The sequence below is a fragment of the Musca autumnalis genome, unplaced genomic scaffold (genome assembly GCF_047663935.1).
Source record: "Musca autumnalis isolate F117 unplaced genomic scaffold, ASM4766393v1 scaffold_3, whole genome shotgun sequence".
Lineage (NCBI taxonomy): Eukaryota > Metazoa > Arthropoda > Insecta > Diptera > Muscidae > Musca > Musca autumnalis.
The window spans coordinates 203165127-203309305 of record NW_027411866.1 but is presented as its reverse complement, the minus strand read 5'-3'; the positions used below and the strand labels follow the sequence as shown (position 1 = coordinate 203309305).

The following is a 144179-nucleotide window of genomic DNA, read 5'->3' as shown; positions in this document are numbered from 1 at the left end:
ACTATTACAATATTATATTATAATTATTATTTTAGATGCTATAAAAATAATAAGAATAATAATAATAAAACAAACAAACCATAATTTCTTTATACACTACTATTCTCTAAAGTGAAACAAAACAGAATGTGAAAAAAAAACAGAAGAAAACAAAACTAAAAGAAGAATAACCTTGTATTTTTGTTATGAAAACGAAAAGGCACAGACAAAAATAAAAAAGAAAACAATTTTTTATAAACCAAAAAAAAAAATAATTTTGTAATTATTTTCGTAATTCAGGAATTTGGTAAGTAAACTGAGCTTAACATACAAAATCAATATCGTTTTGAATATTGTCACCCTCAACGGATTGCGTCTTTGGGTATATTTCAGGCGATGATATGTTGGTGTGTCAAAACAACAACTGTCGTTTCAATCCCATGATAAACATGGCTGACTTCATAAATACAATATTTGCATTGCAGGTAATGACAATCTAATGTGAAGACAAAGTCAACATTGTCAAAAAAGAGACACGTCATTTTACTGCATTTACTTTCTTCCTTTCTTTTAAAAACGTTAGAAAGGTTACTGGATCTTGAAATTAGAACACAATTAAACTTCAATAACATCAGCAAATCACAACATGCCTACACTAAAGGCAAATGCAATCCCACGGCAGCGGGTTCTTACGTACCGGATTGACCCGAAACCAAAAGTGTTTCGGCCAGCGGCTGCCAACCCAGCATTATATGCTGCTACAACAACAACAACAACAACAACAAAGGCAAATCTACCATAAAAAACCTGTCTAATCCAAGACGCACAGACAACATAAAAATAACGTTCGGAGATACTGTCCCAAAAACCCCAACTAAGACTGCATCGGTCTTCTGCAGACAATTTGTCGAACATCCGCCGACTCCGAACCGCGATAACAGAAGATTACGCCGAGCCTCCCGTGTCCTCAGAACAACAGTGGACCCAGCCACCATCACAACGGATAATGTGCTTACAAGCATAAAAGCCGCCAAGAGCTCCACAGCAATTGGTCCGGATGGTTTGGCTACGAAGATGCTGAAGCACATTGGACTAAACGGAGCAAATTACCTTGCCCACACATTTAACCAATGTCTCAGCACTTTCGAGGTCCCGGACATGTGGAAAATCGGAAAAATAATTCCCGTCCAAAAACCAAGCAAACCAGCCCATATGGGAAATTCATACCGCCCAATCACTCTTCTATCGCCAGTAGTAAAAATACTGGAATCCATTATCTTACCGCGCTTCACTGAACACCTCCACCTTGCCGAACATCAGCACGGCTTCAGAACTGGAAGGAGTACTATAACAGCTCTCAGTGAAGTCACGGCTATGATAACGGAAGGCCTAAACAGCAAGAGGCCACACCACAGAACCATATTAGTGGCCCTGGACCTGTCCAAAGCCTTTGACACAGTCAACCACGCCATTCTCCTGAGGGATATTATGGAAACAACACTCCCCAACTACCTCAAGAGATGGCTGGTTAACTACATGGCAGGCAGACAGTCATACGTCGAGTTCCGTGGACAAAAATCGAAACCCAGAAAGAATAAACAGGGAGTCCCGCAAGGGGGCGTACTATCCCCACTACTATTCAATTACTACATATCCAAACTGCCCAACCCCCCCAGTAACGTCCAGCTAATTTCATATGCCGATGACTGCACGGTTATGTCCACCGGCAGGGATATTCCAGAAATAGAAAACCGCATCAATAATTACCTCCCCATACTCAAGGACTTCTTTGAAGGCCGCAACCTCCAACTATCAGCCCCAAAGTCCTCAGCCACCATCCTAACATCGTGGACAAAAGAGGTCAACACTATACTTAATATTAACATACGCGGACAAAACATCCCAACTATAAAGAACCCCAAAATACTGGGCGTAACATTCGACAATCTGTTCCTCTTCTGTAAACATGCTGAGATGGTGGCTGGGAATGTAGGGAAAAGGAATAAAATCCTTAAAGCCCTCTCAGGAAGTACATGGGGGAAAGACAAGGAGACCATCCTGACCACATACAAGGCAATAGGACGTCCCCTCCTTGATTACGCAGCCCCAATATGGTCACCGGCCATCAGCGATACCCAATGGAAGAATCTCCAAACGGTACAGAACACGGCCTTGCATATCGCCACTGGGTGCCACTCCAAGGCCCCAGAAAACCACCTACACCACGAATCCAAACTCCTACCGGTAAAATCACACTGTACCCTCCTAACACAACAACATGTGATTAAATGTAAGAAACAAGACCACCCTAACCATGAGAGTTGCATTAGACCCTCCTCCGAAAGACACGTACCCATCAGATACGACTTTCGTAAAGAGCTGCCATATATCCCCCATAATCCATCAGATGATGACATAAAAAACGCTCTTTCCTCCCGATACAATCTTTTCCTGTAGGGGTTACAACAACAACAAAGGCAAATCGGTGGAGACTGCCCTGCATGAGGTGTAAAATTCAGGCTTCACGCTGGCGGCCTTCCTCGATATAGAGGGGGCTTTCAATAACGTGAAGCTTGAATCAATCCACAATGCTCTCAGCAACACAGGTATTTCCTCCATCCTTGTGGAATGGATTGATGAGATGGTGAAAAGTAGAATCGTCAACTCATGCATAGGAGAGATTTCCGTGAGGAAATCTGTTAACAGAGGCACTTCGCAGGGAGGAGTTCTTTCACCCCTGTTATGGCTACTGGTAATAAATGAAATACTTGTGTGCTTCGACCGGCTGAAGATCAAGGTGGTTGCCTATGCTGATGATGTGGTTGTGCTGATAAGTGGCAAATTCCTGCCAACCCTGTCTAAGCTCATGCAAAGAGCGTTAGTACAACTTGCAAACTGGGCCCAGAACAACGGCCTGGGAGTAAACCCGGAAAAATCAGAGCATGTACTATTCACTAAGAAACGCAAAATTTACAATTTCGAGCCTCCAGTCCTGGACGGGGTGGCCCTGGAACTTTCTACGGAAGCTAAATACCTCGGCACTATTCTGGACCATCGCTTGTCATGAAAAAGAAATGTAGAGGAGCGAACGAAGAAGGGACTCATGGCACTCTACTCCTGTAAGAACTCTATTGGGAAAAGCTGGGGATTGAACCACCGATCATACACTGGCTGTATGTAACCGTGGTCCTGCCCATTCTTACCTATGGTGGACTGGTCTGGTGGCAAGCTCTTGGGAACAAAGCGTTACTCTCCAAATTATGAAGTGTACAAAGAAACGCGTCACTGCTGATTACCGGATCGATTAAAAGCACTCCTCATGCTGCCTTAAGCGTCATCCTGGATCTCCCACCTTTGGATATCCTAATTCAGTTGCAGGCGGCGAGAACTGCTTTTAGACTCCGGGAGTCAGGGTGTTGGCGTGGTTCACACTTTGGATACTCGACTTGAGTTAGGTGACACTGGTTGCGTAAGTGATTATATGCCTCATTCAAGTTTGACTCCTTAACCGTTATCTTCCCAAGCAGAGTCGCATGGGCTGAGTGCATATCTCCTCTGGACGGTCTGGCAATTTACACAGACGGGTCCAAGATGGAAGAAGGTATTGGCGCTGGCGTCTACTGCGAGAATCCACTAATTAAGAACTCATTCAAACTCAACTAGATTTGTAGTGTTTTTCAGGCTGAGATTCTTGCTATCAGGAAAGCAGCTGAATTGGTGAAAGGGCTTGAAGGCAGCCTTACAGGACAGGTGACCATATATGTCGATAGTCAAGCGGCCCTCAAGGCTCTTAAGTCATGGACCATAAATTCAAGAGCTATTCTTGATTGTAGGAGAGCTCTGCAGGATATACACCATATCGTAAAGCTATGTTGGGTTCCGGGCCAATGCAACATTATGGGAAACGAGGTAGCAGATGAACTGGCTCGAGGTGGCTCCAGGTCTATCGACTTATCAGTTGATGAAACCGTTCTGCCACCGATGTGCCACCACATCGGCAAACTTCGGTAGATCTTCAATGAGAAAGCACATCAAAGATGGCTATTGGAACCTGGTTGTAGGGTATCCAAGGCAATCTGGCCTGTGGTTTCTCGTCGAAGAACGGCTTTCCTCCTCTCACTTGATAAGTTAGGGATGAAAATCGCGGTGGGCCTATAACAGGTCACTGCAGAGTGATATCTCTAACTTCAAAATGGGACGACAGTGGCATTGACTACTGCAGACTATGTGAAGATGCGGAGGAGATAGAGACTGTCGAACATCTGCTTTGTAGGTGCCCCATGTTGCAAACAAGGAGATACCGAACACGAGGTAGATATGAGATAGACACTCTAACCTTCCTGTCTAACAAAGATCCCATCGTCCTACTCAACTTTGCCAAACATCTATCATGGCTTGGCAAAGGTCCATAAAAACCAATAGTAATCAGACTCTTTTCACTCTTCTAGAACACTTTCATCTATACATTGGCATCAATCCATCCTAACTGTGCTGCACCATCAACTCAACATCTCCTACACTCACCATCATATCACCACCTCTACCCTATCATCCTCATCTCATAAACTACATCAACACTCTAAATCTTCAGCAATAGCACAGACAGGATGAACACAATGGACCAATGGTCTCCGAGTGGAGCAATCACCTATACCACTAGATGGCTGCGCATCCTTAAACCTAACCTACCACAAATCCTTCATTTCTAGCTTTTTTTTTGTTTTCTTCGCAAATGTTAGTTGACATAACAGTACTAAAGAAATGTCAATTGTAGTGCACCACAAGTGTGACACTGTAACTTCTTGTTTTTTTTTCGAAAATGTTCACTGCAGCTGAAAATATGCGATTGCTGAAAAATAGCCGCTTCGTCAATTGAGATTCGCAACTTCAGTTGAAAGTTGTCATACATAAAGTAATTTTGGCAACTGCCAACGCCACTCAACGATAATTGCTATCGATAATCGACCCCTTACATTGTTTTTTTTTTATACCCTCCACCATAGGATGGGGGTATATTAATGGGTCTATCTTGTATTGCCACTAAACTTGAGTTGCGTTGTCAGTTGTCTGCGCGACTGAGACGAAATGTTGTACCATTAATGTCAACTCAACTGGGTGGTCGATAAACATGTTATCGATCAGTGTTTTTCAAACTTGTGACCTCTATTCGCAAAAAAAAACATTTTAAAAATAATTGAGCTTTGGATAACTCTTTTGTGTATTCTGGACAATATTTTAATATTTTGGCTGAGTTTTCGAGCAAATTTGGAAAAAACCCAAGATTGGAATATAACCTGCCCATTGAATCTTCGGATCGTCAAGTTTTATATGCTGTCCTAAAAAATGATAAGTTCGGTGGAATTATTTTTTGATGATGAAGAAAATGTACAGGACATTGCATCTATTAGAAGAAATTTGAGGGACAAGTCGAATCCATTGGAATTGCCATCTGCCCTGTAAGCTGATGATCATGTGGAAAGATCTGTATAATCAGTAAATTATTTCAGGTTTAAGGCGTATTTTCGATTGCCAAAGGATGCCGTAGTTTACGTTGTGGAAACGTTAAAGGATGACTTCAAAGTAAGTTACAGATCAACAGCAATACCCCCACTTTTAAAAGTGTGTGCAGCGTTGCGATTCTTTGAGGACGGAAGTTTCCAAAAGTCCCATGGCAATGATTTCAACAATTGCATGGCTCAATCTACATTGTCGAGAGTATTGAAGGAAGTTGTCCCCTTGATAGAGGACAAATTGTGTGTTTCGAAGTTGACAGAGCAGGAAAAAAGGCAAAATAAAAACCATTTTTATTCAAAAACGAAATTCCCTGGTGTAGTTGGCTATATAGATGGAGCACATGTGCACATTGTGGGGGTCCAATGGAGGATGTTCGTCATTTGTACTTAAACTGAACCTACTGTATTTGTCAACAAATTCATTTGCAAAAGATTTGCTGCTGTCCGCTCCAAAAGCGATAAATTCACTTATTGTGATGGACCACCACCAGTGTCGTTGAAGTTTATTTTATTTTGAGGCATTTTCTTTTTCAACTTTGCTTTAAAGTGAATCCAGACTCACTTTTCAGGTGTTCGTGTTGGAGGTTCATGGCTGTTTAAACTGTCCGAAATGGACCTCCACGCTTCATCCGCTGTGGCTTTGGTTTCACCAAAACTCCCGAACTCCTCGGGCTAAGTTTGAATTTTCACTCAGTTTATCAATTAATATTTCGAACTGTTGCTTTGTCGTTATTTTCACCATATTGATACACAAAATTAATTAATGATGCAAAGAATCAATAATTGTTAACAAAATGTTTATTTTTCCTTCTATTTTACTTCTTGTTTCTTCGAAAATGTTCACTGCAACTGAAAATTGGTGGTTGCTGAAAAACAGCCGCTTCGTCAACTGAGATTCGCAACTTCAGTTGAGAGTTGCCATACGTGGATCAATTTTGACAACTGGCAACGCCACTCAACGATAATTGTTATCGATGATCGACCCCTAAGTTTGTCACTACGTTTGTAACTACTCGAAATAATAATTGTAGACCCCACAAAGTATATATATTCTTGATCAGCGTGCAATTCTACATCGATATAGCCATGTCCGTCCGTCTGTCCGTCTGTCCGTCTGTGGAAATCACTCTAGCGTCCGAACGGATTGACGTAGGTTGATGAAATTTTGGGAAAATATGTTATATTTACGTAGGACTTTTGGTATTGAAAGCGGGCTATGTAGGTCCATGCTTTCGTATAGCCCCCATACAAAATGACGCGTGACGCGATATTTGGCCCATTTTACCACCGAATTGGTTGTAATTTGGTACTTTGTGTCTCCAGAGGCCAAAAAATATTCCTACCAAAGTTGGGTTATATAGGTCCACGTTTTGGTATAGCCCCCATACAAGGCCCCATATAAAGTACGCGTCATTTTAATATATTTTGAATGTATTAGACCCATTTGACCACAGAATTGGTTGTAATTTGGTATTTTGTGTCTTCAGAGGCCAGAAAACATTCCTACCAAAGTTGGGTTATATAGGTCCACGTTTTGGTATAGCCCCCACATAAGGCCCCTTATAAAGTACGCGTCATTTGAATATATTTTGAATGTATTAGACCCATTTGACCAAAGAATCGGTTGTAACTTTGTATTTTGTGTTTCCAGAGGCTAAGAAACATTTCTACCATAAAATGTTTATATAGGTCCACGTGTTGATATAGCCCCCATAGTACAATATCTCCCGATTTTCGATATTTTGAGCGTTTTAGCCTCATTATCACACCGAGATGGCTGAAATTTGATATTTAGTCTTCTTTAGGCGTATAAAACTTTCCCGCAGAAATTTTTAGGTATAGGTCCACGCCAACATATAGCCCCCATAGAACGGTACCTTCCGAATTTCGGTATTTTTAAGGTTGTGGCCACATTAATCCACCGAAATGGCTAAAATTTGTGGTGGAGGGTATAAAAAGTTCGGCCCGACCGAACTTAACGCTTTTCTTACTTGTTTGTTAAGTAAAACACACACATACATTTCATTTGTGAAGATTCTTTATTTTTTTAATAAGTATTGTATAAATTTTTCATAATTACTCAAACATTTTTTTAATATTCTTTTTTCGTATAATTTTTAATATTTTATAATTGTAATTTTGTATATATCATATAAGCTTTGCAATATGCAAAACAATTTTCCAGTTCAGTTGTGTAAAAAAATGCTGAAATTACAACTTAAATTCAGAATTAAACAAAATAACATGAATATAATTGCATTCGTCATTTGTAACCAAACAAGTCAGAAAGTATCAGTCGGTTTTGCAGACAGAAATATACCCTATACAGTCAAAATAGACATGCTTATAGGGGGAAATAGCAAAAATTTCCACAAAGCTGAATTTTGGTGGAAAGCTAGGGTTTGCCATTAGAAGCATCGTCCTAAAAGTTCACATCGATCCCATGCACAGTGAATCCAACCATTGGCAAAAAAAAAAAAAAAAAATTAATGTCAACATTTTGGTACAACCAACATCTGGCAACTCTGATAGCTATGACATGGACCTTTTTAAAAATATATTAATTTTTGTTTCATTCGAACGCGATCTTCTTAAGAATAGCTTCAAAAGTCGGAACATTTGACTAATATTTTTTGTTGTGAGTACAACCTATATTTTAATTGCAAGTATGAAAAATATAGCCAAACGTATAGCCAAATATTATAGTGGCTTTCGAAGGAGGAGGTAATATCTTAGTTTTCATTCTAAAATAGTGTTTTAGCTGGTTGCGGAATTCTAGTTATCTGCATATTTTCTTAGTGTATTTTGTAATGCATCATATATTTAAATTTGACCTAATGTTTTAATCATGATGCCCACCAGTGCCCACCTCGGGAAAAATTTTCCAAAGTAGGTCATGGGTTTAAGATTATTCAGTATTCAAATCAGCTGCCATCTAGTGCCAGACCATAACTGGTGGGTCGCTGACTAAAGCTGCCCTAGAATAGGGTTTCTATGGATATATTAGCGTATAACTCTGTTATCTGAACACGTACATTAAAATAATTGGCATCAGTGGCAAGATGAAGAAATCTTCTTCCAAACTTGTCTTACGTTGGCGGTAGGTGCCTTTCAGGAAGAGCGCTATAAGATCTATATTAAAATTTTGACCAACTTTCAGACAAAAAATTTGATTTTTTAAATCCGCTAATTTGGTTGGATTTTATGTTGTTTTGGAGATTGTTTTGTTTCCCCAAGCCTATTTTTGCATCATATGATAATCGGGACCTTGGTTCATGTCATTTTGTATTAGCAGCATAAAACAATTCTTACCGTATACCCCCTCCAGAGGGGAAAGGGGGGAGAATGTTACGCTCCTGGTTTCTTAAAACACTCTTCGCAGCAGCACAAATCTGTAACCGGTGCATTTGGCTTGATTTTTACACTCTAAATATTTTTGGCCACTTTCTCCATACAAGTGGATCCACTGTGCCATGTGTGCAAACGAAGTTATTCAGAGTTATTTTGAGTTTTCTTCAAAACGGTAAGACATATTAGAAGCTAAAGTAAGCGTTGTAGGCTTAAGAATTGTCTACATGAATGATCTTTATGACTTTTCAATAAAAGTCACCATTCTTGAGATATCGTGATATATGTAAGTGCCTAATAACACATGTGAAGAAGTAAGCCACTTAAGAACATCATGAAGCGGACCGGTTAAAATAAAAACGCCATGTATTAGGTATTTCTATATGCTTTCAAACGATAATTTTTCGTTTTCTCACCGTTTTGACCTTTTAGAGGTCAAAAAAATTTCAAAGGTCAACATTTTGCATTTTGCACTCGTCGTACGATGCTGGTATTGGTGTCATATTAAAGAGGAGAGTATAGGCTTTATATAATAATTACAAATTATTGCATTCCAGGATAAAAAAGACATCAAAAATATCCTTGAAAAATTAAGTCAAAAGTGAGCATTTTGGCAGGCGCATATCTGCTAAACCGCGAAGAATTTTAATTTGCTCATGTGGGCAAAATTATAGCTCTTGTCGTAAAGAACATCAATTCTGGACAACTGACCTCATCTTCATCATCTTCTATAACTTTTTCCAACCGTGTGTAGTAGTTGGAGCTCACGATAACTCTCGAACGGATCTATCGATTCGGTCCAGAATTTGGCCTTCGTTATATTTTGTCCAAACTTAGTTTAGTTTGAAGATAAACCATAATGGTCCACTTCTTCACATACCTTTCTCACAAAAGTTCAAAAATGTTCGGAAAAATTGTGCACACGATTTTGTCTATATTTTACAAATTCTAAATCAGGTTCGACTATGGACTATATTTGTCCACACCTTCGTGTACCTCCCACACAAAATGTCGTGTAAGTTCAGATTTGATTTCTGTTGAAGCAACTTGCATTCTCTGCCTCAATTACGACAGTAAACGTTTTTTTCAGGGGCCAGTCCATACTTCTTGAAACAACAGCCCGAAAGGTGTTAAAAATCCCTATGGCACAATATGTAGTGGCTGGAGAACACGATAACTCTCGAACCGATACGATAACTGTTCCGATTTGGTTCAAAATTTGACCTTCGTCATATTTTGTCCAAACTTAGTTTTAGTTCGAAGTTGGACAATAACGGTCCACTCCTTCAGGTACCTCCCTCACAAAAGTTAAAAAATGTTTGGAAATATTGAGGGCGCGATAACTCTTGAAAGGAGTAACCGATTTGGTCCATATATCGCACATCGTAAAATTCACCCATAATTCACCGAGTTCACCCATAAGAACGTTAAAAACATGGGTTTGGGCGTCGGATTAGTAACAGAAAAAACAGCCTACTATGAAAAAACGAAAGAAAAGAAAAACAAATCCCTCTAAAGATGACGAACCCCGTAAACGTTTTAAGGACCATGATCTGCGAATCTGCACTTGGAATGTTCGCACTCTTTATAGAGAAGGTGCATTTTACGCATTGGCAGATGTACCTGAAAAGTACAAGGCCGACATTACTGCCATACAGGAAATACGATGGAACGGGAAAGGCGTCACAACAGCACCTAAATGTGACGCACTGTATAATAGATGCATGACACAAATCATGAGTTTGGTTGCGGATTTGTAGTTGGTCGGAGGTTAAAACATCTGGACTACAGCTTCACTCCAGTGAATGAAAGACTCGCTTCAATTCGATTAAAAGCAAAATTCTTCAACATCAGCTTTATTTGCGCTCAAGCTCCCACTGAAGACAAGGGCGAACAGACCAAAGATATATTACGAGCGCTTAGAAGAAACTTATGACCGTTACCCTGCCCATGACAATACAATTATTCTAGGCGATTTTAATGCCAAAATTGGAAAGGAGAATATCTTTGGCCCAACTGTCGGGAAATTCAGTCTCCACAGTGAAACATCTGACAATGGTATGCGGCTGATAGACTTTGCAGCTGCAAAAAACATGGTAGTTAGCAGTACCAGATTTAAGCATCTCGATATTCATAACGGCACCTGGCTGTCGCCAGATCAAAGAACAAGAAATCAAATTGATCGCGTAGCGATAGACGGAAGACATGCAACAAGCGTGTTGGATGTACGATCGTTCCAAGGAGCAAACGTAGACTCGGACCACTACCTTGTTGCAGCAAAGGTACGTACCCGTCTAAACGTTGCAAATAAAGCACGAACAGACACAACGCGGAAGTTGGACATCGATAGGCTGCAAACACAACAGATAGCCACAGCATATTCCACTCAACTAGCCCAATTGCTTAATGAGAGCATTCCTTGCCCCGATAACATAACACAGTGGCAAAATATTGCCCACTCCATGCAAACAGCAGCAAAATTTATACTTGGATTCCAGAGACCTCCACCAAGGAATCCATGGTATGACCAGGAGTGTCATGCTGCTACCGAAGAGAAAAATGTGGCATATAGGGCTACTCTACAATCAGTAGCAACGCGTAGCAAACGTGAGAGGTATCGGGAGAAAAGGAGAGAGGAGAAGCGTCTTTTCCGCAGAAAAAAGAGAGAGATGGAAAAGCGGGAGTGTGAACAAATCGAGACAGAATGAAGTCCGAAAATTCTACCAAAGAGTGAAACATCAGACTGATGTCTTTGAAACTGGCACATCCTCTTGCAGAGACCAGCATGGTAATCTGGTAACTGAAACAGATAGTGTGCTAAGGATATGGAAAGATCGTTTTTCTAAACAGTTGGTATCCAGTAGTAGTGAAGTCGACGAAGATACCACAGATCTAATCCCAGAAGATGGTATTGAATATATACCACCCGGCCAAGATAAGGTAAAGACAGCAATAAACCGGCTGAAGAATAATAAGGCAGCAGGAGCTGATATCCTACCAGCCGAGCTGTTTTAAACCGGAGGCGACACGCTGACAAGGTGTATGCATCAGCTAGTTAGCTCCATCTGGCAGGATGGACCCTACGATTGGAATCTGAGCATCCTGTGTCCCGTCCATAAGAAAGGAGATAAGACTTTATGCTCCAACTATAGGGGCGTAAGTCTTCTCCCTATCGCCTACAAGATAGTGTCAGGGATATTGTGCGAACGACTAAAGCCCATGGTCAACGAAATAATTGGACCATACCAATGCGGCTTTAGACCTGGCAAGTCCACCATTGACCAGATATTTACCCTGCGGCAAATCCTGGAGAAGACTCAAGAGATGCAGATCGACGCCTACTACCTTTTTGTCGATTTTAAAGCAGCCTTCGACAGCCCGCTGCGGTCAAAGGTATTCCATGCAATGTCTGAATTTGGTATCCTCGCAAAGCTCATCCAGCTTTGTAAGATGACTTTAACTGATACTAGGTCCTCAGTTAAAATTGGAAAGAACTTCTCCGAACAGTTCGGTACCAAAAGAGGTTTCAGACAAGGAGACAGCCTTTCGTGTGACCTATTCAACATTTTGCTGGAAAAGGTAATACGAGATGCAAATGTTAAAAGAAATGACACAATTTACACCAATAGCCACATGTTACTTGCTTATGCTGATGATATAGACATCATGGGACGATCAGTAAAAGAAGTAACCGATACCTTTATGAAGGTTGAAGGAGAATCTGCTAAAGTGGGTCTGGCGGTAAACGGTGAGAAGACCAAGTTGATGGTGTCGACGCACAATGCGTCCATTGAGATCGTACCAACTGTTGATGTTGGTTCCTATAATTTTGAGGTAGTAAAAGACTTCGTATACCTCGGCACCGCCGTAAACACAACAAACGACATCAGTTGTGAAATAAAAAGAAGAATTGTAATGGCCAACAGATGCTACTTTGGCTTAAGTAAGCACTTCAAAAACAAAGCCACAACTCGTCAAACAAAAATAACGCTTTACAAAACACTGACATTACCCGTGCTGATGTATGGCTCCGAAGGATGGGTACTTGCGCAAGCAGATAAGGCAGTGCTTGGCGTGTTTGAGAGAAAAATTCTTCGCAAGATCTATGGACCAATCTGCGTTGACGGTGAATATCGACGTCGTATGAACCACGAGCTGTATCTGCTATACAACGACATCAATATTGTTAAACGTATCGAGATGCAGCGATTGCGTTAGCTAGGCCATATAATAAGAATGAGCGATGAAGAACCCGCTAAAAAGGCGTATAAATTCGAGCCACATGGCGCGATATCTCTGAAAGCGTTATTAAAAAAACATTGAAAATATATATAAAGAAAAAATAAAGGAAATCAAAAAACACTTTGAAAAAGTGTCCGATTGCACTCAGAAATCCCCATGTACAAATATCCGGTTAACACCCATGGAGCGTATGATTGCTATAAACGTATTATTATTATATCTTGTATACGAAATATGGACCGCGTGATCGAATACTTAATTTTGTCTAGATCACAAAGAAAATTTTTTAGCGAAATATAAAAATAATATTTTTTAAGATATAAATAAATAAAAATCTGTTAACAAATATTTTTATTTTTATAAAATTCCATAGTTTTTTTTTTGGGATGAGTTGTTATAACAATTTTAACGTTCCTACAAAAATGGTGTCTTCTATTGTAAGCTCTGTTTTTTTATTTCAGTGTGCGTGATCTCTATGTATGTATATGGATATAGAATAGAGTGATGGTGTTGTATTAGGAATGAATGATTGCAAGTGGTTTCAATAGTTGATGTCCTAAAAAAGATGCATGAGGAACCTTTAATTGTTGTAATAATTTGTAATTTGATTTGGTTTTCGATTTCTAGTGGAATTTGAAGCTACATGAAGAAGTGGGAAATAGGAGGTTAGTTATGTATGATTATCTATGTATATTGGAGTTGTTTTTCTTGTTATGTATTTTATAAATATTTTTAATAAATATATACTATATAGCAAAGTCTTGTTTTAATATTTGTTTTAGAATATTTCATGTAATACTAGTCAATATAAAGTACGATATAATATATTGTTTTTATTTTTTTATAATATCAAATATGTACTAATAATATGTATGTATATAAAGTAGAGTTGTATAAAGTTCAAAGGATATAACATTTTAAATGCATTTTGGTTTTTTTTTCGTTTTTAATACACAGAGCTTTTTTACAAAGCCAGATTGTGCGTTATTCTAGGAGTTTTTGTAATTCAACATATTTTTTCGTTTTTTGTTTTAATATTCAAGTTCAAGTCTAAGTCAAATTCCATTAAATGGTTAGACGTATTCAATGAGAAGGAAAGATGGAGGGACATAGAAAACGTAAGAGAAATACAAAACAGATATTGAGAAAGATGGACTCTTGACATATCAACTGCCTACATTCAGATCCAAGTCGTTTCTCTATACTCCCTCTTTAACCTTCCCTCCCTTTACGACTATTCAAATTTCGTTTATTTTATTTGTTCACCTACAGCTACATAATTGAGAATTTTTCAATGACCTTTCTTTATAAATATCACTAACATGTTTTTTTTTCGAAAATTCCTTTTTATAATTTAAACTTTCTACTGATTTCTAACCTAAATAAAAATACCCAAACACTCCCAACTTATGGCCAGGCAAAATTAATACCAGTCATTTCATAAAATCTATTATTAAATGGCCTATAAAAATCACGCAGTCTTTCAATGGCCGCAGCCTCAATATGAGGATGATTGCGACCTTTTGTCTTACCCAGACAATGAGGGGTTGAGCGAGCCTCTGACTTGAAAAGGCATGGAAATCCTTTGGTAGCATTAAAATAAAAATGTTTTTCCGTGACGACACGTTTCAAGCCCAAAAAGTCCTGAACACGTCCAATTTCATAGGCTGGATCCATTATTAGACGTTCACCGCTAATAAACAGCAATTGCGATAATTGAAAATAATGTAACCATTTTTCCAGATATCGTGAATAAATTCCAATTTTGACAGGTCCCCAATTAGTGTCCACCACAGCATAGGAACCATTGACAAAAGCCAAATCTTCAAAACGTTTCATATCGGATTTTTTGCTAGCTGCCTGGGTATAATCGGAAATGGCTCGGGTAACAGGATCACGTACAACAACCAGGAGTCTGCAAGAAAAAGTTTCAAAACAGTGGCTTCAAAAGTCATAAAAAATCATTAAAAATCCACGCCTCTGGCCACGATAGTCATATTAAAAAAATATCAAAAATCCACGCCTCTGGCCACGATAGTCATATTAAAAAAATATAAAAAAAAACACGCCTCTGGCCATGATAGTCATATTAAAAAAATATCAAAAATCCACGCCTCTGGCCATGATAATCATACTAAAAAATTATTAAAAATCCACGCCTCTGGCCACGATGGTCACAGAAAAAATTAAACTTAAAAATCCACACCTCTGGCCATGATGGCCACAGAAAAAATTTAACTTAAAAATCCACGCCTCTGGCCATGATGTTCACAGAAAAAAATTTACTTAAAAATCCACGCCTCTGGCCATGATGGTCACAGAAAAAAAATTAACTTTAAAATCCACGCCTCTGGCCATGATGGTCATAGAAAAAAAATTAACTTAAAAATCCACGCCTCTGGCCATGATGGTCACAGAAAAAAATTAACTTAAAAATCCACGCCTCTGGCCATGATGGTCACAGAAAAAATTTAGTTAAAAATCCACGCCTCTGGCCATGATGGTCACAGAAAAAATTTAGTTAAAAATCCACGCCTCTGGCCATGATGGTCACAGAAAAAAATTAACTTAAAAATCCACGCCTCTGGCCATGATGGTCACAGAAAAAAATTAACTTAAAAATCCACGCCTCTGGCCATGATGGTCACAGAAAAAAATTAACTTAAAAATCCACGCCTCTGGCCACGATGGTCACAGAAAAAAATTAACTTAAAAATCCACGCCTCTGGCCACGATGGTCACAGAAAAAAAATTAACTTAAAAATCCACACCTCTGGCCATGATGGTCACAGAAAAAAATTAACTTAAAAATCCACGCCTCTGGCCACGATGGTCACAGAAAAAAATTAACTTAAAAATCCACACCTCTGGCCATGATGGTCATAGAAAAAAATAACTTAAAAATCCACGCCTCTGGCCACGATGGTCACAGAAAAAAATTAACTTAAAAATCCACACCTCTGGGCATGATGGTCACAGAAAAAAATTAACTTAAAAATCCACGCCTCTGGCCACGATGGTCACAGAAAAAAATTAACTTAAAAATCCACACCTCTGGCCATGATGGTCACAGAAAAAAATAACTTAAAAATCCACGCCTCTGGCCATGATGTTCTTAGCTTACTTACTTACTTAGCTGGCCTTTTACAGAACATTTGTTCCATAAGCCGAACTAAGAAAAAATCTCCAATCCTCTCTGTTTGCTGCTGTATTTTCCCAATCTGGGATATGTAGCTTTGTGATATCTCGTTTCACTTGTTCGCTCCAACGAAGCTTTGGCCTTCCAGATCTGCGAGAACCTCCATGCGGCCCGTATTTATACGCCTTTTTAGCGGGTTCATCATCACTCATTCTTATAACATGGCCTAGCCATCGCAATCGTTGTATCTCGATTCGTTCAACTATATTGATGTCATTGTATAGTTGATACAGCTCGATGTTCATACGACGCCGATATTCGCCCGTAGATCTTTCGAAGAATTTTTCTCTCAAACACACAAAGCACTGCCTTATCTGCTTGAGCAAGTACCCATGCTTCGGAACCATACATTAGCACGGGTAGTATCAGTGTTTTGTACAGTGTTATTTTTGTTTGACGAGAGGTGGCTTTATTCCTAAACTGCTTACTCAGCCCAAAGTAGCATCTGTTAGCCAACACTATTCTTCTTCGTATTTCACAACTGATGTTATTTGTTGTGTTTATGGCGGTGCCGAGGTAGACGAAGTCCTTTACTACCTCAAAATTATAGGTACCAACATTCACAGATGGTGCGGTGTTTATGGACATATTACGCGTCGATACCATCAACTTGGTTTTTACGCCGTTTACTGCCAGACCAACTTTAGCAGATTCTCTTTCGACTTTTGCAAAGGTGTCAGTTACTTCCTTTACCGATCGACCCATAATGTCAATGTCGTCGGCATAAGCCAGTAACATGTGGCTGTTCGTGTATATCGTTCCATTTCTTTTGACCTTCGCGTCTCGTATGACCTTTTCCAGCAGGATGTTGAATAGATCACACGACAGGCCGTCTCCTTGTCTGAAACCTCTTTTGGTAGTAAACTCTTCGGAGAGGTTCTTTCCAATTTTAACTGAGGATCTCGTCTCAGTTAATGTCATTCTACAAAGTCGAATGAGCTTTGCAGGAATACCAAAATCAGACATGGCTTGGAACACCTTTGAACGTATAGGGCTGTCGAATGCTGCTTTATAATCGACGAAAAGATGGAAGGTGTCGATCTGCATTTCTTGGGTCTTTTCCAGGATTTGTCTCAAGGTAAATATCTGGTCAATGGTGGATTTGCCAGGTCTAAAGCCGCACTGATAGGGTCCAATAATTTCATTGACCATAGGCTTTAGTCTCTCACACAATATGCCAGATACTATCTTATATGCAATAGGGAGCAGACTTATGCCCCTATAATTGGAGCACACAGTCTTATCACCCTTCTTGTGGACTGGACATAGGATGCTCACGTTCCAATCGTCGGGTACGCGTTCTTCCTGCCAGATGGTGCTAACTAGCTGATGCATACACCTTATCAGCGTGTCGCCTCCGGTTTTGAACAGCTCGGCTGGTAGGCCATCTGCTCCTGCCGCCTTATTATTCTTCAGCCGGTTTATTGCTGTCCTTACCTCATCTTGGCTGGGCGGTATACATTCAATACCATCATCTGGGATTGGATCTGTGGTATCTTCGCCGTCTTCACTGCTATCGGATACCAACAGTTTGGAAAAATGTTCTTTCCATACCCTGAGCACACTATATGTATCAGTTACCAAATTACCTTGTTGATCTCTACAGGACGATATTCCTGTACCAAAGCCATCAGTTTGATGCTTCACTCTTTGGTAGAATTTTCGCACTTCGTTCTGTCTCCTGTACATCTCCATTTGTTCACACTCCCTCTTTTCCATTTCTCTCTTTTTCCTGCGGAAAAGACGTTTCTCCTCTCTCCTTTTCTCCCGATACCTCTCTCGTGCGCTACGCGTTGCTACTGATTGTAAAGTAGCCCTATATGCCGCATTTTTTTCTTCGGTAGCAGCACGGCACTCCTGGTCATACCACGGATTCTTTGGTGGAGGTCTCTGGTATCCAAGTACTGATTTTGCGGCTGTTTGCATGGAGTGGGCAATATTTTGCCATTGTGCTGATATGTTATCGGGACGAGAAGCGCTATCATTAAGCAATTGGGTCAGTTGAGTGGAATATGCTGTGGCTATCTGTTGTGTTTGCAGCTTGGCGATGTCCAACTTTCGTGTTGTGTCTGTCCGTGCTTTATTTGCAACGTTTAGACGGGTACGTACCTTTGCTGCAACGAGGTAATGGTCCGAATCTATGTTTGCTCCTCGGAACGATCGTACATCCAACACGCTCGATGAATGTCTTCCATCTATCACAACGTGATCAATTTGATTTATTGTTCTTTGGTCTGGAGACAGCCAAGTGCCCTTATGAATATCGAGATGCTTAAATCTGGTACTGCTAACTACCATGTTTTTTGCCGCTGCGAAGTCTATCAGCCTCATTCCATTGTCTGATGTTTCACTATGTAGACTGAATTTCCCAACTGTTTGTCCAAAGATATTCTCCTTTCCAATTTTGGCATTAAAATCGCCTAGAACTATTTTAATGTCATGGGCAGGACAACGGTCATATGTTTCTTCTAAGCTCTCGTAGAATATATCTTTGGTCTGTTCGTCCTTGTCTTCGGTTGGGGCATGAGCGCAGATAAAGCTGATGTTGAAGAATTTTGCTTTAAGTCGAATTGTAGCAAGTCTTTCATTCACTGGGGTGAAGCTGGAGACCAGATGTTTTAACCTCCGACCAACTGCAAAACCGCAACCAAACTCATGCTTTGTGTCATGGCAGCTATAATACAGTGCGTCACCTTTAGGTGTTGTTGTGACATCTTTCCCAGTCCATCGTATTTCCTGTATGGCAGTAATATCGGCTTTGTACTTTCCAAGTACGTCTGCCAATGCGAAGACTGCACCTTCTCTATAAAGAGTGCGAACATTCCAGGTGCAGATTCGCAGATCATGGTCCTTAAAACGTTTGCGGGGTTCGTCAACTTTAGAGGGGTTTGTTTTTCTTTTCTTTCGTTTTTTCATAGTAGGCTGTTTTTTTCCTAGGGGAGGGTTACTAACCCGACGCCCAAACCCAAGTTTTTAGCGTTCTTATGGGTGAACGCGCGGCACATGTTAGCTCACTACCTTTAACGGGTGTTAAAGGCAGTTCCCCAGGTGACACCACGGGGAGGTCAGTGTCCACTTGAGATGAAAGAGGGACCAAGATAAATCCTGGGCTTTGCCATGTTAAAACCGGTCAGGACCGTTCCTTGGTATCTTCCATCCCCTACGTCACCCATGATGTTCACAGAAAAAAATTAACTTAAAAATCCACACCTCTGGCCATGATGGTCACAGAAAAAAATTAACTTAAAAATCCACGCCTCTGGCCACGATGGTCACAGAAAAAAATTAACTTAAAAATCCACACCTCTGGCCATGATGGTCACAGAAAAAAATTAACTTAAAAATCCACGCCTCTGGCCACGATGGTCACAGAAATAAATTAACTTAAAAATCCACGCCTCTGGCCACGATGGTCACAGAAAAAAATAACTTAAAAATCCACGCCTCTGGCCATGATGTTCACAGAAAAAAATTAACTTTAAAATCCACGCCTCTGGCCATGATGGTCACAGAAAAAAATTAACTTAAAAATCCACGCCTCTGGCCATGATGGTCACAGAAAAAAATTAACTTAAAAATCCACGCCTCTGGCCATGGGTCACAGAAAACAATTAACTTAAAAATCCACGCCTCTGGCCATGATGGTCACAGAAAAAAATTAACTTAAAAATCCACGCCTCTGGCCATGATGGTCACAGAAAAAAATTAACTTAAAAATCCACGCCTCTGGCCATGATGGTCACAGAAAAAAATTAACTTAAAAATCCACGCCTCTGGCCATGATGGTCACAGAAAAAAATTAACTTAAAAATCCACGCCTCTGGCCATGATGGTCACAGAAAAAAATTAACTTAAAAATCCACGCCTCTGGCCATGATGGTCACAGAAAAAAATTAACTTAAAAATCCACGCCTCTGGCCATGATGGTCACAGAAAAAAATTAACTTAAAAATCCACGCCTCTGGCCATGATGGTCACAGAAAAAAATCAACTTAAAAATCCACGCCTCTGGCCATGATGGTCACAGAAAAAAATCAACTTAAAAATCCACGCCTCTGGCCATGATGGTCACAGAAAAAAATCAACTTAAAAATCCACGCCTCTGGCCATGATGGTCACAGAAAAAAATCAACTTAAAAATCCACGCCTCTGGCCATGATGGTCACAGAAAAAAATCAACTTAAAAATCCACGCCTCTGGCCATGATGGTCACAGAAAAAAATCAACTTAAAAATCCACGCCTCTGGCCATGATGGTCACAGAAAAAAATCAACTTAAAAATCCACGCCTCTGGCCATGATGGTCACAGAAAAAAATCAACTTAAAAATCCACGCCTCTGGCCATGATGGTCACAGAAAAAAATCAACTTAAAAATCCATGCCTCTGGCCATGATGGTCACAGAAAAAAATCAACTTAAAAATCCACGCCTCTGGCCATGATGGTCACAGAAAAAAATCAACTTAAAAATCCACGCCTCTGGCCATGATGGTCACAGAAAAAAATCAACTTAAAAATCCACGCCTCTGGCCATGATGGTCACAGAAAAAAATCAACTTAAAAATCCACGCCTCTGGCCATGATGGTCACAGAAAAAAATCAACTTAAAAATCCACGCCTCTGGCCATGATGGTCACAGAAAAAAATCAACTTAAAAATCCACGCCTCTGGCCATGATGGTCACAGAAAAAAATCAACTTAAAAATCCACGCCTCTGGCCATGATGGTCACAGAAAAAAATCAACTTAAAAATCCACGCCTCTGGCCATGATGGTCACAGAAAAAAATCAACTTAAAAATCCACGCCTCTGGCCATGATGGTCACAGAAAAAAATCAACTTAAAAATCCACGCCTCTGGCCATGATGGTCACAGAAAAAAATCAACTTAAAAATCCACGCCTCTGGCCATGATGGTCACAGAAAAAAATCAACTTAAAAATCCACGCCTCTGGCCATGATGGTCACAGAAAAAAATCAACTTAAAAATCCACGCCTCTGGCCATGATGGTCACAGAAAAAAATCAACTTAAAAATCCACGCCTCTGGCCATGATGGTCACAGAAAAAAATCAACTTAAAAATCCACGCCTCTGGCCATGATGGTCACAGAAAAAAATCAACTTAAAAATCCACGCCTCTGGCCATGATGGTCACAGAAAAAAATCAACTTAAAAATCCACGCCTCTGGCCATGATGGTCACAGAAAAAAATCAACTTAAAAATCCACGCCTCTGGCCATGATGGTCACAGAAAAAAATCAACTTAAAAATCCACGCCTCTGGCCATGATGGTCACAGAAAAAAATCAACTTAAAAATCCACGCCTCTGGCCATGATGGTCACAGAAAAAAATCAACTTAAAAATCCACGCCTCTGGCCATGATGGTCACAGAAAAAAATTAACTTAAAAATCCACGCCTCTGGCCATGATGGTCACAGAAAAAAATTAACTTAAAAATCCACGCCTCTGGCCATGATGGTCACAGAAAAAAATTAACTTAAAAATCCACGCCTCTGGCCATGATGGTCACAGAAAAAAATTAACTTAAAAATCCACGCCTCTGGCCATGATGGTCACAGAAAAAAATTAACTTAAAAATCCACGCCTCTGGCCATGATGGTCACAGAAAAAAATTAACTTAAAAATCCACGCCTCTGGCCATGATGGTCACTGAAAAAAATTAACTTAAAAATCCACGCCTCTGGCCATGATGGTCACAGAAAAAAATTAACTTAAAAATCCACGCCTCTGGCCATGATGGTCACAGAAAAAAATTAACTTAAAAATCCAAGCCTCTGGCCATGATGTTCACAGAAAAAATTAACTTAAAAATCCACGCCTCTGGCCATGATGTTCACAGAAAAAAATTAACTTGAAAATCCACGCCTGTGGTCATGATGGTCACAGAAAAAAATGAACTTAAAAATCCACGCCTCTGGCCATGATGTTCACAGAAAAAAATGAACTTAAAAATCCACGCCTCTGGCCATGATGTTCACAGAAAAAAATGAACTTAAAAATCCACGCCTCTGGCCATGATGTTCACAGAAAAAAATGAACTTAAAAATTCACGCCTCTGGCCATGATGTTCACAGAAAAAAATTAACTTAAAAATCCACGCCTCTGGCCATGATGTTCACAGAAAAAAATTAACTTAAAAATCCACGCCTCTGGCCATGATGTTCACAGAAAAAAATGAACTTAAAAATCCACGCCTCTGGCCATGATGGTCACAGGAAAAAATTAACTTAAAAATCCACGCCTCTGGCCATGATGTTCACAGGAAAAAATTAACTTAAAAATCCACGCCTCTGGCCATGATGTTCACAGAAAAAAATGAACTTAAAAATTCACGCCTCTGGCCATGATGTTCACAGAAAAAAATTAACTTAAAAATCCACGCCTCTGGCCATGATGTTCACAGAAAAAAATTAACTTGAAAATCCACGCCTGTGGCCATGATGGTCACAGGAAAAAATGAACTTAAAAATCCACGCCTCTGGCCATGATGTTCACAGGAAAAAATTAACTTAAAAATCCACGCCTCTGGCCATGATGTTCACAGGAAAAAATTAACTTAAAAATCCACGCCTCTGGCCATGATGTTCACAGGAAAAAATTAACTTAAAAATCCACGCCTCTGGCCATGATGTTCACAGAAAAAAATGAACTTAAAAATCCACGCCTCTGGCCATGATGTTCACAGAAAAAAATTGACTTAAAAATCCACGCCTCTGGCCATGATGTTCACAGAAAAAAATTAACTTAAAAATCCACGCCTCTGGCCATGATGTTCACAGAAAAAAATTAACTTAAAAATCCACGCCTCTGGCCATGATGTTCACAGGAAAAAATTAACTTAAAAATCCACGCCTCTGGCCATGATGTTCACAGGAAAAAATTAACTTAAAAATCCACGCCTCTGGCCATGATGTTCACAGGAAAAAATTAACTTAAAAATCCACGCCTCTGGCCATGATGGTCACAGAAAAAAATCAACTTAAAAATCCACGCCTCTGGCCATGATGGTCACAGAAAAAAATCAACTTAAAAATCCACGCCTCTGGCCATGATTGTCACAGAAAAATATCAACTTAAAAATCCACGCCTCTGGCCATGATGGTCACAGAAAAAAATTAACTTAAAAATCCACGCCTCTGGCCATGATGGTCACAGAAAAAAATTAACTTAAAAATCCACGCCTCTGGCCATGATGGTCACAGAAAAAAATTAAATTAAAAATCCACGCCTCTGGCCATGATGGTCACAGAAAAAAAATAACTTAAAAATCCACGCCTCTGGCCATGATGGTCACAGAAAAAAATTAACTTAAAAATCCACGCCTCTGGCCATGATGGTCACAGAAAAAAATTAACTTAAAAATCCACGCCTCTGGCCATGATGGTCACAGAAAAAAATTAACTTTAAAAATCCACGCCTCTGGCCACGCCTCTGGCCATGATGTTCACAAAAAAAATTAACTTAAAAATCCACGCCTCTGGCCATGATGTTCACAAAAAAAATTAACTTAAAAATCCACGCCTCTGGCCATGATGTTCACAAAAAAAATTAACTTAAAAATCCACGCCTCTGGCCATGATGGTCACAGAAATAAATTAATTTAAAAATCCACGCCTCTGGCCATGATGGTCACAGAAAAAAAATTAACTTAAAAATCCACGCCTCTGGCCATGATGGTCACAGAAAAAAATTAACTTAAAAATCCACGCCTCTGGCCATGATGGTCACAGAAAAAAATTAACTTAAAAATCCACGCCTTTGGCCATGATGGTCACAGAAAAAAATTAACTTAAAAATCCACGCCTCTGGCCATGATGGTCACAGAGAAAAATTAACTTAAAAATCCACGCCTCTGGCCATGATGGTCACAGAAAAAAATTAACTTAAAAATCCACGCCTCTGGCCATGATGGTCACAGAGAAAAATTAACTTAAAAATCCACGCCTCTGGCCATGATGGTCACAGAAAAAAATTAACTTAAAAATCCACGCCTCTGGCCATGATGGTCACAGAAAAAAATTTAGTTAAAAATCCACGCCTCTGGCCATGATGGTCACAGAAAAAAATTTAACTTAAAAATCCACGCCTCTGGCCATGATGGTCACAGAAAAAAATTTAACTTAAAAATCCAAGCCTCTGGCCATGATGGTCACAGAAAAAAATTAACTTAAAAATCCACGCCTCTGGCCATGATGTTCACAAAAAAAAAAAATTAACTTAAAAATCCACGCCTCTGGCCATGATGGTCACAGAAAAAAATTAACTTAAAAATCCACGCCTCTGGCCATGATGGTCACAGAAAAAAATTAACTTAAAAATCCACGCCTCTGGCCATGATGGTCACAGAAAAAAATTAACTAAAAAATCCACGCCTCTGGCCATGATGTTCACAGAAAAAAATTAACCTAAAAATCCACGCCTCTGGCCAAGATGTTCACAGAAAAAATTAACTTAAAAATCCACGCCTCTGGCCAAGATGTTCACAGAAAAAATTAACTTAAAAATCCACGCCTCTGGCCATGATGGTCACAGAAAAAAATTAACTTAAAAATCCACGCCTTTGGCCATGATGGTCACAGAAAAAAATTAACTTAAAAATCCACGCCTCTGGCCACGCCTCTGGCCATGATGGTCACAGAAAAAAATTAACTTAAAAATCCACGCCTCTGGCCAAGATGTTCACAGAAAAAATTAACTTAAAAATCCACGCCTCTGGCCATGATGGTCACAGAAAAAAATTAACTTAAAAATCCACGCCTTTGGCCATGATGGTCACAGAAAAAAATTAACTTAAAAATCCACGCCTCTGGCCACGCCTCTGGCCATGATGGTCACAGAAAAAAATTAACTTAAAAATCCACGCCTCTGTCCATGATGGTCACAGAGAAAAATTAACTTAAAAATCCACGCCTCTGGCCATGATGGTCACAGAAAAAAATTAACTTAAAAATCCACGCCTCTGGCCATGATGGTCACAGAGAAAAATTAACTTAAAAATCCACGCCTCTGGCCATGATGGTCACAGAAAAAAATTAACTTAAAAATCCACGCCTCTGGCCATGATGGTCACAGAAAAAAATTTAGTTAAAAATCCACGCCTCTGGCCATGATGGTCACAGAAAAAAATTTAACTTAAAAATCCACGCCTCTGGCCATGATGGTCACAGAAAAAAATTTAACTTAAAAATCCAAGCCTCTGGCCATGATGGTCACAGAAAAAAATTAACTTAAAAATCCACGCCTCTGGCCATGATGTTCACAAAAAAAAAATTAACTTAAAAATCCACGCCTCTGGCCATGATGTTCACAGAAAAAAATTAACTTAAAAATCCACGCCTCTGGCCATGATGGTCACAGAAAAAAATTAACTTAAAAATCCACGCCTCTGGCCATGATGGTCACAGAAAAAAATTAACTTAAAAATCCACGCCTCTGGCCATGATGTTCACAGAAAAAAAATTAACCTAAAAATCCACGCCTCTGGCCAAGATGTTCACAGAAAAAATTAACTTAAAAATCCACGCCTCTGGCCAAGATGTTCACAGAAAAAATTAACTTAAAAATCCACGCCTCTGGCCAAGATGTGCACAGAAAAAATTAACTTAAAAATCCACGCCTCTGGCCATGATATTCACAGAAAAAATTAACTTAAAAATCCACGCCTCTGGCCAAGATGTTCACAGAAAAAATTAACTTAAAAATCCACGCCTCTGGCCAAGATGTTCACAGAAAAAATTAACTTAAAAATCCACGCCTCTGGCCAAGATGTTCACAGAAAAAATTAACTTAAATATGCACGCCTCTGGCCAAGATGTTCACAGAAAAAAATTAACTTAAAAATCCAGGCCTCTGGCCATGATGGTCACAGAAAAAAATTAACTTAAAAATCCACGCCTCTGGCCAAGATGTTCACAGAAAAAATTAACTTAAAAATCTACGCCTCTGGCCAAAATGTTCACAGAAAAAATTAACTTAAAAATCTACGCCTCTGGCCAAGATGTTCACAGAAAAAATTAACTTAAAAATCTACGCATCTGGCCAAGATGTTCACAGAAAAAATTAACTTAAAAATCCACGCCTCTGGCCAAGATGTTCACAGAAAAAATTAACTTAAAAATCTACGCCTCTGGCCAAGATGTTCACAGAAAAAATTAACTTAAAAATCCACGCCTCTGGCCATGATGTTCACAGAAAAAAATTAACTTAAAAATCCACGCCTCTGGCCATGATGTTCACAGAAAAAAATTAACTTAAAAATCCACGCCTCTGGCCATGATGTTCACAGAAAAAAATTAACTTAAAAATCCACGCCTCTGGCCATGATGTTCACAGAAAAAAAATAACTTAAAAATCCACGCCTCTGGCCATGATGTTCACAGAAAAAAATTAACTTAAAAATCCACGCCTCTGGCCATGATGTTCACAGAAAAAAATTAACTTAAAAATCCACGCCTCTGGCCATGATGTTCACAGAAAAAAATTAACTTAAAAATCCACGCCTCTGGCCATGATGTTCACAGAAAAAAATTAACTTAAAAATCCACGCCTCTGGCCATGATGTTCACAGAAAAAAATTAACTTAAAAATCCACGCCTCTGGCCATGATGTTCACAGAAAAAAATTAACTTAAAAATCCACGCCTCTGGCCATGATGTTCACAGAAAAAAATTAACTTAAAAATCCACGCCTCTGGCCATGATGTTCACAGAAAAAAATTAACTTAAAAATCCACGCCTCTGGCCATGATGTTCACAGAAAAAAATAAACTTAAAAATCCACGCCTCTGGCCATGATGTTCACAGAAAAAAATTAACTTAAAAATCCACGCCTCTGGCCATGATGTTCACAGAAAAAAATTAACTTAAAAACCCACGCCTCTGGCCATGATGTTCACAGAAAAAAATTAACTTAAAAATCCACGCCTCTGGCCATGATGTTCACAGAAAAAAATTAACTTAAAAATCCACGCCTCTGGCCATGATGTTCACAGAAAAAAATAAACTTAAAAATCCACGCCTCTGGCCATGATGTTCACAGAAAAAAATTAACTTAAAAATCCACGCCTCTGGCCATGATGTTCACAGAAAAAAATAAACTTAAAAACCCACGCCTCTGGCCATGATGTTCACAGAAAAAAATTAACTTAAAAACCCACGCCTCTGGCCATGATGTTCACAGAAAAAATTAACTTAAAAATCCACGCCTCTGGCCATGATGTTCACAGAAAAAAATTAACTTAAAAACCCACGCCTCTGGCCATGATGTTCACAGAAAAAAATTAACTTAAAAATCCACGCCTCTGGCCATGATGTTCACAGAAAAAAATTAACTTAAAAGTCCACGCCTCTGGCCATGATGTTCACAGAAAAAAATTAACTTAAAAACCCACGCCTCTGGCCATGATGTTCACAGAAAAAAATTAACTTAAAAATCCACGCCTCTGGCCATGATGTTCACAGAAAAAAATTAACTTAAAAATCCACGCCTCTGGCCATGATGTTCACAGAAAAAAATTAACTTAAAAATCCACGCCTCAGGCCATGATGTTCACAGAAAAAAATTAACTTAAAAATCCACGCCTCTGGCCATGATGTTCACAGAAAAAAATTAACTTAAAAATCCACGCCTCTGGCCATGATGTTCACAGAAAAAAATTTAGTTAAACATTCACGCCTCTGGCCATGATGGTCACAGACAAAAATTTAGTTAAAAATCCACGCCTCTGGCCATGATGTTCACAGAAAAAAATTAACTTAAAAATCCACGCCTCTGGCCATGATGTTCACAGAAAAAAATTAACTTAAAAATCCACGCCTCTGGCCATGATGTTCACAGAAAAAAATAAACTTAAAAATCCACGCCTCTGGCCATGATGTTCACAGAAAAAAATTAACTTAAAAATCCACGCCTCTGGCCATGATGTTCACAGAAAAAAATAAACTTAAAAACCCACGCCTCTGGCCATGATGTTCACAGAAAAAAATTAACTTAAAAACCCACGCCTCTGGCCATGATGTTCACAGAAAAAATTAACTTAAAAATCCACGCCTCTGGCCATGATGTTCACAGAAAAAAATTAACTTAAAAACCCACGCCTCTGGCCATGATGTTCACAGAAAAAAATTAACTTAAAAATCCACGCCTCTGGCCATGATGTTCACAGAAAAAAATTAACTTAAAAGTCCACGCCTCTGGCCATGATGTTCACAGAAAAAAATTAACTTAAAAACCCACGCCTCTGGCCATGATGTTCACAGAAAAAAATTAACTTAAAAATCCACGCCTCTGGCCATGATGTTCACAGAAAAAAATTAACTTAAAAATCCACGCCTCTGGCCATGATGTTCACAGAAAAAAATTAACTTAAAAATCCACGCCTCAGGCCATGATGTTCACAGAAAAAAATTAACTTAAAAATCCACGCCTCTGGCCATGATGTTCACAGAAAAAAATTAACTTAAAAATCCACGCCTCTGGCCATGATGTTCACAGAAAAAAATTTAGTTAAACATTCACGCCTCTGGCCATGATGGTCACAGAAAAAAATTAACTTAAAAATCCACGCCTCTGGCCATGATGTTCACAAAAAAAAAAAATTAACTTAAAAATCCACGCCTCTGGCCATGATGGTCACAGAAAAAAATTAACTTAAAAATCCACGCCTCTGGCCATGATGGTCACAGAAAAAAATTAACTTAAAAATCCACGCCTCTGGCCATGATGGTCACAGAAAAAAATTAACTAAAAAATCCACGCCTCTGGCCATGATGTTCACAGAAAAAAATTAACCTAAAAATCCACGCCTCTGGCCAAGATGTTCACAGAAAAAATTAACTTAAAAATCCACGCCTCTGGCCAAGATGTTCACAGAAAAAATTAACTTAAAAATCCACGCCTCTGGCCATGATGGTCACAGAAAAAAATTAACTTAAAAATCCACGCCTTTGGCCATGATGGTCACAGAAAAAAATTAACTTAAAAATCCACGCCTCTGGCCACGCCTCTGGCCATGATGGTCACAGAAAAAAATTAACTTAAAAATCCACGCCTCTGGCCAAGATGTTCACAGAAAAAATTAACTTAAAAATCCACGCCTCTGGCCATGATGGTCACAGAAAAAAATTAACTTAAAAATCCACGCCTTTGGCCATGATGGTCACAGAAAAAAATTAACTTAAAAATCCACGCCTCTGGCCACGCCTCTGGCCATGATGGTCACAGAAAAAAATTAACTTAAAAATCCACGCCTCTGTCCATGATGGTCACAGAGAAAAATTAACTTAAAAATCCACGCCTCTGGCCATGATGGTCACAGAAAAAAATTAACTTAAAAATCCACGCCTCTGGCCATGATGGTCACAGAGAAAAATTAACTTAAAAATCCACGCCTCTGGCCATGATGGTCACAGAAAAAAATTAACTTAAAAATCCACGCCTCTGGCCATGATGGTCACAGAAAAAAATTTAGTTAAAAATCCACGCCTCTGGCCATGATGGTCACAGAAAAAAATTTAACTTAAAAATCCACGCCTCTGGCCATGATGGTCACAGAAAAAAATTTAACTTAAAAATCCAAGCCTCTGGCCATGATGGTCACAGAAAAAAATTAACTTAAAAATCCACGCCTCTGGCCATGATGTTCACAAAAAAAAATTAACTTAAAAATCCACGCCTCTGGCCATGATGTTCACAGAAAAAAATTAACTTAAAAATCCACGCCTCTGGCCATGATGGTCACAGAAAAAAATTAACTTAAAAATCCACGCCTCTGGCCATGATGGTCACAGAAAAAAATTAACTTAAAAATCCACGCCTCTGGCCATGATGTTCACAGAAAAAAAATTAACCTAAAAATCCACGCCTCTGGCCAAGATGTTCACAGAAAAAATTAACTTAAAAATCCACGCCTCTGGCCAAGATGTTCACAGAAAAAATTAACTTAAAAATCCACGCCTCTGGCCAAGATGTGCACAGAAAAAATTAACTTAAAAATCCACGCCTCTGGCCATGATATTCACAGAAAAAATTAACTTAAAAATCCACGCCTCTGGCCAAGATGTTCACAGAAAAAATTAACTTAAAAATCCACGCCTCTGGCCAAGATGTTCACAGAAAAAATTAACTTAAAAATCCACGCCTCTGGCCAAGATGTTCACAGAAAAAATTAACTTAAATATGCACGCCTCTGGCCAAGATGTTCACAGAAAAAAATTAACTTAAAAATCCAGGCCTCTGGCCATGATGGTCACAGAAAAAAATTAACTTAAAAATCCACGCCTCTGGCCAAGATGTTCACAGAAAAAATTAACTTAAAAATCTACGCCTCTGGCCAAAATGTTCACAGAAAAAATTAACTTAAAAATCTACGCCTCTGGCCAAGATGTTCACAGAAAAAATTAACTTAAAAATCTACGCATCTGGCCAAGATGTTCACAGAAAAAATTAACTTAAAAATCCACGCCTCTGGCCAAGATGTTCACAGAAAAAATTAACTTAAAAATCTACGCCTCTGGCCAAGATGTTCACAGAAAAAATTAACTTAAAAATCCACGCCTCTGGCCATGATGTTCACAGAAAAAAATTAACTTAAAAATCCACGCCTCTGGCCATGATGTTCACAGAAAAAAATTAACTTAAAAATCCACGCCTCTGGCCATGATGTTCACAGAAAAAAATTAACTTAAAAATCCACGCCTCTGGCCATGATGTTCACAGAAAAAAAATAACTTAAAAATCCACGCCTCTGGCCATGATGTTCACAGAAAAAAATTAACTTAAAAATCCACGCCTCTGGCCATGATGTTCACAGAAAAAAATTAACTTAAAAATCCACGCCTCTGGCCATGATGTTCACAGAAAAAAATTAACTTAAAAATCCACGCCTCTGGCCATGATGTTCACAGAAAAAAATTAACTTAAAAATCCACGCCTCTGGCCATGATGTTCACAGAAAAAAATTAACTTAAAAATCCACGCCTCTGGCCATGATGTTCACAGAAAAAAATTAACTTAAAAATCCACGCCTCTGGCCATGATGTTCACAGAAAAAAATTAACTTAAAAATCCACGCCTCTGGCCATGATGTTCACAGAAAAAATTTAACTTAAAAATCCAAGCCTCTGGCCATGATGGTCACAGAAAAAAATTAACTTAAAAATCCACGCCTCTGGCCATGATGTTCACAAAAAAAAAAAATTAACTTAAAAATCCACGCCTCTGGCCATGATGGTCACAGAAAAAAATTAACTTAAAAATCCACGCCTCTGGCCATGATGTTCACAGAAAAAAATTAACTTAAAAATCCACGCCTCTGGCCATGATGTTCACAGAAAAAAATTAACTTAAAAATCCACGCCTCTGGCCAAGATGTTCACAGAAAAAATTAACTTAAAAATCCACGCCTCTGGCCAAGATGTTCACAGAAAAAATTAACTTAAAAATCCACGCCTCTGCCCAAGATGTTCACAGATAAAATTAACTTAAAAATCCACGCCTCTGGCCATGATGTTCACAGAAAAAAATTAACTTACAAATCCACGCCTCTGGCCATGATGTTCACAGAAAAAAATTAACTTAAAAATCCACGCCTCTGGCCATGATGTTCACAGAAAAAAATTAACTTACAAATCCACGCCTCTGGCCATGATGTTCACAGAAAAAAATTAACTTACAAATCCACGCCTCTGGCCATGATGGTCAGAGAAAAAAATTAACTTAAAAATCCACGCCTCTGGCCATGATGGTCACAAAAAAAAATTAACTTAAAAATCCACGCCTCTGGCCATGATGGTCACAGAAAAAAATTAACTTAAAAATCCACGCCTCTGGCGATGATGGTCACAGAAAAAAATAACTTAAAAATCCACGCCTCTGGCTGTGGTAGGTGTTGGAAAGATATTTTTAAATTCACTTACTTTGTATTGGCATTCATGTGATGCACCCTCTGCGGCACTTCTTTGGTAACAAAATAACTCGGTGTCTTCTCCATGGTTATTTGGCCCTCTATGGTGTATGGCATGTGATGGCGATACCAATGTAAGCCCTTTTGATAATGGCGATCAAAAAAATGCACTTCACAACCTGCAGCACGAACATCCGGATGTAAGCGGATAAATTCCAAAAGGGCACGAGTTCCTGATTTTTTAACACCAATAATTAAGGTGTCGGGTAAATGGCGAGAAGGTCTTGAACCTTGTTGCCGTAGTAGGCGATATTTTGGTGATCCATCCAAAATACGTGGGGCTGAAGCAGATGTTGTGGAGGAGTTACTCAAAGGCAGATATTTTCTTGTCGTATCCTTGTTGTGCAGATGGAGATGGTGGACAGAGTCTTTAGACGTAGTGCTGTTGCTGCTTGCCGTAAAATTGGTGGTATTGTTCAAAGTTAACTTTGAGGCATTTCCAACACTGGCATTCTGGGGCCACAGTGAGGTGGAAATAAAGAATTGCTTCAAGGAATTCTGCAAGCAAAATAACACTTACAATCTTTCTCTACTCAATTAGCACTAGCAGCTTACCTTGTTAAGGGTACGCCCCAAATTTGTTATAAGACACGAATTAAAGGTATACGATACATATATCAAGGATATGCAAATCAGGATTGTAATCACCAAACTGCGATTACTTAAATTATTGAACCAAATTATGGACATATTTACTAACGCCAGTCGCGCTGTTCACTACAACTAATTTCGGTGTTTTCGTTGGGGGAATTCGATGTTCCTTTCTTTTGTGCCAACAATCAGGATGTAATTTTAAACTTTATCACCACTTCTTCTTCTGTTGCTGCTGCTACTTTGATTTAACAATGCCATTTCGTGATTAAGTTTGAGTTTTTCCTGTTTTCCAAAGAAAAACCACACATTTTTTGTTTTTCGTTTTTGTTTCTATCTTTTGCTGCAGTTAATTAATTTAAAACTTTTTCTTTGCACACTTAACACTCCCTAATTTTTTCGTCCTTTCATTGTTCCAGCTCGGCATTAAGAAGAATAACAACACAATGCAGAAAAAAGCACATCAGCAGGTCGTGTTGTGTGTCGTTGGTTGCCTAGCGTTGTTGTGTCGTTTATCCTTTAGCATTCATTGTGTTTTCAACACACCATAACATCAAAACACAAACATATTCTGTGTTAAACCGGTTACATAGTTGGAACAACGGAAAACGGAGTCATGGATAAAAGACGGGAAATGGCAACAAATGCCGTTAGGCAAATATTTCCCGCTTTAATATGGCGGCATGTTTTAGTGTTAGGCGGTAGCAGGGGGAGTGTGGGTTTGAGATTACAAGTAATGGATGGTTGGAAATTCACGCTCGGGAAAAAAGTTTCGTCGTTTTAGCCAGAAGAAAAAAATTATATGAAAATGTTGATACCTTTGTACCTTAACGAAATAATGGTTTTGGACCTCAAGCATGTTTGACCGAAATCAGTTTGATACAGTTCACAGCCGATTTTGCCTTGTCTGTACGTCGGTCCGGCAATCTGATAGTTACTTAGCTGGACCATTACAGAACATTTGTTTCATAGACCTTACTAAGAAAAGATTTCCAATTCTCTCTGTTTTTCGCTTCGCTTTCCGGAATACCGCGCCTTGCCATCTCTTCATCCACTTGTTTGCGCCATCTATTCTTTGACCTGCCAATTCTGCGTGCGCCGCCATGTGGCATGTATTCATACGCCTTTTTAGCGGCTTCATCATCGCTCGTTCTTATGATATGGCCAACGCAATCGTTGCATCTCAATACGTTTAACTATATTCATGTCTTTGTATAGCGTATATAGCTCGCGGTTAGTACGACGTCGATATTCACCGTCAACGCAAATCGGCCCGTAGATCTTTCGAAGAATTTTCCTCTCAAACACACCAAGTACTGCCTTATCTGCTTGCGCAAGTACCCATGCTTCGGAGCCATACATTAACACGGTTAGTATCAGCGTTTTGTATAGTATTATTTTTGTTTGACGAGATGTGGCTTTGTTTTTAATTGCTTACTTAAAACAATTCTTCTTCTTCTTATTTCACAACTGATGTTGTTTGTTGTGTTTATGGCAGTGCCGAGGTAGACGAAGTCTTTAACTAGCTCAAAATTATAGGTACCAACTTCCACAGTTGGTCCCAGCTCTATGGACGCTTTGCGCGTCGACACTATCAATTTGGTCTTTTCGCCGTTTACCGCCAGACCCACTTTCGCAGATTCTGCTTCGACCTTCCTAAAGGTATCAGTTACTTCCTTTGCTGATCGTCCCATGATGTCTATGTCATCAGCATAAGCAAGTAACATGTGGCTATTGGTGTAAATTGTGCAATTTCTTTTGATATTTGCATCTCGTATTACCTTTTCCAGCAAAATGTTGAATAGGTCAAACGAAAGGCTGCCTCCTTGTCTGAAACTCTTTTGTTACTGAACTGTTCGGAGAGGTTCTTTCCAATTTTAACTGAGGACTTGTATCAGTTAAAGTCATCTTACAAAGCCGAATAAGCTTTGCGGGGATACCAAATTCAGACAGTGCATGGACTACCATTGATCGGAGGGGACTGTCGAATGCTGCTTTATAATCGACAAAAAGGTGATATGGGTCGATCTGCATCTCTTGGGTCTTCTTCAGGATTTGCCGCAGGGTAAATATCTGGTCAATGGTGGATTTTCCCGATCTAAACCCGCACTGATAGGGTCCAATTATATCATTGACAATAAAATTTAGTCGCTCACACAATATGCCAGATACTATCTTATATGCAATAGGGAGCAGACTTATGCCCCTGTAATTGGAGCACACAGTCTTATCTCCTTTCCTGTGGACGGGACACAGGATGCTCCGATTCCAATCGTCGGGTACGCGTTCTTTCTGCCAGATGGTGCTAACTAGCTGATGCATACACCTTAGCAGTGCGTCGCCTCCGATATTAAACAGCTCGGATGGTAAGCCATCGGCTCCTGCTGCTTTATTATTCTTCAGTCGGTTGATTGCTGTTTTACCTCATCTTGGCTGGGCGGTATACATTCTTCTGGGATTGGATCTGTGGTATCATCGTCTTCGCTACTATTGGATACCAGCAGATTGGAGAAATGTTTCTTCCATATCCTGAGCACGCTATCTGTATATGTTATCAGATTACCTTGTTGGTCTCTACAGGAGGATGTGCCTGTACCAAAGCCATCTGTTTGATGCTTCACTCTTTGGTGGAATTTTCGGACTTCATTCTGGCTCCTGTACATCTCGATTTTTTCACACTCCCGCTTTTCCATTTCTCTTTTTTTCTTGCGGAAAAGACGTTTCGCTTCTCTCCTTTTCTCCCGACATCTCTCTCGTGCGCTACGCGTTGCTTCTGATTGTAAAGTAGCTCTATATGCCGAATTTTTTCTTCGGTAGCAGCACGACACTCCTGGTCATACCATGAATTCATTCATTCATTTGTGGAGGTCTCTGGTATCCAAGTATGGATTTTGCGGCTGTTTGCATGGAGTGCCATTGTGTTGTTACGTTATCGGGACAAGCAGTGCAATTGGGCTAGTTGAGTGGAATATGCTGTGGCTATCTGTTGTGGCTGCAAACTTCCGCGTTGTGTCTGTTCGTGCTTTATTTGCAACGTTTAGACGGGTACGTACCTTTGCTGCAACAAGGTAGTGGTCCGAATCAATGTTTGCGCCTCGGAACAATCGTACATCGAACACGCTCGATGAATGTCTTCCATCTATCACAACATGATCAATTTGATTACCTGTTCTTTGATCTGGAGACAGCCAGGTGCCCTTATGAATATCGAGATGATTAAATCTGGTACTGCTAACTACCATGTTTCTTGCAGATGCCAAGTCTGTCAAGCTCATATCATTGTCAGATGTTTCACTGTGGAGACTGAAATTCGCGACTGTTGGGCTAAAGATATTCTCCTTTCCAATGTTGGCATTAAAATCGCCTAGAATAATTTTAATGTCATGAGCAGGGCAACGGTCATATGTTTCTTCTAAGCGCTCGTAAAATATATCTTTGGTCTGTTCGTTCTTTTCTTCAGTGGGTGCATGAGCGCAAATAAAGCTGATGTTGAAGAATTTAGCTTTTATTCGAATTGCAGCAAGTCTTTCATTCACTGGGGTGAAGCTTGATACCAGATGTTTTAGTCTCCGACTAACTACAAATCCGCAACCAAACTCATGCTTTATGTCATGGCAGCTATAATACAGTGCGTCACCTTTAGGTGTTGTTATGACGCCTTTCCCAATCCATCGTATTTCCTGTATGGCAGTAATATCGGCCTTGTACATCTGCCAATGCGAAGACTGCACCTTCTCTATAAAGCGTGCAAACATTCCAGGTGCAGATTCCCAGATCATGGTCCTTAAAACGGGGTTCGTCAACTTTAGAGGGGTATGTTTTTCTTTTCTTTCGTTTTTTCATAGTAGGCTGTTTTTTTCTAGGGGAGGGTTACGAACCCAACGCCCAAGTTTTTAACGTTCTTATGGGTGAACGCGCGGCACATGTCAGCTCACTACCTTTAACGGATGTTAAAGGCAGTTCCCCACGTGACACCACGGGGAGTTCAGTGTCCACTTGAGATGAAAGAGGGACCAAGATAAAACCTGGGCTTTGCCATGTTAAAACGGTCAGGACCGTTCCTTGGTATCTTCCATCCCCTACGTCACCCAACATAATACCCAACAGCTCCAAAATTCAGCCAACAAAAGCTTAAATTAATTCAATACCGGATTGACTAAAGACCACACAATGTTCGCAACACTGAAGATTCGGTGAAATGCAATAGATGTCGGGATGTGGGTTTATCTCAGGTGTCGTTCTGATCCATTTGCTGGACTGTGTTGCTGCATATTGCGTGAGCACAGACCCCACTGAGAATCAGAATTACTATCCCCCCAACAACAATCACAAGACATGGCTACTGAAATTGCATATTTTTTTGCAATTTAATTGGAAGGGCTCCCAGGTAAGATCGGGGAAGTAGTGGACCTTATGAGTCGAAAGAATAACATATTCCCGCCGGTGCAGAAAACCAAGCGGAGAAACAACTGCAGTTTACAGCGTTATGATGCATACAACATACGAAGGAAGAATCGCATCAGAAGTGGAGATCGGGGACTAGTTTTCCTGTCACACCAATATGTTCAATATGGACCTATCTCGCTTGAACATAGAATATATGGGGTTAGCTGTCAGGTATGGAACTGCCGAGGTAGAATTGCTGAACGTATACATCCCGCCCAAAATAGCTGTACTCCAGATTATAGGCCTAATGTTAGGTCGCAATTGTAAGGTCATAACTGTCAGGTCATCATGAGTTGTGTCATTGAGTCGCAGGTAATGACCTTAGGGGTATAGCGTTGGCTAAGCAGATTTGCTCTACATTTGGTATGGTCTCTCCCTATAATGATACATATCCATCATCAAACCGGCCGACTTCATAACCTCAGAACGCCGCACTTCCATAAATTATGGAAAACCTAATTAGTTTAGTGTTAGAGAGTTCACCGCTTCAGAGAACTGCCCAGCAAAGACGCCGGGACTAGCAAACGAGAGTCATGAGTTTCGTCGAACCATCCCCAGTGACAGGTTGGTCGGTGATCATAAGCGGAACAGGTGGTCTTCTGAAGAATTGCAACATTGGAGCCGGAAAATGTGAATTTTGGGCAACCCTAGAAAGAAACTTGTCCAGCACCCCGGAGGTGACAGGGCAAACTCCGGGAAGAACAAGGACTGTAGTCACTTTTGACGACTGACTGATCGGAAGAAGTGCGTAAGCTATTTCCATCGACAACATGACCAGCACCCCGGCAGTGACAGGGCAAACGCTGGAAAGAAGAAGGACCTCAAGCACGTTTGACGACGTTACGCTGACTGCTGCGAAGAGGTGTGTAAGTTTTTTTTTAACGACAATATATTTGTTCATCTCCCCGGGCGAAGAGAAAAAATCTATGTCACCTGAGATACATTCCTGTCGAGAAGGAAACACCACAATTTGCAATGGATGATGTTGCGAATTCCATCAGGGACGCCACACCAGATGGAATCTCTATGCTAATGCTGAAACAGCTGGATGCGACGTGAGTAAAATATCTTACTAAAGTTCTCAACCTGTCGCTAAAAAGGCGCGATGTGGCCGCAAGTCTGGAAAATAGACAGGGTGGTCCCGCTACAGAGACCAGCAGCAGCACCTTCAGCAGCAAAGGTAAATTGCACATACCGATTTCGCTTTTATGGCTCGTTGTTGTTGTTGTAGCAACGCATATATGTTCGTTCGTGTATTATTTCAGTTATCAAGTTCCTCTGTATCCAGACTCAAGAATTCTGCAACCTGGACTGGTTGCGTCCATAAAGAATGAGGAGACAAGTGAGTGGGGTTAGCTGGGCAGTTGAATAAATGCAGAGTATCGTGTGGTCCCAATCCACATGCCCGGCATATGTTGGGTATCGTGGCGTCAATTCTGGCCCAATATGAATTGAGGCAGCTGCATCGTCCGGATCTTAACTGAGCTAAAACCACTCGTGTTTGCCTTGGCAGCTGGCGTTCTTCTGCTGCGATGGATGGGGGATGGTTTCCAAGTACGGCATTCACACTGTATCTTCGTACTGCTTGCGCAACCATGTTGGTGTGAATGCGATTCAAGCCTGCCATCCAATCCCACTGCGGCCGGTTCTATGCACGGGATTGACTCGGAGGAATCTTTGACCAGGGCCCGTCACCTCAACAATTATGTGTTTGTGTTCTCACACTCCACTCTGTTTGAGGACACCGAACAGACTACGCTCAAGTCATATTTGAAACTTTGGAGATCATTCATATGTGCCAGTCGTACGTGAAATTCAGGAACATAAAGTCAAAGCCCCGTACAGTGAGTCAGGAAGTTCTCGAAGGTGGGGAAAGCTTCTATAGAAGAATAGAATATCTCCTTAGGAGGCTTCTATAGAAGAATAGGATAGTTATGTGGGAGTCTTATATAAAACAGAAGAACTAGGATAGTTATGTGGGAGTCTTATATAAAACAGAAGAACTCTACAGAAGGCTTCTATAGAAGAATAGAAGAACACCGTTGGGGCTTCTATGTAATAGAGAACTTCATACGAGCCTTCACTATAATAGTAGAACTACGTAGGAGACATTCTAAATGAACTGCGTAGGAGGCTTTTATTCTATTGAATAGAATACCTGCATAGGAACCTGCTTTAGATTAGAAGACCTCCGTTGAAGGCTGCATTAACGGTCCTCGTAGGATGTTTCCATAGGATAGGAGAAATGCCTAGGAGGTTCACCCCATCTAGTCGGCATTGAGATCGTACATGTACATGATCTTGGCGTCGGGTTCATTTCCGGGTTCGCATTCCACAAAGTGTTCACATACGATTAGTCCGCACGTGCCACAGCTATCTGCGACAAGCTCAAATGTAGCAAGAAGGTATTCAAGTCCCCAACCGGCAGCATTTGGGGTGTAGTCAAATAAACCTTGTTGACCACATATAACGCGATATATCGGCCTATGGTAAGTTATGCGAGGCTAATGTGATCCGCCAATTTAAGTGCAATGCTACGGAACAATATTCAAACATATCAGAACTCCGACCTGAGATTGCAACAGGATGCATCTTCGTGAAATGAGTGGACCATCTACATGAGGGGACAAAGGTTCATCCAGTACAGCCACGCAATGGCACGGCGTTGCAGTAGTTCCTCGGGTGTTAACGTGAGAGCCATCCTAATCACCATATGGTGAATGGGACTCCTACACCCAAGCATTTCAGGAAGGATTTTTATGATCTAGATGGAGAGAGAGGCCCAACAGTACAAAAGATAATCCCTTAACTACGATAGAGATGGTGCAGCCGTCTAAATTCCTATAGAGCAAGGATTGATGACACCGTGCAAAACATCTGTCCGATACTCGGTACAGACTCACACGGCATTCTGCACTTTTTCAACTTCTCTGCCAAACCTACTCAACTAACTTCAGGAGCTTTACGGTTACAGGACATCAGATCGGGCCGAGACTTTGCACATAGGAAAATTACTGAACACCACCTTCGGGTACCACCCTCAAAGAAGCTCAAAATGTTCGCCTGAATGTACTCAAGAACCGTTTTGAAATTTTGTTAGCCAAGGTTGTTACTATGGTCCTGATTGCAACGATATGTTTTTCGTAAGTGACTGAATCTGGTCAAAATTTTCCACATCGTAAAATTATCTTCCAAACCTACACCTATTTAGAATAACAATCATCAAAATAACAATCGTTACAAGGATGGTTAGTTAAGGATATGAGGCGTATATAGGCCCCACCTAAACCAATCACAGCTGGAATCTGGATTTTTTTTTTTTTTTTTTTTTGAATCTAGCTTTCTTTGAGTTTGTCAATGTTATTTTGAGGATAATAATCCAAAGTAATAGTATCAAACACTTGAATAGCGGATGTTTTTGATTACACACTGCATCCTCTTTATCACTCTCTTTCACTTGAAATTCGCGAGAGAAGTCATGCGCACATACACAACTCGGAAAGGACTCTTCAGAGGATTTGTTTTGATTTATTTCCTTATTTTCAACATATGATGTGTGTGGAGAACTGAGATCTATTGTGATGCGATAAAAAATGTGGGGAAGTAATAAAGATTAGTTAGCGGCTACAATAGATTCATTTCATTCATAAATCTTTTTGTTGTTATTATACGTACGTGCCTATAGGGGGGGTGTACAGTGGACATTTTCATATGGAGGAATTTGAATTTGAAGTTCACCAAGTATAAAACTTATATAAATATTCTATATAAAATATAATCTAAGGTTTGAAATATAATAGGGTTATTTTTGAAGTACAGAGAAATATTGTTCGGATTTGAGATCTACAAATGGTAATTTTCTGGCATAGATTAACATAATTGTTGGGTTATAATTAGAATTAGTGTATGCAAGTAAGATTATTTAATGCTTTTAAGAACAATAAATAAATAAATATTTCTTTATTTTTAAAAAATATTAAATTTATCTATTAATCTGTCACTGTAATACCTCCTCGCACAGTAATATTAAAATATGTTCATTATTTGTACTTGCGCAGTTCCACATATCTTTTTTTCGAAAAGAATATACCATAATATACGAATGGTGCGAATCAAAACAAATGGCTTAATAAAAAGAGATAAATGATAAAGAATTAAGAGGATTGCATTACTTCCCCCTTTTTTGTCGGAACATCAGACCCTAAGTAATAGTGTGGACCGGTAAATCAACGTAGGCACCTGGTATAGGTATTTTTAAGTCAGAAATTGCTATAAATCCTTCCTTCAGTTATAGAAAGCAGAGAGTTATTTTCTCTTTTAGGAATCCGTACTAAAGGGGGAACGAAGAGTACTTAAAAGGTACTATTGTACCATTGGTATTCGACGAACGGATAAAGCTAGAAATCTGAATCTAAGTACATATAAAATATAAGATATGAAATATAAAAAAATGAAATATAAAATGAAAATACACCATATAAAATATAATATATAAAATATATAATATCAAATATAAAGTATAAATTATAAAATATTTAAATTAAATATAATTATAAAACATAAAGTTCAAAATATAAAATACAAAATAAAAAAGATAAAATATAAAATATAAAACATAAATTTTATAATTTTGTTCGCTCCGTCGACCATTGCCTACAGAAAAAAAGTATATATTTAATTGAATTTTTAATCAAGCTAACATGACATAATGAGTTTTTTATTGCTACGTCGATTAAAAATTCAATTAATTAAAGACTTTCATAAATAATGGCCTTCATTCTAATAAGACAACAATAAATAAAAAGTATATATTTTATTATGGGTGAAGTAGGGGATGGAAGATACCAAGGAACGGTCCTGACCGGTTTTAACATGGCAAAGCCCAGGATTTATCTTGGTCCCTCTTTCATCTCAAGTGGACACTGACCTCCCGGTGGTGTCACCTGGGGAACTGCTTTTAACACCCGTTAATGGTAGTGAGCTAACATGTGCCGCGCGTTCACCGATAAGAGCGTTAAAAATAGGGATAGATAAAATCGATTTCGGTTAATCGACTAATCGATTATTAGCCGCAAAATTTATAAAAGTCGTAGTCGACTATTGACTGTGCGAAAACCGGATAATCGATTATTCTTAATCGACTTTCGAAGGACGGAGTCAACTATTATTCGTAGTCGACCATTAGTCGTAATCTATTATTATTCGTAGTTGACTTTTAATCGTGGTCGACCATTAGTCGTACTTGACTATTGGCTGTGCTAAAAACGCGTAATCGACGGTACTTTTTGTATACATCACGGATCGCATCAACGAAAATGGTCGATTAAATTCGATTATAATCGGTTTTCTACGATTAACGAATAGTCGAAAGTCGACTTTTAGTACACTATCGAATAATCGACTAACTGAAAATCGAGTTTTAAGTTTTTCACGAAAACAGTATAATCGAAAAACCGATTATTGCATTCCACTGCGTATCCCTAGTTAAAAACTTGGGTTTGAGCGTCGGGTTAGTAACTCTCCCCTGGAAAAAACAGCCTCCTATGAAAAAACGAAAGAAAATAAAAACAAACCTCTCTAAAGTTGACGAACCCCGCAAACGTTTTAAGGACCATGATCTGCGAATCTGCACCTGGAATGTTCGCACTCTTTATAGAGAAGGTGCAGTCTTCGCATTGGCAGACGTACTTGAGAAGTACAAGGCCGATATTACTGCCATACAGGAACACCTAAAGGTGACCCACTGTATTATAGCTACCATGACGTAATTCGTTGCGGATTCGTAGTTAGTCGGAGACTAAAACATCTGGTATCCAGCTTCACCCCAGTGAATAAAAGACTTGCTGCAATTCGAATAAAAGCTAAATTCTTCAACATCAGCTTTATTTGCGCTCATGCTCCCACTGAAGAAAAGGACGAACAGACCAAAGATATATTTTACGAGCGCATAGAAGAAACATATGACCGTTGCCCTGCCCATGACATTAAAATCGTTCTAGGCGTTTTTAATGCCAAAATTGGAAAGGAGAATATCTTTGGCCCAACAGTCGGAAAATTCAGTCTCCACAGTGAAACATCTGACAATGGTATGAGGCTGATAGACTTCGCAGCGGCAAAAACATGGTAGTTAGCAGCGCCAAATTTCAGCATCTCGACATCCATAAGGCCACCTGGCTGTCTCCCGATCAGAAAACAAGAAATCAAATTGGTCACGTTGTGATAGATGGAAGACATTCATCGAACGTTTTGGATGTGCGTTCGTTCCGAGGAGCAAACATAGCAGCAAAATCCATACTTGGATACCAGAGACCTCCAAAAAAGAATTCATGTTATGACCAGGAGTGTCCTGCTGCTACCGAAGAGAAAAAAACGGCATATAGAGCTACTTTACAATCAGTAGCAACGCGTAGCGCACGAGAGAGATATCGGGAGAAAAGGAGAGAAGAGAAACGTCTTTTCCGCAAGAAAAAGAGAGAAATGGAAGAGTGGGAGTGTGAAAAAATCGAGATGTACAGGAGCCAGAATGAAGTCCGAAAATTCTACCAAAGAGTGAAACATCAAACAGATGGCTTTGGTACAGGCACATCCTCCTGTAGAGACTAACAAGGTAATCTGGTAACAGATACAGATAGCGTGCTCAGGATATGGAAGGAACATTTTTCCAATTTGCTGGCATCCAATAGTACCGAAGACGATGATACCACAGATTCAATCCCAGAAGATGGTATAGAATGTATACCACCCGGCCAAGATGTGGTAAAAACAGCAATCTACCGGCTGAAAAATAATAAAGCAGCAGGAGCCGGTGGCTTACCAGCCGAGCTGTTTAAAACCGGAGGTAACGCGCTGATAAGGTGTATGCATCAGCTAGTTAGCACCATCTGGCAGGAAAAACGCGTACCCGACGATTGGAACCTGAGCATCTTGTGTCCCGTCCACAAGAAATGAGATAAGACCGTATGCTCCAACTATAAGTCTTCTCCGTATTGCCTATAAGATAGTGTCAGGGATATTGTGCGAACGACTAAAGCCAATGGTCAACGAAATAATTGGACCATACCAATGTGGCTTTAGACCTGGCAAGTCCACCATTGACCAGATATTTACCCTGCGGCAAATCCTTGAGAAGACCCAAGAGATGCAGATCGACACATATCACCTTTTTGTCGATTATAAAGCAGCTTTCGACAGTCCCATCCGATCAAAGGTATTCCATGCAATGTCTGAATTTGGTATCCCCGCAAAGCTTTGTAAGGTGACTTTAACTGACACTAGGTCATCAGTTAAAAGTGGAAAGAACCTCTCCGAACAGTTCAGTACCAAAAGAGGTTTCAGACAAGGAGACAGCCTTTCGTGTGACCTATTCAACATTTTGCTGGAAAAGGTAATACGAGATGCAAATATCAAAAGAAATTGCACGATCTACACCAATAGTCACATGTTACTTGCTTATGCTGATGACATAGACATCATAGTACGATCAGTAAAGGAAGTAACTGATACCTTTAGGAAGGTCGAACGAGAATCTGCGAAAGTGGGTCTGGCGGTAAACGGCGAAAAGACCAAATTGATGGTGTCGACGCGCAAAGCGTCCATAGAGCTCTGACCAACTGTGGAAGTTAGTACCTATAATTTTGAGGTAGTTAAAGACTTCGTATACCTCGGCACCGCAGTAAACACAACAAACGACATCAGTTGTGAAATAAAAAGAATAATTGTATTGGCCAACAGATGCTACTTTGGGTTAAGTAAGCACTTCAAAAACAAAGCCACAACTCGTCAAACAAAAATAACACTATACAAAACGCTGATACTGTCTGTGCTAATGTATGGCTCCGAAGCATGGGTACTTGCGCAAGCAGTCAAGGCAGTGCTTGGTGTGTTTGAGAGGAAAATTCTTCGAAAGATCTGCGGGCCGATTTGCGTTGACGGTGAATATAGACGTCGTATGAACCACGAGCTATATCAGCTATACAAAGACATGAATATAGTTACAACGTATCGAGATGCAACGATTGTGTTGGCTAGGTCATATCATAAGAATGAGCGATGATGAAGCCGCTAAAAAGCCGTATGAATACATGTCACATGGCGGTGCACGCAGAATCGGCAAGCCTAAGCTTCGATGGAGCATACAAGTGGACGAAGAAATGAAAAGGCGCGGTATTCCAGAAAGCGAAGCGGAAAACAGAGAGAATTGGAGATCTTTTCTTAGTTCGGTCTATGGAACAAATGTTCTGTAATGGGCCAGCTAAGTAAGTAAGTAATTTTTGCAACGTATTCACATGTCGTTTTTCATTTATTGTTTAAAATATATTTATATATAAATCTTTGAAAGCTGTATATAAATGGGAATAAAAATATGCCTAATAGAGCAAAATTTATCACACAAAACTTAAAAACTAAAATTTCGTTTTCTTCTCCTCGGTTGCTGGATACTGATGGAAGACACGATTCTTATCCAAGGCAACGCTCACCGCATTCGTTGGTATCTCCATTTGTAGATAAAAATTATTTTTCCATAAACGGTTATCGTAGGACTTCACCGGCTGTCGATGGATACCCAAGAGGCGATTTCGTATTTCAATTAAACCCACCGATTTAGGTAAATATAATTGGATCAAGGGTATACAAATCACTGTCAGACATATTGTCACCGTTGTCATAATCCATAATCTCGACCAATAATCATCATTTTTCGATTCAAATTTTAGTAACTCCATGATGCCAAGTTCCATGCAAAATGCAATACCCACCGCCAATTCGGTATAGAGTAAAGGTGTCGCCTCCAGTAACATTTGTAGGCCAATGCTGGAATAAACTCCCAAACTGATATAATAGAAACATAAAAATAGGAAACAATCCTCGGTGTGGCCATCCGAATAGACCCCAAGAATGGCAGCAGATATGGTAATTTTTATAAGACCAAACATAAGATAAATCAATTTCGGTTTATAGCGTAACATAAGCAAGGAACTCAAAACACATCCGCCAGTGTATAGAAGATAAGGTAAATAGAGATGTTCTTGGCCGCGGGTATAGCCTCTTGTGGCACTTTGCATCAACTCCAAATATGACCATGAGAAGAAAAAGCAGCGCTCCGCAATAATAAGTCCAGATAATCCCACGACAAACCATTGCATGTTACGTTTGAAACAGTAATCATCTCGACCCACAAACAGGGCAGTAATTGATTTTCTTTCAGCAAATACCAGCTTTTCCTCATTGAGTAGATTAAAAACCAAATCACAAGAAGTTTTGTAGTCCTGACAGCGGCATTGATGCAGGCATTCATTTGTAATTATACCAATAATGAAGAATAAACTTATGCCAAATATTGTCCAACCCGCCACTTTCGGCTGTAATTCATCGAACAACACAAAACCCACTGTTAAACCAGCAAAGTACATAGCATTTCCCAAGGCTATACGAGCCGGCCGGCAACCATCACTTCCAACACGCAAACTAATGTAGTTGTAACATGGCAAATAAATGATAACCATCGATATGAAGATGAAATAGAAGGAAATATCTGAAAGCAAAGAATGTGAAATATGAAAGAAACAGGTAAAAATAAAAACTATAAAAAATATGAAATATAAAACATAAAATATCTATATATATAAAAGAGCTTAGTGAGTGAGTGAGTGAGTGAGTGACTGAGTGAGTGACTGACATATCATCGCCCAGACGAAACCGCTGAAGCTAGAAAGCTGAAATTTTGACTGTGGGTTGCTGTCGGCGTGTAGGGGTGAGATAAGGCTGGGTTTTTGGAAATTCGACCTAGAAGGGTACGAAAAGTACTAAAAGGTACTAAATATGGTACCCTTTGTATTAGGCAAACGGGAAGAGCTAGAATTCTGAAATTTGGAATGAGGGTAACTGATGGAGATTTAGAAAGATGTACCAAAAGGTTTTTGGAAATTCGACCTATAAGTGTACGAAAAGTTACTAAATTTGGTACCAATTGTATATTTTGAGCGGATATAGCTACAATGTTCATATTTGGTATGGAAATCAAGGTTGGGAAGTGGTGTTGATATAAGGAAATGATTTTGGAAGTTCGTACTTATGTGTACGAGTAGTACTAAATGGTACTAAATTTGGTACAATTTGGATTTGGGTGAACGGATAGAGCTGAAGTTTGGAATTTAGATTACCGTTGAAGCGTACGATTGAGATATGGGTGTACTTTTGGAAATGCATACCTATGTGTACGAAAAGTACTAAATGGTACCAAATTTGGTACAATTTGGATTTAGATAGACATGGAAACCTGAAATTTGGAATTAAGATTACTGATGGAGTGAAGGATTGAGGTAGTTTTGGAAATTCTTACCTATGGGTACGAAAAGTAGTAAACGGTACTAAATTTGGTACAAATAGGATTTGGGTGAACGGATAGAGCTGGAATCCTGAAATTTGGAATTTAATTACTTTTGGAGTGTAGGATTGAGTTAGTTTTGGAAATTTATACTTATGGGTACGGAAAGTACTAAATGGTACTAAATTTGGTACAATTTAAATTTAGTTGAACGGATAGAGTTGGAATCCTGAAATTTCGAATTAAGTTTACTGATGGAGTGTAGGATTAAGGTAGTTTTGGAAATTCATACTTATGGGTACGAAAAGTACTAAATGTACTAAAGTTGGTACAATTTATATTTGGGTGAAAGGATAGAGTTGGAATCCTAAAATTTCAAATTAAGGTTACTGTTGGAGTGTAGGATTGAGGAAGTTTTGGGAATTCGTACTTATGGGAACGGAAAGTACTAAATGTACTAAATTTGGTACAATTTGTATTTGGGTGAACGGATAGAGTTGGAATCCTGAAATTTGGAATTAAGATTACTGATGGAGTGTAGGATTAAGGTAGTTTTGGAAATTCGTACTTATGGTTACGAAAAGTACTAAATTTGGTACAATTTGGATTTTGGGAACGAATAGAGCTGGAATCCTGAAATTTGGAATTAAGATTACTGTAGGATTGACTTAGTCTTGGAAATTCGTACTTATGGGTACGGAAAGTACTAAATGGTACTAAATTTGGTACAATTTAAATTTAGTTGAACGGATGGAGCTGGAATCATGAAATTTTGATTTAAGATTACTATTGGTGTGTAGGATTGAGCAAGTTTTGGAAATTCTAACTTAAGGTTACGAAAAGTACTAAATTTGGTACAATTTGGATTATGGGGAACGAATAGAGCTGGAGTCCTGAAATTTAGAATTAAGATTACTGATGGACTGTAGGATTGACTTAGTCTTGGAAATTCGTACTTATGGGTACGGAAAGTACTAATTGGTACAAATTAAATTTAGGTGGACGGATAGAGCTGGAATCCTGATATTTCGAGTTAAGGTTACTGTTGGAGTGTAGGATTGAGGAAGTTTTGGAAATTCGTACTTATGGTTACGAAAAGTACTAAATTTGGTACAATTTGGAGTTTGGGGAATGAATAGAGCTGGAATCCTGAAATTTGGAATTAAGATTACTGGTGGACTGTAGGATTGACTTAGTCTTGGAAATTCGTACTTATGGGTACGGAAAGTACTAAATGGTACTAAATTTGGTACAATTTATATTTGAGGTAGTTTTGGAAATTCATACTTATGGGTACGAAAAGTACTAAATGTATTAAAGTTGGTACAATTTATATTTGGGTGGACGGATACAGCTGGAATCCTGAAATTTCGAGTTAAGGTTACTGTTGGAGTGTAGGATTAAGGAAGCTTTGGAAATTCGTTCTTATGGGTACGATAACTACTAAAGTTGGTACAATTTGGATTTTGGGCAACGTTGGGCTGTAGGATTGACTTAGTCTTGGAAATTCGTACTTATGGGTACGGAAAGTACTAAATGGTACTAAATTTGGTACAATTTAAATATAGGTGGAGTTTTGGAGTTAAGATTACTTATGGAGTGTAGGATAGAGGTAGGTTCGGAAATTCGTACTTAAGTTTACGGAAAGTAATAAACATTTTTGGATTTGGGTGAACAGATAGAGCTGGAATCGTGAAATTTATAATTAAGATTACTTATGAAGTGTAGCATTGAGGTAGTTTTGGAAATTCGTACTTATGGGGACGGAAAGTACTAAATGGTACTAAATTTGGTACAATTTCTATTTGGGTGAACGATAAATTTAGTACGATTTAAATATGGGTGGACGGATAGAGGCGGAATCCTGAAATTCCCAATTACTGTTGGAGATAGTTATTGAAATTCGTACTTTCATACGAAAAGTATTAATGGTATTATGAATAGAGGTGGAATTCGGAAATTTAGTATTAAGCCGCTGTTGGTGTGTAGGGTTGAGATATGGATGTTGTTGTGGATATACGTACAATAAGTGTACAAAAGTTACTAAATGGCACAGAATTTGGTCCAAATTGTTAATGCGTATAGGGGTAGAGCTAAAATTGTGAATATCAGTATTAGTATAGCAGTTGACGTTTACAGTGGAGATAGAGAGGAAGTTTTGTGAAATTCATACTTATGTATACGAAAAATACTAAATCGCGGTTGGGATATAGTTTTGAATAAAAGGAAGTAATTTTTGAAACTTATACATACTATCAGTACTAAATTTGGTACCAGCTTGGTGTTGCATGAAGGGATATACATAGGTGGAATTTCGAATTGTTGTATGAGGGATTGTGTTGGTGTTTAGATATGGATTATTTGAAATGCATACAAATTCTAAAATTAGGCTGAGGGCAGGGTGATTTATTGAGAAATACGAAATGTACTAAATGCTATTAAATTTGACGTTGGGTGAAGCAATTAAGATGGAATTATATCATTAGTGCGTGAAAAGTACAAAATTGCAGTAAATTTGGTATTGGGCTAAGGAATAGAAGTGAAATTCTGATATATTATTGATTTGTCAGTTTTATTGTTAGAGATGGTCGTACAATAAGTGTACTAGAAGTATTAAAAAATACTAAATATTGAACCACTGGTATTGGGTGAATCGATAAATAAAATTTGTTATGAGGATAACTGTTAAGATTGGATCAGAATGTTTATTTAAATCCGCCTTTAATGTATGAAAGGTTTCTACATGTAATACCATTGACATTGGGTGAACAAGTAGAACTAAAACTGTAACATTTGAGCTAAGGTCCTAGATTTTAAAAATTACTATTGTTTCTAGGTTAACACGAATTCGGTTTCTAAATAATGTAGTGAAGTCAAAAAGTCAAACGTGCCTTTCAATAAATTTTTGTATCTTTGTTGTCTATTCTGAACGTTATAGTAAGTTCATTTGAAAAGGCAGATTTATGCGGCTAATGTTTTACAAGAAGGGTTTTTACATCCTGAAAAAAAGGGCTAAAATAAAATGTCTCAAAAATTGTTATATAGGGTAACATCTTCTGAATAATGGTTTTCCACATTTTGATATCACAAATTCCAAAAATCGGTTGGAAAATATGGATAACATTTTCAAAATACCCATACCGTTCTAATAAAACATGAACTGGAATTTAAAATGTAGGCCGCTGTTGAATTGTAGAGGTTTTTTTTTTTTTGAAATTCGAATAGAACGTTTACGAGCGGTACTTGAAAGAAATTTAATATCAATACAAATAGGTATTAGTACATCAAAATTTTCAGTGTTCTCCATATTAAATATTGTTGATTTGTATATTATTCCTTTTCCGCATACGAAGTAGCGGGCATTTTGCTAGTAGAATATAAAATGAACCATTGTGGCGTTTTTTTATTGGGATAGCGTTTGCAATTCGTCGGAGTTGTATGAGGTTGCCAAGGAAAAACTTCTCATTGAACTTTTTTCTTTGCTTACCTTTATACTTCGAGCTGACGATTGATGTTTGGGTATAAAAAGTTTCTTGTTGAAGAAGTTATTGAAAAATAACTTCGGTGGAGAATATCCACAAACAAGAAACAAGGGAACTGATGAGATCCAGTGGCGTGGATCGAAACTATAGTATTCCCTGCCTTACCCCTTGGCGAACAATGCCAAATCTTTTCCACTAATAAAATAGTTGTTTTAAAATATTAAAACAACAATAATGGGATTAAGCCAGACTATTTTGAAAAAACAAATAGAATATAAAATTTAAAATATAAAGTATAAAATACAAAATATAAAATACGAAATACAAAATAAAAAAAAAATTAAATATAACATTTAAAAAATAAACTATAAAATATAAAACATAAAATGTATAATATAAAATATAAATTATAGAATATAAAATATACATTTTAAAACATAAAATATAATATGTGAAATATAACATATAAAATATATAATATAAAATCTATGTATATAAATAACAAGTAAAAAAGTATCAGTCGGCTATGCCGACAGAGATATACCCTCAGCCTGTGTATATTGAAACATTTTTTTTCCAAAAACGTATGTATTTAGGGGGTTTTGAAAAATTTTGGGTGTATGAAGCGATTAAAGATCAAAAGTTTTGCGGAGGATATACTTAAAGGACTTTATAGACATAGACCATTATGGAAGTGGATCTCCAGCCACTACATATGGTGGGTGCCATAGAGGGTTTTTACACCCTTCGGCTGTTTTCTCAAGAAGTATGGACTTGCCCCTGAAAAAAACTTTTACCATCGTAATTGAGGCAGCGAATGCAAGTTGCTTCAACAAAAATCAAAGTGATTCAATAGCAGGTCTTCAAGGGAAGTTATCCGAAATTTTGTGTGGGAGGTACCCGAAGGAGTGGACCGATATGGCTTATCTTCGAACATAAACTATGTTTGGACAAAATATTACTAAGGCCAAATTTTGGACCTAATCGGCAGATCCGTTCGAGAGTAATCTTCAGGCTATTTTCTCAGGAAGTATGGACTTGCCCCCGATGAAACTTGTACCGTCGTATAGGGGGTAGTGAATACAAGTTTCTACAACAAAAATTAAAGCGATTGGGGAACATGTCCTAAACTGAACTTTTCCGAAATTATGTGTGGGAGGTACCCGAAGGAGTGGAGTGATTGAGTCCATATTGGAACCTCATCTAAATCTGGTTGACATTTTACGATGTGCGAAATATGGACCAAATCGGTTACTCCCTTCAAGAGTTATCGTGCGCACAAATTTCCCGAACATTTTCGAACTTTTGTGTGGGAGGTTCCTGAAGGAGTGGACCGATATGACCCATCTTCAACACTTTTCCTCCAAACATACTTGGGGTCTAAAACCATTATTTCGATGAGGCACATTTTGCCCGTATGAAAGTGTATATACCTTCGTTAGCATAAATGCTGAGGGTATAAAAATCAAATGTCGTTCCTTGGTAATGGCATCAGTTGAGAACGACTGGACCGATTTCTATAATTCTTTCTTTGAAATGTTCGTCATAGGTTAGGATGGTCGTAGAGAAAATCTGATTAGACAGAAACTCGTTTTATCAAAAAACAAAATGAACTAGGCCCAGAATTGTTTGCATATCGTGCATATTTTTAGATATTTGCATAAAATAAGCATATGCAAAAATATATACAAGGATTTGTAGTCTAGCTCGCAATTTTTAAGATAGAGAGTCAATATTTGGTACAGAAGTTTTTATTACTTGCGGTCCACGTTTTGATATAGCCCCCATAGAACGGTACCCCCGATTTTCGGTATTTTTAAGGTTTTAGCTTCATTATCCTACCAAAATGGTTGAAATTTGGTACGTAGTCTTCTTTAGGGGTACAAAACTTTCCCCCAGAATTTTGTCGGTATCGGTCCACGCCTTCACATAGCCCCCATAGAACGGTACCTCCTGATTTTCGGTATTTTGAACGTTGTGGCCTCAATATTCCACCGAAATGGCTGAAATTTGGTATTTAGACTTCGTTGGGGGTACTCAAACTTCCCCTTTAAATTTGTCGGTATAGGTCCACGCCTTCATATAGCCCCCATGGAAAGGTACCTCAGATATTCCGTATTTTGAAGGTTGTGGCTTCAATATTCCACCAAAATTGCTGAAATTTGGTATTTAATCTTCAATGTGATATAAAACTGTTCGCCAGAAATTTGTCTGTACTGGTCCACGCTTTCATGTTGCCCAATTTCCTACTAAAATTCGTCGGTATAGGTCCACGTTTCGATATAGCGCCCTTAGAACGGTACCTCCCGATTTTCGTAATACTGAAGATTGTGACGTTAATATCCCACCGAAATGGCTGAAATTCGTTATTTAGTCTTCCAAGAGTTATAAAATATTCCAGAAGAGTATTTTCAGTATACGTCCACGTCTTCCTATATCCCCATAGAAGCGTACTTCTTGATTTTCGGTATTTTTTTAAATTTGGTATTTAGTCTTCTTTGAGTCTAAACACTTTTCGTCAGAAATTTGTCGGTATAGATCGACGTTTTGAAATAGTCCCCATAGAACGGTGCCTCACATTGTTTTACCGAAATTGCTGAAATTTAGTATTAAGTCTTCTTCATACACGAAAGGAAACTAATTATTCCATTTTACTTCAATACAATTTGTGGTGGAGGGTATAACAAGTTCGGCCCGACCGAACTTAACACCGTTCTTACTTGTTAAAATATCTCCAATATCTCCAATACTACTGAACCAATTTCCCTGAAATTTGCAGCAGAAGCTCAAGGTTTGCCGTTGTTATGTACAACTTATGAATTTCGGAGGAGGTGGGGTACCTTTCACACTCCATTCTTTTAAACGCTATATCTATAGAATAGTAACAGATAATGTCTCCAAATTTTGGATGTGTGAAGGAATTTGGTCTAGAAATAAATTTTCCAAATTATATTGAAATCTTTTGAGATTTGGATATAGCTACCATATATTTTTTTTTGGCCGATTTCATTTATTTTTTGCACTAAACATGCTATGTATGTCCAATTTCAATGAAATTTGGAATGTGTGACGGAATTGGGCCTAGAAATAAACTTGCCAAATTTTATTGAAATCGGATCAGATTTGGATATAGCTCCCATATATGTATTTTCGTCAGATTTCATGTATTTGATGCACCAAACACGCTATATATACCCAATTTTAATGAAAGTCGGAATGTGTGACGAAAATTGGCCTAAAATAAATGTATCAAAACATGGTAGAACAAGAAAAGGTAGCAGCAATACCCAGCTGACTGAACCTGGCTGTAGTGCTAGTGTCAAATTCCGTATGACATTTTATACATTTATTTCTATTTCGATGTACATTTAAGGACATATATTTTTTGAGAAAAAAATATATCATTCGGAAAAAACCATTTCCCATAAAGACTCCTTCACATCATTGACATGTAACCTCCTCCAGGTCCGAACGACATGCCGCACACTAAAACACCGCTTATAGAGGCGGTACTATATTTGTTAATATGTGTGGTATTTTGTTAAACTTGAAAAGAATAAAGCCCTAATAAACATATGCTTTTTTGTTTTCAAAAGCAAACGATTGAAACAGCTTCTCTTTTTTCAATTAATTACCAGCAACCCCAAACATTTCTGCAAGAATTCTACTTTCTGCGAAAAATTATGCATTTAGTGGAATGATATGGAAACATTCATGTTGAAAATCTATCGAGTTTTCATTCATGCTTTTCAAAATATTCAATCAAATGTTAAAAATTATTAGTTTTTTAAATTCCAGTAATTTATAGACATTTCCTTATTTTGTTTACATGTACGATGACACTAACGTTTACAAACAAAAACAAATTTCTATGTGGTTGTTGTTGAGTTGTATTTGTTGTAGTATTTACTTTACCTGGTTTGTTCTACCATGGCATCAAAATATATTTTACCTTATTCGGGTTAGCGAAGCGCACCGGGTTCAGCTAGTATGTTATATATTTAAAACTAATGACCACGCCCACTATTTTCAATACATTATTTTTTTAAAACTACTGAACCTAAATTGATGCAATTTTCAGAAAATGTTCAGTAATGCCCCGTGGTCCAAAATGCCCTTTATTTATAGACGAATTTCCGGGGCTTTTTTAATCGCTATATTTGCTAAACTTATGAGTGCATCGTGGGTGCTACCGTGGTGCAATGGTATGCACACCCGCCTTGCACGCTAAAGGTCGAGGGTTCGATTCCTAGGCCAGGCAACATCAAATTTTCAACGGTGGCAAAATACCCCTCAGTGATGTTGGCTACATTTCCTGATTATGTCAGCCTTGTAAAACCTCTCTACGAGTGGTGTCTTAGGACACGCCGTTTGGACTCGACAATAAACAGTAGGTCCCATATCATTGAGCTAATATGAATCGGGGTGCACTCATTCATATGAGAGAAGTCTCCCTTGTCCCATCTGGGATATTTGTGGAACAATTATTATTATATGAGTGCATCGGCTTGTGAATTAATTTTCGCCTCCGACCAAGGAAAACGCTATATTAACAAATTTCCATAAATGGTGAGGTTCAACGGTCTATCAGTTATGAAAAACTAAAACATATAAGTCTAAATAAGCGGGAGAATTCGACTTTACCAATTTTTAACTTTTATAATAAGATCGATTAAGGATAAAGACATGGGGACATGGACGATAATAAATCCTAAACAGCATCGATGGGCGAAAAATCCGTAAGAGAAAGGAAAAGTTACAGACAAATCAGTTAATAAATTTAAAATACTCCTCGGTTTGATAATGGACCGAAGAAATAAGGTAGAAAATACCTATTTTTGAATTGTCAAGCATAAAATTCATAAAATGCTGCCATTAAAACTCATTTCGACGGGCCAGCAATGCGGACCGGGGTCTACTACTAGTATAAAATATAAAGTATAAAAGTATAAAAATAAAAACTTTACGTTTTACGTTTTAGCTGGCCCATTACAGAACATTTGTTCTATAGGCCGAACTAAGAAGAGATCTCCATTCCTCTCTATTTGTTGCTTTGCACACTGGAATACCGCGCCTTGTCATCTCATCATCCACTTGTTTGCGCCATCTATTCCTTGGCCTGCCAATTCTGCGTGCACCGCCATGTGGCATGTATTCATACGCCTTTTTAGCGGGTTCATCATCGCTCATTCTTATGATATGGCCTAGCCAACGCAATCGCTGCATCTCGATACGTTTAACAATATTGATGTCGTTGTATAGCAGATACAGCTCGTGGTTCATGCGACGTCGATATTCACCGTCAACGCAGATTGGTCCGTAGATCTTTCGAAGAATTTTTCTCTCAAACACACCAAGCACTGCCATGTCTGCTTGCGCAAGTACCCAGGCTTCGGAGCCATACATCAGCACGGGTAGTATCAGTGTTTTGTAGAGCGTTATTTTTGTTTGACGAGATGTGGCTTTGTTTTTAAACTGCTTACTTAATCCAAAGTAGCATCTGTTGGCCAATACAATTCTTCTTTTTATTTCACAACTGATGTCGTTTGTTGTGTTGACGGAGGTGCCGAGGTAGACGAAGTCTTTTACTACCTCAATATTATAGGAACCAACTTCCACAGTCGGTCCGAGCTCAATGGACGCATTGCGCGTCGACACCATCAACTTGGTCTTCTCACCGTTTACCGCCAGACCCACTTTAGCAGATTCTCCTTCGACCTTTATAAAGGTATCAGTTACTTCTTTTACTGATCGACCCATGATGTCTATATCATCAGCATAAGCAAGTAACATGTGACTGTTGGTGTAGATTGTGCCACTTCTTTTGACGTTTGCCTCTCGTATAACCTTTTCTAGCAGGATGTTGAAGAGGTCACACGAAAGGCTGTCTCCTTGTCTGAAACCTCTTTTGGTAACAAACTCTTCGGAGAGGTTCTTTCCTATTTTAACTGAGGACCTCGTGTCAGTTAAAGTCATTTTACAAAGCTGGATGAGCTTTGCGGGAATACCAAATTCAGACATGGCTTGGAATACCTTTGAGCGCAGCGGACTGTCGAAGGCTGCTTTATAATCGACAAAAAGGTGGTAGGTGTCGATCTGCATCTCTTGGGTCTTCTCCAGGATTTGCCGCAGGGTAAATATCTGGTCAATGGTGGACTTGCCAGGTCTAAATCCGCATTGGTATGGTCCAATAATCTCGTTGACCATTGGCTTTAGTCGTTCGCACAATATCCCTGACACGATCTTGTGGACGGGGCACAGGATACTCAGGTTCCAATCGTCGGGTACTCGTTCTTCCTGCCAGATGGTGCTAACTAGCTGATGAATACACCTTATCAGCGTGTCGCCTCCGGTTTTGAACAGCTCGGCTGGTAAGCCATCGGCCCCTGCTGCCTTATTATTCTTCAGCCGATTTATTGCTGTCTTTACCTCATCTTGGCTGGGCGGTATACATTCAATACCATCTTCTGGGATTGGGACTGTGGTATCTTCGTCGTCTTCGCTGCTATTGGATACCAACAGATTTGAAAAATGTTCTTTCCATATCCTGAGTACACTATCTGTATCAGTTACCAAATTACCTTGCTGGTCTCTACAGGAGGATGTGCCTGTACCAAAGCCATCAGTTTGATGCTTGACTCTTTGGTAGAATTTTCGGACTTCATTCTGGCTCCTGTACATCTCGATTTTTTCACACTCCCGCTTTTCCATCTCTCTCTTTTTCCTGCGGAAAAGACGTTTCTCCTCTCTCCTTTTCTCCCTGTATCTCTCTCGTGCGCTACGCGTTGCTACGGATTGTAAAGTAGCCTTATATGCCGCATTTTTCTCTTCGGTGGCAGCACGACACTCCTCATCATACCATGGATTCCTTGGTGGAGGTGTCTGGTATCCAAGTATGGATTTTGCGGCTGTTTGCATGGAGTGGGCAATGCTTTGCCATTGCGCTGATATGTTATCGGGATGAGGAGGGCTTTGATTAAGCAATTGGGCTAGTTGAGTGGAATATGCTGTGGCTATCTGTTGTGATTGCAGCTTACCGATGTCTAACTTTCGTGTTGTGTCTGTTCGTACTTTGTTTGCTACGTTTAAGCGGGTGCGTACCTTTGCTGCAACAAGGTAGTGGTCCGAATCAATGTTTGCGCCTCGGAACGATCGTACATCCAACACGCTCGATGAATGTCTTCCATCTATCACAACATGATCAATTTGGTTTCTTGTTTTCTGATCTGGAGACAGCCAGGTGCCCTTATGAATATCGAGATGATTAAATCTGGTACTGCTAACTACCATGTTTTTTGCAGCTGCAAAGTCTATCAGTCTCATACCATTGTCAGATGTTTCACTGTGGAGACTGAATTTCCCGACTGTTGGGCCAAAGATATTCTCCTTTCCAATTTTGGCATTAAAATCGCCTAGAATGATTTTAATGTCATGGGCAGGGCAACGGTCATATGTTTCTTCTAAGCGCTCGTAAAATATATCTTTGGTCTGTTCATCCTTTTCTTCAGTGGGAGCATGAGCGCAGATAAAGCTGATGTTGAAGAATTTAGCTTTTATTCGAATTGCAGCAAGTCTTTCATTCACTGGAGTGAAGCTGGATACAAGATGTTTTAGTCTCCGACTAACTACGAATCCACAACCAAACTCATGCTTTACGTCATGGCAGCTATAATACAGTGCGTCACCTTTAGGTGTTGTTGTGACGCCTTTCCCAATCCATCGTATTTCCTGTATGGCAGTAATATCGGTCTTGTACTTTTCAAGTACGTCTGCCAATGCGAAGACTGCACCTTCTCTATAAAGAGTGCGAACATTCCAGGTGCAGATTCGCAGATCATGGTCCTTAAAACGTTTGCGGGGTTCGTCAACTTTAGAGGGGTTTGTTTTTTTTTTCTTTCGTTTTTTCATAGTAGGCTGTTTTTTCTAGGGGAGGGTTACTAACCCGACGCCCAAACCCAAGTTTTTAACGTTCTTATGGGTGAACGCGCGGCACATGTTAGCTCACTACCTTTAACGGGTGTTAAAGGCAGTTCCCCAGGTGACACCACGGGGAGGTCAGTGTCCACTTGGGATGAAAGAGGGACCAAGATAAATCCTGGGCTTTGCCATGTTAAAACCGGTCAGGACCGTTCCTTGGTATCTTCCATCCCCTACGTCACCCAAAAAAAATAAAAACTTTAGTCCGAGAAATATAAGGAGAAGTGGCCCTAAATATTGGGACAACTACCCGCTATAATTGCGCTATCGAATGTTGCTGCATGAAATAGGTGTCCGAAACAATGTTTTGCGACTTAATATCTTGTCCTATATGGGAATAAATATAACTTCATATTCTTGTTTTAGAGTTTACTCATTCGTTTGGTATTTTTATCAGCTATTTTCCAAGAGATTAGTAGTGTATCGCTTTCTTATGTTGCGGCAATGATGTCATAGGCATTATTTAGGGTACTGAGTATTGTTTTGCAACTCCATATGCCGCAAAATGTGACTAAATAAAAAATTCCTTTGATAAGAAAGAAGTTTTACCAGCAGAATATGCAACCGAATTTAGGAGATCACCCACACCCAAACGATTAAAAACATTATTTGCTTCACACATTTAAAATATGAACAAGTGCAAAGCAAGTTTATCCTTTAAAAATGCAAACGCTAAAACCTCATTGCGACTCAAAATCTAAAGCAAAGATCAATGAACGCTCCAAAAGAAAATGTCTATAATAAATTACCAATCAATCTCAATGAAATATACTCACCAACATTTTCTGTTAATAGAAATACTGCACTAATGATGCTGCATATCAATCCATAGAATATGACATAGAAATTTTCAAAAAGATATTTTCGCTTTTTATATTTTCTCAGACACCAACCAATCGATAGAATCAGACACAACGCAATGCCCGCAAGTGAGAACCAATGATTCCACAGATTATCATAGATATAGGTATATTTACAATAGTAACCATAATGGAAGCCACTGGCAAAGAGACAACCAAAAACTGCAAACAAAAAAAGGCAATTAGAGATTTCCAAAAAAGCAGAATTTCCAAATATAAATAAAAACTTACTTAAGAAATCACAGAAAAAATACATATCTGCTTTTTGAACGTTTCGCCACACACAATTCGATCCGAGAATTTTTTCCTTTCTCATTTGTGGTTAAAATCGTACTGAAACACCATTACTGAGTATAATTTTAATGGTGTTTTCTATTTTCATTAAAAATGGTATTGGCTTCCGAGACCATAGAAATAATTGAATCATCTTCAAGCGAGATAAAAAGACACACATACCGAGAACAATCAATGATTTACTACTGCAAAAAAGAGAATCAATTGCAGAGATTCTTCTTTTCTTAGGTTTTGAAGTAGGGTCTGAAAATATTTCGCTCAGAATTCTGTTCATTCATATCGATAAGATATAATATTTTGCCTTCCATACTACCGAACAAAAAAAAACAAAGAACATGCAAGTCAATAATTAAAATCTGATTCGATATCTAATTACAATCACACAGCACAGACGGAAGCAAGACGATACAGTAAGAACTCGTGAATTGATGCTAAAACAATGATTCACTTTAAGGGTTCTTTACATGACGTGATACGCCGCAAAAAAAAAAATAATAGTAATAATAAAAGTAGCCTAGTCTTTTGTAACGACATAAAGGGCTGAGATTTAGATGACTCACTTATGGACCCGACACAGAACATCTGTTCGATAAGATGAACTAATAATACATTTCCAACCGTGCCGCTATTTAAAGCTGTCTGAATACCATGTTCATGTTCAAAGATGTAAACTTCCTCAATTTTTTCCACATACATGGCATGTGTGCTATAAATTCTGGTCCAAGACGAACTGGGGGCTTTCAATAACCTGCAGCTTGAATCAATTCACAATGCTCTCAGCAACACAGGTATTTCCTCCATCCTTGTGGAATGGATTGATGAGATGCTGAAAAGTAGAATCATCAACTCATGCAAAGGAGAGAGTTCCGTGAGGAAATCTGTTAACAGAGGCACTCCGCAGGGAGGATTTCTCTCACTCCTGCTATGGCTTTTGGTAATAAATGAAACACTTGTGTGCTTCGACCGGCTGAAGATCACGGTGGTTGCCTATGCTGATGATGGGGTTGTACTGATAAGTGGCAAATTCCTGCCAGAGCTTGTACTATTCACTAAGAAACGCAAAACTCCCAATTTCGAGCCTCCAGTCCTGGACGGTGTGGCCCTGGAACTTTCTACGGCAGCTAAATACCTCGGCACTATTCTGGACCATCGCTTGTCATGGAAAAGAAATGTAGAGGAGCAAACGAAGAAGGGACTCATGGCACTCTACTCCTGTAAGAACCCCATGGGGAAAGCTGTATGTAACCGTGGTCCTGACCATACTTACCTATGGTGGACTGGTCTGGTGACAAGCTCTTGGGAACAAAGCGTTACTCTCCAAATTATCAAGTGTACAAAGAATCGCGTCACTGCTGATTACCGGATCCTAAATCTGCTTTAAACGTCATCCTGGATCTCCAACCTTTGGATATCCTAAACCAGTTTCAGGCAGCGAGAACTGCTTTTAGACTCCGGGAGTCAGGGTGTTGGCATGGTTCACACTTTGGACACTCGAATGTCCTAAAACTAATTGATAGTCGACTTGAGTTAGGTGACAATGGTTGCGTAAGCGATTATATGCCTACCTCATTCAAGTTTGACTCCTTAACCGGTATCTTCCCAAGCAGAGACGCATGGGATGAGTGCATATCTCCTCTGGACGGTCTGGCAATTTTGCACAGACGGGTCCAAGATGGAAGAAGGTACTGGCGCTGGCGTCTACTGCGAGAATCCCCTAATTAAAAACTCATATAAGCTCGACGATAACTGTAGTGTTTTTCAGGCGGATATTCTTGCTAGCAGGAAAGCAGGTGAATTGGTGAAAGGGCTTGAAGGCAGCCTTACAGGACCGGTGACTATATATGTCGATAGTTAAGCGGCCCTCAAGGCTCTCAAGTCATGGACCATAAATTCAAGAGCTATTCTTGATTGTAGGAGAGCTCTGCATGATATACACCATATCGTAAAGCTATGTTGGGTTTCGGGTCACAGCAACATTATGGGAAACGAGGTAGCAGATGAACTCGCTCTAGGTGGCTCTAGGTCTATCGTCTTATCAGTTGATGAAACCGTTCGGCCACCGATGTGCCACTACAACGGCAAACTTCAATGAGAGAGCACATAGAAGATGGCTATTGAAACCTGGTTGTAGGGCATCCAAGGCAATCTGGCCTGTGGTTTCTCGTCGAAGAACGGCTTCCCTCCTCCCACTTGATAAGTTAGGGATGAAAATCGCGGTGGGACTTATAACAGGTCAAAATGGGACCACAGTGGCATTGACTGCTGCAGACTATGTGAAGATGCGGAGGAGATAGAGACTGTCGAACATCTGCTTTGTAGGTGCCCCTTGTTGCAAACAAGGAGATACCGAACACTAAGTAGATATGACATAGACACTATGACCATCCTGTCTAACATAGATCCCATCGTCCTACTCAACTTTGCCAAACATATATCATGCCTTGGCAAAGGTCCTTAAAAACCAATAATAATCAGACTCTTTTCACTCTTCCAGAACATTCTCATCTATACCTTGGCATCAATCTCTACATCTCCATCCTGTCTGTGCTGCACCATCAACTCAACATCTCCTACACTCACCATCATCTCATCACCTCTACCCTATCATCCTCATCTCATAAAACTACATCAAGACTCTCTCATCTCTATCATCTTTAAATTATCAACAACACATCTCGTACATCATATTTAATTCTTCAGCAATAGCCTACACAGGATGAATACAATGGACCAACGGTCTCCGAGTGGAGCAGTCACCTATTCTACTAGATAGCTGCGCATCCTTAAACCTAACCTAACCTATCGTCTGTATCTTAATTTGGCTAAAACCACTCTTGTTTGCCTTGGCAACTGACGTTCTTCTGCTGTATTGGATGGGGGTGGTCCCCGAGTATGACATTCACACTGTGCCTTAGTACTGGCTGCGTAACTGTATCAGTGTAAATACTTTTCAGGCCTGTCTGATAGGCACGTTGATTTAAAGGTTCTGGCTTGTGCTTTTGGACCTCCCTCTAGATTATGTTAATTTATACTGAAGTGCCTGGGGCCACAAGATTGTGAAAGAGATGCTCACTGTGGTAATACCCAAGCAGGTACCGACACCGACAACACCTTGTTGCGCTGATGTACCGGTAAAAAGTTCGTCTCCTCCTTAATATGGTACACTGGTGCCTTGTTGCAGTCCTCAGCATTCTAGTCGGTTTGAACATTCTTCCACCGCACCACACTGGTGCCGCATAGCTTACCACACACCGCCCAAGTGCTTTATAAAATGTAGGCAAGGTTTATTCATCAGAATCCCAAGTGCTGCCGGCCAGCGACTTGAGCACCTTGTTCCTACTTCTGATACCTTGGCTTGCGACTTAAACATGCTATCGAACGTTACACACAATATCTTGGAATAGTTATTGGTCGGTATTAGGACATTATCGACCAATATGTTCAAGGCGAACCACATGTCAGCCTTCTGGTGGTGAACAGTGTGGCAGTGGATTTGACAGCGAATATTTTTTTATATTTCTCAGACATAATTTTACATATCACAATATCATCAACAATATGGCCTGACGCCATGATCATCCAATCATCCGCACACATTACAATGTTTATGCCGTCTGGTTATGTAATATCAGACGTCAACTGCTATGTTTTTGGTTTCCGGGTCATAGTAACATAATGGCAAACGAGGTAGCAGATGAACTAGCTCGAGGTGACTCTAAGTCTATCGACCTTTCGGTTGATGAAACTACACGGCCATCAATGTGCTATTACATTGCAATCTGGTTGCAAGGTATCTAAAGCAATCTGGCCTGTGGTTTCTCGTCGTAGAACGACCTCCCCCTCTCACTTGTTAAATTAAGGATAAAAATCGCGGTGGGACTTATAACAGGTCACTGCAGAGTGAGATCCCTAATTTCGAAATGGGATGACAGTGGCATTGACTACTGCAGACTTTGTGAAGATGCGGAGGAGATAGAGACTGTCGAACATTAACTCTGCAGATGTCCCATGTTGCAAACAAGGAGACACCGTAAACTGGATAGATATGGACTCTGACCTTCCGATCTAACATAGATTCCATTGTCCTACTCAACTTTGCCAAGCACCTATCTTGGCTTGGCAAGGTTCCTAACTAACATAATTCTATCCCAATTCTCTTCTTTCCACTTCCAGTTCATCAATTGGCCATCGATGCACATCTTCATCGCCACTCCCTAATCTTACCACACCATCAACCCCTACATATTCACCTGATACGCATCATAAACTCATCATTATCTCACCATATCATTATCTTCACATCCTTACACTACCTTCATCATCTGCAACCTACCTAGGATGAACAGAATGGACCAACGGATCCCGAGTAAAGCAGTCATCTATACTATTAGATGGCAGCGCATACTCAAACCTATCATATACCTAATATCAGAAAAGTACAGATTAAAAAGTTCCGGAGATATAACCCCGCCGTGGGGAAGTCCCAGTTTTACTCTACGGGTCGTCGACACACGTCCTTGATTATTCAACGTTTCAAACACGGATGGAGTGAGTTCTTCTATATGTTCTCGAAAAGGTTGTTTTTGCTGTTGCACCTGTATTTGATATGCTTGTTTTCCTCCTTTATCTGGATCTGGGTCTATCTACAGTTCTAGGAATGTGGCTGTTTTGATGGCATGTAGCCACAGATATACTGGAGTTAGTTGAGTTGGCTTAGCAGGGCAGTTGAAAAGTTGCAGTGTGTCGTGCGGGCCTGTGCCGCATACTTGGTAGATGTTTTCCGCGGTGCCACCTATGCTTACGCTATAGGAATTCGGACGTTGCGATATACGATAACACCCGACGATATACGGTACTGCGTCGAAAGCATGCCATTGTGTTGCTGAACTGGAAGATTCTTTGTCTTCTCATGTAGATGGGCCACTGAAGACATAAGAAGGCAAGATATTGCAGCTCAGGGCGGCGTTTTGACATGTTTGAATATTTTTCCACCGCTTTACACTTATATTCGCGCAGCAAACTGCCGCCGCATAGCTTACCACAGACCGACCTATCGCGTTTTATGTTGTCACAAGATTTCTTTATCTGCACCCCAAGTGCTGCCGGCTAGGTACTTGAGGACCGGCAAGTTCCTTCATCTCAGCTTGTCGCAGATAACTGTGGCATGTGCGTACGATATGAAAATGCTGTCGAATGTGACCCCAAGAATTATTGGGTTGTTTGTAGTCGGAATTATGCTACGTACCATCGACCATGACATTCAACTCAGTACTCACCTCTGCAGTCCATGTGGTGAAGATTTAGTGGCGGATATTTGAATATTCCTAGCGCTGAAAAAGGTGGTAAGATCAGTCAAATAGAAGTTCAGCCTTTCACAAATGACATCAGTAGTGGAATTCTGTAACTCATTTTTTGAGTTACCGACAAAAATCGGTAAAATTAAAACGCAACATTATGAATAAAAAGTATCAATAAATGTTGACAACACTGTTTCTATCGGTATGAGTTAGCGACAGCTTTATTTTAGTTGTTAACGTACCTATAAATTTCGTTAGTCCCACTTTACATTGGGCGAGTTTACTTGCGGCAATTGTTATTTTGTAGGAGAGAGAGGTGAGGCATATGGTAACCCTTTGCCTCTCAGCACCCTCTCTCACCTACAAACTGACAATTGCCGCAAGTAAACTCGCCTAATGTAAATTGGGACTTAATTTCCCAAATTAAAAGCTTTTTAATTTTACCGACATTTGTCGATAACTCGAAAAATTAGTTACAGAATTCCACTACAGGGAAGGTACCTGACTTCAATATCGTACAATCATCCGCATACGTTACGACCTCAATGTCGTCTGGAAGGGGCGAAATACAGGAGAGATGGAGGTTAAAGAGTTCTGGAGATATCGCCTTACCTTAGGGAACTCCCTGTTTTACGCTACGAGACTTGGACTTCTTGTTTCTGATTTCCACGTACGACTGGCGTCCACACATATAATTGATTATCCAACGTTTCAAACTTATCCGGAGGATTGTCGGCTCGATTTCCTTAAACAGCGTGGAATGCTTGAAAGTAGCAAAGGCTTTCGATAAATAAAGCGCCACCATCACTGTTCTATAACGCGGTTTACTCTTTGCTGCGGCGACAAAAGGAAATCGGTCAGTACGATTCACATTTGCCGGACTTCAGTAGCGGGACCACCCTGCCCATTTTCCAGACTTCGGGAACGATGTGTATGGCTAGCGAGAGGTTAAGAACAAGTGAGATAATCGACTCCCGGCACATCCAGCTGTTTAAGCATTAGATTCCATCAGGACCCAAAGCTTTGGATGATTTCGCCTTCCCAATGGCATTTGCAACATCACCCATTTGAAATTGTGCTGGTGCCTCCTCGGCAGATCAGTCAGCGTAACGTCGTGAATGAGGTCCTATCTCCCTTCTTACCAGGGTTCGAGAGTGACTTTACGGGCTTCGATGCAACAATTTCTAAGATGCTTTGGCCTGTTCCGCTTATTTTCACCGACCAACTGTTAAGTTCCAGTGTCAGCTCCCTGGCTCTGCTATTCCCGCCACAACAGCTGGGAAATTTCGTATAACTTCTGTTATTCGATCAGTAGGTATATGGCGTATGGCTGCAGCTGTGATTATGTCCCTCGACGTCATATCCGCTACCCGAACATCAGAAGGCTTGGACAGGTCTCTAAAGCGGCGATTGCTGAACTCTTTAAAACTAAGTCAATTAGCTTTCCCATAACGTGGATTTTTAAAGAATAACATTCACGTTTTTGAGGTCTTTGGTTGCTCCAAATTTTTTTTTAAAAAATCCACGTTTACTGAGGTGTTAGTTGCTCGAAAAAATATTTTTAACAATTCAGGTGAGGTCTTTGGTTGTTCCAAATATCTTTAAAAATCCACGTTTATTGAGGTCTTTGGTTGCTCCAAAAAATCTTTAAAAAATCCACGTTTATTGAGGTCTGTGCAAGCTCCAAAAAACCTTTAAAAATCCACGTTTATTGAGGTCTTTGGATGCTCCAAAAAACCTTTAAAAAATCCACGTTTATTGAGGTCTTTGGTTGCTCCAAAAAATCTGTAAAAAATCCACGTTTGTTGAGGTCTTTGGTTGCTCCAAAATTTTTTTAAAAAATCCACGTTTATTGAGGTCCAAAAAATCTTTAAAAAATCCTCGTTTATTGAGGTCCAACAAATCTTAAAAAAATCCACGTTCTTTGAGGTCCTTGGTTGCTCCAAAAAATCTTTTAAAAATCCACGTTTTTTGAGGTCCAAAAAATCTTTAAAAAAAAATCCACGTTTTTTGAGGTCCAAAAAATCTTTAAAAAATCCACGTTTTTTGAGGTCCAAAAAATCTTTAAAAAAATCCACGTTTTTTGAGGTCCAAAAAATCTTTAAAAATCCACGTTTTTTGAGGTCCAAAAAATCTTTAAAAAATCCACGTTTATTGAGGTGCAAAAAATCTTCAAAAAATCCACGTTTATTGAGGTGCAAAAAATCTTTAAAAAATCCACGTTTATTGAGGTGCAAAAAACCTTTAAAAAAATCCACGTTTATTGAGGTGCAAACAATCTTTAAAAAAACCACGTTTATTGAGGTGCAAAAAATCTTAAAAAAATCAACGTTTATTGAGGTGCAAAAAATCTTAAAAAAATCCACGTTTATTGAGGTGCAAAAAATCTTAAAAAAATCCACGTTTATTGAGGTCCAAAAAACCTTTAAAAAAAATCCACGTTTATTAAGGTGCAAAAAATCTTTAAAAAATCCACGTTTATTGAGGTGCAAAAAATCTTTAAAAAATCCATGTTTATTGAGGTGCAAAAAATCTTTAAAAAATCCACGTTTATTGAGGTGCAAAAAATCTTTAAAAATCCACGTTTATTGAGGTGCAAAAAATCTTTAAAAATCCACGTTTATTGAGGTGCAAAAAATCTTTAAAAAATCCAAGTTTATTGAGGTGCAAAAAATCTTTAAAAAAACCACGTTTATTGAGGTGCAAAAAATCTTTAAAAAATCCACGTTTATTGAGGTGCAAAAAATTTTTAAAAATCCACGTTTATTGAGGTGCAAAAAATCTTTAAAAATCCACGTTTATTGAGGTGCAAAAAATCTTTAAAAAAATCCAAGTTTATTGAGGTGCAAAAAATCTTTAAAAAATCCACGTTTATTGAGGTGCAAAAAATCTTTAAAAAATCCACGTTTATTGAGGTGCAAAAAATCTTTAAAAAATCCACGTTTATTGAGGTGCAAAAAATCTTTAAAAAATCCACGTTTATTGAGTTCCAAAAAATCTTTCAAAAATCTACGTTTATTGAGTTCCAAAAAATCTTTAAAAAATCTACGTTTATTGAGTTCCAAAAAATCATTAAAAAATCTACGTTTATTGAGTTCCAAAAAATCATTAAAAAATCCACGTTTATTGAGGTCCAAAAAATCATTAAAAAATCCACGTTTATTGAGGTCCAAAAAATCTTTAAAAAATCCACGTTTATTGAGGTCCAAAAATCTTTAAAAAATCCACGTTTATTGAGGTCCAAAAAATCTTTAAAAAATCCACGTTTATTGAGGTCCAAGAAATCTTTAAAAAATCCACGTTTATTGAGGTCCAAGAAATCTTTAAAAAATCCACGTTTATTGAGGTCCAAAAAATCTTTAAAAAATCCACATTTATTGAGGTCTAAAAAATCTTTAAAAAATCCACGTTTATTGAGGTCCAAAAAATCTTTAAAAAATCCACTTTTATTGAGGTCCAAAAAATCTTTAAAAAATCTACGTTTATGGAGGTCCAAAAAATCTTTAAAAAATCCACGTTTATTGAGGTCCAAAAAATCATTAAAAAATCCACGTTTATTGAGGTCCAAAAAATCTTTAAAAAATCCACGTTTATTGAGGTCCAAAAAATCTTTAAAAAATCCACATTTATTGAGGTCTAAAAAATCTTTAAAAAATCCACTTTTATTGAGGTCCAAAAAATCTTTAAAAAATCCACATTTATTGAGGTCTAAAAAATCGTTAAAAAATCCACGTTTATTGAGGTCCAAAAAATCTTTAAAAAATCCACTTTTATTGAGGTCCAAAAAATCTTTAAAAAATCTACGTTTATTGAGTTCCAAAAAATCTTTAAAAAATCTACGTTTATTGAGTTCCAAAAAATCATTAAAAAATCCACGTTTATTGAGGTCCAAAAAATCATTAAAAAATCCACGTTTATTGAGGTCCAAAAAATCTTTAAAAAATCCACGTTTATTGAGGTCCAAAAAATCATTAAAAAATCCACGTTTATTGAGGTCCAAAAAATCTTTAAAAAATCCACGTTTATTGAGGTCCAAAAAATCATTGAAAAATCCACGTTTATTGAGGTCCAAAAAATCTTTAAAAAATCCACGTTTATTGAGGTCCAAAAAATCTTTAAAAAATCCACGTTTATTGAGGTCCAAAAAATCTTTAAAAAATCCACGTTTATTGAGGTCCAAAAAATCTTTAAAAAATCCACATTTATTGAGGTCTAAAAAATCTTTAAAAAATCCACTTTTATTGAGGTCCAAAAAATCTTTAAAAAATCCACATTTATTGAGGTCTAAAAAATCGTTAAAAAATCCACGTTTATTGAGGTCCAAAAAATCTTTAAAAAATCCACTTTTATTGAGGTCCAAAAAATCTTTAAAAAATCTACGTTTATTGAGTTCCAAAAAATCTTTAAAAAATCTACGTTTATTGAGTTCCAAAAAATCATTAAAAAATCCACGTTTATTGAGGTCCAAAAAATCATTAAAAAATCCACGTTTATTGAGGTCCAAAAAATCTTTAAAAAATCCACATTTATTGAGGTCTAAAAAATCTTTAAAAAATCCACGTTTATTGAGGTCCAAAAAATCTTTAAAAAATCCACGTTTATTGAGGTCCAAAAAATCATTAAAAAATCCACGTTTATTGAGGTCCAAAAAATCTTTAAAAAATCCACGTTTATTGAGGTCCAAAAAATCTTTAAAAAATCCACATTTATTGAGGTCTAAAAAATCTTTAAAAAATCCACGTTTATTGAGGTCCAAAAAATCTTTAAAAAATCCACATTTATTGAGGTCTAAAAAATCTTTAAAAAATCCACGTTTATTGAGGTCCAAAAAATCTTTAAAAAATCCACTTTTATTGAGGTCCAAAAAATCTTTAAAAAATCCACGTTTATTGAGGTCGAAAAAATCTTTAAAAAAACCATGTTTATTGAGGTCTTTGGTTGCTCAAAAAATGTTTAAAAAATCCACGTTTATTGAGGTCGAAAAAATCTTTAAAAAAAACCATGTTTATTGAGGTCTTTGGTTGCTCAAAAAATGTTTAAAAAATCCACGTTTATTGAGGTCGAAAAAATCTTTAAAAAAACCATGTTTATTGAGGTCTTTGGTTGCTCAAAAAATGTTTAAAAAATCCACGTTTATTGAGGTCTTTGGTTGCTCCAAAAAATCTTTAAAAAATCCACATTTATTAAGGTCTTTTGTTGCTCAAAAAATCTTTAAGAAATCCACGTTTATTGGGGTCTTTGGTTGCTCCAAAAAATCTCTAAAAAATCCACGTTTATTGAGGTCTTTGGTTGCTCAAAAAATGTTTAAAAAATCCACGTTTATTGCGGTCTTTGTTTGCTCCAAAAAAATCTTTAAAAAAATCCACGTTTATTGAGGTCTTTGGTTCTTCCAAAAAATCTTTAAAAAATCCACGTTTATTGAAGTCATTGGTTGCTCCAAATAAATTACTCTCTCTCTCTCTCTCGATTCAAGGTTGATCCACTGTCCGATTCAAGGTTGATCTATTATGAGTATTTCTTTGCATATATTTTTTATAGAATTTGTCTTTTTCAAGGCGCGATATTTCTGAAACCTTTAGTCAAAAAAATCTGAAAATATACTGAAATGTTTTGCTGAGAATCAATTTCATTCATTTTTTGCTATGCTGATTTAAAAAAAAAATAAAGGAAAATACCACTTTTCATCCATCAAAAATCATCAACGGCACCCTGGAATACCCCGAACTTTTTATCCATAGAAAACGCAAACGTCAAAAACAAAAACATTATGAACATGACCCACATACCCTGTGTTTGGAATACCCCATCAAGATATCGATGAACCTAATGAGTAATTGCGGTATGGAAATAAAACGTTCTATAATAACTCAAATCAAAGCATACAACGCTTCTGAATACTCACTGCGTATCTTGCAGGCAGTTGGCTATAAGTTGGTAAAAAAAACAAAAGCACTCAAACGTTTGATAAGTGAGGGTGGTTGAAGGGTAGTTAAACGGATCGGTGGTGGTGGTATATAGCTGGCGTAATAAAGTCAATAATAATTTTTATCTTATCGGTACTTTTTTTCAAAACCCAATGAAAAATACGTTGCTTTATCTGCGGAGCACTGAAACAGCCATCCTAGCCAAAGAGCACGACAGTTACAGTTGACGTTTCTTGACATCGTCGTCTCTGTGTCAACAGAAAGTTGGGAAGGTTGGCCGGGCGAAATTCTTTTTTTTACCAAATTCCATTAACAATAACAATTGTTTAAACAAAAAAAGAAAAAAAACTCAGTAATAATAATAGTCGAGTAGAGTTAATAACGAAATACGAAGCGGAAAAATTTATACAAAATAATTACGCAAAATATTTAAAATTGCTTAAAAATTGGTTATTTTTCGTTCAAAGAAAAAAGTGATGTTTTAATGGATTTCAAATAAATTTGAAAACAAACCCTTTGGAAAAAAATGGCAAATTTAACAAATCTGTGGGAAAAATTCGTTTATAAATTCTTTCAATTTGCTCCCAGTATTGTAGGTGCGTTATTCGGTTTGTTGTTGTTGGTGTGGAATTTCCTCGTTATCTATGACTACGCAATGCTCGTACATTGTGTTTTAATTAGTATCATAAAAAAAATAATGAAAGAATATTTCTCTTCTTATACAAATTTAAGTGTGCATAAGTTTCCTACCATGTGGTCTGGTATTTGGTTATACGATATCTTCCTTTGTGGCCGAACGTAATGTTGATTCGGGTGTAATTGTCTACGGGCCCTTGATTTTGGGTGCCTGCTGGGGCTTTGTGGCTGCCTTGACAATGTTCGCTGTGAAATTTATGCGTTCCCGTTTTGTCTTCTGGCACATGTACATCCTGCTGGTGGCTGGAGTATTCCATTTGATATCGAGCTGTTTCTATTTTGCAGATGATTTGGGTAAGTATTGGAGTGGTAAAAATAAACATGATAAAAGTATTTTTAATTTGGTGGGTCAACAATGTGATGGTTGACCTACACCACTAGAATTACATCTGGGACATTCAGGGCCTATATAAATTTGTTTTGAAATAAGTAAATGTGGTGTGTAAATTAAATTAGCCAGAATCAAGTTTTCATGCCGTTTTCACTTCGGTCAAGCCAATACTATAAATTTTTCCCACGAAAATTACCGCTATTTTACATTATTTTACCGAACGTTCTTGTTTTGGGCATGCCGATATTCTAATTTTTCACCAATGAATAGCACTCTTTGTATCACTTGGACATGCCGCTAAGAGGCCCGCATTCTTATGCGTTCCTCGATGTCAGTCTGTACAGCTCGTAACGACACTAAAATCAACCGTTAGCACGTACATATATCAAAGAATTTTCCCTCAAAAACACTATCCTTCCGAACTATACATAATAGGGTGGGGCGATTTGTGTGGAAGCAAAAAAACCTTAATGAGCCCTTCGCGTTTCTGATTCCTGGGATTGAACTGAGCAAAAAAGTCCACTGGACCATATATCTACCGCGAAAATCGAGCCTCCCGATTTTGACTTTAAGTTTTTTATTGACGTTTTTTGGATATTTTGGCATATAACAGCCAAACCATTGGGATTTTCGATCCAACACAAAGACAAACATTGTAGCCAAGACAGTAATTGAAAACTCTCTAATACATCGCAAAAGCATTGGAACGCTCCTTCAGGCAGTTTTGGCCCTAAGAATGTGCAAACTTTTCGGAAAATGTCGATAAATGAAATTGTGCTACAAAATTTCACCCGAAAAATATTCAAGTGTTCTGATGCAAAATTATATCGTGTTGGGATCCATGGACAACGACAATGCCTTTATTTCGCTTGGGTCACTTCGTTTTATTTTTATATAACGGTAAAAGTAGTGTTAATCTGGGTTTCTTACATTTTCAAATTTAAACGGGCATATCTTATTTTTTCCACAACGGATTTCTTTTGATCCTTCTTCCTTTTAAAGGGGTGAATAATGTCTTTTGAATAAGCTATTATTGTTTTAAATCGGTTAACAAATGGCTAAGTTATAGTGGTTTATGTCTGAAAACCCCCACAAAAAACCTATAAAGGAATTTCTCATAATTTTCAAAAATATAATGTTTTTTGTTTTGTTCTATAATTATTTTGAAAATTATGAGAAATTCCTTTATAGGTTTTTCTGGGGGTTTTCAGACATAAACCACTATAACTTAGCCATTTGTTAACCGATTTAAAACAATAATAGCTTATTCAAAAGACATTATTCACCCCTTTAAAAGGAAGAAGGATCAAAAGAAATCCGTTGTGGAAAAAATAAGATATGCCCGTTTAAATTTGAAAATGTAAGAAAACCAGATTTACACTACTTTCACCGTTATATAAAAATAAAACGAAGTGATCCAAGCGAAATAAGGGCATTGTCGTTGTCCATGGATCCCAACACGATATAATTTTGCATCAGAACACTTGAATATTTTTCGGGTCAAATTTTGTAGCACAATTTCATTTATCGACATTTTCCGAAAAGTTTGCACATTCTTAGGGCCAAAACTGCCTGAAGGAGCGTTCCAATGCTTTTGCGATGTATTAGAGAGTTTTCAATTACTGTCTTGGCTACAATGTTTGTCTTTGTGTTGGATCGAAAATCCTAATGGTTTGGCTGTTATATGCCAAAATATCCAAAAAACGTCAATAAAAAACTTAAAGTCAAAATCGGGAGGCTCGATTTTCATCGTAGACATATGGTCCAGTAGACTTTTTTGCTCAGTTCAACCCCAGAAATCAGAAACGCGAAGGGCCCATTAAGGTTTTCAAATCGCCCCGGCCTAATACATAAGCAACAAAGAAATAGTTTTACACCCCATATATGTTAAGACCAAATCCGTTTCAGACAATTTGGAGTCGATGTAGTTATATCCGTCCTTTTGTCAGTCTTGCTTGCGACCCGTTAAGGCAACTTCTATTCTATAGACGTTCACTTAAGGCAAAATCTATTCCAGAGGCGAACCTCTAGGTTACTTTGATTAAAGCTACTTCTGTTTTATAGACGACTCATTCTATTCTATAGGTAAGTTACCTAAGGTAACCCGATAAGGCGTCTTCCATTTTAGTGGTGACCCGATAAGGCGGCTTATATACTATAGGCGATCCGTTAAGATCATTTATTTCTATAGGCGACCATTTAACCGACTTATATTCTATAGACGATGCTTTAAAGCAACTTCTATTCTTATTTTGACCTATTCCGACCCCTTAAGGCAAAATCGATTCTAAAGACCACCCTCTAAGGTTCGATGAGAAGAGTACTACGTAGCATCAGATCTCTTCCTACCGAGGATGAACCACCACAATTTACAATGGATGTTGCGAATGAAATCAGGAAAGATAAATCATCCAAAGCGTTCGGCCCTGATTGAATCTCCATGGTAATGCCGAAAGAGGTGGATATTCTGGGAGTTGAGTACCTTAATAAAGTTCTCAACCTGTAGCTTGCCACCCTCAAGTCTGGAAAATGGTCAGGGTGGTGCCGCGAATGAAGCCAAGCACGAATACCAGCAAAAATACATATGCATTAGCAGACCACCCGATTTCATTACCTCTGAACGCCGCACATTCGTCAATCATAAGAAAGCTGATTGGCAGGGTTTCAGATAGTTCACCAATCACCGCTTCAGAGAACTGTCCAATCCTTCTGATGTTCGGGTAGCGGAAAAGACGTTCCGAGACATCATCACAGCTGCAGCCGCTCGTCATATCCCTGCTGGTCGAATACCCGAAGTAAGACCAAAGTTCCCAGTAGAGGCGACGGGATTAGCAGATGAGCGTGATGAGCTTCGCCGAACCAACCCCAATGACCCCAGAGTCAGGGAGCTGACACTGGAAGATAACAGGCTGGTCGGCGAGCATAAGCGGAACAAGTGGTTAAATCATCTGAAGAGTTGCAACATTGGAGCCGGTACAGGTGAATTGTGGGCAACGGTTAAGTCACTCTCGAACCCTGGAAGAAGGGAAGATAGGACCTCAGTCACGTTTGGCGACGTTACGTTGACTGACGTTGAAGAGGTGCGCAGGTTATTTCAATCGACAGTTTGTCGAGCACCCCGAGAGTGACAGGGCGAAGAGAAGTGTATTACGTCGCAGATCTCTTCCTGCCGAGGATGAACCACTACAATTTACAATGGATGATGTCGCGAATGTCATCAGGAACGCTAAATCATCCAAAGCGTTGGGCCCTGAAGCAGCTGGATGAGCCGGGAGTGGAGTATCTCACTAAAGTTCTCAACTTGTCGCTATCCACCCTCATTGTTCCCGAAGTCTGGAAAATGGGCAGGGTGGTCCCACTACGGGAGCCCGGCAAGGATGACTGCAAAAGTGAATCGTACAGGCCGATTTCGCTTTTGTCCCCCGTAGCAAAGACCCTTGAGACCTTAGTCCCCCTCAACGTCAGAAATATCTATCTAGTTGCCGACAACAGTGTCGCACGCCATCTCCACACATATTTGCCGAGGACTCAACCCCAGTGTGATAAAATAGGTGGCGCTTGAGGTATCAAAAGTCTTTGATACAATCAGGCACTCCACGCTGTTTAAGAACATTGAGCAGACCACCCTCCGGCCATGCTTTAAACGTTGGATAGTTAATTGTCAATTGTGTGGACGCCAGTCGTATGTGGATTTCAGGAAAAGAAGTTCAAACCCAGTACAGAGAAACAGGGAGTTCCCCAAGTTGGGGTGATATCTCTGGAACTGTTTAACCTCTACCTCTCCTGTGTTCCAAGCCGTTTAGACGGCATCGAGATCGTAACGTATGCAGATGATTGCACGATCCTGGCGATCCTGGGAAGGTACTTGCCCTGATGACATCTGTGGGAGACTGAACTCCTATTTAACCGATCTTACCACCTTTTTCCACTATCGAGGAACATTCAAATATTCGCCACTAAATCTACGGTCACTCTGTTCACCACAGTGATGACACAGGTGGAAAGAGAAGATGAATGTCACGCTCGATGGTAGCAGAATTTCGACCACAAACTACCTTAAAATTCTAGGGGTCAAATTCGACAGTATGTTCTCGTCGCACGCGCTTTTTGCAGATATGTGCGACAAACTGAAATATGGGAACAAGGTCCTCAAGTCCCTAGCCAGCAGCAATTGGAGTGCAGATAAAGAAACCTTATTGATCAAATATACCCCAATAGGTCCGTTTGTGGTAAGCTATGCGGCGCCAGATCGGTCCGCAAATCTAAGTGCAACGCAATGGAAAAATATTCAAACTTGCAAAAATGCTGCCCTATGAACAGGAACTGGGTGCCTCCTCATGGCTCCAGTGGACCATGTACCATTATTGTAACCCTTTAAGGTTATTTGTCGCTCGGGCCTGCGTCGCTCGTATGCTGGGCGGATGGTTTACACGGTGTCACCAATCCTTGACCTATAGGAATTTAGGCGATTGCATCACCGAGTGTAGTTGTGCCAAAACTACTCTGATTTGTCGATGCAGCTAACACTCCTCACATCTACTTGGTAGGACGACCTATCGTGTTAGACATATTTATGTGACCAACAAGGTTTCTTTATCTACACCCCAATTGCTGCCTGATAGGGACTTGATGACATTACATTTCAGGTTGTCGCAGATAGTTACGGCATGAGCGAACGAAGATAATATGCTGTCGAATAGGACCCCTAGAATTTAGGGAATTATGCTACCATTGACCATAACATTCAACTCTCTTCTCATCTGCACCGTCCATGTGGCGAACAGAGTGGCCGCAGATTTAGTGGAGGATATTTGCCTATTCCTCGCGTGGAAACAAATGGTGAGATCAGCCAAATAGGAGTTCAAGAAGGGTTTCTGATGCCAAAATTGTACTATCATTCGCATGCTATCTGGAGGGGGTTGAATACAGGAGATGTAGATGTTAAACAGTTCCGGAGATATCACTCCACCTTGGGGAACTCCCTGTTTCACTCTACCGTGCTTGGACTTTTTGTTTCCGAATTCCACGTATGACAGGCGACCACACATAAAAATGATTATCCAACATTTCAAACATGTCCGGAGGATAGTCTTCTCAATGCCCTTAAACAAAGGCCTTTGAGAAATCAAAGGCCTTTGAGAAGTCAAGCGGCACCATCACTGTTCTGGTGGCTTTCTACTGGTTGAGAACTTTAGTGAGGTACTCCACTACCGGCACATCCAGCTGTTTCAGCATTCCATCAGAGCCCAACTCTTTGTGACATAGCGTTCTTGATGGCAATCGAACAGGTCTAATGCAATCTAGCTGTCGGTTAAAATAATTTGTGCACCTCCAAATTTTGGTGGTTCGTCCTCTGCAGGAAGATATCTAATGCGAGGTAATACTCTTCGCCGTGTCACTCCTCGACAAATTGTAGATTGAAATAACTTGCGTACCTCTTCGAATCAGTCTGCGTAACGTTCGCTTATTCTAGCTCCAATTTTGCAACTTTTCAGATGATTTATCCACTTGTTCCATTATGCTCACCGACCAACCTAAATAACTTCAGTGTCAGCTCATTGAGACTGGGGTCACTGGGGTGAGTGTGCAGCAGTGATGATGTCTTGGAATGTCCTTTGGTTGAGTCCTCGACTGATATGTGAAGTGATGGCATCCAGCGCTGTTGTCGTGCTGTGCTGATTACGGAAGACATGCTGATGATCGGCAACTAGATAGCCATTTCTGGCGCGTAAAGTCTGTACGATCTGGTCTGTACGATCTTTGCTGGGATCTTTTTCTGGCTTTAGTACTGGGGCCACCCTGCTCCACGAAGCTCACCATGCTTGATTGCTAACCCCATTCGCTTCTTTTTGGAAATTTTGTCTTACTGCGTGTATTCGACCAGCATGTATACATATATATATATAATGAGCGGCTGCAGTGTTATGATGTCAAGTGGCCACCATTCTGCTGCCCGAACATCACAGGAGTTGGGCAGATTTCTGAAGTGGTGATTAGTGACCTCTCTGAAAATATGTAAATTAGCATTCCCATGATTGATAAAATTGCGGCGTTCAAAAGTGATAAAATCTTACCAAACGACGGGTTGACAGGTGACGTTGTTTGTCTGACTAGGTGACACTATGCTTATATATGCCGAACGTTGAGCTATGAATCTGCTCAGCCAACACTCTACCACTCTATTCATTGCCTGGGACCGTATGCCGCAATCATGAGTTTGGAAATTAAAATCCCAAAAGACGGTCTATTGGGGTGACTGTAGAGGAGTCTCATCTTGTATTCTGAAGATGACTTACTGGGAGCTGTGTTCACGCAGCATGCAGCAACATAATCTCTGTCGTAGACCCTCACATATACAAGTCCAGAGAAACCCCTGAGATGCACCCACCTTCGGAAACTATTGTATCTTATCGAAGTTTAAGTGTGATGTGTGGCTCCAGGTCAATCCCGGTCATGGAATTGCATAACATTATGTGCAGTTTTAGCTATCGAACCAATGTTTTAACACTGAGTTCAATTCAGTTCCTTATTTCTAAAAATAGTATTTTAATGGCCTCGAAAACAAAACTACAAAAAAAACTAATCAATATGAATCATTGTCGTCTACAATACGGGAAACACTATTTAATATCTTATCAAAATAATAATTCAAATACTTGAAAACAACAAATAATATATTAAAACTACAGTAGGTCGGGTCTATTCACTATCAGACGAATAAATCGAAAATGCAAATTGAAGAAGAATTCTGTTAAAATTGCTAACCATTGTATATTATTTATGAAAAGTTGATCCCAGGTCAATCCGATAGATCTCATTTCGGCTTCTGTGGAACGTCTCCAGGTTTGTTTGGTCCTCCAACCCTTCTGTTCATTCTTGGATGAACGGATTCCATCGTAGAGCTTGTTTTGCGCGGCGTAGAACATGACTAATCCATTGCCATTGACGTTTTCGGATTTCTGATTCCAGATTAATCTAATTTTCTTGTAGTAGGAGCTCTACGTTCGCTATTACACGCGGCCAAAATATGCGTAGTAGAATCCGGCGAAGACATCGGTTAATAAAAACTTGTAGGCGTTTTTGTAACACCGTTGGTGACCTTTCACGCAGTACATCCATACAGTAAAACAGAATTTACATTGGATTCGAATATCCAAACTTTGTTCGTAGGTTTAACACTTATGTTGCTGCAGCTTTACAAATTTTTGCTTCTACATCTACTTCTGTGCCACCATCCGGGTCCACTAAGCATCCCAAATAACAGAATTGATCTATTGAGGCTTTGACCTCCTGTTCGTTGTTTGTCTTTATACTAATGTATTTGGTTTTCGTTAAATTTATCTGTAGGCGTGTGCCTCTCAAGTTATCTTGGAGGTTTAAGACGGATTGTGTTAAGTCCATGGATCTGTTTGACAGTAGACAAATATAATCTGCATAAGCCAAATAATTTAAAAATGTGCCATCAATTCGCCATTGTACATCTTTCCCCTCACTCACAACTTGAAAAGGTCGAGTCAATTTTCCTTTTTTCTTTTATGAGGTTTATAAGCATAGGCGGGAAACCTCTTTTCTGCAGTGAATTCTAAATGTAAGTATGGTTAATGATGTCGAAAGTCTTTTCAAAATCGATAAAATGTAAATGCAGTTTGAATTAAAATTAATTCAGCGGGTATACCATCAATACCGCCTGTTTTTCCATTTGTCCCAAACATATATTTGTTTGCAATCAGTCACAAACATATATGTTTGGGTGCAAACAAATTACATGTTTGGCTGCAAACAAATTATATGTTTGGGTGCAAACAAATATTTGTTTGGGTGCAAACAAATACAAACCCAAAAGCCACAAAAAAACAAACACATGCACCAGTGAGCGCTTTCTGAGAGCAAAGGAGCGTAACAATGTGAAACACATTGAAATGTATGTTCACTTGCTCTCAATAAGCGCTCACTGTCTATCTCAAACATATACACACATTTATAAATGGCGGTGGTTTTTTGAAAGGCATAGAAAAAAAGCAAAAACAACAACAGACACGTAGGTGTGAATATTGTGATTGGTAGCACTGATCTCTAAAAGACAACTACACATAAATCTATCACCTTATTATAGTACGTTTATATATAACCGAATTTAATAAAGCCACTTTTAAAGCTTTTAAATGTCAATTCCATTGTGTATACGTCAAATAAATCCTCATAAAGAAGGTTAACCCGAAAAAACTATAAACCTTTTAATAAACATCTTAAAACTATAAAATGATCTTCGTCAAATAAATCCTCATAAAGAAAAAAACTTATAAACCCATTAATTAACCTCTTAAAACTATAAAATGATCTTCGCCCTAATAAGCAAAAATTTCAAAAAAATAAAATCAGCTGAACCAGGCTGAGGTTTGAACCCTAGTCCCTCACGGCGTGTTAGCGTTCAAAGCCAAACTCACTACTTTCAAAGGCAGCGCTAGGCGTTTGTCATGAAAGCACAACTAAATGGGTTGTAAAAAAAAAACAAAAAAAAATGCATTTGAAAGAAGAAAAGTTCGATGACAGAAAAGCCGCTCCACGGCCGATATGTCTGAAGAGCCTCTACCAATGGCGAAACATGCGTGTCACAAAGTTCTGGTTGGAGAGCTCCGATTTGGTCGTTTTTATTCGCGAGTGAAAAGTACTCGCGAGTACTAGAGTACTGCGAGCAAAATGTCCGATTTGCTCGTTTTTACTCGTGAGTGAAAAGTACCTGTGAGTGGGAGTACTCGAAGAGTACGAGTTTTAAAAGAAGTTTACTCTACACTCCTTTGATTTATTTGGGAGCACTCGCGAGTACTCGGTGTTTAAAAAAAGAGTGGGAGTGAAAATACTCGAAATACAGTACGAGTTTACTCGAAGAGTATAATCGAGTAGGAAAATTTTATTTCTTTTTTGACCGCTTTTTGTGTGTGGTGGCGAACAGGTTTTGATGTTGCTGTGGACTGAATGTGGAAAGGGCGAGTTCTTCGGAACCTCCACCATCCTCCTCCGAACTTCCGAACCTCCGAACAACTCGCCCTTTCCACCTTCAGTCCACAGCAACATCAAAACCTGTTCGCTACCTCGATTTTGCTCTTTGAGTAAAATGGTACCCTATTTCGAGCATTTTCACTCCCACTCGTTTATTCTTGAAAACTCGTACTCGCAAACACTTTTCACTCGCGAGGAAAATCGAGCAAGTCTGAAATATGCATCGCGAGTGACAAGTAAAAATAGAGTATACTCGATTTATTTTTCCTACTAGCGCGAGTACTTCCGCTCGAACTCGCTCGAATTTCACTCGCGAGTAGAATTTGAGCGAGTATTTCGAAGCTCTGGGTGGTTGTGTGGGTTCGAATCTTCGGCTTTCCTTTTTCACTTGCAAAAATAAAGGTCATTAAGCTCGATTCCAACGAGAAATTAATTAAAAATTAATATTAAAAATGATCTTCGCCTTAATTTTTTCCAAGCAAATTACCAGACTTTTTTAACATATATTTTTTCATGATGAAAGGCACATTTTGATCTTCCTTGGGCAATTTTTTGTTGAAAAATGTTGCATAGTTTAGTGGCGTCTTGCGGTGTCCGCTCTATCTCGAAAACGACTTGACAGATCATCACATATTTTCCATTGGCTAACAATCTTGTCTTTAGACGAGGAAATTTAAAAGTTATTAATTTAAAAAAATGGTGTACTTTTAAAATTCAAACTTTGTTGAAAAATGGGTAGTCTTTTTTTGGCCAAAAAACGTTCAAAATTTAAAAAAGCTCTGCTTTAAAGAAAAGATTTTTATGTGCTTAATAATATAGTATAATTATTCCACAAACATCCCAGAAGCGGCAAGTGAGGGTTGGGGTTGCGTCCTTCTCGACCTATAGTGAACACCGTTTTTTAACAGTATTTCGTAGGGGCTCATTTGTCACAAAACTGCTTTGTTTTATGAATTGGTAATTGTTTTCTTTTCTTTACTTAACATTTTATTTTTATCTTATATAGTAATAATTTGAACTGAAATACAAGTGATTGTATTTTTGCCGATTTGACGATTTTGACTCCCGACAATTTACGATTTTCGACAAAACTTATCTGGTATCACGGTCTGCGTTTCCTATTACACCATACACTCACCTTACCGTTTTTACCCAACGATAGTATTTCGAAAACTGGAGAGAAAAAAGAACAACATAATGCATACCATTTTTTCTTTTCCTCTTCGCTTGCTACGTTGGTTAACAACAACAAAACACGAAAGATACATGTTTTAACGCATACACACCACCAAAAACCAAACTTTTTTACCCTCCTCTCTTCGCTTCTGCGTCTTCTACCACACCATACACACAGCTCTTTGTTATAAAACAGCATTCCGCAGCCGAGAGAGCCCTGTTGTTACTCTCTTTGACAAAAATCCTCTCTCCACATATAAACAAGTAAAAAAGCATTAAGTTCGGCCGTGCCGAACTTTTCATACCCTCCACCATAAAATATTCTGAACTAAAATGAAATAATTAGTTTTCATTCCTGTTCCCAACTTTAAGTGGGTACGTTAAAATGTCAGATAATGTGCATAAAATGCTTCATTCGGGAGACCCTTTTTTATGGTGCCTATATCTAACTATGTATGTTGACAATTTTTGGTGGGCTAGAAATTGGGAGGTACCGTTATATAGGTGTTACAATAAAACATGGGCCTATGTTGACAGTTTTTGAGCCTTTAATGTCAAAAAACTCCTAATTCGGTTAAAAATTTTAGCTAGAATCCTCAAAATACCGAAAATCGGTAATATTATAACTAATTCGGTCTAGAAATGTGACTTAAAACGTCAAAATACCTGAAATCGGGCGGTAACGTTATATGGGGGCTATTCCAAAACATGGACCTATGTCCACTAGTTATATAAGTTTATTGACACTTAAGAACCCTAAATGTCAATTTATAGCTAAATCGGTCTGAAAATGTAGATAAAAACGTCGAAATACCGTAAATCGGGGGTACCGTTCTATGGGGGCTATACCAAAACGTGGACCTATCTCCACAACTTTTGTTATATAAGTTTATTGATACTTTAGAACCCTAAATGTCAAATTATAGCTAAATCGGTCTGAAAATGTAACTAAAAACGTCAAAATACCATTAATCAGCGGGCACCGTTATATGGGGGCTATACCAAAACGTGGACCTATGTCCACAACTTTTGTTATATAAGTTTATTGATACTTAAGAACCCTAAATGTCAAATTATAGCTACATCGGTCTGAAAATGTAGCTAAAAACGTCAAAATACCGTAAATCGGGGGGTACCGTTATATGGGGGCTATACCAAAACGTGGACCTATGTCCACAAGTTTTGTCATATAAGTTTATTGACATTTAAGAGCTTTAAATGTCAAATTATAGCTACATCGGTCTGAAAATGTAGCTAAAAAAGTCCAAATACCGTAAATCGGGGGTTTTATGGGGGCTATACCAAAACGTGGACCTATGTCCACAACTTTTGTTATATAAGTTTATTGATACTTAAGAACCCTAAATGTCAAATTATAGCTAAATCGGTCTGAAAATGTAGCTAAAACCTTCAAAATACCGTAAATCGGGGGGTAGCGTTATATGGGGGCTATACCAAAACGTGGACCTATGTCCACAAGTTTTGTCATATAAGTTTATTAACATCTAAGAACCCTAACTATCAAATTATAGCTACATCGGTCTGAAAATGTAGCTAAAAACGTCAAAATACCGCAAATCGGGGGGTACCGTTATATGGGGGCTATACCAAAACTTGGACCGATATAGCCCATCTTCGAACTTGATCTTCCGACGGCTAAAAAAATGGTATTCCCCAATTTTCAGCGAAATCGGTCAACAAATGCGACCTGTATGTTGCGAACGGACGGACGGGCGGACGGACGGACGGACATGCATAAATCGACTCAGAAAGTGATTCTATGTATATCCCTAGAAGGAACTATGGGTCTATCTCGCTTCCTTTTGTATGTTACATACAAATGCACTAACACATAATACCCCTTACCACATAGTGGTGTAGGGTATAAAAATATGTTCTAACATAAAAAATATGCTGGTACCCAAACAAATAAAATTGAGATATGTTACAAAATGTTGCAAACATATATTTGTTTGGATCCAAACATATTTCTAACATATATTTTTCTGCGTGTAGTTGCTTGATGGCAGCAAAGACTTCACTTAAGCTTGGTGTTGTATCCTTGAATTAACATCGCAGATGGTGGGATCAAAATCAATATGATGTTGTTCAGAATTATTTTCCCCATTCCAAATAAATCATCATATCGGAGATTAACCCTTAGCTTATAGAACATTGTACGCCAAAAACCCGCATTTTTTAAATGTTTTATCTTTTGCAAATACTTCAACACATGTGTAATTTGCTAATCCGTGAATATTTGTGCTTATTACTTTACTGTTTCATCATTCAACAAATGTAAGACCATTTTGCAAGGAGAGAAAATTATTTACAATTGCAATTTTTTCATTACTTAACATAAAAGTGACCATTAGTCACGAAACGACAACCATTTGGTTTTTTAATAATATATTTAATCCACAAAGTTAAGTTTATAAAGTTTATATTTGTTCTATTTTATGTTTATATTTACATTCCAATAATCAAATTTTTGAGTGGGAAGGTACTTTTGTTACAATATCTGTATATAACTTCTATTACACTTCGTTTAATTTTTCTTAAAATATTGTTATCGTTCTAAGCAAAAAACGAAAGAAATAGAATACAATTATAAATAAATGAAAGAAGCTTCCCAAAAATATTGGCAAATAACTGTTTTTACGCGCATTTTTGTACCCTTTTAAAATACCACAAAATAGCACCACAATAGCAATTAACTACCGTTTGTTTAAATGTCAAATATTTATGGCAACATTTTTAATAATTGTCGTGAAGCAATTCGAATTTTTGTACTCCGTACAAAATGACGACAACCACAGACGTAATTAAGATAACAAATGTTTTAAAATGACTAAAATACGCACTAAGACCAATGAAATTGTTAAGACTTTGTTGGCTAAAATAAAAGTTGTCAAATAGCGAGACGGTGTTATAAATTGCACAGTATCATGTATGGGTATAGTGGGGGGACTGTGATGGATTAGGAATGTGTCGGCACAGAACACAGTAGAGAACGATATGAAAGATAATGTGAGTAATATTAATTAAATAAATAATTTCATAAGAGTACCATTTATTTTACACCATAGTATTTGGAATATATGCAAAATTTTATTAAAGGAAAAATAATCCTTACCAAGAAAAAGATAACCAATTTATAATTTGAAACCTCCTGGAATTATACCCGCTAACAGTTAGGACCAGAATTTGAAAAACCTGGAAAGAAATGATATTCGAACTGTGGGAACAACTGCTTATGAGCATAGTTTCAAGATGTTCCAAATTTGTCAATATAGAAAATGGATTTTGAATATCGTCTACTCCGTCGGAAAAGGTCGTAAGTCCCTCTCAATAAATTTTTCAGGAGGAAGAAAAAACATTCCAGCGCTTAATGTATTAAAGATTTTATTATGGTGGTAAAGGCAGTATTTTTCGTTTATTTATTCCGCTTCAATACCTGTACATTGTTTGATAAAAATCCATCGCGTTTGGGAGATAATTGGATGTCTTTGGACTTACGACCTTTTCCTTGTACAGTTTTGTATTTTTGTACGGACTTACGACCTTTTCCTACAATTTACAATATTTATACTTTACAAAACAATGTGCAAAGGGTATTATAAGTTTGTTTTGTCCAATATTCGTGTAACATCGCGAAGTATTCGTCGTAGACCCCCTCTCCTTGCCATTTTTTTCATATCTTGACTAGATAAAGCGATCTAGCTATGTGTGTCCGTCCATCCATTAACAATTGTAATAAAACTCCAGGCCTCAAATTTGGAACGATCGTCACGAAATTTTTGTGGAGAGGTCGGGTTCCGACCAGAAGTGACCCCATTAAATGTTGGTTATGATCGAGAGGTGTGAAATGGACGAAACTTACAATTTTTACCCGACTGTCCCGTAGATCGCAGTAATATTCCAATCGGAGCGAAATTTTAAGAATGATTTGAGTTTAAGACAAAGAATAAGCTTAAAATTTAACATGGTGATGAGATAATTATTAGCGGGTTTAATGGACCCAAACTTTTGTATGAAATCTTATATATAAAAGACAATGTGTGTATGTTCCGCATTGACTCAAAAACGGCTGAACCGATTTTTTTTGAAAATTTCAGAGAATATACAAGGATCATCCGAGGTAAAAATAGGCTTTATATTTTTGAATTTCGGAGTGGATGGGGGCAGGCCCTATTTGTTAAAAAACGCATTTTGCAAAAGTTATGAAAGTATCGGTCAAAAAATTAATTTGCGAGGCAACGGTTGTTGAATCTCCGACCCTAAGTACTTATTCCATGTAGTTGTCAGATTATGCACAGGGATGTCCCTTGGTGGAAGTAGGCTATATATTTTGTTGAATTTCCGAGGACGGGTTACAACTCTGCCCTATTTTTGTAAATGCTTTATATAAAACTTACAAACGATTCCGTTTTCCCAATCCTGGGTACATATTTTAGCAATAAGACCCGACCAGAGTAAAATTCTTAGTCGGTATAACCATGACCGTCTGTCCGTCTTTTGAAATTAAGATACAGTTCGCAATTTTTAAGATAGATCTTCGTGATTTGGTATAGAAGTTTCTATTACTTCTAGGATGTTTGGTATTGACGCCTTCATATAGCCCCCATAGAACGGTACCTCCCGATTTCCGGTATTTTGTAGGTGTGGACTCAATATTCCTCTAAACTGGCTGAAATTTGGTATTTATTTTTCGTTTCGGGTATAAAACTTTCTCCCATAAATTTGTCTATATAGGTCCACGCCTTCATATAGCCCCATTTAACAAGTTCGGCCTGGCCGAATTTAACGACGTTCTTACTTGTTATTGATATTCACTTGCATATCCCAACTAATTTGCGATGCAATAAAAATTAATTGACATAAGAAAAGGTAACATAAACTGTTTCAAGGGCCAGCAACGTGGACCGGTTCGGCAAATATTTAATATAAAACATGACACGTTGTACTTACGACCTTGTATTTCTGCCTTACGACCCTTTCCTTCAATTAAATTTCATGATTAATTCCGTTAATGTACGTGGTTTCTTAGCTACATTGTAATCCCAAATAGTGTCCTTTTTTGTCTTCCCAAGTATTTCTGCCCCAACTCACTGCATCTTTTGTTTTTGTCTGCAAACCATGTAGAATCTTCAGCATGTAATGTTTTCCTGCGTTTAGGAAGTTTAGCATCAGAGCTTTCAGAATCACCGTGAAAACCATAGATAACTAGACCCATGACACCATCGTCTAATTCCATTCCAAATTCATACTGCTCTTTGTTAGCAAAAACCATGATGTCTTCTTAGTTTAATAACATTTCAGTCAATTATTGTTTTAGAACCATTTACCCGTCCTTTAGAAGCTATTACTTTATTGAATTTAGAATACAAACTAATCTCGTTATGTGAATAAATGTCCCTAGAGAAACCACAAATTACCAGTTGATAAAGTTAAGTAAGACAGTAAAAACAGTAAAAATTTTGATTTTTTTAAAAAATTTTCAATGTATTTGAACACATACAGCATCCCAACTTGTATCAATGAAAAGGCCAGAAGTCCATATTTCATAGGGGAAAATAGATTTCAAATGTAAATTTTCGTTGCAATATAGAAATTATCACATTTTTGTTCAAAAGTTTGGTCCACAGGCTCCACCAAATATCATCCGATTATCATCCAAAGGTGTAGGCTAGTTCTTTACATTGTACCCCAACCATGGATGACGTTAAACATTATATCTGAACTACATTAGCTGTAGTATTCTTTTAATGTTACATTTTCCTGTGGACTTACGACCTTTTTGAACTCAAATTTGTACGTTTTGTGGACTTACGACCTTTTCCGACAAGGGCAAAACATATAGAAAAACGCGACATACTACCATTTTCTTTGTATCATACGACGTGTTTTGACTTGTACTATCATCCTGTAACAAAAACGCGATTTCCAAAAAAGTGGACTTACGACCTTTTCCGACGGAGCAGACGATATGATCTTTATATATTTCTTGAGCTGCTTGAGATATCTTTCATGTTCATCTTGTTCTCAAGTTTTACACATACTGTACACCATATGGCGATTAGCATGGCTCTCACGGTAACACACGAGCAAGTAGTGTAACGAAAGGATGCCATTGAAAATAGTCCACAGAAGACATGAGGATATATCCTATTGCAGCACTCAGGGCGGCATTCTGACAGGTTTGAATATTTGTCCATCGCGTTCCACTTATATTTACGGACCACACTGGCGCCGCATAGCTTACTACAGATCGACCTATCGCGTTATATGTGGTCAACAAGGTTTCTTTGTCGCAGATAGCTATTCCATGCGCGGGCGTCATGAACATGCTGTCGAATGTGACCCCTAGAATATTGTGGTCAGAATTCTACTATCATCGACCATGACATTGACCTCTGCCGTCCCTGTCGTGAACAGAGTGGCCGTAGATTTCGTGGCGGATATTTGTATATTCTTCGCGGGGAAAATGTTTTAAAATCTGTCAAATAGGAGATCAGCCTTTCACAAATGACATCTGGGGAGGTAGCTGATGCCAGGATAGTGCAATCATCCGTATATGTTACGATCTCTATGCCGTCTGGAGGGGCGGAATACAGAAGAGGTAGGGGTTAAACATTTCCAGAGATATCACAACACTTTGGGAACTCCCAGGGGGGAACTCTCTCTAGGGGTCTTGGACTTCTCGTTCCTGAATCCCACGTACGACTGGCGTCCACTCATATAATTTCTATCTTGGGCGGAGGATAGTGTTTCCGACGTCCTTATACATACGTGGAGAACTTGGCAGTACCAGTTGTTGTTGTAGCAACGCAAATGTGTTCGTTCGTGTATTAAATTCAGTTATCAGGTTCCTCTGTATCCATAAAATCGTGACAGGGATGCTCACTGCGATAACACCCAAGCAGATACTGCTTCGACAACATCTTATTGTGTTGACGCACCGGTAAAATATTCGTCTCCTCATGAAGATGGTCCACTGGTGTCATGAGGAGGCAACCTGTTGCACCTTGTTCCTACTTCTGATCTTATCGCATGCGCGGACGACTTAAACATGCTATCGAACGTTACACCCTCTATTTTGGGGTAGTTAGTGGTCAGAATCAGTACACCATCGACCAATATGTTCAGTGGGGGCCTCATTTCAGACGTCCATGTGGTAAACAGTGTGGCAGTGGATTTAGGCGGATATTTTCATATTCCTCAGATGGAAGAACTGCACTAGGTCAGCTATGTAGACATTTAACCTATAACATATGTCATCGACGATGGGACCCGACGCCAAGATTGTACAATCATCCGCATACATCACGATCTCTATGCCGTCTGGCGGCGGTAGAATTTCCGAAAGGTAGAGGTTAAACAGTTCCGGAGATATCGCCCCTCCTTGGGGAACTCCCTGTTTCACACTACTGGGTTTGGACTTCTTGTTTCTGAATTTTACAAACAACTGGCGTCCGCACATATAGTTGATTACCCAACGTTGCAAACAGGGCTGGAGAATAGTCTTCTCTTTATCCTCGAACAGCTTGGCCACCATGACTGGTCGGTCACACGACCTTTTCTGGTTCAGTCCTCTACTGATATGTGTGGATGTGGCATCTAATGCTGTTGTGGTACTATGCATTTTCCGAAATCCATGTTGATTTTGGGGAGGATTTGGGGAGGAGCCTATAGGATCTTTGCTACTGGCGACAAGGGCGAAATCGGCCTTTTCGATTCACCTCTGCTGGCATCCTTGACAGGCTTCAGTAACGGGACCACCCATCGATATTCGGTGTGGGCCCAACGCTTTAGATGATTTTGCGTTTCGGATGGCATCTGCAACATCGTAAATTGTGGTGGTACCTCCTCGGCTGAAAGGGCTCTTCATATACGGCGTAGCACACTTCTCTTCACCCTACCACTCTATGTACTGCCGGTTAAAATAACACGCGCACGTCTTTGGGTCAGTTACTGTCACGCCGTTGAAAGTAACTGCTGTTCTGTAATCCTTCTTTCCCGTATTCAATAGTGATTTAACCGTTGCCCACAATTTTCTTAATCCTGCACCAATGTTGCATTGCTTCAGGTGGTCTAGCCACTTCTCCCGCTTATGTTCGCCTACTAACCTCTTGACTTCAAGAGTAAGCTCTCTAGCTCTTGGGTCTTCAGGGTTCGTACGACAAAGCTCATCACGCTCTTTTGCTAGTCCCGTCGCCTCTGCTGGGAAATTTGGTCTTATTTCGGGTATTTGACCAGCAGGTATGTAGCGAGCGGCTGCTGCAGTGATGATGTCCCGGAAAGTTTTCTCAGCTATCCGAGTATCTGAGGGAGTGGGCAATTTTCTGAAGCGGTGATTGGTAAATTCTCTGAAACCTTGCCAATCAGCTTTCCCATGACTCAAAATGACGGATTGCCAGGATACGTCATTTATCAGACCTGGTGCCACAATGGTAATATCTGGCGAGCCGTGGCAGTCTCCTCTAATCCTCGTAGGAGCGTCTTCATTCACCGTGCAAAACGTGGAGCTATCAATTTGCTCTGCCAGCGCTGTATCCCACTGGTCATTACCTAGGACGGAATGCCAAAGCTCGTGATGAGCATAGAAGTCCCCTAGCATCAAATGGTTATTGCCCCCTAAAAGCGAACTAATATAGGGCATAGTACCACACTTTACTGCTACCTTCATACATTCCATGTATGGGTCACTAGAGACAAGCTTAAGCGAGGTAGGTCTGTACTGGACAGAAGGCTAGTCCTCCTCCTCCACTTTTTGTGCGATCCTTCCGCAAAACGTTGTAACCATGTAACTATCACAACGCAAGCTACAGGTGGCGGTGAGCTTTGTTTCTTGGATCGCGGCGACAATTATGTTTTTCCGATCTTATTGCGGAGACCGTTGCAATTGAATTGGTGGATGCTGATCTGGCAAACGGGACAGATCCATACTGGCCCGAGGTTCATCTCTATCCCGGCACGGACCAGAAGAACTCGGAGCAGGCATTCTGGGATAAATTGCCGTTGCCATAGTGAAAAAATACACTAACACAAACACATAATTGTTGAGGTGACGGCCACTGGTCGAACCTTCCTCCGAGTCAATCCAGTGCATAGAACCGGCCGCCGTGGGATTGGACAGTATCAGTATTTCTGATAAGCCGAACGCCACCCACATTGTCCTAGCGCCACCTATGTCCTTGCTCTGGTTGAGTCCTCCTGTGGACATGGTGTGCAACGCTGTTGTCGTTCATGTGCTTCATGCTGAACCCATGCTGATGATCTGCAGCTGGAATGCTTTTTCTGACGCTGGAGAGGAGTACAGCCTCATGAGTCTTTGCTACTGACGACAAAAGCACAATCGGTTTGTATGGTCTGCACATTTGCTGGCATCCTTGCCTGGCTTTAGTTTCTGGATCATCCTGCCATTTTATAGCGACAGCAGCAGTATGAAACCTACGTTGAAGGATAGGTTTAATGCTGGGTTGGCAGCCGCTGTAGTATACTATGGTCCCGCGTCAATCCGGTTCGAATAAACCCGCTGCCGTGGGATTGGCATCGACTGGTTGGGAACTTTGGTGAGATACTCGACTCTCAGTTCACTCAACTTCTTCTCCTCGTCCTATCACTTCCAGCGTGCTCGACAAACTGTCGCACAGAGGGGAAATTTGTGTTAAAATTTGATCAAAAGCCCTAGAATATAATATTTTGCACAAAGCATATCTTCTGTACAAGGTTTAATCCTATAGAAAATAATGAAAATCGGTCCAGATTTGGATGCAGCTTCCATATATATTCGCATCTGATATGAGATAAAAATGCACCAAAATCACTGAAATTTGACACATGCAACCTGAACCAGCCTAAAAAACATTGAGCCAATTTTCAAACAAATCGGTACAGATGTATGTATAGTCCAATATACATATATTTCATTACAAATTTTATTTTTTGAAACTTACTTAAATTAAATTTTTCTCAATTCACATGAGAAAAGCTGTGAATATTTCTGAATAATGCAAACATATTTCATAGGTGTTGGTTTAGTATGATAAATAAGAGTCCCGGTTGTAAGGCAGAACAAAATTTAGTGTGAGTAAACCTTGCAATTCCATATAAAAATATTTCATATTTTAGTTGAGAAAAATTAGATTTTTTTCGGAATGGCGCAAATATGCGCAATTTTTTATGATTGAATCTGATATTTGAGACTCAAACGCATAAAACATTAGAAGAAACTATGGTCGGGAAACGACGGGGAAATAGACTTTTTCACTATTGAAATTGTAGTAATCTTAAAAAAAAAAATAATTAAAATGTTCATAAAGAGGATATGTATCACCATTATTAAAGAGCAAAGATGTAAAATCAATCTGAAAATTTTAAATGCTAATCTTGTTCAGAGACTGCACAAAAACAATAAATCTTGAAAAATATAATTTTTCGCGAAAATAATGTCATTTTAATGTTCACCTAATTTCTTGGTTTTCGAAAATTTACTTTTTGTTTTCAGTATGGCTGTGTTCAATCGACTGCTGCATCGGATTGGTTAACCCTTTCGGTGCTTCTTTTTTGTTTTTGATCTGAAAAATATATTTTTCCAATTTTATATATACTTAAGCCCACTAAATGAATAATCAAAACTAATTTTTTAACATTTTGTTTGGAAAAATGGTTTTTGGACACTATGCCATATGGCATAGAATGTATTTAAAGGAAAAAAAAACAAAACTAAAATATTCAAGTTTTTAATTAAATTTCATCTTATAGAAGACCAGGAGGCCTTATAGAAGAGGAAGAGGTCTTCTTATAGAAGAGCAGGACGTCTTCTAATAAAAGAGCAGAAGGTCCTCTCATAGAAGGGCAGGATGTCTTCTCCTGGAAGAGCAAAAGGTCGTCTCATAGAAGGACAGGATGTTTTCACATAGACGAGCAGGACGTTTGCATATAGAAGGGCAGGAGGCCTTCTTATAGAAGAGCAGGAGGTCTTCTTATAGTAGAGCAAGAGGTCTTCTTATAGAAGAGCAGGAGGTACTCTCCTTGAAGAACAGTAGGTCCTCTTCTTGCAGAGCAGGACGTCTTTTCATAGAAGAGCAGGACGTTTGCATATAGAAGGGCAGGACGTCTTCTGATAGAAGAGCAGGACGTATTTTCATATAAGAGCAGGACGTTTGCATATAGAAGGGCAGGAGGTCTTCTTATAGAAGAGAAGGAGGACTTCTTATACAAGAGCAGGAGGTCTGCTCATAGAAGAGCAGGGCGTCTTCTCGTAGAAGAGAAGGACGTTGCATATAGAAGGGCAGGAGGTATTCTTATAGAAGAGAAGGAGGTCTTCTTATATAAAAGCAGGAGGTCTGCTCATAGAAGAGCAGGAGGTCTTTTCATAGAAGAGCAGGACGTTTGCATATATAAGGCCGGAGGTATTCTTATAGAAGAGAAGGAGGTCTTCTTATACAAGAGCAGGAGGTCTGCTCATAGAAGAGCAGGACGTCTTCTCATAGAAGAGCAGGAGACCTTCTTATAAAAAACCAGATGGTCTTCTCATAGAAGAGCAGGGGCCCTTCTTATAGAAAAGCATAAGATATTCTCATTGAAGACCAGGAGGTCTACTTATACAAGACATGAAGGTTTTTCATAGAATATCTGGAGGTCTACTATTAGAAGATTTTGGGGTCTTCACATAGAAGGTCTTATTATAGAATATCTTTTAGAACATTTAAAGCCTCTTATAGAAGACCTAGGGTCTTCTTATAGAAAACCTAAGGTCTTCTTATAGAAAAGCTAGGGTCTTCTTATAGAAGATTTGAGGCCTTCTTATAGAAAAACTGGAGGACTTCTTATAGAAGACCTGCATGTCTTCATATACAAAATCTGAAGGACTTCTTATAGAACACTTGAATGTCATCCTATAGAAGGGCTGGAGGTCAGCTTGTAGAAGACGTGGGGCCATCTTATATAATATCTGAAGGAGTTATTTTAGAAATCTGCAAGAATTGTTATACATCATCTGGAGGTTTTCCTATGGTGGATGTGGAGGTTTCCTTATAGAAGACCTGGAAGTCTTCGTATAGAAGACCTGGAGGTCTACTTATACAAGATCTGGAGGTCTTATTATAGAAGACCTGGAGGTCTATTTATACAAGATCAGGAGGTCTTCTTATAGAAGATCTAGGGGTTTTACAATAGGAGATCTGGGAGTCAAACAAAGTGAAACATTTCCGTTGGGAAAAATCTATGCCATATGGCATAGTATGAAATATAAAAAATCTGGCAGCTCCATTGAACTATATTTCCGATCTTTTTTTCGTTTTAATTATTAAGGCAATGATTATCTACTAAATTAAATACAAAAAGTTAACAAAAACAATATTTTTGTTAATAAAATATATAAAATTATAATATGGTATTTTCATGCAAATTTTAAATCGAACGAGGAGCGCTTGCTCTTTGAGACATAACAATGTATAGGGTTCACCAATCAAAAATTTTTGTCGAATTATTTTTAGATAACACTTCAGGGAAAAATACAAAAGTATTAAAAGAAGGGTATCCATAAATATTTTGCCTTAAATCGGGCTTCAAAAACTGGCTATGCCATATGGCATAGAATCACCGAAAGGGTTAATCTAACAAAGTCGAGTATGGTTATAGCAAATGTAGAAAAGAGTCTGGTTGCCGTTTATCAACATTTTTTCATAAAAAAACGATTTTTATATTTTGAGTTTTGAGCAACTTTAGGCCTATGTTTCCTCTCTGTGTGTCGCACCTCTTCGGATCAGTCGCAAAACGTGACTGAGGTCCTATCTTCCTTCTTTCCAGGGATAGAGAGTAACTTACCCATTACCCACAATTCAATTATTTCGGCTCCAATGTTGCAACTCTTCACATGTTTTAACCACATGTTCCGTTTATGTCACCGAACAACCTGTTAACTTCCAGTGTCACTTTGTCTGTCACTCTGACTCTAGGCTCGCTGAGGTTGGCACGACGAAGCTCATCACGCTGATTTCTAATTACCCATACATGGAATGTATGGGGATAGCAGTCAGGTATGGATCTGCTGAGGTAGAGTTGCCGATAAATAGCTGTATCTCAGGTTACTAGTCTGACATTAGCCCGCTCTTGGAAGGTCATAACCGTCTGGTTTTGGGGGACTTTAATGCGCATCATGTGATGTGGCATTCGGTCCTCAGAAATGACCAGAGGTGTACAGCACTGGCTGAGCAGATTGATAGCTCCACGTTTTGCTCGGTCAATGAGGACGTCGCTACAAGAATTAGAGGAGAGTGTTACAGTTCGCCAGATATAACCATCGTGTCACATTCTCTGACAAATGACGTAATTTCTCTTAGATCAGACCATCTTCCTATAATTGTCTCCACCGACCGATTTCATCAACTGTAGACGCCACACATTCGCCAATCGTGTGAAGCTGATTTGCCGAGTTTCAGAGAGTTCAACAATCACCGCTTCCGAGAACTGTCCAATCCTTCTGATATTCGGGTAGCGGAAAGGACGTTTCGAGACATCATCACTGCCGCAGCCACTAGCCATATACCTGCTGGTCGAATACCCGACGTAAGACCAAACTTCCAGGCAGAGGCGACGGGATTAGAAATTGAGCGTGTTGCGCTTCGCGGAGACAACCCCAATGACCCCAGAGTCAGGGAGCTGGCACTAGGAGTTAACAGGATGGTCGGCGAGCATAAGCAGAACAAGTAGTTAAATCATCACCTGATCGGGCGATGAGAAGAGTATTAAGTCGCATCAGATCTCTTCCTGCCGAGCATGGACCATCACAGTTTACAATGGATGATGTTGCGAATACCATCAAGAACGCTAAATCACCCAAAGCGTTGGGTCCTGAACGAATTTCCTGGTTATGCTGAAACAGCTGGATGAGCCGGAAGTGGAGTATCTCGCTAGCCACCCTCATTGTTCCCAAAGTCTGAAAAATGGGCAGGGTGGCCTCGCTTTTGAAGCCAGGCAAGGATGTCAGGGAGTTCCCCAAGATGGGGCGATATTTCCGGAACTTTTTAACCTCTCCTGTATTCCGCCCTCTCCAGATCGTAATGTATGCCAATGATTGTACGATCTTGGCGTCAGTTACCTACCTAGATGACATCTGCGAGAGACTGAACTTCTATTTAACCGATCTTACCAGCTTTTTCCACGCGAGAAATATGCAGATATCCACCATTAAATCTGTTCACCACATGGATGGCGTAGTTTGGAAGAGCGTTGAATGTCGTCGTCGATGGTAGCAGAATTCCAACCACAAACTGCCCCAAAATTCTAGGGGTCACATACGTCCAAGTCTTGTGCGCATGACACAGCTATCTGTGACAAACTGAAAAACAGAAATAAGGTCCTCAAGCAGATAAAGAAACCTTGTAGATCACATATAACGCGATAGGTCGGTCTGTGATGAGCTATACGGCTCCAGTTTGGTCCCCGAGATTATGTGGTACGAATTGGAAAAAGATACAAACCTATCTGAATGCCACCTTGAGAACAGCAAAAGGATGCCCCCTCATGTCATAAGTTGACAATTGAAACGAATCGCCTGATCCTGTCGAGAGTTATCACGCGCTCCATCCAGCAAGACAGACGGACGCATATGGCTAAATCGACTACAATTTGTCTGAAACGGATTTCGTCCAATCATAATTGGGGTCTAAAACAATTATTACCTCTTTTGTCTAAAGGTTAGGGGTATAAAAGAAAATTTCTTGTGGGTTTGATATTTTCCCCGTTTCAACTTAAAAGAAGAAACTGAGAAAAGTCAAGGGGAATTTACGATCCGAATAACCCCCTATTATTGGTTCGTTTACTTTGTTTTCTTCTTAGCTCCAATAGTCCTACAAAAATAGTTCTAAAAATCAAGGACTTTATATCAGCTTAATTGCTAAATAAAAATATAAATTTATAAAACCATTAAGCCATTAAAAAAGATTTTCGAAAGATTTCCCATTACTAAGTATTAACTCCAACACATTTACATATATGTACTCGTATTTATAATTATAGCCAATATATTTTTAGCTTAGTCATCCAATTAATTACTCAAACATTTATATATATTTTTTTTTTTCTTTCAGATAATATTGGTGCCTTCATCTCATATCTGGGACACAGTTTAACATTTTTGGCCGGTCTCAGCTTCCTGCACACAATTCTAAGCAAAGGTTGCCGTGCTTTGTTTATGGCACTGGCCTTTAGTTTTTATATACTCGGCATGGCTTCGGCGGTCAGTTTAATTGGAACATCCTACACTAAAAATACAATGGAAATTAGTAATGGAACTCCCGAAGAGTTGACTCATGGAATTTATGTCGATTTTGCCGGGGTATATTTATCAATGTCGGTTGTGGTACTGGCTCTGCTAATAGGCATTGTGGTGTTGAACTATTTCGGTACCACCGATTGTGAGAATAGTATGGACAATGAATTACGCATTGCCAATTCGAATGGTTCCATCTTTGACAAACGCGATGAGATTATAAAACGTATTGAATTCTTTTATGTTACCAAAAATCAGCAGTGGAATGTAACGCTGTTGCTCATCTTTACCGAGGCCATACAGTATTCTCTTTTTATTTACTTCGCATTTTGGTTTTCGCTAAACTCAGCCATGCGTGTCACTGATATTATGAATATTGATTTAATGTTTTGGGTAGTTTATGCAGGTAGTGCCCTGGTCTTGATACCATTGATTTTTGTTTCGGTTAAAATCACCTTTGTTGCCAATCAGCTGTGTTTAATTGTCCTAACCATTTTGAGCATGATTATTTGCAATTCCGTCAAGACCACTGTGCCCTTCTGGTTGGTATTGTTTTTCTTTGGCATGTCATATTCAAACTTACAAATACTCCTTGTAGAGGTGGCCCATTTCCGTTATTTGGAATTGTTAATATATTTCTCATATCTGTTGAAATTACTTTCCACCTCAGTGGTGTATTATTATTTTGTAGCCAATGCCAAAAATTCGTATTTCTATTCCACGGATATTAGCACCTTAATGTCTCAGGGTTTTGTTTTCATTATAATCGGAAGTTTATTGGCCTTGGTGGTGGGCATGAAAGTACCACGTACACATCGTACATCATTGTTTGAAATCCAATATGGTCTACTGGGCATTATTTTCCAAAAACATCAAATTGAACAATTGAATGTTAGATGTTTGAATGACGGGACAATACCAACAATTAGCCGGGAGGAATATTAGAAGAGAATTTGTTTATGCTCTGGAAAGAGTGTTAGGGACGACGATGTTATTATTTTTCTATTCTTAAGTATTTATTTGAATATATTTTGTGCCAATTTTTAATAAATATAAAAAAAAAACAGAAATTTGAAGAAGTTGTTGTTTTAATGGACTTTTAAAGAGGTAAGGTAATTATGTAATATGCTTACAACACAGAGAGTGGTAGCGGGGTTGAGACTCATATCCTCTCAAAATCAAATGTCAACCTATGGCCGTTCTTGATCTAGAAGAATAAGAAATTCCACCAATTTCCCAATTTCGGTAACCCCAAATTCGTCAATCCCATCGCGGTTGGTTCTTCGATACCTGATTGACCCGGGACCACACAAAACCCGTTTTCCTGTCAGCGGCTGCGATTTCAGTGTACACATCTTTATATTTGTATAATTTTTGTTCTGTGTTGGGAGCAGCATATCTCGACATGCCTGCTCCGAGTTAATTTTGTCCTTGTCGGGACAGAGGAAAATCCAGGATCAATATCGATGTGCTCTGTTTGTCACGGCCCCATCCTCCATACTGAAACTGCGGTAAGATTATGCAATTGATGCCGGGAAAGGGTGCATCTCAGAGGTCTATGTTGTGCATGCTGCGTGATCACAGCCCCCAGTGAGTCGTCGTTTTCATCAGAATATGAGACTCATTTACCTTGTATCAGATCATCTCCCCATAATTGTCTCCAGCAGGGAAAACTAATTCGTCAAGTTTCAGAGAGTTCACTAATCACAGCTTCAGAAGAGATCTGTCCAACCCTTCCGATGTTTGGGTAGCAGAAGAACGCCCCGAGACATCATCACTGCTGCAGCCGCTTGCCATATAACCGCTGGTCGAATACCCGAAGAAGGACAACATTTTTCATTAGAGGCGCCGGGATTAGCAAATGAACGCGATGGGCTTCGTCGTTCCAACCCCAGTGACCTCAGAGTCAGGGAGCTGACAATGAAAATTAACAGGGTGGTTGGTGAGCATAAACGGAACATGTGGCTAAATCATCTGAAGAGTTACAACAGTGGAGCCGGAATAAGTGAATTGTAGGCAACGGTAAAGTACCACTCGAACCCTGAAAAGAAGGAAGATAGGAAATCTCTGACACTTGGCGCCGTTACGCTGACTGATCCGAAGATATCTCAATAGACAGTTTGTCGAGCTGAAGTGATAGGCGAAGAGAAGTGTAATATGTCGCATTAGATATCTTCCTGCCGAGGAGGAACCGCCACAATTTATAATGGATGATGTTGAGAATGTCATCAACCGGATGAGCTGGGAGTCGAATATCTCACCAAAGTTCTCAACCTGTCGCTAGCCACCCACATCGTTCCTGAAGTTTGGAAAATGGGCATACTGGCCCTGCAGATGCAGATCTCGCTTTTGTCCCGAGTAGCAAAGAACTATAAGACTGTTGTCCTCCCTAGCGTCAGAAAAATCAATCCAGCACAACAACAGCTCTCCACGTCATCTCCACACATATGAATGTAGTCCATGCCCCGTAGAGTGAAACATGGAGTTCCCCGAGGTAGGATGATATCTCCGGAACTGTTTAACATCTACTTCTCCTGTATTCCACCCCTCCAGACGGTATTGTAATCGTAACTTATGCGAATGACTGTACGATATTGGCGACAGGTGCATTCCCGGATGTCATTTATGAAGGGAGGAACTCCTATTTGACTGATCTTAACACCTTTATCCACGCAAGGAATATGCAAATACTCTCCACTAAATCTACGTCCACTCTGTTCACCACATGGACGACAGAGATGAGAACTGAGTTGAATGTCATGGTCGATGGAAGCAGAATTCCGACCACTAACTACTCCAAGTCATATTCGACAGCATGTTGACGTCGTTTGAGCATCAAGAAGTTGACCTATGTTTGGCTTCAAGTACCAACAAATTTTGGTAATCACTTGGTAATTAGATGCAGGTAATAAAACGTCATAAATTGGATAAATTGTTTAAAAGGTTAAGAATCATAATTAAAATAAGCCAGAGGTTTGTATTAAAATTTCAATATTCGTTAAATACATATATGTATGTTGTAATTTAATTCCACTAAAAATTCATAACCGTTCTTATGTGGCTTTACTTAAAAATAACAAAATTTTCATAAATACCTGGATTATAGGGGATTTTCTTCCTGCAAAAATAAAGGCATTAGTAGACATTTGATGTTTGTATCTGAAATAAACTTACCTTTCAACATTTGGATTTCATGCTGTTAATTTGTCCAGCTGAATTGCAATGCTCGAACAATAAATTATCCAAGAGGAAAATATTTGTTTTCTGTTGAGAATATCACTATGCTTTTAATATGGTAGTAAATATCAAATCAACATTAACATTCAAATTTTAGCACCCTATCAAAAATATCTTCGGCAGACCGTTTAAGACTATCACTTATGGACAGAATCCAACACGCGATAAAATCTCATATACTGTCTTTTTTGTCTTTAAAAAGTATGGACTTCCGCAACAAAAAATATATCTCTGTAATTGAGGCACCAATCTATCAATCGATGGAGACTTGTTAAAGGAATCCGTTAGTGGAGGAAGAGATTACAAATTACAACAGACGTGATTATGCACACAAATTTTTCATTTTTGTCCGTTTTTAAAACTAAACACATACAATTTACAGGATTTAGGAATTAAATCAGAAATTTCAGTTTTTTTTTGAAATCTAAACGATTCCCTAACTATTAGGGAAGTACATGGCGATCCTCAGGATACAAAAAGGCCAGGTTAACTAACCAAAATTTCAAACAGTTAAATTATTTAATTTGAACAATTGAATTTCGCGACACGAAGAAGAAAGGCGTTTTATGCGGTAAATCAGAATAGAATTGAGAACACTAAAGCTTCTCGTAAAAGAAAGAAAGAGAGAAAAATTGTCACAAAAAATTTTTTTCAAAAAGTTCGGGAACGGAAAAATGGAAAATACGTCAAAAAAACTGGAAGAAATGTCAAAGTCGGCGTATCAGCCAATCAGACGCCGGCAACCATGTTACTATAGCTGTGTTCCAGAACTAAAAAGTTTTTACAATTTTTACGACTTTTACACATTTTACTCGAAAAAGCGTTCCCGTACACAAAAAAGTTGTAAAATGTTCACTTCTCTTTAAACAAAAATGGCGCTGAATGACGCTCTCTTTAAAAACTTTTTACACGACAAATTTGGGCGAGTAAAAAAATAGTAACATGGTTGCCGGCGTCTGATTGGCTGATACGCCGACTTTGACATTTGTTCCAGTGTTTTTGACGTATTTTCCATTTTTCCGTTCCCGTTCCGTGTGAAAACAAATTTTTTGCAGTTCTCTCTTTTACGAGTTTTAGTATTTAAAAGTACGGGAACGAAGCTTATTTTTTTACTCGCCCAAATTTATCGTGTAAAAAGTTTTTAAAGAGAGCTTCATTCAGCGCCATTTTTGTTTGAAGAGAAGTGAACATTTTACAACTTTTTTGTGTACGAGAACGCTTTTTCGAGTAAAATGTGTAAAAGTCGTAAAAATTGTAAAAACTTTTTAGTTCTGGAACACAGCTTAAATTTTTTAACAGGGCGTTTTGGTTTTTTTTTTCTTTCGCAACAGGGATGCCAAGTTGGTGGTTTTCCCGATACATGTGGTGATTTTTAACGTACAAAAACCACTGCTTTATGGGTATTTTACAAGGTATGTTTTTTACATATGAGTTGTCACTTTGCATATACATTTTGTATGGGAGAAGTGACAACTCATATAACTCATAACTCGTGTAAAGTACCCATAAGCAGGAATGTCAACTGTTTCAAGGTAAAAATCGCTACAAACCTCAGAACAGTTGGCATCCCTGTTTTGCAACCAGTTCTTGGTACAGGGTGATACTAGATCATCGTCGTTAAAATAAAGCAAACCAACGGCGAATATTTGAAATTTTTAAAATATTGCATATAAAAGCTTTGTTCCTTTACGTGCAAGAGTCTTCAAATTTTACCACTTTTTACTCGAAAAGCGTTCCTTTACTTCAGACACCATACAATTCATATGGCAGCACTTTACAACTTTCGCTACTTTTGCCGGTTTTGTCATTTTTAAAAGTAAAGGAATAGACCAAAGGATTCCATCAATATCTATTTAGGCCCGTTATTATATGTGACCGATAGTTAAAGAAATTATGTTATCGGACAGATAAACCAGTTTTGGTTATTACGAGTTCCATTTACCTATGAACTGTCCGATAAGCAAAAGGTTAGACCATCTACCTTATAACTTTTAAAGTTGAGTTTACTCAATTCATGTTGCCATATTTTATATAAATAATATGGCAATAACAGCAAAATATATTCAAATAAAAAATGGAAAATACAAATCGTTTGTTTTATATTGAAGAACTGGATGATATTTACGAAAATATTCAGCCAAAAAGAAGGGCAGCAAAAACATTCCGTCAACAAGTGGACTATCTTAAATTTTATGATGAAAAGGAGTTTGTAAAAAGGTTCAGAATTTCAAAAAGTACGTTTCAATTTCTATTACAAAAAATCGGCTGTTCCATACAGGCAAAAGTGTTAAAGTATGTACAAAATAATTTATAAATCGCTGAATCACTAATCGATTTTATTTCAGACCATATGCCGTGTCACCTCAAACGAAGCTACTGATTACATTAAGGTTTTATGCCAGTGGAAGCTTCCTAATTACAGTTGGTGACTTTTGTGGCGTTAGTGTCACTACAGCAAGTCGTGTAGTTAAAGAAACGTCGAGTGCTTTGGCCTCAATGTCAAAGGATTATATTAAATTTCCCTCTGATGTGAACGGAATGCAAAAGATATCGTCAGATTTCTTTTCTATTGCAAAATTTCCAAAAGTTATTGGAGCCATTGATTGTACCCACGTCCGTATTCAATCCCCAGGAGGAAATGACGGAGAAATATTTCGTAATCGAAAAGGATACTTTTCATTCAATGTTCAAGCCGTGTGTAATGCTAATCTTATGTTTCAAGACTTGGTAGCTAGATGGCCAGGATCTTCACATGACAGCAATATTTTCCAAAATAGTCGTTTAAAATTTCGATTCGAAGAGGGTCATTTTCAAAATTATGTTCTTCTCGGAGATTCTGGATATAAACAATGTAAATATATGATGACTCCATTGCTAAATCCAAGCACTAGAGCAGAAGCACTTTATAATGAATCTCAAATTCGTACACGCAATACGATTGAGAGATGCTTTGGTGTTTGGAAGAGGCGTTTTCCTGTATTATCAACAGGTCTGCGTTTGGCTACTGCAACGAAAATGGCAGTTATCGTGGCATGTGCAGTTCTTCACAATATAGCCATAATAGAGAAGGACCCACTTCCGCCAACTGAGACTGAACTAATACCTGATGAAGATTTTCCAGATTATATGGAGGACACTCAAGTTATAAATCAAGCCAATTCATTTGCAAGAACGATTTTGATTGAAAATTATTTTACAAGGTATATTCAAAAGTTTAGGTTGCCAACTAATTTTTTTATGATAAAACTGTGTGCTATAGTTTTCCTGGCACTGGCTTGGTATTTTTCTTATTGCGACGTTCTTCTATCCGTTTCTCGATTACTGTTTAGATTTTGGTACGAACTTCCTAAAAGATCTTCCAAATTTAAACGTAGCATGGAGATAGAATATTTTCGTTCGCAGCATATCCGACGAATATTTCGAAGTGTTACAAACAGAATGGCAAAGATATTTATACCCTCCTCTTATAGTGGAAGATGTAAAAACTATTAGTTTGCTGTACTGTAACAATTACAGTACGAGACTGATTTAATATATTCGCGGTGCACACTAGGAGTAATTTCACAGAAATTTTGACATGAAATTAAAAACAAATGTAAAATAAAACGGACTGTTTGTTTCATACGAACAGTAACACAAAGCAAATTTGACGAACGCATGAAAGCATGTTTTTCCAAAAAAAGCAAAATTTCATGTAAAAATTTCATTGAAATTACTCTATTGTGAGCCGGAACATTCATATCTGCGGCTTTGAAAATATCACAGTACGACCACACACACACACAGTATAGCCATACAAAGAAAACTATTGCTGTTTTTGCTTTACACTACGTTTACATTTACGAAATCCAGGGGATCTCAAATCCATTACTTATGCGAAAATTAAATTCACTGGATTTCAGATATGTTTTTATGTGACTTATGCCAATGGAATTGACAGTTGAAATCCACCTGATTTCGTAATGAAAACCTATTAGCTATTACTCTGTTAATATACTTTAGTTTTAAACAAGTTATGGCCAACACTATTTCTGTTCCAGTACTGCGAGAATCTACTAATTTTTTACTATTTCTCCGATACCATAAATAACAAATGTTATCGTAGTTAAAATTAGTAGCTTTTTGTACGTTCTGGAATAGAAATTGTATTTGTACTTCAGTTAATACTTCAGTATTTGAAATCTACTTTCAGCCTTTTAACGAATGCCGATTAACTAAAACTCCGCTTTAAAACTTTTTTCGACCAACTGTATTTGTACTTCAGTTTTTATTTCAATGTTTATATTCAGTCTTTTAAAGAAGGTACAATGTTAATTATTTATAATTCTAAACTATGTAACAAAAAATACAATGAATTTAAAAAAGGAGATAAATAAAGCAAAAAAATGAATTACACTAAAAATTTTAATTTCTTTTCCTCCAACTCTAGCTGCAGAATTTCATTTTTTAGCTTCAAAGAGGACATCTCTTGTTCATGTTTCTCTTGAGCACGCATGTTTTCCTGTTCATGCTTCTCCTGAGCACGAAGGTTTTCATTCTTGTAAAAGCTCTGCTGTAAAGGAACAAGTTCAATCTTTTCTTCTTCTAAATTACGTTTCCTTTTGCCACCGGTAACAAGCACCTTTGATTTAGGCTTTTTTAAAGACTGCGGGCCAAAGTCGGTCGACCAGTCGTTTCTTTCTATGGTAATATTCATGTTGTTGTTCTAAAAATATATAAAAATGTAAAGTTAAATAAAACAAGTCACCCTAAAGTTAAAATGTTGGTTTGGGACCCACTGTGGAACTTACATTTTCCTTATTGCTTTCCGCAATAAATTCATTGGAGGTATCTAGCTCACAGTAATCAGTGACATCAGGTTCAACAACTACAACGAAAATATACAAATTTCACACATTTGTTAAACGCTTCATTTGCTCTTATGGACTTACTAAAATCGCTGTCATAAGTATTTTCAAAGCCTGTTGCCGAATCTCCAGCATGGACGCAATTTTCTCCGAAACAGTAGACACTTTACAGGTCGCCGATCCACCACCCGTACGATAAGTCTGTAACTTTTGTTCTGCAATTTCACTCTTTGACCGACGTTTCATAACGTCATATTTATCACGTAGTGTCCTCCAAGGTCGACGTGTTCCAATATTGGCTGCAAAGTCGTCCTCAATTTTCTTCCAGGCTTCTTCTTTTTGCTTCCAAACAACGGAATCTGATTTTTTGTTTTCGATAACATTTCTTTGTTCCTCTACTAAATCTACAAGAAGGAGCTCTTCCTCCTTTGTAAAACTTTTTGCCCGTTTTCTTTGACAGGTTTCCATTGTGGCTTAAGATAGTTTTTGCAAGAATAAATAATTTTTTCTTTCACAAAATAATTTACAAATTTGTTTTGTTTTCTTTTAACTAAAATGAAGATGCCACTATGATAAAAAAACATTTAATACCAATTACATCTGCAAAAAGTAACCATTTTGTTGCCACATGTCTGAAAAAGTGACATTTACTTTAAAGGGAAGTTGTAATAATGAAAACCGGTTAAAGTCTACTTTTTACCAAACTTTATTTAAAGTACGGTATAACTAAAGTTTCCTTAAAAGACAAGATGTAATAACGGGCCTTAATTTTAATTTAATTGTGCCTAGATCTATTTACCAGGTCACGTAATGGGTACTTCACACGATATGTTATTTTACATATGTGCTGTCACTTTGCATACACATTTTGTATATGAAAAGTGACCACCCATATGTAAAAAACATATAGTGTAAAGTACCCATAAGTAGCACAACACAACTCAATTTTGCCAGAAAATTCTTCAAGATGTCAAAATATTTCTTTGCTTTTATACTATGTTTACATTTACGAAATCCACTCGATTTCAACTGTAAATTCCATTGCTCAAACGTCAAATGAAATCGAACCGATTTCAGATGAGTTTTCATTTGACGCAAGATCTATTTAACAGGTCACGTAAGTAGCACAACACCAACTCTATTTTGGCCGAAAATTCTTCAATATGTCAAAATGTTTGTTTATGTTTTCATACAATTTATTCACAATAACAAAATATTTGACAGATTGAAACCAATCAGCTGGCCGTTTTACGCCACTTTATAATTTCATCATGATTTGACGTATACGCAAAGGAATTGACAGTTGAAATCGAGTGGATTTCGTAAATGTAAACATAGTATTACATACAATTTATTCATACAATACAATTTACAAAATCCACTCGTTTTCATCTGTCAATTCCATTGCTTATAGTACGATTACATTAGAGTTTTTTGCTGTGTCATATTCTATCATAAGCTCCGTTCCAGTACTTTTTTATTGGTAAAATGTGCAAAAGAGAGAACCGTCAAAAAACGAGGTCAACGCACATATTTTTCCAAAATCTACGGGAACGGAAAAATTGCAGAAACACCAAAAAACTGGAACAAATGTCAAAGTCTGCGTGTCAGCTAATCGGAAGCCGGCAAACATGTTGCACATTTTTGCTCGCTCAAATTTGTCGTGTAAAAAGTTTCTATAGAGAGAGCCATTCAGCGCCATTTTTGTTCAAAGAGAAGTGAACATTTTGCAACTTTTTTTGTACGGGAACGCATTTCGGGGAAAAATGTTCAAAATGTGTTAAATGTGTAAAAACTTCATAGTTCTGGAACGAAGCTATATTGTTCACAATATGATAGAATATGACACAGACAACCTCGACGCATGCAATCGAGTGCTTCGGATGCATTTAAAAAAATGAAAAATTTCAAATTTCAGATAAGAACCTTGATGTTTTGGTCAATAAAATGACATTTCCGCTAAGTCCCGGGCCACACTACAGTAATTTCACTGAAATTTTGATATCAAATTATGCGTCTCTAGATCGACGTCCATAGTAGAATAAAATCATAAAATTGCTGTAGTGGGGAGTTCGATTTAAGAACACCTAATTTCATGAAATTGTTTAATGAAATTCACGCTAGTGTGGACCGGGACTAACAAGTCTGCGTTTCAAGGTTTGGAAATATCACATTCATAGGAAAGAAAATAATCTGATATGAAAACAACCGCAATTTTAATACACTGAAGGAAATCGTAGCACATCTTAACAGCAATATAGAAATCTAAAAACTCAATGTCTATGACTGTGTTTTTCCGCGAAAACAGGACTTACATATGTGAGTTCATTAAAAAAAACTACTATATTCGTAAAGTCCGGTATGAAGAGCTTGAGTTGGTCCAATTATATTAGAAAGTTGCACAGTTAAGAACAGTCGCGGGGACCGAAATAAGAAAACAAATAAAATTCAAAGCCCAGAGGGTGTGTTCAATTTAGGAAATGTGCTAAGATTTCCCACAGTGTCCATAGTGTATGAAAATAGCGGATGTTTCCATATCAGATCACCTTGCTCTGAATGTGGAGCACATTTCCAAACCGTTAAAAGGAAGATTTGTACGCGTTAAAGTTCTTTTTTGAACAAAACATCAAGGTTTTTATAAGAAATATTGACGTTTTATATAATTTCTTGAAAGCAAGCGATGATTGCTTCTGTTATGGCCTTAAAACATTTTGAATTACCAGCGACCCCAAACATTTTTGCAAGAATTCTACTTCCTGCGAGAAATTTTGCATTTAGAGGAATGATAAGGAAACATACAAATTGAAAATCTAACGAGTTTTCATTCATGTTTTTCAAAATATTCAATCAATTGTAAAAAATATTAGATTTATAAATTCCAATAATTTATAGACATTTCCTTGTTTTGGTTACATGTACCGTTGACACTAACATTACAAAAAATTATATGTGGTTGTTGTTGAATTGTATTTGTTATAGTATTTAATTTGCCTTGCTCGTTCTACCATGGTCTAAAGCCCTAAACACATCCAATGTTGAGTATAGTTTTGTGTCATTTCTGGTGTTATTTCATCTACTAGAAATGACACAAAACTTTACTCAAACGCTGAATGTATTTACAGCTTAAGTCAAGTTTTGCGTCGTTTAGACGTTGCTGTAGTCGCATGGCGCCGAAAATTTCAAATTCATTTGAAATATATTCCGGCAAACAGATAAGCCGAAAACACATACAACGTTTGTTTTGAAGTTTCGTGTCGTTCGTCGTCGTCGACTTGGGTTGGGCGTTGGTAACACACATAAAACGTTTGATAACGCCGTCGAAAGCCATATGTTTTATGTAAACAAACAATAACATATGTTTGGCGCTCAACATTTTAGAAATATAAGCTGTGTTCCAGAACTAAAAAGTTTTTACAATTTTTACGACTTTTACACATTTTACTCGAAAAAGCGTTCCCGTACACAAAAAAGTTGTAAAATGTTCACTTCTCTTTAAACAAAAATGGCGCTGAATGACGCTCTCTTTAAAAACTTTTTACACGACAAATTTGGGCGAGTAAAAAAATAGTAACATGGTTGCCGGCGTCTGATTGGCTGATACGCCGACTTTGACATTTGTTCCAGTTTTTTTGACGTATTTTCCATTTTTCCGTTCCCGAACTATTTCAAAAAACTTGTGTGTGAGAACAAAATTTTTGCAGTTCTCTCTTTTACGAGTTTTACCATTAAAAAGTACGGGAACGAAGCTATAATTTAAAAGTGTCGTGTTCTAAACATAGATAAAATGAAATATTTGGATATATTAGTCTCGGTCCACACTAGCGTGAATTTCATTAAAAAATCTCATGAAATTAGGCGTTCTTAACTCGAATTCCCCATTATAGCTATTTTATGATTTTACTCCACTAATAGACCGTTTCCACGGTACGTCGTTCGTTCTCTATTCGTTGTTCGACCCATAACTACGAATAAATAACTTATTTCCCCACACAAAATTCTATGAACGAACGACGATTTTTCTACGTTGTTCGATTAGAAATACCCTCTGAACGACGAATAAGTATGTCCCATCCCTAACAAATGAGAGAATTTATCGAAAAAATAGTTATGACATGTCTAAATTCAAAATTGAAAAATTTGTTGAAAACACAAAAATTTTTAGAAAAAAGGAAAACTATGAATGAAAATTAATGAACTAAACATTTTAAACATATTGTTACGAATGTAAGTCCCAATTTACATTAGGCGAGTTTACTTGCGGCAATTGTCAGTTTGTAGGTGAGAGAGGGTGCTGAGAGGCAAAGGGTTACCATATGCCTCACCTCTCTCTCCTACAAAATGACAATTGCCGCAAGTAAACTCGCCCAATGTAAATTGGGACTAACTGATAGGTTTAAGTTAGTTTAGTTTAATTTCCGTTAATTTAAAAATTTGAATTGTAACGTAAAGTTTTTATTACGCAGTTACTTTATTTAAGCAACAACAACTACCATGTAGAACTCTCTTCATCATTCTAGTCGTTACATTACCTTTTGTTAATGTTCTTTTGTTTGTTTTGCCATAATAATGTAATTATCGTTTAGTTCCTACTTCTTGTATTTCGTGTAGTTGTTTGTTGTTGTAATTACGTCATTACTGTGCTTGTCTACTTGTATGTATGTGAGTATGGTTGTTCGCTTAGTGCGAATGTGCGTCTGTGTGTTCGCTGCACAGATTCGAGAGGTTGCCATATGTTCTAGATATTTCTAGACCAAGGAGATTTTGGGTATAAATAGAGTTACGAATGGCAACATTGAGTTGAGTCGTGTTTTAAGCGTTGAACTGAACAGATCGGTTAAATAAGAGCTGCGTGCTAACTAGAGACTTGCTGTGTGCTTTGTAATTAAAGTCGGTTCTGAATAAGTGTAATAAAGTAAATAAAGCATTGTAGAAACGTAATCTAAAACGAACCCTGTTTTATTCGGTACAAATCGTATCGGGGAATAAAACAACGTCTACACGGAGATTAGTTAAATCTAATTCCGTAACAATAGTAAAAAAATAGTAGATTCTTCTGTAGTGCGATTCTGTAACTTTTTTTAATAACGAACCGACATCGGTAGTTAACGAAAATATTCGGTTGAGTTAACGAATGTCCTATTCTGTAACTTTATGTTACCGATTGTAGAAATCGTTAACTCATACCGACGAATATCGATTGGAAGGAAATGTCAAATATTATATTTTAATATTAATTAAATTAATTAATATTGAAGCTGAAAACATTATTTCGTCGCGAATACAAAACATGAAGCGTTTAAGAAGGAAACAATTCAGACTTTTGAAGGAATGTGGCTCAAATGTGTGTCTTTTGGATGGCTACGGATGCCAGTAATGAAGCATTTCTTAAGATGTTTTTATTGTGTGTGTGATTTAAAAGTAATAAAAGTGATAAAACCACCATTAATCTTTTTAAAAGCGCAGTTGTATTTTTTATTTAAAAGTTGGGATCATATTTTGGGTTGTGGCGCTCTGTATCAAAATTCAGCTGTGATATTTGACATGACTTAAGCCCCTTCAGTGATCGTGGATCCACGTTACCGTCATTTGAGTTTATATATTCACATATTCAATTCACGCCCCATTAAAAGAAATTTCTCATAGCGAAGAGTATGAAAAGTTCGAAAATCCAAGCTTATACGCCATGTTTAGCATTCTGATTGTTAGTGATGCTGGGTTTAAATCTATGAGATTATCACAGAACAAAGTAGGTTATAGTAATACTCTTCACGTGTCACGTACTATTTTATTCACGTCACGCGCCTCCTAGAAAGATAGTGTTAAGGACATTGGTATAGGTCTTACATAGCAGTACCACACTTGAGTTCTTTTGAAGCATTAGCTAACGTTTTTCCTCTTTAATAAGTAAAACAAAGGTTAGCGCAGTCTTCATACGTAGGGTAGTAGCATGGGGCAGCTTCGCCAATGTTGCGCCTTCGTCAGCGCCGATTTAATTGATGCTACATGTAGATCTTCCAAGGGAAAGTTATGAGTTAATCGAAGATCTACAACTTTCTCTTTGGTGATCTTTATGCAGCTTCAATAAAATCGGCGCCGGCGAAAGCACAACAGCGGCGAAGCTTCCCCCTGTTATCCTACATAGTTAACCCTTATGTAAACGCCTTAAAAAGATTTTTCTCAATAAGGCGGAATTTACCTTGTGTACCGTCATTATTGACGTAGCATATGTTCATATAAAACGCCGTTGTTAAAAGAATTCAGCAAAATATTGCAATAATTTACTGTCGTTAAGACTTAACAACTACTTTTTTTTGGTTGTTAACTTAACAATAATTTTCGGTAATTAACGACAAAATTTACCGACAAAAATTGTTAAAATTGGTTACAGAATAGCACTTACCGAAAATTATCGTTAACTACCGACATTCGTCGTTAATTCTGTCGTTAAGGAGTTACAGAATCGCACTACTGGTGTTCTTTTACAAAATTTAACGCACTATCCGTTTCATCATAAACGGCGTTTGCATTAGCGTTTTTTGCCGGGTAAACTTTTTTATGAGGATTTATTTGACGTTTGCACTGCGGAATTGAGATTTGAAACCCGGTGGATTTATTAAATCCGGTTAAAGGGCTGTTTACACCATCTATCAATGTCATATGAGCTGCCATTTCTTTCACCCATTCGACATTCTCTATGTTTGTCAAAATTGACGTCATCCATACAACTTTCAATTTGTGCGTTCATACCTGCAAGTGTTATTTTCGTATGACATAACCTAAAAATATAAAAACAGCTGTTTTTGTCATTATTTACATTTATTGTTGAGTTGCAATTTTGCGCAAATTTTAATTTTGGTTGAAGGAAACTGAATTGGTAGAATTGGTGTTTGGAGTTATAGAGGCATTCATGTTTTTGCCACCAAACAATCATTTCAAAGACTGCTTCTTTCGACCAATCGGTCTGAAAATAACATTATAAACGCCATTTATTTACTTTACTGAATATTTAAATATACATACCTTTCCATTTTCTTTTTTAAAAGATTTTGTTTTTCATTTTTTGTTTGAGAATGTCAGAAAACAGCTGATAAATTTATGTTTACATACGAGAATGCCGTATCAAATAGAGCGCTCCCTAAATTAAAAATTTACATATGAGTTGCCAAATCATTTTGATAGATGAAAATTTTCATAGTGGTCACACTATGTGTACAACATTCGCAGGTAGAAAATTTGGCATCTCATACGACATTGATAGATGGTGTAAACAACCCTTAAGTGCAAAAGCGGAGATACAGTGCAAAATAAAAAGCTATGAAAAAAAAATAAATGCCGCGATACGATGCAGTTTTGATATCGCAATACTCTAGACAGACGATCGTGTTTTTGCTGGCATCTGATTGGCTGGCCCGTTGATTTTAACATTTCGGCCAGATTGTTGGCAAGTTTTGCAATTTTCAATCCCGTACATTTTGAATAAATTTCTATGGTAAAGAAAATTTTAACAGTTTTCTGGCTTATAGTACATTTATATGTCAATTCCATTGCTTATATTTCAAATAAATCTTCACAAAGAAGGTTAATACCCCGGTTACACTTAAGCGCATTAACCCAGTGGGTTTGGATTTCAAATGTCAATTTCATAGCGCAAACGTCAAATAAATCCTCTCGAAGTGGGTTAACCCGGCAAAAAACTCTAGTGTAACCGTACTATAACCCTGCAAATGGCTATAATATAAACATGGTCTAACTATTACAAAAAGTGCGGGAACAATGCATATATTCGAATTATATAAATAACGGCGTTTCTTCTTGTTCGTATTGGCTTCGATTAAAAAAATTATTCAACGGTTCGGTGGAGATTACTTGTAAAGTCGCTAAAATTTATTGTTTTCTAACAGATATTGTGAAAAATATAAAATTTAGCCATTCTGTTTCTATTCAGCAAGTTGTTTTTAACAAGGAATCTATACAAATTAAATACGATTTTTGTATTTTTTGTGAAGCGAATCATAGAAAAAACTTCAAAGTGCCGGAAAATATATGACATTTAAATAAATTGAAGAAGAAAACTTTTATAACGTCGTGAGATATTAACCGGAAGCATATCTTAGTATAAAAACTGCGGGAGAATGTTAGGCACTTCACTTGACTAAAAGAAGAAAACCTGTGGCTTAAGATGAGTTTAAGCATTAAGCTCGGATCGGGACCAATTTTTTTTTTCACAGGATAACGAGACCTACCCTGATCACAAATATGTATAACATTTTTTGCTCCAAACCTATTTATGCGATGCTGGAAAATCATTACGTCGGAAATTGTGATAATCAAAGTGTGGTGTTGCAGAAATGACGGAAATTGATTCCAATAAGAAAATTATTTGCTTTTGAACTTTACACTTATTAGAGTTATAATTAAGGATGTGAATCGCAACTCCATGTTGATGCAGATTGAACGTCGAAGACCATTCAAATGTTGGGTAGAAGACAGCATGTAACGACTTTTAAAAACTTGCCTTTTTCAGATCGGAAGGGTGTTAATAAATCATAAATTCGAGAGTTGCTCAGTTTACTAAATGTAAAAAAGTATGGTATTAAGGATAATGTGAAAGCGCGGGATATAGGGGAAATTGAGGAAATGTGAAGTGGAACTCAAACTGAGCTGTGAACATAATTCGTTCACATGTGGGTTATACAATTACTTCTTGAGGAAGTACACATATAAAATTGTTATGGTTAAAATAAACGTATATTGCGTGAGTTTCATCTTGTTGCCGATTTTATGGATAGATCGCGTACGCATTCCCTCGTTAAAGGGAGGTCGCCCGGTCGTCCGTATGGGGTGTGTGGCGCGGGGACCGTTCGAAATGATGAAGCCTTAACTAATTCCAATTAAAACTATCGTACTATTGGATTCGGGAATCGAAAATGTGTGGACAATAATTGAGGTATAATTATTATCATACAACAACTTCATTTTATTTAAATATTTTTTTTATTTATTTATTTTCTTAGGTGGAATTACCGGAAAATCTCATTCAGGTATGTTAAGATAATTTTTAGATACTATATAGTGTTCCACTTCGCCTCTTTTGTACAGTTCCCGTTTCGCTTACACCAACCACATCACATTTTATATGAGAGTTATTCACCACATTTAATACTTTTGCAAATTTTCCTATTTAACCCACTGGTCGTTTAAACGCCAGTAAAAAATGTGCACAAAAATGCAGGTAAAAACAGTAATGGGTACTTTACACGATATGTTTTTTACATATGAGTTGTCACTTTGCATATCGTCACCTGAAATGCGCAAAGGGCATATTTGTAAAAAACGCCAATTACCCATACAAATTTACGGTAGTGGATTTTGCCACTGTCCGTTTTAACGGCACCCGATTCCGAAACATTTTAATTTTTCCAAAAAAAAAAAAAAAATCTGGGGCTAAGTGGGTTAATTATGTATAGGGAAAAGCCATACATGGTGTACGTTCTTATTTACATAGGTGTTGTTATTATCAATACATTCCTGTACACAAAACACAACTCCTAGTTTAAATGTTTACAGTTTGCGCAGAAGGGATCACATTTCTGCTCATGCGCACAATTTCTTAGGAGTACCTTTTAAAGTTTTTATCCAACAACGTGTTGTGTCTATTCTTTATAAATCGATATGTGCTTGGATCTGCCAGTATTACTTCGGGAGCTACTTTCGTTTTCAAGATCTAATTTTTTATATATTACTAGCGGACCCGGCGAACTCCGTCTCGCTAATAATGAATAAAATTTCATACAAAAACTCAGTTTTCGATTTTTCCAATTTCCGACTTTTCCAGAGAGATTTTCCAAAAATTTCTTCCGTAAAGACCTTCTCCTCGAAAATACGAATAACTGACAAAAAATTTTACAGAAATCGGCCTAGCCGTTCTCCTTTTATGAATTACTATACATTTTTTACACCATTTTTATATATATAGATTGACAAAATATGAATATAAACATGGTATAAGTAAAGAGGTAGATTTAAATGAAAAAAATCTATAGAACCCTTGTTTTTCTTGAATTCCTAAAACTTCAAAATAAAAGCAACAAGTCATTCGTGTGTCAACCTCCGAAAGGGAAAGAACGTAGAAAAGCGAACAACCGATAGCGTCTAAAAATTTTCTAGAAGCGTCACATAAAGTAATTTGATTTTCAGATTACTTTGGCAGGGGAAATTGCCTTAAACGCCGTTTTTTTGGATTTTTGGAGTTGGTCCATCATTTTTCATCTAAACTTCAACACTTTTGTCATCTATAATTGCTGAATTTCATCTTTCATCAAAACATCAAAAATTTTCCATCATCAATAACCTCAAATTCATCTTTCATCAAACTTCAATTGGTTTTCATCTATAATTACTAAACAACACCATCTCAAAAACAAGAAAAAGCTTTCTGGCTAATTTGGAGATTCCTAATTTGGATTGAAGTCTACAGTGGATTTTTTGTGAAAAATGCCGGGGGATCCAGGAGATCCTCCACCTACAAGGGACAAAGGTGGGGGAAAGAACATTAGTGCGGTGAAAGTGTCAGTTAAGAGAGGTTCGGGTCGTGAGAGAACGTCGGGCAAGTCAAAAGAATTAAAATTGGATGCTGAGTCTGGATTAGTCAAGGACATGGTAGGTGAGAATAGTGCAAATAATAGCATATTTAATGCAATGCTGCAAGCTAATAATAATCGTGAAAGTAATATTGAAATGAATAACAATAATAATGAATCGATAGCTAGTAATGCATTTCCCGATGGAAATGCAACTACTGATGCTACCCCGGTATCTGAAGTTAAAAAAGATAAATTATACTATGACGACTCGCATGGCGGTCCATATATGGTGTATGTAGATACTTTGCTTAAAAATAACGTTAGACAACCGTTAAATCTTGTCGATTTATCGCGTCATGTCACTTTCCTAGAGATTAAAGATGTAATATGCGTTACTAAGATTGGTTTTGGAAGAGGAAAAATTGTCTTCAAAAATGCTACGGCGGCTAATGTGTTTGTTGACGATGCTAGAATAGCCTCGGCCGGCTATGAACCAAAGATCTTGCCACACTTTTTATCAAAGTGGGGACTAGTATATCCTGTAGATGCAAATATCTCTACAGAAGAATTTGAACAATTTATATTTAGTCCAGTGGACATTTTAAAAATTGAAAGGGTTATGAGAAAAGAAGGTGATGATCTCATTAAAACTAAACGTATAAAAATCCTATTTAAAGGACTGAATATACCTACTGAAATCTCTGTATATAATTTTGCCAAATTAAATGTGCATCCTTTCATACCTTTCTCCCAATGCTACAGATGTTATAGATATAACCACTTTGCGAAACACTGTAAGCAAAAAACGCCTACATGTTCAACGTGTTTCACCAAACATGAGGCAGAGGTACAGTGCAGTGAGGACAAAATTATTTGTTCAAACTGCCATAGTGACCATGTGCCAACATCTAGAAACTGCCCAGCTAGGACTAAAGCATTTAATATCAAAAGAATTATGACATTGGAAAATCTTTCCATTAGTGAAACCAAAAATAAATATCCAGCTATTTTTAGTAACAGATTCTATCTATTAGACCAAGATATCGACCAGGGTTTCCCAGTACTTAAGACAAATAAAGTCACTGAGAAAACCAATAAATCAGCACCTATAAATGCTAACGAATCTGCTAGATTCATCCATAACATACAATCATATGCGAAAATGACTAAAAATAATAAAAACAGAATAAGAGAAGAGGAAAATTCAAAGAAATTGCAACAGCTTCATCGTGAAGCGCTGGCAGAAGGGGATTATTATGAATCACCTAACGGCACAGCATTGCAAAATCTTGAGAAAAATAAGATCTCAGAGTTTGAAAAAGTTATGAATAACATAACACAAACTATAAACAGTTTTATGGCCACTGCCACCAAAGTAGATAGAGAAGAAGTTAATTTTATTAACAAATTAAGAGATGAAATAAATATCGGTAGAAATCAGTTAGATTTAGAAAATATAAAGAAAGGAATAACAGATAATAATAATACTTATATTAATAATAACAAATCATAATAAATAATAATGAAGTTGCTACAATATAATATCCAAAGCGTTTGTAATCAAAATAATAAGAATCTTTTAGAGTTGTATTTACAACATAATTCAATTGATGTAGCTTTAATAACCGAAACATGGCTTCGGGATAATTCGACGTCAAACGTCTGTAACTATAATTTTGCTTTTAAAAATCGCCCGGATGGATATGGAGGAGTGGGCATCTATGTTAGAAGAGGAATTCAATTTACTTTATTAAAAATTGATATCGATATGGAAGTTGTGGGAATAAAAACACTTAACTTAAGGAATAATTACATTTTTGTTGTGGTATATATTCCACCTAATACTCCAAGAGACCGTTTTAACACTATAGTGAATAACCTTTTTAGTTTTTTTGAAAATGTAACAATGCCAATATTAATAGTCGGTGACTTTAATGCTAGGTCGACATCATGGGGGGATTCGGTGACTGATTCACATGGCACAGCCCTTGGTGAAGCAGCTACTGAAAGCAATTTTTTTGTGTTAATAATGGCCAACCAACTTTTCAGATACAGGATAGACATTCATCAGTACTCGATCTTACTTTTGCGAAGAATTTGGAGGCAATGCCTTTGTGGAAGGTTAGTTCCACAAAACTTACAAATAGTAATCATTTACCTATAATCATTGATCTACAAACAGACCCACAACCACCAAAGGGATCTAAAATAATTCGAAGAAAAGCTGTATTCGAGGAAATAAGAAATATGGATGTGGGCACATCCATTCAAGATTTCAATAGTAAAATCCATAGCATTGTTAATAACAACACAATAACAATTGACTCCAGAAATAGATATGTACCTAAAAGATGGTGGAATGAAGAAGTCCAGAAACTGTTCAGATTAAGACAAGCAACAAAAGCAAAGTATTTTAAAACTAGAACCCTTGAAGACCTTCGGGAATACCAAAAAGCTGTAGATACTCTGAGCGCCAAAATTAAAGAACTTAAAGAGTCAAACTTTTCCAATACACTAGAGGAACTATCCTCTAGTCCTTCTCCCAAAACTTTCTGGAAATCAATGAGAAATATAAGAAAGTATAAACAACCCAAGAGCGTGAACCACTCCTGGGATGAAGAACAAAAAAGGGAGTACCTGGAATTCGTTGCTTCTTCATCGAATTCTAATGAACAGGATCACGGGACGACTTTCTCGGAAGAAAATAGCTCCACAATGACACCATCTGAAGTTTCCTTGGATGAGTCAGATGATCAAATATTGCAAGAGGTAGAAGATCAGATACAAAACATATCAATTTTTGACGTGGAAGAGGTTCAAGAGTCTACAGACTCACCTCTTACTCAGATAACAGTGTTACCGCAATCACCGTCTTCTGTACAACATAACGGAGGGAATACTTTAATAACTAAGCCTGTTTTTTCATTTGAATATTTCAAAAGATTTCTTCAATCAAGGAGCTCAGCTTCAGCCCCCGGACTGGATATGATTTCCTATGATTATATCAAAAATTTAATATTCTTTAATATTATACATGAAATATGGAAAAAGGGAGAAATCCCGGATGATTGGAGAGACGTTAAAGTGTCTCCAATACCAAAACCTGGTAAAGATCTGACAAGAGTCGAGAACTATAGACCTATCTCGCTTTTGTCTGTACCTTTAAAGTGTTTAGAGGCTATGCTAAAAGATATAATTCAAAAGCATATGGAGTGTAAAAACCTGTTTCCGGAAAGATCTTATGCCTTCCGCCCAGGCCGCTCAACCTCTATGTGTATAAATGATCTAATCAATAACATACATGCGTTAAAATCTAGAGGAAATCATGTTTTAGGTCTATGTGTTGATGTGGAAAAGGCGTACGATTGTGTACAAGTTGCCTTTTTGAGGAATCAAATGGAAAAACTTGAAGTAGACAGATCGGTGGTTTCATGGGTAACGGATTTCCTCCACAGGAGGAATCTCGTCCTGGGAACCCACAAAGTATCCATAAGTGGCGGATTGGCTCAGGGGAGCGCCCTGAGTCCCATTCTTTTTAATACATATACGATTCCCTTACATGACATAGTTTCAGCAAACTGTTTATTATATCAATTTGCTGATGATTTTTTCCTGGTAATATATCATCCTGATTTTATAACAGCAAAAGCTATATTGCAAGATAAAGTCTCTGAGTTCTCAAATCGATGCAGAAATTTGAATTTAAAATTTAACCTAAATAAGACCACAGTGGTTCATTTTAATAGAAGGCCAAGACAAATAAATCTGACGTATGACAATATAGAAATCCAACAAGTAAGTAATATTAAATATTTAGGGTTTTATGTCGCATCTAACAATTCGGCTAAAGACCATGTACAGAACACCTTAAAAGAAGTGGAAAAAAGAAACAAATTTATAAATATTTTGGGAGGTTGTAGTTACGGGTTAAACCCAGAAAAATCACTGTTACTGTTCAGGACTTGCATCAGGTCTAAAATCGAGTATGCATCGGCTGCTTTGGCTAATGCAGACAAAGGGTCTATCAACAAGATCAAAACGTATGTAAACTCTTGCCTAAGAAAATCTTTGGGAACGATAAGATCTACACCAGTTGAATGTTTATATCACTTAGCTTCTGAGCTCCCACCTAAGCACAGGTTATACTTATCAGCTGCGAAGGAGATTGTCAAGGCTTGTGCCTACAAACTTCCCATAATGAATACGTTTAGAAATCTGACTCGGCCCATTAACACTGGCATGTATAAGACTTATATTAGATTCAAAAATGTGATCGATGCTGTTGGTCATACATCTCCAATAAGTCCAAATAATCATAACATTTTAATCTGTGAAAATTTTTTTAAGGGTATAACCTCAAAAAAGGCGAATGTGCCAGTATCAATTATAAAACAACTCTTCGAAGAAAAAATAACCACACTTAGAAACAAACAATTTGAAATTATTTTTACAGACGGTTCCGTGTCCCCAGGTTTTACGGGGTCGGCTTTCATACACGAAAGTCAAGGGACAGTTTTTTCCTATTATTGTTATAAAGATATGAGTTCAATGTCGGCCGAGTTAATAGCTTTGGTAAAGGCTTTGGAATATGCGATTAATAATGATTTACGCAAAGTAGCAATTTTGACAGATAGTTTGAGCGGGCTTTTGGCTATTAAAAATAACAAGAAAGGTAATTATTTGGTAGATAAGATCGTACGGTTGTCTAACGAATTTACGGGAGAGATTGAATTTCATTTCATCCCAGGACATGCGGGAATAAGGCTTAATGAAACAGTTGATCAGGCGGCTAAGAGAGCCAGTGAATTCGGTACTCAACTCGAAATGCCCTTGACTATATCTGACGCAGTTATTCAAATTACACAAGAATTATGGTCCGCTTGGTCAGCAGAATATACAGACCGTGGCGAGTCCAGTTCGTCTCACTACTTTGCTATCTTTCCTGATACCTTGAAACGCCCATGGTTCCACAATACCTCAGCCAGTCCGACAGAGATTAAACAAATCAACAGAATCCTGACAAACCATGCTTTTTGTAAAGCTACACTTGAAAGAATGAAAGCAGCCCCTTCAGCATTATGCGAAGAATGTAATTTGGAAGAAAATGTTGATCATATACTATTTCAATGTCAGAAGTTTTCACAAGAAAGGAGCTTACATCCGATCATTCAAAATTCAAGATCCACAGTGGAGTTCATTAGCAGATATGGAATTGAAAAAACCCCTGTTTTAACAAAGTTCCTGAATAAGATTGAATTTAAACTTTAAATAGTTTTTTTGCTTGTTGTGGCGATATAGCGGCCAAAAAACACCAAAGGAGTATTCACTCCTTCGCAGGGTGACAACTTTAAACTCAAAAAAAAAAAAAAAAAAAAAAAGCAACAAGTGGGTTTGTTTACAATGCATTTTTTGAGCATTTTATAAAAAACGCGAAAAATGAATGAAGAGTTAAGTTTTCTCCACATAATCGAGTTGTGAATATGATAAACTGATTGTTTCAATGCAAATCTCGCCAATTTCTTCCATACAAATGGTCTAAAAACAATTTTAAAAATCATTGAATTCGATTGTTTTTAAAATTGTTTGGCATATTATTCAAACACCACACACACATACACAGTTTGTTTATATTGTTTTGAAGTTTTAGGCATACTCGAATGAAAAAATTTAAATTGCCATAAAGCTTTGGCTAACCTTTCTTATTAAACCATGAATATAAATAAATATCTGTTTCTTGCGACACTTGTTAAATTTTCTGCATTTCGAAATTCCGTCCATTGTTGAATATTTTGAAGCCAGGACATCTCTTGTCTTCCTCTGCTGCGTTTACCTTTTATTTTGGCTTGTAGAATTCTTTGCAGGATACGGTATTTTGGGTTTCGCATTATGTGTGATATGAAATTTTTCTCCTTTTTATGTGATCGAAGAGTTCTCTTGTTTTGTTTAATCTTCGTAGAACTTCGTCATTTGATATGTGAGCTATCCACGGTATTTTAAGAATTCTTCGATATATCCACATTTCGAAGGCTTCTAAGCGCTTGACATCTATTGCTTTTAAAGTGCCTACTTCCATAATAATAATAAATAAATGAATAAATAAATAAATACATAAATAAAATACAATTGGAACAATATACAATAGACGTTTACTTATAACCAATTCTTACATATAAAGCAATTATGTATTAGGACACTCAGCCCACAGATGACATACAGAATTAATTTTTCGTAGATGAGTTCCATATATCATTAAGGATTCCTCATTTAAAAATCAGCGCTCTACAGTTGCGCTAAAGCGAGTAAATCGATCTACAAAATTTGACAATTCGTGTGAGAAGAATAAAAATTTTTACAAAAACTGGGGGTAAATTGAATTCTAACTCATGTCTTTCTAAGATCAGGGGTTTAATTCTGTTTCTATGAAAATGTGAAATGAAAACTTTTATAAAGGAGAAAACTGTCAAATGAAAAAAATTATAAAGGAAGTATTTTCATTAATTTTCTCGTTTAGAGTTAAGCTTGATGATCGGAAACTATTTGCAAGTGAAAAAGGAAAGCCAAGTTCTCGAACTTACAAATTCACTGATGGTAAAGCAGATCTTCAGACGTATCGACTATGTAATGTCTTCTCTGTCCTAGAACTTTTCGTTTTTCAAATGCAAATGTGTTTTATACATTTACGCGGATATTTGGCCGCTGAAATGTATTTTCTTCACGACAAACGCTTTTTTATTTCAAATTTTCATAAAACAAGAATACAACCCCTGGTCAATGAGACTTACCCCCTGTTTTTGTAGCAAATTTTTTTTCGTTCGTGTGTAGTCCCTGTCCACACTAGCGTGAATTTCATTAAAAAATGTCGTAAAATTAGGCGTTCTTAATTCGAATTCCCCACTACAGCAATTTTATGATTTTACTCTACTATGGGAGTCGATCTAGAGACTCATAATTTCAAGCAATTTTTTCAATGAAATCACTCTAGTATGGATCGGGACATATTCGTAATAATTTAGGTATCTATAGCTCAGCGTCACATTTATTTTTGAGCTCGAGTCGTCATAAAATGGGGAAGAGTTCTTTGTTTCAATACAAAGAACTAAGGCAACTGATTAGTCCAAGTGGCGATGGACGAAAGTAGTCTTCTCTGCTCTTCCATAACTAAAGTAAATTTTAACTACACCAACTCATGGCACCAACTTTAATAACTTGTTGTTTTTAAAATTTGAAAACAACAAATCTGTGAAGAAAGTCCCAATTTACATTGGGCGAGTTTACTTGCGGCAATTGTCAATTTGTAGGAGAAAGAGGTGAGGCATATGGTAACCCTTTGCCTCTCAGCACCCTCTCTCACCTACAAACTGACAATTGCCGCAAGTAAACTCGCCTAATGTAAATTGGGACAAATTGAAGAAATTTTCTTCCAGTTGGAACATCGGCCTACTCCTTCTCGTACCTTCGCTTTGAAAATACAAAAAAAAACTACTCTTTAAGTATAGTTCTCGCTTCGCTTTAAAAATTTCCCACAGGCATTTTATTATTACAATGATTTTTTTGTTTAATTTCGGCTGTCTAAAGGACGCAAATGTTCCCAAAAGCACTACAGCTACTAAAGGTTTTTATCTGCTCACTAAATGCTTGTATTCGATTTCCAGCCTAGACATAAGGTATGTCTGGTTACTTTCCCAGCAAGGATTGTCAGCAAGAACTTTCTCAGAGAGTAAGGAATTTTTATTCTCTTTTGCTAGAAATCTGTAAATTTTTTTTTTTACTTAAGTAAACAGACACCTTCCCAGCAAGCAATCAGCTGACTTGCCAAAACAGAACAATTTGTCCGCCAATGAGGAAATCAAAGGAAGCAAAAATTTTGTATTTTATTAAAAGTTAAAAAAAGAAAATGACCCAAAAAAGGATTTGTCCCACTTTGTAATTTTGTTCTCCAAAAAAGTAATACAATTAGGCTTGCTATTTCCACAATAAAATTGTTTTTAATTTTCACAAACATAAATCAACGAAAAAATAAAAACAGATGTTTGATTGTTTTTAAGAAGAAGAGTTGCTAGAAGAAATTTGTCCAGCAAGAATTTGCAAAGAACTAAGAACTGTCATGTCTCTCTCGAATCGCTCTCTTTTGCTGACTTTTTGTGTTAATAGACGACTTCCAGCAACAATTGGTACAAATTGTTACAAATTTTAGGATAACCAGACAGACTTATTATCTGATTGAGGTCTTGTCGTGTCAGATCGTATTTTATTAGATGCTGCTTTGTTCCTCGGATCTATAGGTAACTTCTAAAACGTTCGTTTCTTGCCTACGTCGTCGTTGGAGTCGAGCTTAATGACCGATGATATTTTGCAAGTGAAAAAGGGAATCCGAATATTTTAATCCACACAAACACCATTATGTGACCGGTTTCGCCGTTGGTAGCGGCTCTTCAGACATATCGGTTGTGGAGTGCCTTCTTTTGCAAATGCGATTCGTTTTTACAGTTGTGGATATTTTTCCACTCAACCTGTATGGCTTCCAACACTTAGCACAGCCTTTGGAATTTATAGTTACTGTAATTTATTTCGAAGAACCTCATTACAGTTGTCTACAATTTAACCTTGTTTGTATCGGATCTGATTTTGATATAAATACCCAAAATCTTCCAAATATGCATAATGGAGTTATATCAAAATCCGATAAGATTTTCACAAATTATTCTGGGATTCGTTTTTAACCACAAAAACCAAGTGGCCTTTAGAGGGCATAAATTGAATACTCTCCCAGTAATCTGAAACTTTTACCACTGTCTAAATAAAGAACTAATTCCTAATTTCTTAATTTTTTAGTGTTTATTAATAGCTTAATTTGAGATAATTTTTAACATAAAACAGAAAAGCTCTATATTTTTTTGCATCATTTACAAAATTTTTTGTTGAGCAATCACCTGGACATCTACCTTGAATATTGTATTATGTTCTTCGGTTTATGAATATATACGCCGCCGATGTAGTTTTTTTAACGAAGTAAACAAACGCACTATGCATCGCATCGGTTTATCAACTATTGTGAATAATTCATATGATGCAAGGTTGCTTGCTTTGTGTTGTGTATACTCATGGAAATACTGCTTTGTTTGGTAGCGTTGCAGTAATTTTTTCCTATTTTCACTAATTAATCGCAATGCTGTTAGAAATGGTAAAATTACCGTGAGTTCTATTAAATATTTGTAAATTTACAATTATTTTATTATTTATATCTTTCATAGTAAAAACAAATGGACTGAAGAGCAAAAGAAACTGGTAATAGATATTCGTTTAAGGTATCATAAGGAATTCGCTGCAAAGAAGCTGTCGAGAAACGCATTATGGAAACGTATAATGCAGGAGATCAAAGAAATCGATGATACCTTTCCATTTTCCAGCACTGAAAGTAGAAACTGTTTTCGAAAACTATTGTTCTATTACAAGCAATTAAAAACACAGAAGAACTCTTCAGATTGGGAGTTTTTTGAAACATTTGATGGAATCCTTGGTGACGAGTTTATAGATTTGGATAACGATGATGCATTGATTACACCTGATACATGTCCTACGATGGGTACTATGGGAAAAATAAAACAAGAACCGCCGGAAAACGATGAATTTGTGATGATTGATGATACCGTGGATTTGGATGATAAATATAAAAAATGGACTAGGGAAAGAAGAATGTTAGTCATTCAAACTCGCATAAAATGTCAGCCAAATTTACATGCAAAGAAAGTCGGAAATCTTCAAACATGGGAACATATACTATTGGAAATCAAGAAAACTGATCATAACTTTCCATTTTCTAAAGAAGAAATTTCAAAATTCTTTAACAACATATTGGTTACATATAGACGCATCAAAAGCCGGCAAAATTCTGGTCGTCGATTCAAAACAAGATGGGAATATTTCGATATGATTGATAATGCTTTTGGCAATCGTCATAATGATAGTGTCATGGATGCGACCTGTATTCAACAGCCATCAGTGGAATATTCAATTGATGAATCGGCAAGTTCAAGTGATGAATCTACATCCAATGTTTTGGATATAATAAAGACAGAGCCTGAAGAATATGTACAACATAAACCATTGGAAAAATATACGACGAGAAATAAACGAGAAGAAACTGCAGCGTTTGCAGAAAATCTAGAAGCGCAGACAAAGAAAACACGGAATCGTGATGAAAACGAGTTTAAAGATTTGGACAACGATTCCTGTGAAACTTCAATGGACGAATCAAACGATTCAATCGATGCATTATTAGAACATTTGAGAAATGCAGATTCTGATAAATGTCCTCCGGAAAGAAAAATTAAACAAGAGTGGGCGGAAAACGATGAAATTTTGAGGGAAGATACTTCGTATATGGATGATAAAAAATGGAGTTATGAAAGAAAAAAGTTAGTCATTGAAACTCGCTTAAAGTATCAGCCAGAAATAGAGGCAAAGTTAATAAGTAGTCATAAAACGTGGGATTACATACTACTGGACATTAAACAAATTGACAGTGGTTTTCCGTTTTCCAAAAGACAAATTGCAAGATTTTTTTACAACATACTGGTTACGTATAAACGCATCAAAAACCGGAAAAATACTCTTGGTCAAGTCAAAACAAACTGGGAATTCTTTGATATGATGGATCATGTTTTTGGCGATCGTCATGATAATGACTTGGACGCAAATTCTATTTTGCAGGAATCGTTGGAATATCCATGTGATGAATCTGCAGGTTCAGATGATGAATCTGAGTCCTATGGTTTAGATATAAAAAAGGCAGAGCCTAAAGAATCTGTACAACACTTAGTCTTGCAAAAATCCAAATTGGAGAAAGAAACCAATGAATCATTTGTAGAAAATCCAGCAGTGCAGTCAGAGAAGAAATGGAATCATGAACGAAAAATGCTGGTCTTAAAAGTTCGTTTAAAATATCAGCCACAATTTGTTGCCAAGAAATTGGCAGGAGGCACACTATGGAAACAAATAATGCAGGATATCAAGCAAATCGACAAATCGTTCCCTTTTGGTATATATGAAGTTGAAAGATGTTTTTGTAACATGATGATGTCATACAAGAGAATAAAAAAACGTCAACAACAAACTGGAAATGTGACTACAGCATGGCTATATTTTGGTATGATGGATAAGGTGTTTGGCAGGAAAAGTAGTAATGTTTCGGAGCAGTCCAATGAAAATTCAAGTGAAGATGAATCTGAGGCGGGGAAGGAATCTAATGGTTCATTATATATAGAAAGAGAAGCTCAAGCGAATGAAGAAGAAAATGATGTTGAATCTAATTTTTCCGACCATATAAAGAGAGAGCCCAATACAAATGTAGAAAATGACACAGCAAAAACAGATAAAAAATGGACACCAGAGCAAAAAATGCTATTGCTTAAAGTTCGTTTAAGACATCAGACAAATTGGGTTGACGGAAAAAAAACCAAGGAGGTCAGCTGTTGGCAACAGATAATGAATGAAATCAAGGAAATCGACGAGTCTTTTCCTTTCGACAAATATGAAATTGAAAGATGTTTTATAAATTTAATGATAACATATAGACGAATAAAAAAATCTGGTAGAGAGGCCATCACATCATGGGAATATTTCGATGTGATAGATGAGATTTTTGGCCATGAAGATTATATAACGCAACCTAAAAGCGGCGGTGGGGAAGACGACGAAGATGATGGCGATCATGATGATCAAAGTTCAACACACGAAGAGCAAACCAAAGGGGAATTTGAGGCCTACTATTTCAACGAAGAAGAAAAAGAGAAGCGGTGGACCCATCAAAGAAAAAAACTATTCCTAGATGCTCGATTGAGGCATCAACCAGATTTTTTGAAAAACAAGAGAACTGGCAAAATCTGGGATAAGATTTTACAGGAAATCAAAGAGGTGGATGAGGATTTTCCATTTAACAAAGCTGATTGCAAACAACTTTACTTTAAAATGATATCCACATATCGACGTATAAAAACACGTTACGGAACAAATGCTGGAGCCACTACCAAATGGGAATTCTTCAATGCAATCGATAAGGTTTACGGTGGGCGCTATAAGACTCTGCCGGCCAATGATAATACAAATGATGGTTCCCTGATGTCAGATAATGATACCACACAAATATCAGAGTTTGGTAATAATCCAGCTGAAGAAGAAAATAGTAACAAGTGGACCCACGAAAGAAGGCAGCTAGTCTTACAGGCTCGATTAAAGCATCATACAATTTCGAGGTCAAAGTTAAAAAAACATATGATGTGGATGAATATAATGGCAGAAATCAAAAGTAGCGATCCGAAATTTCCGTTTTGTATGGAGGAAGTTAAAAAATGTTTCAATAATTTGTTGACAACATACAGACGAACCAAACAGCGACACAAAGAATCTGGTGAGGTTAAATCAAGTTGGGAATTTTTCGACGAAATGGATGAGGTCCTGGGTAGTGGCAGTAACACGCCATGTCACAGGTTTGAAAATGGTGAGGAAACCATTGGAGAAGATATTTTAAATTATGACACATTAATGTGTGAGACCATAATGGATGTAGAAGATGAAGACGATGATTTTTCTTCTCATTTTGAAAATACTACCAACAAAACAAGCAAAAGAAAACAAAACACTTTTCTGGGCTTTTTGAAGGAGGAGGAGAACCAATTCCCGGAATCAAACAGCAAAAGAATGAAGGAAGATAATGAGCTAGGAAATTTGGCGGGGGATGAGGAGCCGGAGCAATCAAACGAGGAGGAAGAAAATTCAGTAGATGAAGCAGAAGAAAAGCTAGAATCAAAACCATTTGAAACATTACTTAAAATTGAAACAGAAAGGTTAGCCGTGGAAAAAGCCAAATTGGTAGAATTGCAAAAAATCAGTAACTTTTTGGAAAAACTTGTTGAAAAAACATAATGAGAAATGTTTAACATTTATGTAAATAAATTTTTACTACTGTTTTAGAAATAGTTGATGAAAATAAAAAAAAACTGTTATTAAATCTAATATCTCAGGGTATAAAATTAGTTGGCTGTTTCTATAATGGGCTTTATCAGAACTTCTAGCTGATTAACCTACTTCATGTTTTTATAACAATGTTTCTTTTATTTTATTATAGTAATGTTTCTTTTATCTTATCATTTATTTAAAAATATTATTTATAATTATCGCTCATTTTCAGGGACTATAAGACAGCGTGGATTTTTTAAAGAATATTTTTTCAGGGACTAGGTATGAGACAGCGTGGATTTTTTAAAGAATATTTTTTCAGGGACTAGGTATGTGACAGCGTGCATTTTTTAATGAATATTTTTTCTGGGACTATGGGACAGCGTGGACTTTTAAAGAATATTTTTTCAGGCACTATGGGACAGCATGGATTCTTTTAAGAATATATTTTTAGGGACTATAAGACAACGTGGATTTTTTAAAGAATATTTTTAGGGACTATAAGACAGCGTAGATTTTTTAAAGAATATTTTTAGGGACTATAAGACAGCGTGGATTTTTTAAAGAATATTTTTAGGGACTATAAAACAGCGTGGATTTTTTAAAGAATATTTTTAGGGACTATAAGACAGTGTGGATTTTTTAAAGAATATTTTTAGGGACTATAAGACAGCGTGGATTTTTTAAAGAATATTTTTAGGGACTATAAGACAGCGTAGATTTTTTAAAGAATATTTTTAGGGACTATAAGACAGTGTGGATTTTTTAAAGAATATTTTTAGGGACTATAAAACAGCGTGGATTTTTTAAAGAATATTTTTAGGGACTATAAGACAGCGTGGATTTTTTAAAGAATATTTTTAGGGACTATAAGACAGCGTGGATTTTTTAAAGAATATTTTTAGGGACTATAAGACAGCGTGGATTTTTTAAAGAATATTTTTAGGGACTATAAGACAGCGTGGATTTTTTAAAGAATATTTTTAGGGACTATAAGACAGCGTGGATTTTTTAAAGAATATTTTTAGGGACTATAAGACAGCGTGGATTTTTTAAAGAATATTTTTAGGGACTATAAGACAGCGTGGATTTTTTAAAGAATATTTTTAGGGACTATAAAACAGCGTGGATTTTTTAAAGAATATTTTTAGGGACTATAAGACAGTGTGGATTTTTTAAAGAATATTTTTAGGGACTATAAGACAGCGTGGATTTTTTAAAGAATATTTTTAGGGACTATAAAACAGCGTGGATTTTTTAAAGAATATTTTTAGGGACTATAAGACAGCGTGGATTTTTTAAAGAATATTTTTAGGGACTATAAGACAACGTGGATTTTTTAAAGAATATTTTTAGGGACTATACAGCGTAGATTTTTTAAAGAATATTTTTAGGGACTATAAGACAGCGTGGATTTTTTAAAGAATATTTTTAGGGACTATAAAACAGCGTGGATTTTTTAAAGAATATTTTTAGGGACTATAAGACAGTGTGGATTTTTTAAAGAATATTTTTAGGGACTATAAGACAGCGTGGATTTTTTAAAGAATATTTTTAGGGACTATAAGACAGCGTAGATTTTTTAAAGAATATTTTTAGGGACTATAAGACAGTGTGGATTTTTTAAAGAATATTTTTAGGGACTATAAAACAGCGTGGATTTTTTAAAGAATATTTTTAGGGACTATAAGACAGCGTGGATTTTTTAAAGAATATTTTTAGGGACTATAAGACAGCGTGGATTTTTTAAAGAATATTTTTAGGGACTATAAGACAGCGTGGATTTTTTAAAGAATATTTTTAGGGACTATAAGACAGCGTGGATTTTTTAAAGAATATTTTTAGGGACTATAAGACAGCGTGGATTTTTTAAAGAATATTTTTAGGGACTATAAGACAGCGTGGATTTTTTAAAGAATATTTTTAGGGAATATAAGACAGCGTGGATTTTTTAAAGAATATTTTTAGGGACTATAAGACAGCGTGGATTTTTTAAAGAATATTTTTAGGGACTATAAGACAGCGTGGATTTTTTAAAGAATATTTTTAGGGACTATAAGACAGCGTGGATTTTTTAAAGAATATTTTTAGGGACTATAAGACAGCGTGGATTTTTTAAAGAATATTTTTAGGGACTATAAGACAGCGTGGATTTTTTAAAGAATATTTTTAGGGACTATAAGACAGCGTGGATTTTTTAAAGAATATTTTTAGGGACTATAAGACAGCGTGGATTTTTTAAAGAATATTTTTAGGGACTATAAGACAGCGTGGATTTTTTAAAGAATATTTTTTTAATGAGGGATAGCGTGGATTTTTTAAAGAATATTTTTCAGGGACTATTAGACAGCGTAGATTTTTTAAAGAATATTTTTCAGTGACTATTAGTCAGCGTGGTTTTTTTAAAAAATATTTTTAGGGACTATAAGACAGCGTGGATTTTTTAAAAAATATTTTTAGGGACTATAAGACAGCGTGGATTTTTTAAAAAATATTTTTAGGGACTATAAGACAGCGTGGATTTTTTAAAAAATATTTTTAGGGACTATAAGACAGCGTGGATTTTTTAAAAAATATTTTTAGGGACTATAAGACAGCGTGGATTTTTTAAAAAATATTTTTAGGGACTATAAGAAAGCGTGGATTTTTTAAAAAATATTTTTAGGGACTATAAGACAGCGTGGATTTTTTAAAAAATATTTTTAGGGACTATAAGAAAGCGTGGATGTTTTAAAAAATATTTTTTGGGACTATAAGACAGCGTGGATTTTTTAAAAAATATTTTTAGGGACTATAAGACAGCGTGGATTTTTTAAAAAATATTTTTAGGGACTATAAGACAGCGTGGATTTTTTAAAAAATATTTTTAGGGACTATAAGACAGCGTGGATTTTTTAAAAAATATTTTTAGGGACTATAAGACAGCGTGGATTTTTTAAAAAATATTTTTAGGGACTATAAGACAGCGTGGATTTTTTAAAAAAATATTTTTAGGGACTATAAGACAGCGTGGATTTTTTAAAAAATATTTTTAGGGACTATAAGACAGCGTGGATTTTTTAAAAAATATTTTTAGGGACTATAAGACAGCGTGGATTTTTTAAAAAAAATATTTTTAGGGACTATAAGACAGCGTGGATTTTTTAAAAAATATTTTTAGGGACTATAAGACAGCGTGGATTTTTTAAAAAACATTTTTAGGGACTATAAGACAGCGTGGATTTTTTAAAAAATATTTTTAGGGACTATAAGACAGCGTGGATTTTTTAAAAAAAATATTTTTAGGGACTATAAGGCAGCGTGGATTTTTTAAAAAAAATATTTTTAGGGACTATTAGACAGCGTGGATTTTTTAAAGAATATTTTTCAGGGACTATTAGACAGCGTGGATTTTTTAAAGAATATTTTTCAGGGACTATTAGACAGCGTGGATTTTTTAAAGAATATTTTTCAGGGACTATTAGACAGCGTGGATTTTTTAAAGAATATTTTTCAGGGACTATTAGACAGCGTGGATTTTTTAAAGAATATTTTTCAGGGACTATTAGACAGCGTGGATTTTTTAAAGAATATTTTTCAGGGACTATTAGACAGCGTGGATTTTTTAAAGAATATTTTTCAGGGACTATTAGACAGCTTGGATTTTTTAAAAAATATTTTTAGGGACTATAAGACAGCGTGGATTTTTTAAAAAATATTTTTAGGGACTATAAGACAGCGTGGATTTTTTAAAAAATATTTTTAGGGACTATAAGACAGCGTGGATTTTTTAAAAAATATTTTTAGGGACTATAAGACAGCGTGGATTTTTTAAAAAATATTTTTAGGGACTATAAGACAGCGTGGATTTTTTAAAAAATATTTTAGGGACTATAAGACAGCGTGGATTTTTTAAAAAATATTTTTAGGGACTATAAGACAGCGTGGATTTTTTAAAAAATATTTTTAGGGACTATAAGACAGCGTGGATTTTTTAAAAAATATTTTTAGGGACTATAAGACAGCGTGGATTTTTTAAAAAATATTTTTAGGGACTATAAGAAAGCGTGGATTTTTTAAAAAATATTTTTAGGGACTATAAGACAGCGTGGATTTTTTAAAAAATATTTTTAGGGACTATAAGACAGCGTGGATTTTTTAAAAAATATTTTTAGGGACTATAAGACAACGTGGATTTTTTAAAAAATATTTTTAGGGACTATAAGACAGCGTGGATTTTTTAAAAAATATTTTTAGGGACTATAAGACAACGCGGATTTTTTAAAAAATATTTTTAGGGACTATAAGACAGCGTGGATTTTTTAAAAAATATTTTTAGGGACTATAAGACAGCGTGGATTTTTTAAAAAATATTTTTAGGGACTATAAGACAGCGTGGATTTTTTAAAAAATATTTTTAGGGACTATAAGACAGCGTGGATTTTTTAAAAATTATTTTTAGGGACTATAAGACAGCATGGATTTTTTAAAAAAATATTTTTAGGGACTATAAGACAGCGTGGATTTTTTAAAAAATATTTTTAGGGACTATAAGACAGCGTGGATTTTTTAAAAAAATATTTTTAGGGACTATAAGACAGCGTGGATTTTTTAAAAAATATTTTTTGGGACTATAAGACAGCGTGGATTTTTTAAAAAATATTTTTTGGGACTATAAGACAGCGTGGATTTTTTAAAAAATATTTTTAGCGACTATAAGACAGCGTGGATTTTTTAAAAAATATTTTTAGCGACTATAAAACAGCGTGGATTTTTTAAAAAATATTTTTAGCGACTATAAGACAGCGTGGATTTTTTAAAAAATATTTTTAGCGACTATAAGACAGCGTGGATTTTTTAAAAAATATTTTTAGGGACTATAAGACAGCGTGGATTTTTTAAAAAATATTTTTAGGGACTATAAGACAGCGTGGATTTTTTAAAAAATATTTTTAGGGACTATAAGACAGCGTGGATTTTTTAAAGAATATTTTTCAGGGACTATTAGACAGCGTGGTTTTTTTAAAGAATATTTTTCATGGACTATTAGACATCGTGGATTTTTTAAAGAATATTTTTCAGGGACTATTAGACAGCGTGGATTTTTTAAAGAATATTTTTCAGGGACTATTAGACAGCGTGGATTTTTAAAGAATATTTTTCAGGGACTGTTAGACAGCGAGGATTTTTTAAAGAATATTTTTCAGGGACTATTAGACAGCGTGGATTTTTTAAAGAATATTTTTCAGGGACTATTAGACAGCGAGGATTTTTTAAAGAATATTTTTCAGGGACTATTAGACAGCGAGGATTTTTTAAAGAATATTTTTCAGGGACTATTAGGCAGCGTGGATTTTTTAAAGAATATTTTTCAGGGACTATTAGGCAGCGTGGATTTTTTAAAGAATATTTTTCGGGACTATGAGACAGCGTTGATTTTTAAAGAATATTTTTCGGGACTATGAGACAGCGTTGATTTTTAAAGAATATTTTTAAGGGGCTATGAGACAGCGTTGATTTTTAAAGAATATTTTTAAGGGGCTAGGTATAAGACAGCGTGGATTTTTTAAAGAATATTTTTAAGGGGCTAGGTATAAGACAGCGTGGATTTTTTAAAGAATATTATTTTAGGGACTATAAGACAGCGTGGATTTTTTAAAGAATATTATTTTAGGGACTATAAGACAGCGTGGATTTTTTAAAGAATATTATTTTAGGGACTATAAGACAGCGTGGATTTTTTAAAGAATATTATTTTAGGGACTATAAGACAGCGTGGATTTTTTAAAGAATATTATTTTAGGGACTATAAGACAGCGTGGATTTTTTAAAGAATATTATTTTAGGGACTATAAGACAGCGTGGATTTTTTAAAGAATATTATTTTAGGGACTATGAGAAAGCGTGGATTTCTTAAAGAAAAATTTTTCAGGGACTATGAAACAGCGTAGATTTTTTAAAGAATATTTTTCTAGGGAGTATGAGACAGTGTGGATTTTTAAAGAATATTTTTTCAGGGAATATGAGACAGCGTGAAATTTTACAGAATATTTTTTCAGGGACTATGAGAGAACGCGGATTTTTTAAAGAATATTTTTTTCAGGGACTGTGAACCAGTGTCGATTATTTAAAGAATATTTTTTCTGGGACTATGTGACAGCGAGGATTTTCTAAAGAATATAGAATCGCAGTCGCTGGCCGGTGTTGTTTGATTCTGGATCAAGTCGGTATCGATTTTATGACTAATTGCAATAAAGAATAGAATTGAAAACAACTGGATTTACTAAATCAACTACAATGTAAATTTACTATAATACGATTCAAAACCAAAATAGTTTCGTACACTTTTCAAAAAAAAAAAAAAAAAAAAAAAACTATGTATTTTGAATAATTATTTACATATATTATGAATTTTAATAATCTCCACATGGCTCTCATCTTGTTATTTTCAATATTCTAACAGGTGTTGTACGATCCCAATATAAATAGCTTTTCTCCAAAGGCACTATGGGTTCTTCAGATACAACGAAATGCAAAGAGTCTGAAATAAAACGAATTATTCTAAACAAAACTCCACTAACATTTCCACAATTTTCTCACTCACCCAGTTTCTTGAGGAAACCATTTAAAGTATGTTCATTTCGTACAGTTGCTGCCAAATACATTTCCACCTGATTATTTCTGAGTTTAAACGCAAAATCTATGGCAAATGAGAGGTCATCGAAACAGCTATCATCATAAACAACATCGGCAGCTAACAAAATTTCCGGACATAAATCCACAACTTCTTCGCATTCATTTATACAATTCCAAGATATTACAGAACATTGAAGTATTTGTTCATTCCATGAATATTTTCCATTAGAATTCAGAAGGTGGGCATCAGGAAAATTGCGTTCAACACTTTCACACATTAACTCCACACATTGAGGGCTCCCATCACTTATCATCAGCTGCTGAGGTTGGCACATTTTAAATAAAATAAATCCACATAGACCAGTACCAGCTCCCAACTCTAAAATCCTTCTATTCCTTACTATGTCTGGATGACGGAGTATAAAATCAGACAATGCCAATGATGCCTGCCAACTGCAGAGTCCAGTGGTACCTTCAGCCACAAAACTTTTCGATTCTCGTAATGTGAAATGAGTCTGCTCATCCAATAGATAATGTTTGAAGGCATATTTTTGGGTACTATCTTCAGCTACACGCAGTTGGACATCACAGTAACTTTCATAGACTGCATCGTGGACCTCAGAGGTAGTTTGTTCTAAAAATGCAATAAGTTTTTTGAGGAAATTTAATTGGTAGGCAATTTTTATGGGTAGTTTTTGATTTAGAGGTGAATTGTAGGTGGCGTCTATTAAGTCCTTTTGTTCATCCCATGTCATATCTTTAGGAAAGGTCTGGAAATTGAAATAAACTTGCGATTTTAATCATATTTGAAAATTGACGATTTCCATTCCAAATCTTACCTCCCATACTATGCAATGCAAGGGATAACAGCATAGATATTGCTTTTGTATGCTCCTGAGAAAGGTTTCAAAATCTGTGGAATTATGTTCGGACATTTCTTTTTATATAAAATAGATTAATAGTTTTCTAAATTATTGTAAATAAAAGCCAAGTTTAGAAAGTAAACAAATGGCCCAACACATGTAACCAAAAAGAAAACAAAAAACATATGATAGCTGCTTCTTCTTTCTTGTCTTGAATGAGATGAAGGCCGTATTGCACTACATTCACAATAGCATAAGAACAGTTTTCAAAATGGTATGACTTTAAATATAAATTAAATAAAATTAATTTAATATAGACTAAAATTAACCAGAAATAACCTGGGAACAACTTTAATTTAGTAAACACTTACCGATTGTTCCGGAGGTATGGTGATCACGGTTATATCACCCGGTTCTGCTGAACCGATTATTACAAAGTGGATATAGTTGGAAAGCTTATGGAAATACCTATCCATAGAGGTGGATCTGCCGTTGTAGTGTTTTTTTTACCTCTCCAGCTTCAAACTTCCAAGCAGAAGCGACGGGATTAGCAAATGAGCGTGATGAGCTTCATCGAACAAACTTATTTACTTATTTATTTATTTACTTATTTATCGGAAGAGTTGTAACACTGAAGCCGGGAAAATTCAATTATGGGCAATGGTTCAGTCACTCTCAAACCCTGGGAAGATGAAAGTTAGAACCTCTATCACGTTTCGGCACGTTGCACCGGCGGAATCGAAGAGACAGTGTGCAGAGCATCCTGGAAGTGGCAGTGCGAGAAGACGAGTACTACGTCACATTGGGTCTGTTCCGTCGCAGGGGATTAACACAATTTACAGTGGATGAAGTAGCAAATGTCATTAGGAACTCTAAATCATCCATTCACATCGCCCCGAAGTCTGAAAATGGACCGATGGTGAATCGAGCAGACTGATTTCGCCTTTGTCGCCCGAAGCAAAGACTCATAAGCCCAGCTTTCAGTTGCCTATCATGGATTTCGTTCGTAGGAAGCACAGATCAACAAAAGCGCTGCACGCCACAACCACACATATTATTCGATGACTCAACCAGAACAAGTCGTGCGATAGGACAGTGTTGGTGGCGCACGACTTATCTAAAGTCTTTGATACTGTCAAGAACTCCACGCTGTTTGAGGACATTGAGCAGACTACCCACCGGTCAATTTTTAAACGTTGGGTAATTAGTTATATATGTGGATGCCAGTCGTAGAAACAACAAGACCAAAGCCCGCAGATTGAAACAGGGAGTTCCCCGTGGTGGGTTACATCTCCGAAACGGTTTAACCTCTTCCTCTTCTGTATTCCACCCATCTCGACGGCGGATGATTTATTGTCGTCTTGACGTCTGGTGTTTTCCCTGATGTCAATTGTGAAAGGTTAAACTCCAATTGGAAATATCCGCCACCACATGGACTGCGGAGGTGGGCGGTGAGCTGAGTGGTAGCAGAATTCCGACCAAGAATTACCGCAAGATTGTAAGGGTCACATTCGACAGCATGTCCATGTCGTCCGCGCTTGCCGCAGCAATCTGCGAGAGATTGAGATGTAGGCACAAGACCCTCAAATCCCTATCCAGCAGCACTTGAGCGAAAAAGCCTTGTTGACCACATATAACGTGATGGGTCGGTGTATGGTAAGCCATGCGGCGCCAATGTGGTCCGCGAATATGTGCAAGTGCGCAGCGATGGAAAAATATTCAAACGTGTCCTAAGAACTGCAACAGGATGCCTCTTAATGTCTTCAGTGGACCATCTACATGAGGAGACAACGATTTTTCCGCTACAGCAACACAATGGCATGATCTCGTTGCAGTACTTGATCGGGTGTTAGCGTGAGAGCCATCCTAATTACATCTTACAACTATAGTGTGAATTGGTTTCTCAGAGAACATATCGTCGGTGTCATGCTTAAGTGTTCCATACGCCATTTTTGACATTTTGAGATAAAGGTACCTTACAAAGTTTTGAACCATGCCCTTTTTGATTTTTTGGTCGGTTTTTCTCTATCTCTTATAGTTTCTGAGATATTCAGATGCCAGTATGTTCCATATCCGCTTTGTGACCCAAAAAATCTTGTCGTTTTGTTCCATATCCGTAAAGCCTGGCGTATGGAACAAAACAACTTTGAACATTTTAGTTCCATATCCATGTCGTTTGGCGTATGGAACAAAAAGAGACAAAAACGAATTGTTCCGCAACAAAAATGATGGCGTTTGGAACAAAAAATTGCCCATTTTGCCAAAGTAACGGAAAAGTGTGGAGTATGGAACAAATTGTTTTAAAGGACTTGGTTTAAAAACTGAAGAATAATAGTTTCTAAATCCAAATATTTTTGAATATAGTATTGTTACATGAAAACGAAAATTTGTCAATCGTTTAAGCAAAAAATCCCTAGTTTAAAGACAAAATTTAGATGTAAGTACACAAAAATATACGCAAAAACGTTCATTCGACTTGAAGCTAACCGACTACAAAAATGGTATTATAAGAAAATCGCGTTTAAATGTTTTATGTTACTTAGAAATGCAAAATATCAATCCGTTTTGTCCGATCGAAATTTTTACCACAAAAAAAGTAGTGATAAGTGGAGGCAATCGCTTAAATAAGTCTTAAGGAAACCTTTAATTATGGTCCTTATTGTATTTATATGAGAAAAATAAATGTTTCATTTAAAGTCCTGATTTTTAAACTCCACAGTAGCACTTCATATAAGGGAGGTGGAACACGATTGATAAAAAGTGTTTTGGTTGAAATGTGACAAAATGTGTTCTATATGACACAAACTGCCAAAAACATGAAAAAAAGATTCCATGGAACAATTCAGCAACTTTTTGCAATTATAAAAATTGGCCATAACTTCTAGACTATCACAGATATCTAACTAAAATAAACTACTGATATATTCTATGAGTTTAGTTAAGTAGAACTGAGCTCTTAATGTATTGGATTATTGCACCATTTGTATCCTATATGGCCTTAAACATTAACTTGAGTTTTTCTCGAATCAGGCAAATGGCGTATGGAACACTTAAGCATGACACCGACGATATGTCGCCGATGAGGAGTATCATTTACCACGACAAACAAAAGTAGTTTTGGTTCCTATAGGGCAATGAATGCGATTCGGGGAGGACATCCCCCATCAATCGCTGCTGAGCAGCGTCAGCTACCACAACAAAAAAGATTACTTTTGTCTCAACTACCCTCGGGATAGTACAGCCGTCTATATTCCTATAGGGCAAATATCGATGACACCGTGCAAAACAGATGCCAAGCATACACACTGCACCTTTCCAACTGTCCTGCCAAACCTACTCAACAACCCATTGGAAGTAGCCACATTCCTAGGAGGTAGAGCCAAAACCAGATTAAGCAGAACAAGCATGAAAGGCATAAAGTTAAGGCCTTTAGGCCGCGCCAAACTTTTTATATCCTACGCCAAGAGCAGTGTTAAAGTAAAATGAAACAAGTAAGAAAGTGTCAGTCGTCTTTGCCGACAGAGATATACCCTCAGCCCATGTGAATTGAAACACTCTTTGGGCATTAGAACTTGCCGACAAAAACCGACATAGTCGATTATCGAAGTGGATCTTATATTAGGAGTCATATCTTTTCGATAGATATCGCGCTCACTAGTCATTTCAGTGGGTCATCGTATAACTTTTGGACCAGTATGCCAGGAAGCATGGACTTGTCCACGGAAAATATAATTTGGATGTAAACAGGACCGCAAAGAACATCATCGGTATGCATTTCCAAAGGATTTTCGAACAGACCCTAACTGCACTTTGTCACAAATGTTGAACTTTTGTGAGGGAGGTATCCTAAGGAAAGGATACCTAACTAAATTTGGACAAAATGTTAGGGGATCCAAAGTTTGGATCACATTAGTTGCCCATTTTAGTGGCATTTTTTAAATATTGGAGGGAAGTACCGGAAGCTGTGGCCCGTATTGCCCATCTTCGAATTGAAACTGAAGTTTGGACAAAATATGACGAGAGAGTTATCGTGCTCTCCAGCCACTACATATGGTGCCATAGGTGTTTTAACACATTTTTATTTTTATTTTTTTATTTTATTTCATTTCATACTACAAGGCCTTAAAGACCATATATACATATTACTTAGTCCTCAAAAAAACCTGAGTTATAAAACTAAACTTATTTATTCCATAAAAATTACCAAACTCCTGTTTTCTCAAGAAGTAAACACTTGCCACTAAAAACCTTTGCAAGGTCTTAAAGTGAACTTATCCGAAATTTTGTGTGATAGGTACCCGAAGGAGTGGACAAATAAAGTCCATATTCTGATCTACGTCTGGTATTTGATATATTTGGATGTCTAAGCATGGACCAAATCGGTCACTGCCTTCAAGAGTTATCGTGCGCACAATTTTTCCGTCGTATGGGGGGCAGTGAATATAAGTTGTTGCAACAAAAATCAAAGCGATTCGAGAGCAGCTCCTAATCTGAACATATCCGAAATTTTGTGTGGGAGGTACCGGGAGTGGACCGGTATAACCCATCATCGATCTTATACTAAGTTTAGACAAAATAATAGGAAATCCAAATTTTGGACCGAATCGGTTGATCTATTCGAGAGTTACCGTGCGCTCCAGCCAGCCAGACAGACGGATGGACATGGCTAAATCGAATCCAAATTGTCTGAAACGGATATCGTGCAAATATATTTGGGGTCTAAAGTCATTATTTCGAGAAGGCACATTTTGCCCGTATGAAAGTGTATATACCCTCGTTAGCATAAATGCTGAGGGTATAAATATATTAGTTTCCTATAGTTTGCGAAAGTACTAAGCTCTTCTGCGAATCTAGGAAAAGTGGAAAATACTAACCTTCAAAATAAGGAAAATCGGAAGGCAGGTCGTATTGGGGGCTATATTAAAACAATTTTCAGCAGGAGTATTAAATATTCTCTAAGAAGACTATATACGAAATTTTACCCATTTCTGTAAGACAGTGCGGCTATGGGGGTTATATCAAAATTCCCGAAAATCGGGAGGTATTGTTCTAGGGGAAGTTCTGGAAGTTCTATCAAAACGTGGATCTGTAATGAAAAAAATCTGGGTTTTGTAGCCCCGAGGAAGACTAAATACCGAATTTAAGCCATATCGGTGTGATATGATGCTAAAACTTTCAAAATACCGAAAATCGGGCGGTACTGTTTTATGGAGGCTATATCAAAACGTGGACCTATACTGATTAGTTTTTGGGTGAAAGTTTTGTAGTCCCAAGAAGACTAAATATCAAATTTAAGCAATTTCGGTGTGATAATGAGGCTAAAATCTTCGAAATGCCGAAAATCGGGAGGTACATTATCTATATATATAAAAGAGCTCAGTGAGTGAGTGACTGACATATCATCGCCCAGACGAAACCGCTGAAGCTAGAAAGCTGAAATTTTGACTGTGGGTTGCTGTCGGTGTTTAGGGGTGAGATAAGGCTGGGTTTTTGGAAATTCGACCTAGGAGGGTATGAAAAGTACTAAAAGTTACTAAATATGGTACCCTTTGAATTAGGCAAACGGGAAGAGCTAGAATTCTGAAATTTGGAATGAGGGTAACTGATGGAGAGTTAGAAAGATGTACAAAAGGGTTTTTGGAAATTGTTGTATCCCTATTTATAATTAATGCACAATGGTAACTCTAATCAATAATGTAAATTATAATACAGTGGCAACACTATAATTCAAATGTCATTGTATTCCTTTTTCTACTTCATAGTTTGTAAGTTTCTAGCAAAGAGAGTAATGAATTCCTAATAAACTAATTAAAAATTAAACGCGTGCCAAGCCTTTCAATTATTCAACATATATAGTCCACTCTGACGACCATTCCAGACACAACAAAATTGGCGACGAGTAAAAACAATAGGAATAAAATGGATGCAGCACAATTCGAACAATTATTGCAAGTTTTCAATCGGAGTCAGCAGGAGTTGTTAAATAGAATTGCAGAAAGTTCTAGCAACGCACAGACACGGCAACAACAACAAAGTGTGCAACAAATACACACAATTATTCCGCCATTTGAGCACTTCGATTCCACCAAGGAAAGTTTCAAGTTGTACATGCAAAGATTCGAAAACTACTTGTTGATGTGTGATGCTTTAAAAGACAAAAAACTGTGTCATCAAATGTTAATTAATTCAATAGGCTCCACAAATTTCAAATTGATGGTGTCCCTAGTGTCTCCTAAGAAATTACCAGAAGTGAGTTACGATGAATTGGTACAAAAACTAGAAGCACATTTGTGCCCCAAAAAGAACATTTTGGTTTTGCAACATCGATTTCTATGCACATATAAAAGCGAGGAACAATCAATAGCCGAATATGTAGCTTTATTACGCAGGGATCTGAACGATTGCCAATTTGTATCATCGTGTAAGTGTAGAGCCGACATTTCAATCATCTTTCTTCGTGCGCAGTTTATACGAGGCCTTAAAGACTCATACATACGCGAGCAGCTCCTTCAGTCAACAGAATCGGATTTCGACAAAATTATGGAAAAGGCACTGTCGTTGGAGGCATCAAAGATTGACAGCCAAGAACTAAATTCAAAGCAGCACATAACTTCGAATGACGTCAATAAAATTCAACCAACTTTTTCAAGCCGCCGAAGAAGCCGATCATCAAGAAGATCATCTGATAGACACCGTTCAAAATCAAAAATAAATTTTTCACAATTGGGTATCGACCATTTATGTATTCGCTGCGGAAGGAACAACCATAAGGTTAAAGATTGTCGCACCAACCCAAGGAAGCTCAAGTGCAAATCATGCAACAAGACGGGTCACGTTAAGCAGGTGTGTATCAAAACATTAATGTCAACTCAAAATAACAACAATGTGGCATCAAATGACGACTACGATGAGTCTATACACAAACTTCATAACATAAACAAAATTGTTGATATCCATCACAACCGGCCCAACAACAAGAATGATGATGACAAATACATGGTCACGGTTAACATCAATGGCCGACGTCAGAATTTTGAAGTGGACTCTGGAGTAAAATATACATTAATCAACAAAAGTGCGTTCGATCGTCTCAACGTCAAGTCACAATTACAGCGTTCGTCGATAGCGTTTCGCTCCTACACC

At 37.5% G+C, this 144179-nt stretch overlaps 8 protein-coding genes across 12 annotated transcripts in view; 4 read left to right on the top strand and 4 right to left on the bottom strand.

Annotated features, from left to right (window-relative positions):
- Positions 1-849, top strand: part of rictor (rapamycin-insensitive companion of Tor) — a 25361-nt gene extending 24512 nt beyond the window's left edge. For both annotated transcript variants that reach the window (XM_073976322.1, XM_073976321.1), the window contains one exon: positions 1-849. This exon is cut by the window's left edge and continues 2760 nt beyond it. The gene's annotated coding sequence lies outside the window, so the exon portion shown is untranslated.
- Positions 850-7527: 6678 nt separating this feature from the next.
- Hs3st-B (Heparan sulfate 3-O sulfotransferase-B) lies at positions 7528-33363 on the bottom strand. The gene is made up of 3 exons (XM_073976319.1): positions 32818-33363; positions 32216-32760; positions 7528-14997 (listed from the first exon to the last, which is right to left on the bottom strand). Exons 1-3 carry the CDS (start codon positions 32950-32952, stop codon positions 14490-14492), a joined length of 1188 nt encoding a protein of 395 aa, XP_073832420.1. The 5' UTR covers positions 32953-33363; the 3' UTR covers positions 7528-14489.
- Positions 33364-45579: 12216 nt separating this feature from the next.
- On the bottom strand, positions 45580-101530 carry LOC141398723 (uncharacterized). 2 transcript variants are annotated; one of them, XM_073976317.1, is made up of 5 exons: positions 101112-101530; positions 101033-101055; positions 60174-60369; positions 59859-60104; positions 45580-46831 (listed from the first exon to the last, which is right to left on the bottom strand). In XM_073976317.1, the coding sequence occupies exons 3-5, from the start codon at positions 60256-60258 to the stop codon at positions 45702-45704; spliced, it is 1461 nt and encodes a 486-aa protein (XP_073832418.1). In that variant the 5' UTR covers positions 60259-60369; positions 101033-101055; positions 101112-101530; the 3' UTR covers positions 45580-45701. The 2 variants fall into 2 exon arrangements, with proteins under 2 accessions (XP_073832418.1, XP_073832419.1); XM_073976318.1 differs by lacking the exons at positions 101033-101055; positions 101112-101530 and adding an exon at positions 85794-85895 and having other exon boundaries at positions 60174-60421.
- Positions 71613-99007, top strand: LOC141398722 (uncharacterized). The gene is made up of 4 exons (XM_073976316.1): positions 71613-71729; positions 71823-72053; positions 72190-72447; positions 97756-99007. Exons 2-4 carry the CDS (start codon positions 71984-71986, stop codon positions 98880-98882), a joined length of 1455 nt encoding a protein of 484 aa, XP_073832417.1. The 5' UTR covers positions 71613-71729; positions 71823-71983; the 3' UTR covers positions 98883-99007.
- Positions 101531-105408: 3878 nt separating the features above from the next.
- LOC141396975 (uncharacterized) lies at positions 105409-106575 on the bottom strand. Its single transcript, XM_073972724.1, has 3 exons — positions 106106-106575; positions 105965-106041; positions 105409-105879 (listed from the first exon to the last, which is right to left on the bottom strand). Exons 1-2 carry the CDS (start codon positions 106487-106489, stop codon positions 106006-106008), a joined length of 420 nt encoding a protein of 139 aa, XP_073828825.1. The 5' UTR covers positions 106490-106575; the 3' UTR covers positions 105409-105879; positions 105965-106005.
- A 9580-nt stretch (positions 106576-116155) lies between these two features.
- LOC141398405 (uncharacterized) lies at positions 116156-125446 on the top strand. Its single transcript, XM_073975690.1, has 3 exons — positions 116156-116202; positions 116447-117126; positions 125437-125446. Exons 2-3 carry the CDS (start codon positions 116516-116518, stop codon positions 125444-125446), a joined length of 621 nt encoding a protein of 206 aa, XP_073831791.1. The 5' UTR covers positions 116156-116202; positions 116447-116515.
- Positions 118860-129615, top strand: LOC141398721 (uncharacterized). 2 transcript variants are annotated; one of them, XM_073976314.1, is made up of 3 exons: positions 118860-121989; positions 125437-125796; positions 125856-129615. In XM_073976314.1, the coding sequence occupies exons 2-3, from the start codon at positions 125771-125773 to the stop codon at positions 129523-129525; spliced, it is 3696 nt and encodes a 1231-aa protein (XP_073832415.1). In that variant the 5' UTR covers positions 118860-121989; positions 125437-125770; the 3' UTR covers positions 129526-129615. The 2 variants fall into 2 exon arrangements, with proteins under 2 accessions (XP_073832415.1, XP_073832416.1); XM_073976315.1 differs by having other exon boundaries at positions 118865-121989; positions 125437-125785.
- Positions 129616-135816: 6201 nt separating this feature from the next.
- Positions 135817-137226, bottom strand: LOC141396974 (protein-lysine N-methyltransferase EEF2KMT). 2 transcript variants are annotated; one of them, XM_073972722.1, is made up of 3 exons: positions 137013-137226; positions 136142-136943; positions 135817-136078 (listed from the first exon to the last, which is right to left on the bottom strand). In XM_073972722.1, the coding sequence occupies exons 1-3, from the start codon at positions 137106-137108 to the stop codon at positions 135972-135974; spliced, it is 1005 nt and encodes a 334-aa protein (XP_073828823.1). In that variant the 5' UTR covers positions 137109-137226; the 3' UTR covers positions 135817-135971. The 2 variants fall into 2 exon arrangements, with proteins under 2 accessions (XP_073828823.1, XP_073828824.1); XM_073972723.1 differs by lacking the exon at positions 135817-136078 and having other exon boundaries at positions 136134-136943; positions 137013-137186.
- Positions 137227-144179: the final 6953 nt, after the last annotated feature.

What these genes read in the sequence shown, in the direction of transcription:
- Hs3st-B (XM_073976319.1), bottom strand. Translation starts at nt 32,952, where the DNA reads ATGTCCATAATTTGGTTCAATAATTTAAGTAATCGCAGTTTGGTGATT. An exon ending in TGGGGCGTACCCTTAACAAG is followed by an intron (nt 32,761 to 32,817) that starts GTAAGCTGCTAG and finishes TTTTGCTTGCAG; the next exon opens with AATTCCTTGAAGCAATTCTT. An exon ending in CACATGAATGCCAATACAAA is followed by an intron (nt 14,998 to 32,215) that starts GTAAGTGAATTT and finishes TTTTTCTTGCAG; the next exon opens with ACTCCTGGTTGTTGTACGTG.
- LOC141398723 (XM_073976317.1), bottom strand. Translation starts at nt 60,258, where the DNA reads ATGAGAAAGGAAAAAATTCTCGGATCGAATTGTGTGTGGCGAAACGTT. An exon ending in TTTTTTCTGTGATTTCTTAA is followed by an intron (nt 60,105 to 60,173) that starts GTAAGTTTTTAT and finishes TTTTGTTTGCAG; the next exon opens with TTTTTGGTTGTCTCTTTGCC. An exon ending in TCTATTAACAGAAAATGTTG is followed by an intron (nt 46,832 to 59,858) that starts GTGAGTATATTT and finishes CTTTGCTTTCAG; the next exon opens with ATATTTCCTTCTATTTCATC.
- LOC141398722 (XM_073976316.1), top strand. Translation starts at nt 71,984, where the DNA reads ATGGCAAATTTAACAAATCTGTGGGAAAAATTCGTTTATAAATTCTTT. An exon ending in ATTTGCTCCCAGTATTGTAG is followed by an intron (nt 72,054 to 72,189) that starts GTGCGTTATTCG and finishes TACAAATTTAAG; the next exon opens with TGTGCATAAGTTTCCTACCA. An exon ending in CTATTTTGCAGATGATTTGG is followed by an intron (nt 72,448 to 97,755) that starts GTAAGTATTGGA and finishes TTTTTCTTTCAG; the next exon opens with ATAATATTGGTGCCTTCATC.
- LOC141396975 (XM_073972724.1), bottom strand. Translation starts at nt 106,489, where the DNA reads ATGGAAACCTGTCAAAGAAAACGGGCAAAAAGTTTTACAAAGGAGGAA. An exon ending in TACTTATGACAGCGATTTTA is followed by an intron (nt 106,042 to 106,105) that starts GTAAGTCCATAA and finishes TTTTCGTTGTAG; the next exon opens with TTGTTGAACCTGATGTCACT.
- LOC141398405 (XM_073975690.1), top strand. Translation starts at nt 116,516, where the DNA reads ATGCCGGGGGATCCAGGAGATCCTCCACCTACAAGGGACAAAGGTGGG.
- LOC141398721 (XM_073976314.1), top strand. Translation starts at nt 125,771, where the DNA reads ATGCTGTTAGAAATGGTAAAATTACC. An exon ending in TTAGAAATGGTAAAATTACC is followed by an intron (nt 125,797 to 125,855) that starts GTGAGTTCTATT and finishes TATCTTTCATAG; the next exon opens with TAAAAACAAATGGACTGAAG.
- LOC141396974 (XM_073972722.1), bottom strand. Translation starts at nt 137,108, where the DNA reads ATGTCCGAACATAATTCCACAGATTTTGAAACCTTTCTCAGGAGCATA. An exon ending in TGCATTGCATAGTATGGGAG is followed by an intron (nt 136,944 to 137,012) that starts GTAAGATTTGGA and finishes TTCAATTTCCAG; the next exon opens with ACCTTTCCTAAAGATATGAC. An exon ending in TGGTTTCCTCAAGAAACTGG is followed by an intron (nt 136,079 to 136,141) that starts GTGAGTGAGAAA and finishes GTTTTATTTCAG; the next exon opens with ACTCTTTGCATTTCGTTGTA.